The 143,006-nt window shown below is 40.3% G+C and overlaps 9 protein-coding genes and 1 long non-coding RNA gene across 14 annotated transcripts in view; 5 read left to right on the top strand and 5 right to left on the bottom strand.

The window, feature by feature from the left end:
* Positions 1-5,197, top strand: part of LOC136678259 (guanylate-binding protein 1-like) — a 5,963-nt gene extending 766 nt beyond the window's left edge. Inside the window, exons 2-11 of the mRNA XM_066656239.1 lie at positions 1-120; positions 277-404; positions 497-606; positions 1,037-1,245; positions 1,781-2,023; positions 2,124-2,272; positions 2,359-2,490; positions 2,753-2,965; positions 3,652-3,754; positions 4,002-5,197. The exon at positions 1-120 is cut by the window's left edge and continues 51 nt beyond it. Coding sequence (XP_066512336.1) covers positions 1-120; positions 277-404; positions 497-606; positions 1,037-1,245; positions 1,781-2,023; positions 2,124-2,272; positions 2,359-2,490; positions 2,753-2,965; positions 3,652-3,754; positions 4,002-4,387 — 1,793 coding nt within the window. The 3' untranslated portion in view covers positions 4,388-5,197. The remainder of the gene's footprint in view (positions 121-276; positions 405-496; positions 607-1,036; positions 1,246-1,780; positions 2,024-2,123; positions 2,273-2,358; positions 2,491-2,752; positions 2,966-3,651; positions 3,755-4,001) is intronic.
* A 39,033-nt stretch (positions 5,198-44,230) lies between these two features.
* Positions 44,231-46,958, top strand: LOC136679733 (uncharacterized). Its single transcript, XR_010796576.1, has 4 exons — positions 44,231-44,307; positions 44,951-45,451; positions 45,541-45,634; positions 46,483-46,958. It is a non-coding gene; the product is annotated as an uncharacterized lncRNA (long non-coding RNA).
* Positions 46,959-49,173: 2,215 nt separating this feature from the next.
* Positions 49,174-55,609, top strand: LOC136678614 (guanylate-binding protein 4-like). Its single transcript, XM_066656667.1, is given in 10 exon segments — positions 49,174-49,351; positions 49,503-49,630; positions 49,721-49,830; positions 50,279-50,487; positions 51,337-51,404; positions 51,407-51,590; positions 51,685-51,833; positions 51,920-52,051; positions 52,317-52,529; positions 54,421-55,609. Coding segments are annotated over 10 exon segments (1,527 nt in total). The 5' UTR covers positions 49,174-49,182; the 3' UTR covers positions 54,586-55,609.
* Positions 55,610-56,583: 974 nt separating this feature from the next.
* On the bottom strand, positions 56,584-62,757 carry LOC136679291 (pannexin-1-like). The gene is made up of 6 exons (XM_066657739.1): positions 62,492-62,757; positions 61,740-61,864; positions 59,154-59,344; positions 58,485-58,986; positions 57,804-57,978; positions 56,584-57,248 (listed from the first exon to the last, which is right to left on the bottom strand). The coding sequence occupies exons 1-6, from the start codon at positions 62,673-62,675 to the stop codon at positions 57,172-57,174; spliced, it is 1,254 nt and encodes a 417-aa protein (XP_066513836.1). The 5' UTR covers positions 62,676-62,757; the 3' UTR covers positions 56,584-57,171.
* Positions 62,758-63,647: 890 nt separating this feature from the next.
* On the bottom strand, positions 63,648-84,681 carry LOC136678320 (ferroxidase HEPHL1-like). Of its 2 annotated transcripts, XM_066656332.1 has the most exons (20): positions 84,284-84,681; positions 81,561-81,805; positions 79,927-80,139; positions 78,937-79,113; positions 78,226-78,480; positions 77,857-78,025; positions 77,323-77,462; positions 76,545-76,688; positions 76,032-76,237; positions 75,546-75,699; positions 75,193-75,405; positions 74,908-75,115; positions 74,256-74,395; positions 72,771-72,899; positions 71,072-71,172; positions 70,610-70,835; positions 69,920-70,059; positions 69,349-69,508; positions 66,362-66,406; positions 63,648-66,239 (listed from the first exon to the last, which is right to left on the bottom strand). In XM_066656332.1, the coding sequence occupies exons 1-20, from the start codon at positions 84,511-84,513 to the stop codon at positions 66,172-66,174; spliced, it is 3,363 nt and encodes a 1,120-aa protein (XP_066512429.1). In that variant the 5' UTR covers positions 84,514-84,681; the 3' UTR covers positions 63,648-66,171. The 2 variants fall into 2 exon arrangements, with proteins under 2 accessions (XP_066512429.1, XP_066512430.1); XM_066656333.1 differs by lacking the exon at positions 66,362-66,406.
* On the top strand, positions 84,043-92,037 carry LOC136678321 (transmembrane 4 L6 family member 1-like). Of its 2 annotated transcripts, XM_066656336.1 has the most exons (7): positions 84,043-84,205; positions 85,508-85,549; positions 87,357-87,537; positions 87,973-88,041; positions 88,380-88,525; positions 91,158-91,344; positions 91,701-92,037. In XM_066656336.1, exons 3-7 carry the CDS (start codon positions 87,367-87,369, stop codon positions 91,713-91,715), a joined length of 588 nt encoding a protein of 195 aa, XP_066512433.1. In that variant the 5' UTR covers positions 84,043-84,205; positions 85,508-85,549; positions 87,357-87,366; the 3' UTR covers positions 91,716-92,037. The 2 variants fall into 2 exon arrangements, with proteins under 2 accessions (XP_066512433.1, XP_066512432.1); XM_066656335.1 differs by lacking the exons at positions 84,043-84,205; positions 85,508-85,549 and adding an exon at positions 86,748-86,872.
* Positions 92,038-92,458: 421 nt separating this feature from the next.
* LOC136679200 (mediator of RNA polymerase II transcription subunit 17-like) lies at positions 92,459-98,736 on the bottom strand. 2 transcript variants are annotated; one of them, XM_066657589.1, is made up of 13 exons: positions 98,702-98,736; positions 97,241-97,503; positions 96,865-97,028; positions 96,517-96,736; positions 95,935-96,071; positions 95,351-95,432; positions 95,122-95,274; positions 94,882-95,012; positions 94,555-94,739; positions 94,217-94,354; positions 94,001-94,118; positions 93,738-93,897; positions 92,459-92,936 (listed from the first exon to the last, which is right to left on the bottom strand). In XM_066657589.1, exons 2-13 carry the CDS (start codon positions 97,470-97,472, stop codon positions 92,728-92,730), a joined length of 1,929 nt encoding a protein of 642 aa, XP_066513686.1. In that variant the 5' UTR covers positions 97,473-97,503; positions 98,702-98,736; the 3' UTR covers positions 92,459-92,727. The 2 variants fall into 2 exon arrangements, with proteins under 2 accessions (XP_066513686.1, XP_066513685.1); XM_066657588.1 differs by lacking the exon at positions 98,702-98,736 and adding an exon at positions 98,111-98,304.
* Positions 98,737-99,130: 394 nt separating this feature from the next.
* LOC136678514 (nucleolar pre-ribosomal-associated protein 1-like) lies at positions 99,131-126,355 on the bottom strand. The gene is made up of 41 exons (XM_066656562.1): positions 126,229-126,355; positions 125,611-125,750; positions 124,556-124,707; positions 124,252-124,381; positions 122,947-123,043; positions 122,775-122,857; positions 122,557-122,682; positions 121,876-122,003; positions 120,584-120,779; positions 120,135-120,272; positions 119,197-119,367; positions 118,972-119,104; positions 117,641-117,763; positions 117,449-117,561; positions 117,197-117,316; positions 116,194-116,310; positions 115,936-116,074; positions 114,738-114,890; positions 114,007-114,206; positions 113,247-113,459; positions 112,860-113,036; positions 111,480-111,742; positions 110,519-110,813; positions 109,806-110,061; positions 108,755-108,959; positions 107,235-107,409; positions 106,846-106,904; positions 106,559-106,749; positions 106,240-106,350; positions 105,153-105,216; positions 104,474-104,642; positions 104,247-104,334; positions 103,956-104,116; positions 103,176-103,287; positions 102,973-103,079; positions 102,418-102,561; positions 102,160-102,269; positions 101,861-102,064; positions 101,526-101,767; positions 100,143-100,646; positions 99,131-99,440 (listed from the first exon to the last, which is right to left on the bottom strand). Exons 1-41 carry the CDS (start codon positions 126,353-126,355, stop codon positions 99,256-99,258), a joined length of 6,621 nt encoding a protein of 2,206 aa, XP_066512659.1. The 3' UTR covers positions 99,131-99,255.
* A 768-nt stretch (positions 126,356-127,123) lies between these two features.
* Positions 127,124-139,806, bottom strand: LOC136678513 (uro-adherence factor A-like). Its single transcript, XM_066656561.1, has 21 exons — positions 139,513-139,806; positions 138,888-139,088; positions 138,599-138,723; positions 137,784-137,877; positions 137,060-137,173; positions 136,405-136,545; positions 136,008-136,191; positions 135,339-135,497; positions 134,766-135,137; positions 134,539-134,618; positions 134,196-134,272; positions 133,268-133,967; positions 132,943-133,087; positions 132,426-132,569; positions 131,849-132,061; positions 131,149-131,183; positions 130,895-131,012; positions 130,575-130,733; positions 129,816-130,237; positions 129,233-129,413; positions 127,124-127,650 (listed from the first exon to the last, which is right to left on the bottom strand). Exons 1-20 carry the CDS (start codon positions 139,618-139,620, stop codon positions 129,276-129,278), a joined length of 3,729 nt encoding a protein of 1,242 aa, XP_066512658.1. The 5' UTR covers positions 139,621-139,806; the 3' UTR covers positions 127,124-127,650; positions 129,233-129,275.
* Positions 139,807-142,936: 3,130 nt separating this feature from the next.
* Positions 142,937-143,006, top strand: part of LOC136679158 (brain acid soluble protein 1 homolog) — a 23,853-nt gene continuing 23,783 nt past the window's right edge. The window contains exon 1 of one of the 2 annotated variants that reach the window (XM_066657505.1): positions 142,937-143,006. This exon is cut by the window's right edge and continues 71 nt beyond it. The gene's annotated coding sequence lies outside the window, so the exon portion shown is untranslated. The other variant, XM_066657506.1, reaches the window with a different exon arrangement.

Raw genomic sequence — 143,006 nt, 5'->3', positions numbered from 1 at the left:
TCAGTGATGGAGCTCAATACCTGAGTAAGATCACTGAGCCTGTGGTGGTGGTGTGTGTGGTGGGTCTGTATCGTACTGGGAAGTCTTACCTCATGAACCGCCTCGCTGGAAAAGACACAGGTAACACACTTAGAAACATACACACTTATTCATATTCAAACTTATGGGCTGAAAAATGCCCCTGATGTCCACTGTGAATATTTTGTTGTTGTATTTATGTTGTTGTCAGCTGATGAAATATTAAATGGATTATTGAGTGTGTGTGTGTGTGTTGAGGCTTTGCTCTGGGCAGCACCATCGAGTCGAAGACTAAAGGGATCTGGATGTGGTGTGTGCCACACCCTTCTAAACCTGGACACACTCTGGTCCTGCTGGACACTGAGGGACTGGGGGACGTGGACAAGGTGAGGACGGCAGCACAACCACTGCACTTTACTGAAGACATGCGCAGGATACCTGTGCTAATGCTGTGTGTGTGTGTGTGTGTTCACTGCAGGGAGACTCTAAGAACGATGCGTGGGTCTTCTGTCTGGCCGTTCTCCTCAGCAGCACTCTGATTTACAACAGCCGCGGAACCATTGACAACACGGCAGTCGAGAACCTGCAGTATCCTCTTCATCACACACTGCACTTTAACACTTTACATCCTTAATTTAAAAATATATAAAGCACTTAAACGGAACACTACATAATAATTACAAAACACAAAGTAAATGTGATGCTTCACTGAGCTGTAATAATGAGAAGAGAGCTGACTTTGTTACTCTGGGCTCAGCACTGCAGAAACTGCACTATGTAATTCATGGAAAAGGGTAGGAACCTAAATGTGGGGCTAAAAACCTAAATCTTACCTAGTGTTTGTTTAATAACACCTAACACAGACCCCACATAATCACACTGTAACTATAACAGCGCCACCTTCAATAAAACCAGGCAGATCTTTCAGCTCTTTCAGTTCATTAAAAGATCTGGAAGTCTCAGTGTCTAAAAATGTCAAGGAAGTTTATACAAACGTTAATTCCTCAGCGAGCGGTAGCTTTGTGACAGAGCTGGCGGAACACATCAAGGTCAAATCTCCTTCAGCAGCCACTGAGGATGAAGAGGTGATGGATGAAAGCTCTCAGTTTGTGCAGTTTTTCCCGAAGTTCATCTGGACGGTGAGGGACTTTATTCTTGAGCTGGAGATTGAGAATAAAAAGGTCACGGAGGACCAGTATCTGGACTTTGCTCTTCAGCTCAAGAAAGGTTAGACATGATTAAAGTTACAATCATTAATGTTTGAAAGTAAAAAGTGGCTTCAGTTGTGATTTTGAATGCAATTTTGATGATTTTTCCATTTGTTCTCCATGGAGCAGCTCCCACCCAAGGGTGGCCAGGTTAAAAATATCTATTAAATATCTATTAAACGTTTTATTATATAATCTTATAGAATCTCTGATGCCCACAGGCTACAGAGTGTGAATATAAATACTGTTTCATAATGTGAAAGAGAATCAGTCGAGACAATGACTGATTTCTTCTTTAAATCCTCTTTTTTCTGACCATTACCTTGTGTTGATTATTAGCCACTGCAGCCAGTATATTAGAGGATAGATAGTATATATAACTATTGTTAAGGTTTCAAATGTACCCTTAAAGCCCTAGTGTATAACATCCATATGACTCATCTGCACAAACAGCTTGTTTTAAATTCTGAGTTTCTGTGACATCATGAAATTCAATTTGAACACATCTGCTTATTCAACTGTGATTTTGTTTCTTTTTCCTTTTTCTACTGCAGGCGCGGCTAAGAAAATAAGTGACTACAATCTTCCACGAGAGTGCATTCGCACTTACTTCCCGACCAGGAAGTGCTTTGTGTTCCCGCTGCCGGCGACCCAGGATAAAATGTCTCGTCTGGAGAGTCTGAACGAGAGTGAGCTGTGGCCCCACTTTCTGAAGGTCACTCGGCGATTCTGTGACTACGTTTTTAAAGAAAGTGAAGTGAAAACAGTGAAAGGAGGACACAGAGTCACTGGAAGGAGTGAGTGTTTATTCAGTTTATAAACCTATAGCTCTGTATCACCTTTATCTGTCTATGTGCATATGTATTTATATTGTGTGTGTGTGTGTGTGTGTGTCAGTGCTGGGTCATCTGGTGCGTGTGTATGTGGACATGATCTCTGGGAACAGTGTTCCGTGTCTGGAGAACGCTGTGGTGGTGATGTCGCAGATCGAGAACCAGGCGGCAGTTCAGCAGGGGATGGAAGTGTATGAACGGGGAATGGAGCAGGTTCACCTCACCTTTAAGGCATTTATTCTCTAAATTCTTTCTTCTTTTTAATATTTTGAAGACTCTAAATCTATGCTGTGTTCCAGGTGAAGAGCAAGTTTCCTGTGAGTGTTGATGAGATTTCTGCTGAACATCAGAAGTTCAGTAACCTGGCGACCACTGAGTTTATGAAGCGCTCCTTTAAAGATCAACATGGAGAATATCTCAAGACTTTAGCGGTAAGTCCGTTTTCTGCTGGCAGGAACTCCCAGTTTGAACATTTCTATGAGGCTGTGATGGCATTTAGCTACAGGCACAATACTGAGGCCAGGTACTGATTGGATAACTATTTCTGGAGCACAATCACCACTTCAACTCGTGTCAAAGGTAGTCAAAGTGGAGCTTGAGATCCATGAATAATCATCGGAACAAATCACACATCAGTACCCTACGATATCAAGACTTCAGAAAATTAGAATGTGTGTGTGTGTGTGTTCTCAGGGTTCTGTAGAGAAGCGCTATGCCGAGCTGCTGATGGAGAACCTGAAGAGCTCAGAGACAAAGTGTCGAGTTCTCCTGAGTCAGCTCTATTCAGGGTTGAGTGAAGCTGTGCAGAGGGGAGACTACACCACACCTGGAGGATACAGTCTCTACTGCACACACAGGGAGAACATCATCAGAGAGTACAACACACACCCCAACAAAGGAGATAAGGTGAGTAAACACACACACACACACACGTCAAGAGTAGTTCTCTCAACAACAGCTTGTAAACCCATGTGATAATTTTTTTTGATCCAAATTCATTATGTTACTGAATTTGCCCAAAACTTACTCCCATACTTCACTCTTTTTAAAGCGACAGTGTCATATTAGCTGTTATATTTATTGAAGCGGCACGACTGTTGAATTCAGACACACACACACCTGCTGGGGGAAGTTCCTATGGTATACCTTTTTCTTAATCCACACATTTATCTTTTATAAAGTTGTTAAAGCTGAATATGGAGTTGATGTGTTGTCTGAGCTCTGAGCTGCGTGAAGCAGTTTTCTCGGTTAAAGCTTGTGTCTGAACTTCATTATGTTTGATGCCCTCTATGTGAAACTTTTCCTCACCAAATTAAGAGATTCTAATTTAAAAGTCCTAAGAACTACTCTGAAATGTTATGATAAAATAATTATGTATAATATAATGTAACATTATTTGTGTTTCATCTCCCTTCCAAAATAATTATTAATCACAGAATATCATTGTGATTAACACAGTTTTTTTTTTATCTTTTTTTTTTTGATCATTTTTAATCATCACTATTAAAGGTTCAGCAGGATTCATTACATCATTTAAAAACCTAAAGTAGAACTCTTTTTTTAATAGTTTTACTGTGTGTTTGTGCCTTTAGGCCGAGGACGTGTTGGAGGGGTTTTTGAAACAATGGAATGTTGAAGCAAACGCAATCCTCCAAACTGACAACAAACTGACTGAGAACGAGAGAAAGATTGAAGGTAAACTGGAAATGTTAGTCCACCACGAGTGGGGAGGAGAATCTGTAGAGTTAAGAAATCTAAATCATCTTCACAAAGTTCATATAGTGCATAGTGACTTTGTTATTAAAGCTGCTTTGTGTAACGTTTGGGGGTTTGGAGACCTCTCTGGTGGAAATGTGTAACTGCGTTTGGAAGAACGCTTGGTAACTGGGTTGTCCTTTTACTTTTCCTGTTCCTCCACTTCCTTCTCCTTCTCAATTCCCAGAGGAGAGGGAGAGAGCAGCACTGATTGAGCAGAAGCAGAAAGCAGCGGAGGAGAAGCAGAGGGAGATGGACCGAGTGATGAAGGTGGAGAAAGAGAGTAATCAGGAAAGAATGCAGCAGATGGAGAGGAAGTTCCAGGTGGAGAGGCGTCAGCAGCAGGAGGAGTTGGAGAAAGCCATGGAGCGCAAACTGTCTGAACAGAAAGAGCTCTTCCAGAAAGGCTTCAAAGAGAAGGCAGAGCTGATGGAGCTGGAGATACGGCAACTCAATAATGAGAAACAGAAGAGCTCTGAAAGTGGAGGATTTTTAAAAGATTACATAATGCCTGTAATCAACACAGCATCTACCGTGCTCTCTACTTTTTTCCAAATTAAAGCCTTGATTTAACGCAGCACACCAATTCATTGTTAGTTACTAGCGCCTTTAGTTCTCGTGTGTCTCACTCTGTCATGTGCTGCTCCCTACTCAGGCAGTTGTAGACAATATAATAACTTGAACTGATTATCAGCTTTTTCTAGTTAATCAGTGTTAAACCCTTGCTTAATCCCACCTCCTAACAATGTTGCTCCAGTTGCTATATTCAACAAAGAACTGTTTCAGCAAAAATGGAAGGTTATAAAGCAAAGCTACCTAGTGTCTATAGATAATAATAATAATAACAACTATTTTTACAGGGTGAGAAGTTTTATTTCAGAAACAACAGGTAAAATTACATATCTGAATACCCCAGTGAGTAATGGGGGAGGGGCCTATCTTTAAGGATGTGTTCGGAACATGGTTGCCATCTTGAAAGCTGCCATATTGGATCAAGGGCAAGTTTCTCCAATGGGAACATGGTGAAGTATATTAAAATGAAGTAGAATTGACTGTCTACATAGGCATATGTTATTAAGTGGGTGCAGTACATAGGATGACCCATTGCTCTTAAATTTTTGCCTATATAGGGGTTTTGTCTCTGTGTGAATGGGATGTTGGGTAAGCTTTCCTGGAGGTAGCAAGACAGGATGTCCTTACAAGTTACCTCTTTTTACCAGGACAGGAAATAAAGTAAACAAAAGACATAGTATTCACCATATGTTGACACTGACCAATCTATATAAACTAAACCTGTGAGTTAACATGTGAGAAGATATTGACTAATGTCTCAGCAAGCTGTCCATTGGAGCTTGTCAAGATACTGTTCTTTTCATTGTAATAAACCTGATTATTTTGCAACGAAAGAATGGTGTCCGCATAGAGGTCTTTTTCAGTGTCTTCTTCACAACACTGAAATTAACCACAAGAATTTTGGCGACAAGGATGGGATTCGAGTTGTGATCATCATCTGGCAGCTCCTTCATACAGACTACCGCTTAAAGCCGTCAAATAAAAGGTGAGCATTTCACAAATTTGAGCGCTGGTGGTGTGTTGGAGCTGTGTGATAGGTGAAGGGTTGCACCGTATTAGACTCATTAGTGTACGTAGTATTGTGTTGATGAAGCTCGTTTTAAATTAAAATAATGTAAATATAGTAATAAGGTAATGGTAAAAGTATAAAAGAAACAGATGTAACAGAAGAAAAAGAAAAGGAAAAGTTGAAGTATAAATGTAGAATAGCTTAATTAGTAATGATAAGGTGAGCTAATAAATGACATGCAGATTTGAGTAAATAGGGCTCTTTTTGCTTAAAATTGTAAGACATTAATTTTTAGTCACTACATGAAAGTAAGCTTTGAGTTATTGTGAAATTGAAATATATTAAAAATAGTTAGAGGCCCTGGGGCCCAGTGGCATTTGGTTAAAATTTATGTAACGTTAAAGTAAAGGAATGTAAGGGAAATAGAAGAGAAATGAGAAAATCAAAAGCGAAGAAATAGAAGAATAAAGGAAAAAGAGAAAATGATGAGTTAAAAGGAAAAGAATAAAGGAAAAAATAAAAGAATGCGTTAAAAGGAAAAGAAGAAAGGAAAAAGAGAAAATAATGAGTTAAAAGGAAAAGGAGAAAATAGTGTAGTTAGCCGCTATTGGATGAAGCCCTCTTTTATAGAGGCGGGATTAGCCGGGCCTAAATGATTTTTGAGGTCAGTTCACTGGAACTGGAGGAGTAAACTAAGGTTTAATTGGAAGTGCCCACTCAAAACACTGTTGATGAACACTGTTTGACGCTGCCTCTCTTTGAATTATTACACCTGGCATCAGGTAGCGTAAATTACAATAGGAATTAATGAGTGGCAGTGAAATTAAAAGCATGCTATAGTGGTGTTATTAAGTTGACTTTGGGGTAACTGTTGTGTGTATGTTGTTCTGTTTTATTGTTAGATGTTCAAGCTTGGTTTGTGATTTGGAGTGTGTGTGCTTGGGGAAAGAAAAAGGAGGAGCGCCCTTGTGTGTGTGTGTGTGTGAGAGAGAGAGTGTGAGTGGAGCTGGTCTCACTTCCCCCTCTCTGGTGTTAGTTTGTTTTTTGTCTCTCTGAGTGAGAGCTGAAAGGTGAGGGGAATGGCCACCCTCCTCCTTCTGTTTGACCTGTTCAGATTGAGATTGTGTGGGACAAAGTCTCACTTAAAAGAATGAATTCAGGAGGTGATTATGAATAAGAAATTAGAAATAAATAGAGAAAGATATCGATAAAGATAACCACTATGAGCCTTTTTCAAGACTTTTCTTAATTGTAAATCACGAGCCTTTTAAAGAGGACTTTTATTAAAATTATGCTAATCACTATGAGCTTGAAAAGAGGACATTATGAAATATAAGTTTAGATAAAATATATAAGCCTTCATTGGAGACCAACACACACGAGCTCCTGAAGGATTTTTAGATATTAAGAAAATAAAAAGGGAAAGGAAAGCTGAGTGTTGTGAAAATGTGTGTGAAAGAGAATCACAACTAACAAAAGTGTTTCTGAGTGCTCTTTAATGGGATACAGTTGAATACCTAGAAACTGCTCATCAATGGGAATTAAAAAGTAAAATTAGTATTGGAAAAAAGGAGAAAAATCGAAAACTCCATATGTTGGCTTTTATTGGGAGATAAAAGAGATCATGGGTCTAAGTTCCTTCCACTCGTTGAAGCCTCAAGATCTAATGCCTTCATGTGGTGACCCTGCATAACAATTGCATAAGGCCTAGGTTTCACTCTTAAAAGGAAAAAAGAGAGAGATGGCAGGACTTTGATTTGTGACATACTGAAAAAAAAACACATTCATTGGATTTACATAAGGGGTATAAGTCAATGAGTTAAATATTGGGGCAGATTAAAAAATGTGCATAGAGGTATTCCTTTGGATGGTATTTAAGAACATTCACCTGAGCTTGTTTGGGTCTAAGCTGAAAATTGTGAAAGACACAAAAACGTTTGGGCACTAAGAAGATTGAAAGGTTGCTCCTCGGTGGGTATGGTGCTTGTGTGGAATTGTAAGAGATATATAACACAGTGGGTGTGAGTAAGTTTGTAGAGTAATTAGAATGCTCCTTGATTGCAAAAGTTTGACAAAACAAAAGTCATATTTTTCAGGGTCATTAATTTGGCAAGTGTTAGTTGAGGGTCTTGGAAGGTGTGGACTGCCATAACAGGAGATTTAAGAAAGTTTTCACAATTGGCGGGGCAGACTGACGGAGGCGGACGCACTTGCTAAAACACATATACTTTAATATAACAAAACAAAGAAACAACATGACATGAATTGGAAACAAAACGGAACAACTAGTAAACAAAACGGCTTGACTTGGAGTGGGAGAGAATCAACACGACATGACTTGAAAAGAGAAAGACAAAACGACATGACTAGGAAACAAAACGACTAGACTTGGAATGAGAAGGAAACAACACAACATGACTTGGAAACTAAACGAAACGAATGACAGATACACGGAAGTGACACCAGGGAGCTTAAATACATTAATAGACGAGACACACCTGAAACACATAACGAGGACGGCAGACAAGGAGGCGGAACAAAGGCGGGACAAGGGCGGAGACATGGACAACAACAAACAGAGCCATGTGCTGAGAGAGCGGGTACTGAAGTCACTGCAAGCAGCTGGATCCTGTCTGAGCAAGGCCTGTATATGTTTATCCACAGACTCTTTCTCAAATACCTGCATTTAATAATATATGTAAATATACTCATATAGTCATTATTGCTGATACTCATTTAGACTGCTTTTACTTATAGACTACTGTAAGAAATTTTTCAATTTAGGCTTAATTTTCATTTGTGTGTGGTCATATAAGAGACTATATGACATTTATGAAAAGAAAAGCTTGGCAACAGGATGACTCATGCAGTATTAAGACAATATACTTCTTAGGTTTATAATTCCATTAAGAGTTGTAAATGGTGTTTTAGCAAAGAGTTAGTTCTGATTAAGCTGGAGTTAATTGAAAGTTTAGTATAGTGATTTTTGCTGTTTTCGGGTGATCGGATGCATTAATTACTTAGTAAAGGGTATTTAGTAGTGTGAATTTGCATTGCATATTAAGGTTTGCTTTCTCTGAAGTTGGCAGATTATAATCAGGCGTAATTTCTGCTGATACAGTGGCCTATAAACATATGAAAAGAAGGGAGAAAAATGTATTAAGTGTAAGCTGGTTAAACATAAATAATTAGTATTACTTTATAATCAGGGGATATATTAAGCCAGTATCATGCCAAAAATGGGCACTAATGTTTCAAAAGGGGTTACTCCTGTTGAGATAGTTAAGAAAAATAATCATTTAATTAAAGGCATTGCAGAAATATCTGCTAAAGTGATGGCCTAACTTAGGCCAACCATGACCGGTAGAGGGGACATTCAACCCAGATGTAATTAAAACTATGGAGGTTTGGTATCTATGGAGGTATGGAGATGTAATTAAAACTATCTAGCTGTTTGAACAAGAGTCAGAAACTGATAAAGGTTGCAAAGGAAAAGAGGGAGAAAGGTGCAGAAGCAATAAATCAGTGTACAGAGGCAATAGAAAAACAAATGGCAGAAGTTAATGTGCCTTTTTCACATGTGGACTCATTTAAGACACCCCCACTTTATGAGAAGGAAACAATGTAAAAACTGCATCAGAGTTCCAAAAGCAAAAAGAGACTAAAGGAGACGTGAGAAAGAGAAGGAGGACCGTTGGAGATGATGATCTGAGTGACCAGGAGGAGATAATGTGTGGATACAACCCTGCAATTAGATGAATACTGGGTAAAGCAGAAAAAGGAGGAGAAAAAAAAGAGATACAAGTAGAAGGAAAGAGGACTCAAGAGATGAAAGTTCTGATGAAACAGAAAATGAAGACAGCGAGAATGGTTGGAAAAGTAAGGGACCTTTCTCTTCAAGAGGATTCTGTCCTGCAGCATCCAGTACAAATATAGAAGACAAACAGAGAACGTTAAGAGAAATAGAAAGAGAAATAAATCAATGTCTATCATACTTAGAAAATGCTCTTAGCTTAGAAAGCCAAAACGCACTGGAGACACAACTGAAAGAATTGCGTGTATATAAGAAAGAATTGAGAAATGAAGACATTAAACAATCTGAAAGACCATATACACTACGCCCAAGAAAAGGGAAGACATTCGAAAAGATGTGTCCAGTGATCGTCCGTGGACAGAATTTCGAGTACAAGCCTTGGCAGAATACTGATATGTCAAATATCATAGAAAAGTTGTCTACTCTGCAAGATGGAGCATATCTGTGGATTTCAAAATTGGAAGAGCTTCTGGTGTGAACGCAGCCTGCAATAGGAGACATAAAGAGGCTTTTAGCAAATCTCCTGGGGGTTCCAGCCATGGAAGAAATTCTACAGAAAGCGGGTCTAAATTGATATGTAGGAACTGCTGTTAATGATCCAGAGCTGTTTTCTGCAAATACAAGTCGAACATGGAGAGCATTGAAAGATACATTTCCAACAAATGTTCATCCTGATAATATCCTGATTGAGCCTTTAGGAAAGGAAGAAAACCTGAGAGCCTATGTGTCAAGAGCCCATCAGGTATGGAGAAATGTGACAGGAAATGACCCAGATTTAAATCAAATGGAGCAGTCAATTTTGCGAGCCAAATTACAGAAGGGACTGCCCTTACCAGTGAGTAAACTGGCAGAAGTAGTGGGTCTTGGAAGCATGGCAACGAGTGTTTATATGAATCATATAGCCCATCAAGTGGCACTATATAGGAAAAAGGATCATGATCAGAAAGCACAGGACCTAGAAACTCTCAGAAAACTGAATCAAATACAACTGGTGGACAACAAGAAGAAAGAAAAGAACAGGCTTTAGTCATGAAAAGTCAACCTTCAACTCAGCCTCCAATTCAGCCGGTACCACAATTTCAACTGAATCAGACACAACCTCAAGTGAGCCAGTCCACATCGGATGTGCCAGTTACTTTCTGACCACAGTCAGATTTTGGTCAGGTGCAAACTTGGAAAGGAAGTTTAGATAGAGGAAGACCAGGAAATTTTAATTTAAACTTGAAGTCTCCTGAAGTGTGCTACAATTGTGGACAGTTTGGTCATTTTGCTCGTGAGTGCAACAGTCCAGGAGGAAACTTCAGAGGAAATCAGGAGGAAGATTACAAAAGAGTATGGTTTTTGGGAACCATATTTACTTGAGTAAATTACTTATGTCATTAGCAAGTGCGCAATTTGCCTGGAAATGAATGTTCAAAGAGGTCCTATGCATAAGTTAGGTTTGTAATTGAGTGATATAATAAAAACAAATAGAAGGTAAAGAGTAGTTGTTGTGGAAAATAATTTATTATTTAAGCCTGAGGGTTGGATAACTAAGTAGAAGCTCAAACTGTTGCCAAAGTTTTTGTGTAGAGGAGTCATAAGAGAAAGGTGGGAACTTCCCATTCAGATAATGGGAGAGAGTTTATGGATAAAACAATGAAATTAATTTTGAAAAAATTGGGAATGAACCAGGCCTGGGTCCAGTATACCATCCGCAAAGCCAAGGGATTTGTGAACAAATGAATGATGTTTTGAAAAAATCAGTTGATGTTGCTATTTGTGTCTGATATTTTTGCAAAAGATACTGGTTGTTGTTTCTTTCTTCCAGAATGAAAGGGGGGAAGAACACTGTAAGGGTGAATGGTTGTTCGAGGTTCCGATGTACTATAGGGATCCAAAAATCCAAAAGAGGACAGTAAAACTAAGGACTTTGAAACCGAACTGTGGAAACCTGATCAGATTCAACGTCTTCAACATTACATCCAAAGGCGATACTGCTGAAGGACTGTGGAGTGACACAATTTCATGTGTTTCTTGATATTGAATTGTTTTATTAATTGAAATCTTTTGGATATTGATAGAATTTTGGATGAGCGATACTTAAAAATGTAACAACTGTATACCATGATGATTATAGACGCAATTTAATCTGTGTAAATGTATTGGAATCTCAGATGTATTTTTTTTTCTCGATGATAGGGATATGGGGATTATCAGGTAGGGACAGGTTCATTTACTTAAGTCCCTACACATATAGTAATAATTTAAATTGGACAGGAGTACTTTTAAGTGATCGCTTGGCAGCAGGATCATGAGAGAATTTTTCCTGTCTAGAATGTTTGAAGGATATTTCAAGAAAGATGGCTGCCTGGCAGGTTTTTCCCTCTCACAGTCCACAAAAATGTATAATATTGTGTAGGTTTTAACAGTAAATTCCTACAAATATGTACATTATTCTTGACAACATATGTTATTCTTAAATTTCCGAGACTATATGTATATAGTCTCGAAGGGGGGAATGAAGTATATTAAAATGAAGTAGAATTTAATGTCTACATAGGCATATGTTATTAAAAGGGTGCACTACATAGGATGACCCATGGTTCTTAAATGTTTGCCTATATAGGGGTTTTGTCTCTGTGTGAATGGGATGTTGGGTAAGCTTTCCTGGAGGTAGCAAGACAGGAAGTCCTTCCAAGTTACCTCTTTTTACCAGGAGAGGAAATGAAGGAAACAAAAGACATAGTATTCACCATATGTTGACACTGACCAACCTATGGAATGGTGTCAGCTTAGAGAACTTTTTCAGCGTCTTCTTCACAATACTGAAATTAACTACAATGGTCACCTTAAATGCTCAGCGCCATCTTCGGTCAGAATGGTTGGGAACACCGTTGGTAGCATTATCAAGTAGCACTGAATATTTAGAATCTGATCGAGCCTGTAACGAACAACATAAGTTTATAACTTTGTGTTGATGACTTTTGAACTACAAAAGATATTGCAGATCTGATGACCATATGCTACAATGACCACATTGTCCTTGATCCAATAAGACGGCTTTCTAGGTGGCGGCCATGTTCAGGACATAGTCTAAAAGATAGGCCCCTCTCCCATTACTTGTTGGGGTATTCAGATGTCATTTCCCAATTTGTTTCTGAAATAAAAGAGTATCCTGTAACTTTTGACTCACCCAGCACCTTTCATACATTAATATTTATGTAAAAAGTTACCTTTAAATTGATCAGCCACATTATTAAAATCGGTGGCAGATGGAACTTGATTATCTGGTTGCCGTGGCACATTGAGGGGTGGGTAGTCAAGTGTAGATTTCTTTGTGTCAGAAAGGAAAGGCGCACCCAGACAGTTAAATGTGTGAAAGCCAAAGTCATCTAGGGGATTTTATTGCATTTGACAAAAATGCTAAGATTTGAAAAAAAAATGACACTTAAGATGCTGACATTAGGTCTAGACAAGATATATACACTGTATTTTTGCAGTAAAAGTAATCATTTTCCTTATGGAAAGCTTGGGGTCTAAAGAGACACTTGGAAAGGCTACTGTCCACTGTCTGCTCCAGCTTCAATAACTTCAAATCAGTAGGAGGTATCAAATCCACATTTTACCTGATGAAAGTAGACCCCTGGAGACAAGTTTAAAAAGGAAAAAGTAATGGGACTCATGAACTCTTCAGTTTATTGTCACTAACATTTTTTTAAAATGAGACAAGTGCCTACACTGTTTTGTGGTTTTCAAAAGCTTTTGACCACTTCATATATATTTCAGGACCCAGCAATAGGACCAGTTTAATTTGAAACACGATTTAAGGTGGAACTGAATATCAGACCTGGGAACCTGGGGAATAAGGAGCTTATTCAGATTCGTTATCGGCTCACTGCAGCTTTGTCCTAACGGAGCGGACGCCATGGGAAACTAAAGTGTGGCTGTGGAACTATGCACTCTGACAGAGTTTATAACTCGTTCACTGCGATAGGTACCAAATTTTGTCTAAAAGTGCCCACTATAAAGGACTTGTAGTGGAAATATTATGCACGGTAGCATTTGCACTACATACCGGAGTCAATAATAATTAATTATTATTTTATTAATAATTAATTATTTAACTCATTTTGCTAAGCTCCATGTTTGGGAACCATTAACTAATATGTAGTGTCCTTACCTGTCTTAATTTTAACTTAGACAAGAAGGCCATCTTCACATATTATACAGCAGAATTAGCTAGAATTAACTATTATTAATGAATTATGCTCATTGACCCGCCGTGGGTTCTTGTGAGGTATATTTATCAGACGGCCTCATAAGACAGTATTAAGAAATGTTCAGTGTGTTTTTATGCTCAGCCATATGAACATAAGTATGTGCGTTACAGAGAGGGATGTTTAGGATAAGCTGTCAGTGAGGCAGGACACTATTAATTTTACACCCTCCCTTAAGTGCATGCAAATGTAAACTATTCTCTATGTTTGCCTTATTTGGAAAGGAGAGAACAATATAGGCAAAAGGATCCGAGCCAGCGGGAGAGAGAAGACCCGAGCTCAATTGAACACAACCTCTCACGGGATCCTTAAGAACCCGTAAGACACTGTTTTGGTAAATAAAGATGTATTTACACTTTTAACCGTGTCTGCGGAGATTCTTTTCCATCACCTATCTTCACAACACAGCAAGAGTTAACAACAAAGTTTGGCGACGAGGATGGGATTTGAGCTGTGACCTACCTGCTTCAGATGACCCCTGCATTCGAACTACCGCTCAAAAGCCGGCAAATAGAAGGTGAGATTTTCACAAATTTGAGCGCTGGTTGGGTGTTTGGGCTGTCTGATGCAGAAAAGGTTGCACTCATAAATAGACTCAATAGTGTATGCAGTGTTGTGTTGGAAATGGTGTTGGATAAAGATTCTCCGTTCTAAATTTTTAACTATAGTCATTGTAATAGAGAAATGAAGAAAATAAAAGGGAATAATGAAGAAAAGAGTAAAGAGGAAAAAGAAAAGGAAATGTTGAAGTATAAGTGTAGAATAGCTTAATTAGTAACGATAAGGTGAGCTGATGATGACATGCACGTTTGGGTAAACAGGGCCCTATTTTTGCTTGAAACTGTAAGACATGAATCACAGTCATTGCGTGAAAGTAAGCTTTGAGTTTTTTGGAATTGGATTGTATTGAAATAGTGAGAAGCCCTGGGCCCAGTGGCATTTGGTTAAAATTTATTTAAGGTTAAATGGAATTTAAGGTTTTAAGGATAACGAAGAGAAATATATGGAAAATAGAGGAAAAGAGAGTTAAATAAAGAAAGGAAGCCGCTGATTTGACTAAGCCCTCGTGGAGGCGGGATAGCCCGGCCGAAAATCCTGAAAAATTCACTAGGTGATTTTTTGGGTCAGTTTGATGAGAAACTGGAGGTGTGATGCAGAGATTTAATTAGGGGTGCCCACTCGAAACACTGTTGACGAACACTGTATTGATGCTGCCTCTTTTTGAATTATTACACCTCATAAGGTAGCATAAATTAAAAATAAGGAATAAGAAATAAGGAATAAAGGAATAAGGGCGGCAATAAAAAGCATGCTGTTAATGTGTGAATGGGTCGACTATGAGAAATTGTGTTGAAAATGATGAGTGTGTGTAAGCGCTGTTTGGAGGATGATGAGTATGTGTGTGTGCCTAGTGAGTTAAGAAAAAAGGAGTGTCTTGCTGTGCATGTGTGTGTGTCAGCTGAGTGTGTGTGCCTCACCCCCTCCCTTTTCCCTTTTCAACGTTGTCCCTTAGTCTGTAACTATGTGTGTGTGTGTGTCAGCTGAAAGAATTTTTTTTGGGGAGAAAAAGGGGGAGTGATCAACCCCCTCCCTTCTGTGGTTGCATATTGAGTGTGTGAGGGGGAGAACTGGTTTCTCCCTTGCGCTGTAAAAAAAAAAGCCATGAATTTTCTGTGGGAGTGTTTTTAGAAAAAAAGGGAATGTGATAAAGAATAAGAGATTTAGAAATTAATAGGGAAAGAAATTTGTAATGGTAAAAATTATGAGCTTTGTTCAAGGACAGTTATTTAAATGAATATGAACCTCAATAAAATGAGGGGTTTGTTTATTTATGACAATGAGCCTGAACGGAAGACGTTTTTAAAGTAAAAATATATAAAGTAAAAATAAATGAGCTTTCTGGGAGACAGTAAATTAAAGAAAACAGTAGAAAATGAGCTCCAGAGAGACGTTTTTATGAGCTTTTTGGAGACTATACATTAAGAAAATATAGACAATGAGCTCCAGAAAGACGTTTTAGATGCTGAGAATAGGAGAAAGGAGAGCAAGGTGTAAAGCTGAGTAATTAATAGGGTACATTGGGGAAACTGTAAGGTTTAATCATGGGAATTAAAGGGAAAATTGTTATTGGGGAAAGGAGAAAATTTTTTTTTGAAATCTCCATATGATGGCTTTTTATTGAGAAAAAAAAAAAAAAAAAAAAAAAAGAAAAAGGGATCATGGGTCTAGTTCCTCTCATTTTATTGAATTTTATTGAAATCTTATGCTTTGCAAGGGGGGTCTCTTTCTGCAAGTGTGTAAGGCCTAGAATTCACTTTTGAAAAAGAGAGAAATGGTAGGACTTTGATTTGTGATGTACTGATAAAAGCCACGTTGATTTGATTTAAATAGAAACTAATAGTTATTGGGCATATCTGAAAATATTGATGTATAGTGCTGTGCAGGGGTTTGGAGCTCCTGAGAATGGGTGCATTTGAACTGAATTTTTTTTTATGGGTGTGGTGCTTGTGTTGTGCTTATGATCTAAAATAAAAGGGAATAGAGGATTAATTTAACATAGTGTGTGAGAGTGAATTGGTGGAGCAGTAATTTGTTTGTGTTCTCTTTGAATGCAATAGTTTGATGAAATTGAGATACATTGAATGGGGTAATTGTTTTAGGCCAGTGGAACTGAGGAATGGCCTTATATGGAGAGAGCTGCTACAAGATGGAAATTAGAATTGAATTAATAAAGTGTGTTGGAATGGTGTTATTTCAGTTGCTCAGAAAAAGGGGTGAATTTTATAGTCTATGGTGTTGAGATCTCTGTGAAGCACTGTTACTTTATATGAGAAAAATAATAATTTTTAGCTGCCAACTGATAATTGAAAAATACTGCAAATGTGTGAATATTGGATAACTCTCAGTGTTTGGCATTGGTGCTTTCTGGGGTTTAAACATACCACTGCGATGTTTATATGTGAAGAGTACAACATAGTACATTAATCTTAGGAACCAAGATGCAGGGTTGGAAATTTACTATCATGTGGTCATAGAATAGTATGTGAAATGTTTATGCTAAACTGGTTAAGCCGAACCAGATGTTAAAGGAAGCTGCATTAAGGATGAATTTATTGCCATCAATCACTTTAGACCCTTTTTAGGGGGGTTGAGATTAAGGTTGTTTAGGCTTCAAGCCAATGAAGAGATTTGTTGGAGGTGTTTACAATATTGAATGAAGGGTAAAAATGTTATGAATGAACTAAATGTTGGTAAATAAAATACAAATAAGCATATTGAATGTTTAATTACTAAGAAGTAAGCTGAATGTATTAAATTTCTATTTGTCTTTTTATCCTGTGGGGTGTGTGTGTATATGTGTGTGAGTCTCATCTTAAAGGAGACGGTGAGAAGAGGACCAGGAGGAGAAAAGGGGGGTCAAAATTTGCCCATAGCAGAGCAGACTGCACAAAGGCTAGTCATTTTATCCACAAACTTCTTTCACAAACACCTGCATTGATATATTTAGATTAAATCATTAATAGGTCTCATTATTAAAAGGTAATAATTGGAAATTCATTGATTTGTTTATCTATTTGCATTTAGTTCATTATTGGTGCTATAGTACATGACAGACTTCTTCAAAGAAAGCTTGGCAACAGGTTGTTCATTTTTAAGATAATAATTTGATTATAAAGAATTAACAACGAGGTTTATGAAGAAAAATTATTATTTGAAAAGGGATTTCTGATCTAAGGTTTGCTATAAGTGTATGGGGTTGCAAATATTTAGTGGTAATCAAATTTAGAAGTGCTTGTTGAGTCTTATATAAGTTTGTATATTCTTTAATTACGTTAAAGAAGTATGGTGCACTTAGTAGTTATATCACTTAGTAAAGGGGATTTAGTGGTGTGAATTGTATTGCATATTAAGGTTTGATTTCTCTGAAGTTGGCAAATTCAATTGGGGATTAAATTTTATTGATTGTGGTAATATAGTGGCATATAAACAGAGGAAAAAAGGGAGAGAAATAATTAATAAGTGTAAGTTGGGAACATATTTAGTCATTATTATGCCAAAAATGGGCACTAATGTTTCAAAAGGGGTTACTCCTGTTGATATAGTTAAGAAAAATAATCCTCTAATAAAAGGCATTGCAAGAATATCAGAAAAATTTTATAAGCGATGGCCTGACATAGACCAACCATGGCCGGTAGAGGGGACACTTAACCCAGATGTAATTAAAACAATAGAGGTACTTGTATCAACATATAAAGCAGGACAGAAAAAAGGGCGTCAAGGAGAAAAGCGAAAGGAAAAAAGAGAAATAGAGCTTGGCATTCTCCAATTATTTGAACAAGAGAGTCAGAAACTGATGAAGGCAGCGAAGGACAAGAGGGAGAAGAGTGTAGACGCGATTAACCAACTTACAAAAAAAACCGAAAGACAGATGGCCGAAGTTAATGTGTCTTTTTCACATGTGGACTCAGTTAAGACACCACCACCTTATGAGAAGGAAGTGAAAAGTGAAAAAGCCTATCCTCAGCTTCCAGTGATTAGTCAAGGAGGAAATTATCACATTGAAGACGAAGATGAATGCATCATTGAAACAGGACAAGCAGAGACAACGATAAAGCTGTATCCGAGTTCCAAAAGCAAGAAGAAAACTCGACGTCTGCAGACTAGAGGTGAACTGAGAATGAGAAGGAGGACCATTGGAGATGAGGATCTGAGGGACCAGGAGGAGGCCATGGGTGGATATGACCCAGCCATCAGACGAATGATAGCTAAAGCAGAAAAAAGAGGAGATGTGAGTAGAAGGAAAGAGGACTCAAAAGATGGAAGTTCTGATGAAACAGAGAATGAAGACAGTGATGATGGATGGAAGAGTAAGGGATCTTTCTCTGAAAGAGGATTCTTTCCTGAAACATCCAGCACAAAAAGAGAAGACAGACGAAGAGCTTTGAGAGAAGTAGAAAAAAGTATAGACCAATGTTTATTGAACTTAGATAATGCTTCTAGCTCACTGGAGACACAACTGAAAGAGTTGCAGACATATGAGGAGGATCTGAAAAATCAAGACACTAAAAAATCTGAAAGACAATACACTTTGCGTCCAAGGAAAGGGAAATCACTTGAAAAGATGTGTCCAGTGATAGTCCGTGGGCGGAATTTGGAATACAAGCCTTGGCAAAATACAGATATGTCAGATATCATGGAAAAGTTGCCTACTTTGCAAGAAGGAGCACATCCTTGGATTTCAAAATTGGAAGAGCTTCTGGTGGGAACGCAGCCAGCAATAGGTGACATAAAGAGGCTTTTGGCAAATCTCCTGGGAGTTCCAGCCATGGAAGAAATTCTACAGAAAGCGGGCCTAGAACGATATGTAAGAACTGCTGTTAGTGATCCAGAGCTGTTTGCTGCAATCAGAGGTCGAATGTGGAGAGCATTGAAAGATTCATTTCCAACCAATGTGCATCCTGACAATATCCTGATTGAGCCTTTGGGAGAAGATGAGAACCCGAGAGCCTATGTGTCAAGAGTCCATCAGGTATGGAGAAATGTCACAGGAAATGATCCAGATTTAAATCAGATGGAACAGTCAATTTTGCGAGCCAAATTACAGAAGGGACTACCCTTACCAGTAAGAAGTAAACTGGCAGAAGTAGTGGGTCTTGGAAGCATGGCAAAGAGTGTCTATACAGATCATATAGCCCATCAAGTGGAGCTATATAGAAAGAAGGAACATGATCAGAAAATACAGGATGAAGAGACCCTCAGAAAGCTGAACCAAATACAACTGGTGGACAACAAGAAAAAAGAAAAGAAGCAAGCTGTAGTCATACAAAGTCAGCCTCCTAATCAGCCAGGACCACATCTGGATCAGACTCAACCTCAAGTGAGCCAGTCAGCATCAGTTGCTCCAGTGACTCCCTGGCCACAGCCAGTGTTTGGTCAGGTGCAGACATGGAGAGGAAGAAGTCAAGGAAATCTAGGAAGAGGAAGACCAGGAAGATTCAGTCTGAATTTTCAACAGCAGCCTCCTGAAGTGTGCTATAATTGTGGACAGTTTGGTCATTTTGCTCGTGAATGCAACCGGCCAGGAGGAAACTTCAGGGGATACTTTAGAGGAGGATTCAGAGGAGGATTCAGAGGACAACAAAGGTCAATCAAGGGACCTGTGAACCCTTATAGGGGCCCGGAACCAGGATTCTAGGGATGCCCGGAGAACTCGTGTGGGAGGTGTCAGCTGGTAGCAATAGGGCCGGAGAGAGATCCAACAATAGAGGTGAAAATAAATAATCGACCATTGACAATGATGGCAGATAGTGGAGCTGCTTTCACCTGTATTCGGCCTGAAGATGCTATGCACCTCCCCAAGTCTGGTCAGATGATTCGGACAATCGGGTTTGAGGGAGTAAAACAGCTGATTCCTCTCACAGAACCAATTGAGCTCTGCTATAAACATCTGAAGACGACAATACCCATACTGGTATCAGAACATACACCTATTGCACTTTTGGGAAGAGATGCTTTGTGCAGACTGAACTGTACAATAAAATGTACACCGGACGGCTGCCTGGTGGAAGTGCCGAGTGAAATGATTGATCAACTGATGATGAAAACAGAGACTGATGCTTCTTCAGTATTTTGGATTGGAAATCTTAGCGAAGAATTCTTGGAACCAGCCAAGATGTGGGAGAAGTTTATTGTAGCAAACATGCCTGATGCAAAGACTCCAGAGTATCCATTTCATTGTACACTGAAATACTTTAAGGATGCTGAACAATCAGATGGAGAACAATGGCTGAGTCATCAACCAAAGCAAGTTGAATTACGTTCATGTTGCATAATTTTGGGACCACAAGGAGCTGCTATGAAGATAGACAAAAATGATTACTTGCATAAAGAGTTTGAGATGGGAAAAAGTGTACCACATGTGACTTTGCTGGTGTCTGAAGATTGTGAGCAGAAACAAATAGGTGAAATGATGGCAGAAGCAGAAGAAGTTGTCTTTAAACCGCTTAAAGAGAATCTTTCCATCTGGAGGAGTGAAGATCAGCGATTTATTAAGATTATGATTACTGCTCAAGGACAAGGACAGCCACAAGTCATCAGGATGACACATGAATCACTTTACAATGAGAAGATGGATTCAAACTCTTTGAAAGAGGAAATGCTGCGATGTGTTCCAAAATGTTTATGGTCACAACATAGCACTGACATTGGATTTGTGAAGTCAGCTCAACCAGTGAAAGTTGAACTCCGACCAGGAACAAAACCTCCGTGGAAGCCTCAGTATCCTTTGAATGAAGAAGCAATCAAAGGGATCGAACCACAAATTGAAGGTCTTGTGAAGGCAGATGTTCTGAAGATAACACAGAATCCGCAGAGTAATACACCTTTGTTGCCTGTGAAGAAGCCAGATAACTCTTATCGTTTAGTACATGATTTGAGAGCAGTAAATGAAGTAGTCGCAGACTTTCCAGCAGAAGTGCCAGATCCACATGTTTTGTTAGCCCAAATTCCTCCGGATGCAAAGTATTTCACAGTATTAGATTTATGTGGTGCATTTTTTAGCGTTCCACTAAGTGTAGAAAGTCAGGGTTTATTTGGGTTTACTTACAAGGGACAATTCTATGAGTATAAGAGATTACCACAGGGATATAAACATAGTCCTCACATTTTCAATAAAGTATTGAAAGATGATTTAGTTGGGGTAGATCAGAAGTTAAAAAGTACTGTCATTCAATACATGGATGATATTCTTCTCTGTGCACCAGATGAGGAAGCATGTCATAAGGATTCAATTACTTTGTTACAGGTGCTGGCAGAGAAAGGGCACAAAGTCTCTCAGAAAAAATTGCAGTATTGTCAGGAAAGGGTAATTTATTTAGGGCAGACCATAACACAGGGACACAGATGTATTTCTGATAAGCAGTTAGAAGCTATTTGCAAAGCTCCCAAACCCAGAACAGTTAGAGAAATGATGACATTTTTGGGTATTGCAGGGTATTCCTCAGCATGGGTAGAGGACTATGCTAGTTTAACAAGACCTTTGAGAGCTATGATTAAAGATACAGGGAATGCTCAACTTTATTGTAATCTTTCCTGGACACAGGATGGCCTTTTAGCGTTTGAGACAATAAAACAGAGGTTACAAGAGGCTCCAGCATTAGCTCTGCCAGATTGTTCTAAGAATTTTTTGTTATACGTGTCCACTTCTACTGGAGGAAAATATGTATGTGCAGTTCTTTGTCAGCCAACAGGTACGGGAACCAATCCCCAACCAATTGCTTATTATTCAACTGCTTTTTCAGAAGTGGAATTGGGGTTACCAAGTTGCTACAGAGCAATGGTGGGAGTGTATTTAATGTATGAGAAAGCATCATCTGTCACGATGGGTTATCCAGTGACAATTCTTACACATCATAGTCTTAGAAATCTTTTAAATTTTGGTAAATATACTCTAACTATGCCTAGAATTAGAGATTATCATAGGCTCTTAGAACAAGAAGATGTCACCCTAGCAAGGTGTGTAACAGTAAATCCAGCTGAGAACTTGCCAACTCCAGAGGATGGTGAACCACATGACTGTGTACGAGACGTAGAAAGGTATTCGAGACTTAGATCTGATTTGCAAGCTATTCCGTTGCGTGAGGCTGAAGTGGAATATTGGACTGATGGGTCCTGTTATCGTGTAGGAGATAAATTGAGGGCTGGCTATGCAATAGTAAGAGCACAGGGGACAGAATTTGTTGTTGAAAAGGCTGAAGTGATTCCACAGCCTGCATCTGCACAACTTGCTGAACTTGTGGGGTTAACAGAAGCATGTTTGTTGGCTCAAGGTAAGCGAGTGAACATATACATAGATTCGGCGTATGCCCATAATGTGTGTCATTTGTTTGGATCAGTGTGGAAAAACAGGGGGTTTAAGAAAACTGATGGGTTACCAATACAGCATCATGCTCAAATAATGAAACTGTTGCATGCTATGATGAAACCTAAAGAAATAGCAATAGCTAAATGTGCAGCTCATAAAATGGATGCATCAAGGGTCTCTCAAGGGAATAGAGCAGCTGATGGAGCTGCCAAAGCCATTACAGGAGCGGACAAACTCGGGGAAGTGTTTTTGGTAACTCATGAAGTGAACTTCGAAGAGAAGGTGACACTTAGTGATGTACTTTTAATGCAGGAAGCTGTTCCTGAAATAGATAAACAATTGTGGTTAGATCGAGGTGCCAGCAGGGATTCTACTGGTCTTTGGAGAAACCATGAGGGGCTGATAGTAGCACCCCCGGACTTGTTAGGTCTGATGATTCAAGAGGCACATGGGTTAGCTCATGTGGCTAGGGGAGAAGTTAGGAGGAAGATTACAAAGGAGTATGGTTTTTGGGCACCATATTTGCTTGAACAGATTGATTACGTAATTGGCAGATGTATAATTTGTTTGAAAAATAATGTTCGCAGGGGGTTGATGGTTCCGCCTGGTTACATTCCAACACCAAGGGGTCCTATGCGTGAGTTAGTTGTGGACTTTGTAGACATGATAAAACCAGTTGAAGGTAAGAGGTATATGCTGGTTGTTGTGGACAGGTTTTCACGATGGCCTGAGGCATGTCCAACCAAGCGTAAGGATGCTCAGTCGGTTGCCAAGTTTTTGTGTAGAGAAGTCATAAGCAGGTGGGGACTTCCAGATCGAATATCCTCCGATAATGGGAGAGAGTTTGTGGATAAAACGGTGAAATTAATTTTGCAAAAATTGGGAATTAAACAGCGTCTGGGAGCTGTGTACCATCCGCAAAGTCAAGGGATTTGTGAAAAAATGAATGGTGTCTTGAAAAATCGGATTGTTAAAATCTGTCAGCACACGGGGTTAAATTGGATAGCAGCCCTTCCATTAGCATTAATGGTTTGTCGCTCAAGTGAGCTGCGTGATTTACACATGACTCCTCATGAGTTGATGACAGGCAGACGAATGCCAACGCCATGTTTGCGTACGAGTGGGAAAGGTCCAAGTTTAGCTCTTTTAGAAGATGACATGAGAGCATATGTTTCATACTTAGCTAATTTACATAAAAGAATATCCACATACGTTTCAGAAAAGCAAAGAAAAGAGGAGGAGCAGGAGAGACTGGATGAGCAAAGGAAGAATACAGTGCAGCCTGGAGACAAGGTGTTTGTAAAGGTATTTAGAAGAAAATGGTATAACGAACGCAGAGAAGGACCTTTTGAAGTTGTTCGCAGTACTGGAACGGCAGTTCAAGTCAAGGGGTCTCCAACGTGGTATCATTTATCTCACTGTGTTAAAGCACCAAGTGAAGAGGAGCCTTTCTCAAAGGGAGGAGAGATTGCAGGTTCAGGAGAACCAAAAGAACATGAGGGAGAAGAGGTTGAAAATAACATGCAAGAAACAAATCAGAGTAGATCTCCTGAAGAGGAGATTGTCCCTGGTTTGGATGATGCTGATGACTCTGTGTATATTTCTGATGATGCCAGACATGACACAGCAGATTGTAAACGAGACAAAAAGTTCGGAGAAATTGAATTTCAATATGTCCCAAAAACAGCAGGTCCCATTCCAGAAAGCAGTAATTCCATTTCAAAACAGTTCAGAGACTTGGATCAAGAGAAGAGTCCAAGACCAGTTCGGAAAAAGGTTAGACCTAAACGGTATGAGAACTAAAGAGAATGAAACTTTAAAGAATTTTACTTTTTCAGTGTCGAAAGTTAGTGAGGGGGTAAATGGATCACATCTAACTACACTAATGCCTTTGATAATTTCAACAACATCATCACCTTTCAAGACAGTGGTTAAAGCTAAATTAGGTAAAGCAGTTCATCTTCCCTGTAAATGTGGAAGATTTAATACAGGGGGTAATAGTCCTCCTGAGTGGAAAAATAGTCGTGGTGAAAAAGTGGTGTTAACAGGACCTGAAGTTGATCATTTGCCTCATGACCAGAGAAAGTATCTTTTGTTTAATGCCTTTAGGTGGTTCAGGGTTAGAGATGATTGTTCAATTCTTTTACGTAATGTTACATGGGAAGATCAAGGGGAATACACTTGTACTTATTTGGAACCAGAGCTTAAGTTTGTGCCATTTCAAAATGTGTGGAGAGAAGGGTACATAACTCGTACAGTGATAGTGATGATAAAGGACCAGAGTCCTATTGAAGTTTTTACATCTATTAAAAGAGTTCAGGACCAAACCACTATGGCAATGACTTTAAAGGTTACTAAAGAACAAATTAAGCCAATTACTTTAGCTCCAGAAATAAGTAAAGGAAATAATGTAACTAATCGGTTTACTACTTTAGATATGCTATTAAAGGAGATGAATGGTACTACACTGACAATGATGACTTCTGCTTCGGGTACATCTGAGTCTAGCACAACTGTTGAAAATGGAAAAATAACAAGATCACATAATGTTGTAAAAGTAACCCAGACTCCAGAAGTAATGTTCTTTCCATTGCAGAAGGAAATAAACATAACACAGGGTCCAGAGTTAAATATGGAGCATGAAGTGAATATCAGTCAAGTGACTTTTGAAGCTAGAAACCCAATGGAAGACATGGATTCAAAGGGTTTAGTAACCACTCAGAAAATCACTTTAGAAGGGCAGAGTGAGTTTTTTGATTCTGACTGGACATCTGAAGAAATGACTGACCATTATCATGCATTACAGAAAAGAGAAGCAAAATGGAAAGCATATGGATTTGATTCTTCAGTGTTACAAATCACAGACCCATGGGCATCTAGAAATTTATGGTTTCAGCAAATAACCCATTCCGTAAGAATGAGTACGAGGTTGACTGGTCCATGTGTGGTGAAAGTTCCATCACCAAGCACATGGCCATCAATTTTAGAGACAGTACCAGAACCATTGCATTCTATGTGTCAATCTTATGCTTTATCGTGGTTAATATATCAGCAAAACTCTGAAGAAGATATAATAATGGCTTTATCAGTGCATTTGTTTAGACCTAGATTAAATTGTACTTGGTTGATGAAGTTACCATATGTGAATTTCCTTAATCAGCATGAAAATATACTGACAGCACGGCCTGATGCGATGGAAGTAAAATCTGTGAAGACTAAAGACTGTTTTTGTTCCAATGATACTCACAATGGACAGGGGATGTTTATGGGAATATCTGATTGTGCTCGTTATAAGATGAATTTTAAAGAGCCTAAACCTAAGGACGTTTTGTTTAAAGTGAATTTTCATACACCAGATAGCAAACATAGTAGAACATTAATGGTGCAGTATGACATTTTGCCTGTAAATGTGACTATAGGAAATTTTAAGGATATTTGGTGGGTTTGTGGAGATAAAGCATACATATTTCTACCATATGGGTGGACAGGCTGTTGTTATATGGCAACATTAAAGCTTCCTTATGAGGTTTATACTCTCCAAAAAGTTGAAGCAACTGATGAAGGGAATTCTGAAGGTAATTCTGTGAGAAGAAAGAAAAGGGAAATGGCTCAGTTTCATAACTTGGAAGCATATCATTGGAGAATCAGTATAGGAGAAAAATGGGGTATAGGATTATTCCCATGGTATGGTGTGACATTTTTAGCAGATCATATAGATAATATTACGTACACTTTACAAGGGTTTGCTAATGAAACAATAAGAGGGTTTCAGTTTTTGTCAAATACTCAAAAAAGTCACAGATTAACATTGTTGAAACATGACATGGCTCTGGATTACATTTTAGCTAAGCAAGGGGGTTTATGTGTAGCTTTGAATCTGACAGGGGATGCCTGTTATACTTTGATTCCAGATAATTCTGATAATATGACTAGTGTTATAGAAGCATTGAAGCATATAAGGGAGGCGTTTGGTCCATCAAAAGGAGCTGGATGGTCTGTGAATGCTTGGTTATTGGAGAAATTAGGACCACTAGGAGCAATGTTGGCTCAAGTTTTTGGAGCAGCTCTTTTAGCAGTGTGTATAATGTTTTGTTTTTGTACACTGTTGTTAACTTGTGCAAAAGCTATGATTTTGAGATGGGTTGGAGTTGTAATGCCTGGAAATCAAGTACAGATGCCACTATTAAATAGAACCGACTCAGACAAACATGAGGAGGAAATGTTGGAAAACAACCTGGTAGAAAGATATCCATTTTGAATATCCACTTTTATATATTTTTCCATTCACTTATGATATTATCTTTTATTTTGTTAGGTTTATTATTTAATAATCAAGTATAAAGATTGTAGGATGAGGTATACACTGTAGCTTATTAAACGTATTAATCCATTAATGTTACTATTATTAAAGTTTTATTTGATGTTTATTTGCATCTATCATTTTTGCAAAAGATACTGGCTGTTGTTTCTTTCTTCCAGAAAGAAAAAGGGGGGAAGATCACTGTAAGGGAGGATGGTTGTTCGAGATTCCTGAAATGCTACAGGGATCCAAAAACTCAAAAGAGGACAATAAAACAGAAGGACTTTGAAACAGAATGGTGAAGACTTGCTGAAGCTCAATATGTCATCAACATCACATCAGAAGACAAAAATGCTATTGAATTGTTTATTATTAGTAATCTTTGATAGTGATAAACTATTATATGAGTGATATTAAAAATTGTAACAACTGTTTATTATGAAGATTTATAGACTGATGAAATGTAATCTGTGTAAGTGTATTGAAATCTCAGAGTTTTTGTTTGTTTTATCGATGTTAGGGCCAAAGGGGTGTGTCAGGTAGGGAAAGGTCCACTGGAAGGTCCGATGGGTCGACCAGCCTGAATTTGGACATTGGTTTGATTTTATTTTCTGAGATTTTTATATACATTTACTTAAGTCAACTCCCTACACATATAGAATAAATTTAATTGGATTGAAGTACAATTTTATGATCGCCTAGGAGAGGGATCGTTGAGGGAATTTTTCCTGTCTAAAATGTTTGAAGGATTTTCAAGAAAGATGGCTGCCTGGCAGGTTTTTTCGCCCTCACACTCCATGAAATTTTGTTACATCATAATGCAAGTGATGTTAAAATTGTGTGTAGGAAGGTATCACTTATTTGTTATGACATTTACATGTATGGGTTGCTTGAATTTTTACGAGACTTTAACAGTCTCGAAGGGAGGAAATTATGAGGTATATTTATCAGACGGCCTCATAAGACAGTATTAAGAAATGTTCAGTGTGTTTTTATGCTCAGCCATATGAACATAAGTATGTGCGTTACAGAGAGGGATGTTTAGGATAAGCTGTCAGTGAGGCAGGACACTATTAATTTTACACCCTCCCTTAAGTGCATGCAAATGTAAACTATTCTCTATGTTTGCCTTATTTGGAAAGGAGAGAACAATATAGGCAAAAGGATCCGAGCCAGCGGGAGAGAGAAGACCCGAGCTCAATTGAACACAACCTCTCACGGGATCCTTAAGAACCCGTAAGACACTGTTTTGGTAAATAAAGATGTATTTACACTTTTAACCGTGTCTGCGGAGATTCTTTTCCATCACCTATCTTCACAACACAGCAAAAGTTAACTACACTTGACTCTGAAATTGAATCTGAACTAGAAGTTATAATTCCATACAAGAAAGGTGCACACACAAACAAATAACCAAGGATTGGTTTTATCACACAAATGGTTTATTAATAATAATATCAAATAATGAATATTGATTAGACATTCATATAATGAAATGGATTACAACGATACATATAATCATATATGAGGGAACTTCTCTATGATAATTACCCTAAGTTCTAAGAAAGGCTATTGTTTATCCCAGCAAACTTTCAGTAACAACCCATGAGCCATGAGAGGCATGAGACCATGTGACCTTACGTATCCGGAGATGAATGGGGAGCATGTCGCTGACGGTGCCTTCCGGCACGACTTCCTGGAGAATTGCAGATGCGGTCCTTGTAGGTTGCAGCCGCGGTCGTTCCTTTTCTCCTGAGGCTTTCAGACGCAGCCGTTGGAGCTGGTGGTGTTCTGAAGGTCTCTGTGGGGATTCTTCTTCGTCGCTGATCTGCTGCCTTGTGAGAGAGAGACATTTTCAAAACTCAGGTCATTTTACTCTTTTAGCCTTGAAGTAAAGAGTCGAACATCAGAAAAAATGGGGCAGAAGCCCAAACAGCTTAAAAGCTCAAAAACTTGAAAAAGCTTGTCATTTGGTGCCACAGGTTTTTAACCAGAGTTTAAAAAACCCGCCCCGAATACCTGATTCGTCCTCAATGAGGGAGAATTGGAGATTTTCTTGCTCCTGATTGGCTGTTTCCTGTACCTTGGGAGTGGCATCACATAGAATTTATGACACTTGACAAGACAAAGACTTGACCATCCCTGAGTGAATACTTTGCAATATAAAAGATTACGTGTTAACACAAAGTAATATAATTAAGAGAAAGACAACCATGTTCTATATAATTATTAACCAACTAAACACACAGTGGTGTGTTATCTCCCGGAAACAGATGGCATGCTCCCTTCAGGTAAGGGGTGAGAACCTGCCCCAAGTGAAGGAGTTCAAGTATCTCGGGTTCTTGTTCACGAGTGATGGGAAGAGGGATGGTGAGATTGACCGTAGGATAGGTGCAGCGTCTGCAGTTATGCGGTCACTGTACCGCACCGTTGTGGTGAAGAGAGAGCTGAGCCATAAAGCAAAGCTCTCAATTTACCGGTCAGTCTACGTTCCCACTCTCACCTATGGTCATGAGCTCTGGGTAATGACCGAAAGAACAAGATCGCGGATACAAGCGGCCGAAATGAGCTTTCTCCGACGGGTCGCTGGGCGTACTCTCTGTGATCGGGTGAGGAGCTCAGTGACTAGGGAGGAGCTCGGAGTAGAGTCGCTGCTCCTTCGCATTGAGAGAAGTCAGTTGAGGTGGTTTGGGCATTTGATCAGGATGCCTCCTGGACGCCTCCCACTGGAGGTATACCAGGCACGTCCAACTGGAAGGAGGCCCCGGGGTAGACCCAAGACACGCTGGAGGGATTATATCTCCCGGCTGTCCTGGGAACGCCTTGGGATCCCCCAGGAGGAATTGGTGGATGTTGCAAGGGACAGAGACGTCTGGGCTTCTTTGCTCGCCCTGTTGCCACCGCGACCCTGAAATGGAGAAGCGGAGAAGAAAATGATGATGATGATGATGATAAACACACAGTATGTGGCTACCTTGGTTCTACATAAATTCATATAAACAAAAATTATTTTAAACACATATGAATTAATTCCACCTATTTTGATCGTCAAAACGGGATTAATTTCAAACAGTTGTGCCCATATACAACTTGTTTTCCATGTAAGAACTTTGGGATGCTTGAGTCTTTTAGAGTTAACAGTCTTTAAAAAGGTGTCCTTTAAAGAGGGCATTTTGAGTTTCAATCAAGATTGAGTCTCTGTGTCTCTCTGCATTCTTTTCTTGACCTTGGGGGTCCTTAAGTCATAAAAAGGGTCTTTGGAGGGGGTTTTACGGGTCTGCTCTGGAGTTTTATCTCACCTTACATCTGCTAGTGAGAAGATGTCTCTGAAACGAGCTAAAGTTTGGGTATATCAAATCACATCTTCAGAAAGTCACAGTTTCTTATTAGAAATTAATACACATTCATCATATCCACTACAGACTTTGTCACTAAAGTCAATGTTTTACATTGAATACTGCATAGAATGTGAGTGTTCAGTGATAGTTCTCATTGTTAACACGTTCATTGCTATGCAGTCAGTCATTAGACCACGCCCCTCTCTGCTGATGTCCCGCCTCCCACGTGAGAAAATGGTAGGAAATCTGAAACTGAAAAACAAGGATCCAAAGCTAAAAAAAGGGGTCTGAAAGTGAAAATAAGATCCGTGAACGAAGAAACAAATATAAAACTAAAAAAAATTTAGATCTGAATCTGAAAACATAAAATCTGCAATTGAAAAATATATAAATTCAAATATCAGAATATATAGGAATGTGAACATTGTGTAATTGATATGACTCTTCTCCATTTTCAGAGACATCTACAAGCCACACAAGCTAGATGGAATGTGAGATTACCCAGAGCAGTGTCGTAAAACCTCACTCCAGGACGGTTTAAGACCCCATTCAAATTTTATCATTTCATAGAATGGAAGTTAATTATGTGCCAGAAGGTCGATTTAAATGATTTGGTAGTTACCTACTGTACATTATATAAGGTTCAGTATGTTGTTGTTATCCATTCCAATTGCTTATTGCTCAGACCAATAAGGAGCCAGCAGTGCCGACCAATTGGGAGCGTGAACAGCCAGTGAAACACCAGCATTTATGGATGCGCAGTCTTTATTCTCTCTGCCAGGTAACATCCCTTTCTTCAGTAAATACGAAACTGTAATTAAAAGTGGACTTTGTTCTGACTTGATGCACTGTGAGCGCATCCCCAACACACTTTCCTTTCAAAGTAGTGTCATCTAGTGCTTTAGCTTAAATGTGTTTTTATTTGCATTGTTTTCTGTCCCAAACATATCACAACCTACTCTGGTTAGCAATAGCTTTTTAGCTAGCCACCATCGACAGGCAGCGATGGCCGATTTATACTTCTGAGCATATGCCGTAGACTAGTAAAGAACCTCTGCTTTAATTAAAGTACGATTTATCAACTGTTTGTATGACGTGTTTGGACATGAGACACGTTTTTTATAGAACTGCAAACCAGCACATTTAAGACTAATTGCAGTTTCCATCTTTACGCTAGCATTTGCTAATGTTATCCGTGTTGCAAAGCTGCAGAAAGCATTTATTATTTTTAACTCTTACTGTATCCGTGGAGTTGTGGCTAGTTATTAAAAGTTGTTTTTGAACAGTGCAGCCGGAACTATTGTTAGTTTAATTGTTGATTTTACTGCATGTTTATTTATATCATTTTCCCTTTTTTTAAATCAAGATTCTATTAACTATTTTTAAGAGCCGTTTTTGAAGATAAGTGGAAAGAATGTTAAATTAGTAATGTAACAATACACTTCTAACTTTAACCGTGGGAATTACTGTATGTATACATTTCAGAGGACTTTTAATTTGGACTCCCAGATTGAACTGTCAGGGGTCACATGACAGGGTCCTTACACATACTAGGTTACTTGCTCACTCACTCGATTACTTGTTCACTCTCACTCAATTACTCATTCACTCTCACTCGATTACACGATCACTCTCACTCGATTACACGTTCACACTCGCTCGTTCACTCTCACTCGATTACTCGTTCACTCTCACTTGATTGCTTGCTCGTTCACTCTCACTCAATTACTTGCTCACCCTGGCTCAATTACTCGTTCACTCACTGTTACTCGCTCATTCACTTACTCGTTCACCCTTACTAAATGACTTGTTCACTCTCATTCAATTTCTCACTCATTCACTTACTCGTTCACTCTCATTCAATTACTATCTCATTCATTTACTCGTTCACTCCCACTCAATTACTTGTTCACTCACTCGATTGCTTGCTCACTTGTACACTCACTCGATTTCTTGTTCACTCTCAATCAATTACTTGTTCACTGTCACTCAATTACTCGCTGATTCTCACTCAATTACTCGCTGATTCACTTACTCATTCACTCTCATTTAATTACTCTATCATTCACTTACTCGTTCACTCTCACTTGATTACGAGTTAACCCTCAGTGGATTACTTGTTCACTCACTCGATTACTCGCTCGCTTGCTCACTTGTACACTCACTCTATTTCTTGTTCACTCTCAATCAATTACTCGTTCACTCTCACTCAATTACTTGTTCACTGTCACTCAATTACTCGCTGACTCTCACTCAATTACTCGCTCATTCACTTACTCATTCACTCTCACTCGATTATTCGTTCACTCTCACTTGATTACTCGCACATTCACTTACTCGTTCACTCTCACTCAATTACGAGTTAACCCTCAGTTGATTACTTGTTCACTAACTCAATTACCCACTCATTCACTTGTTCACTCACTTCATTATTCGTTCACTCTCAGTCGATTGCTTGTTCACTCACTCGATTATTTGCTCATTCAATTACTCATTCACTCTTATATGATTACTCACTCACTCTCACTCAATTATGCACACTCTACATTACTTGCTCACTCTCTCACTCAGATTCTCACTCCCTTGATTACTTGTTCACTCTCACTTGATTGCTTGCTCGTTCACTCTCACTCGATTACTCATTCACTCACTGTTACTCGCTCATTCACTTACTCGCTCACCCTCACTAAATTACTCATTCACTCTCATTCAGTTACTCTCTCATTCAATTACTCTTTCATTCATTTACTCTTTCACTCCCACTCGATTACTTGCTCACTCATTCAATTACTCGTTCACTCTCATTCCATTACTCGCTCATTCACTTACTCGTTCACTCTCACTCGATTACTTGTTCACTCACTCAATTGCTTACTCACTTGTACACTCACTCGATTTCTTGTTCACTCTCAATCAATTATAGACGAGACGCACCTGAGACAGATAACAAGGGGGCAGGGTAACAAATGAGACAAATGAGGAGGCGGAACAAAAGCGGGACCAGAACAACAACAAAACAAAGCCATGTGCTGAGAAAACAGACCAGACGGGACGAGGGCGTGACACACTCTCTCACTCAGTTTCTCACTCCCTTGATTACTTGTTCACTCGATTAATTTTTTACATTGGATTACTCGTTCATTCTCACATTTGATTAATCATTCACTCTCACACACTTGGTTACTCTCACTCAATTACTCCCTCACTCGATGACTTGCTCTCTTTCACACTTGATTACACACTCACATGATTACTTGTACATGCTCACATTATTACTTGCTAACTCGTTTACTCTTTCTCACACACTAGATTTCTCACTCACTCAATTTCTCATTCACTCAAACACTTAATTACTTACTTATTCACACACACTAAATTACTCTCACTCACACAAATCTCACTATTTTTTTCTTACTTGCTCTTGCTTTCATGCAATTGCTTGCTCTCTCACACGCAAACACATTCACACTTTCCCACACATGCAAACACATACACACACACACAGTATTAATACTTCATACACTCTTTCTCTGTAACACAAAGACACACTCACATGCTCTCTCTTGCGTGCATGCAGGCACATGCCTTTTATATCACACTGTCAGACATACAAGCACTCTGTTACTGTCTCAGTCTTTCTCTCTGACACACTAACTAACCATTTGATAGCTTGCCGGCAATTACGTTTTTTTTTAATATATGACAACCTGTTTGTTACTAAAATTGATTTGTTTTATTTATCATCTGTTTCAACTTTCAGCATCTCAAAAATTAAATTTCTCATGATGCCTTTGTGTGTTAACATGAATGGTCTAATGTTTTATAATGGACTGGAGCTAATTCAAGTTCATAACCTGATATGGTAAAATGAAATTTAGCAAAGTACAGAGTCTTCCTTTGTGTATTTCAGATATAGGAAAATCAAGGTACACCTTTTGAAAAGGCTCCCAGGTGCTTGTGTAAAGAAGGTCTATGTAAGTGAAATCCTTTCCAATATCAGCACTTCGTTTCCATTAATGGACGTATCATCGTATCAGAGCAAGCCTCTTGAAAGGCCAGAGAGCAGTAAATTCTGTTCCGAAACTGTGCACGCAAAAGCAAAAAAAAAGAGAACTCGGTGCGTGGGACGATGTCAGGGATGTCATACTGAAGGTGTCATTTGAATGTTCAGCAACAGTTACTAATTACTGCACCATGTGCAAAGAACACATGGAGATTTGAGATGCTTGGAATGTAGTTAGACTGCACACTCGTCAGGCATGAGAACACAAGAATTCACTGCAACTTCATGACAAGTGGAATGTAATGTCTAAATTGTTGTGCATGTACATACTTGTCAAATTCAAAACATTTTCTGTATCTATACAATAGAGCTGTCTCTCTCAGTTGTACTAGTAATTGAGCACAAATGCCATTTTTTTTACTCAGTCATATAATCTAAATTTTTACACACAATTTGACAGTAAATATTTCATCAGTAGAGATCTTTTAATATACTGGTACCTGTTAATGTTCTATTTTTTCCTCTATTAACAGAAGGCCTACTATGAACCATTTTCAAGCGGCTTGCATTTAGTTTTACCTGAATGACATGAAAATCATGGTTTTTATACAAGGGGCATAAGGGTTCTTGTCAATTCAGGTATGTGATTCTTAAAGTCTGATATTTCCAAAGTGAATAGTTAATATGAAACATAGCTGAGATTGAAGTAGCTAAATGTTTAGTTTTTAGATGTGTATTTATCTTGTGTCTTTATCATGTTTACCTATTATTTTGCCTGTGTTTCCATTTGTGTATATGCAGTTTTAGTGCTATATATACACACAAACATACACTGAACAATCACTGGATTAGGAACTTTACACTCACTTAGCCTCATTCATGAAATATTTGTTTAAAAGCACAAGTAAACTGCATATAATTTGAATAAAGAATGTTAGAGAATACCAAGTTTTGCAAATTGGTAGGATTTAAAAATTTCAGTACAATTAGCATAGTATGACCCTAATCATGAATTACAAATGACCACCGTAGAAGGAACTGCTCTGAGACTTCAAAATCTCAACATAAAGGCAAAGGTAAACAAATCTTCAGAGCGGAAATCAACATTTTATTGACAACTTTTATTTTTATTCTATATGTATTTGTTGCTCACGTACGGATAATTAGTTACAAAGTACAGTGCACGTTTTAGACATCTGAAAAATATTTAAAAGCCTATTTATCTGAGCAATAAGAGTTTATTTGCTCAAAAAAGATTATGATTACAACAAAACATTAGTGAGTGGTGATATTCTGTTTGTGAATGTTGGTTTAACCCTTTCCTTGTGACAGTCCAGTATTTGAAGTTATCATCCTATCCCTAGTTTTACCAAGGTTAATATAGTTAAACTGCTTAAGAACTTCTTGAACTATAGAATTAAATCTTAATTCCCATTGGTTTACACCTTGGTGAACAAGTTGCTTATGTGTAATACTGTGTGAAATGGATTCTCTTTCAGGCAAAATAGTTTATAAATAAATTACACATGTTTTAAATCACCTTTTTATATGAACTTATGTAGAACCAAGGTAGCCACATACTCTGTTATTTGGTTAAGAATTATGTATAACATGGTTTGTCTTAATGATATCGCTTTGTGTTAACATATAATCTTTTATACTGCAAAAGAATAATTCAAAATCTTGGGATGGGCATTCAACAGGAATCGTCTTTGTCTTGTCAAGTGTCATAAATTTTATGTGATGTCACAACCAAGGTGCAGGAAACAGCCAATCAGGAGCAAGAGACGCTCCAATTTTCAATCCCTGAGGATCGATCAGGTATTCAAGGTGGGTTTTCAAAACTCTGGTTACCCAGTGGCGCCTAATGACGCTCGCTTTTATCACACCCCTTTGTTTCACTTCACACTTTTTCTCTTTTTAAGCCTTTTCAAGGCTAAAGAGAGAAATGAATCAGGTTTTGAAATGACTCTCCAGCCCTCTGCATGTGCCAGACTGTCTTATGGCTCTCTTAAACAACAAGCGTGGTCCAGATAGAACAGGAGTTCTATTGTAATTTTATCTCTAGTAGAAAACTATAGTAAAAAGGGCTGTAGTTATTCCAGCAAAAAATCAGCACCACAGCCAGAGCAATGAAAGAGACCTCAGACCTGAGAAAAAGGCCCAGGAGAGACCGGCATGGACGTGTCTCTCACAAAGCGGCAGATCAGCAATGACAGAATTCCCACAGAGAACTTCAGAACACCAGCTCCGACAGAGAGGAAACCATGCCAGAAAGCACAGCGCATCAGTGACATGCTTACAGCTATCTCCAGTCCAGGTATACATAAGGTCACAGGGTTTCATTTCTTCATAGTTCAGGAGTGGCGCTGAATGCTTGCTGGGATAAACTATAGCCGTTTTAGAATTTAGGGTAATAATTATAATAGGGAAATTCCCTCATATATTAATCTCCCTGTTCCCTCATGTATAGCTGTAATCCATTGCATTATATGAATGTATGATCAATATTCATTAGCAGATATTACAATTAATAAACCAGTTGTGTGATAAAACCAATCACTGGTTATTTGTTTGTGTGTGTGCACCTTTCCTATACAGAATTGTTACTTCTAGTTCAGATTCAATTTCAGAGTCAAGAACCTATGTCGGGTCAATAAGCATAATTCTTTAATAATAGTTAATTCTAGCTAATTCTGCTGTATATGTAAAGTCATCTAGCATGACCTACTTGTCTAAGCTAAAATTGGAAAGGTAAAGTCACTACATATTATTTAAACGACTCTCAAACTTCTAGCTTAACAAAATGAATTAAATAATTAATTATTAATTAATCAAATCCAATGTAGTATTTATGCCACCGCTATGTGTGCATAACTACTTCCACTACACTTGAAAATTTATTCCAAAAAATAAAATTGAATCAAAATTCTGTTAAAATTGGAATTTTTTTTAATGCACTGTTGTATTTTTCAAAGTTCAATCTCAAGATTTGAACTTTCAGTTTCAGATACTTTTTTTCAAATTAACAAAATTTTTGATCCTAATATAGCTCCATAGGTCTAAACATACGCACATACACACAATCTGTACCATGTCATGTGTTTGTAATTACAGTGTTTCCATAGACATGTGATATTTTCTGTGTGTGTGTGTGAGTTTAGGCTCTGCTCTGGGCAGCACCATCAAATCGAAGACTAAAGGGATCTTCTAAACCTGGACACCCTCTGGTCCTGCTGGACACTGAGGGACGTGGACAAGGTGAGGACAGCAGCATAACCACTGCACTTTACTGAAGACATGCACAGGGTACATGTGCTAATGCTGTGTGTGTGTGTGTGTTCACTGCAGGGAGACTCCAAGAACGATGCATGGGTCTTCTGTCCGGCCGTTCTCCTCAGCAGCACTCTGATTTACAACAGCCACGGGACCATTGACAACACGGCAGTCGAGAACCTGCAGTATCCTCTTCATCACACTGTAATGGTAGCCCCCGGTGAGGTTGGAACTTTCTATTCCTGAATGTTATTCAGAAATCAGAATGGGTGAGCTACCAGCATAATTGAGGAGTAGACCCAAGTGCCAAGCAGTAAGGGAGGGGAACAGAAGAGAAAAAATAAATAAATAAACAAACAAATTAAAAGAAAAATGTATGATAACAGGCAAAGGACTGGCGTCCCCTCCAGGGTGTATTCCCGCCTTGCGCCCGATGATTCCAGGTAGGCTCTGGACCCCCCGCGACCCTAAATTGGATAAGCGGTTACAGATAATGGATGGATGGATGATAACAGGCAGAAAACATGGAATGGGTGGAAAAACAAAACAGGTGGAAAAAGCAATACTCCACACAAACCCACCCATTTTCGGGAAAAGTTTGAGCAGGAAGGGGAGAACAAAGGACACCAGGGGAGACTGGCTACCTCAAGAAACACTGAGGTTTGGTGAGTAACTCTGAAAAACACAAAAAAACAAAAGTAAGAGAAGGAGAACAAGACCTCTCTCTCTCTCTCTCTCTCTCTCTCTCTCTCTCTCTCTCTCTCTCTCTCTCTCTCTCTCTCTCTCTCTCTCTCTGGCTGCTTCTAGTGGGTCTTTATAGACCTGTCACCAGGTGCTGGGTGTTATGGCTGATTACCCGTTTGCCGCTGCCCTCTGGTGGCTGAAGTAGGGTTGACACCCTTACACACACACTGCACTTTAACACTAAAAATATATAAAGCATTTAAAGGAGCACTACATAATAATTACAAAATGCAAAGCAATTGTAATGCTTCACTGAGCTGTAATAATGAGAAGAGAGCCTCTGACTTTGTTACTCTGGGCTCAGCACTGCAGAAACTGCACTATGTAATTTGTGGAAAAGGGTAGGAAATCAGCAGCGTAATAGGATATACAGTATGGGGCTAATAACACCTAACACAGACCCCACATAATCATACTGTAACTATAACAGCGCCACATTAAATAAAACCAGGCAGATCTTTCAGCTCTTTCAGTTCATTAAAACATCTGGAAGTCTCAGTTTCTAAAAACTTCCAAAACATTTATACATACATTAATTTCTCTACGAGTGGTAGCTTTGTGACAGAGCTGACGGAACACATTATATAATCTTATAGAATCTCTGATGCCCACAGGCTACAGAGTGAGAGTATTGTTATGGCAAATCTAAAATTAATCTCTAAGTATCACCAAGAAGGAAGATCGATGATCAAAGAATTCTTTGGGGAGACCACAGGAGTAAAGACACGCAGTCAAGGATTCTCTCTTATCTCTCGAGTTTATTGAACAAAGCCAAGCCATATATAGGACCCCAGTCACGTACGCCATTTGGGCGTTAATACATCATGTCTCGTTCCATCAACCAAACATTCCCTTATTGGTGCCTCATTGTCTCCAACTTTATAGCTGCCAGGAAAAATGGTGAGAGATGTCCTTCAGTTGTTGACTGCTTGCCTTCTAATCTGCTCAGCGCCTTCCTCCCACAGGTCACCGTAACCACACAATGAAATGAGTCCATTCAAGCACTAAGGCCTACATAATTTAGTAAGAATTAATCAAGATTAATCAATCATTAATAGAAATCACTAGTTATTATTAACCATTACTCATTAGTGTTAATCGGCATTTTTCCATCACATTCCTCCCTTTTCATGATTTAAAAACATCAATACATGTGAACTTATAATCATAATATTGCTAAAAGAAAATTCAAAAGATAACATCAACCATAGACTAGGTAAGCTTTCAGTCTAGGCATCATTACTCATGCACTAAAAAAAACATACTGAAAGATGTGATATGATTAAATCAAATGATTATTTAAACTTATAAAATCATAAAATCAACTTGAAATCAGCATTAATAAATGAAAAGTGAGTTTAATGTAAAAATTTACTCCCCATCCAATGAGGCATAGATTGGCGGGGGCATTTCAAGAGGCATCTCATCCAGCGGATTTCTCTGTCATGACCAGGGGCTGCAGGGTCAAGCTCCATGTACACGTCTGTACTCAACATACTGAATGTAACAGAACGCTCAATAATTTTGATGATTAGACTTCTGATACAGGGAATAATACAACATCGGATTAGTGCCATTACTAATAGAGAAATGATCACAGCGACAACCAGTTTCAGCCCCAATGCAGTCATTATTTACACCTGAAAATTCATACAACTCCTCAGTAAAAGTTGTTAACTCTTTCATAACCTTAGTGAATGACCCGTTTGCTGCTGTGTGATTAGGAATGAAAGTGCAGCAGCGATCACCAAACATGTGACATACACCTCCCTTTTCAGCCAAAATCATTTCTAGGGCAGTTCGGTTCTGATATGTCATTTGTGAAGTGTAATGTAACTGTTCCCCCAGAATTCACAGTGTGTCAGGAGTCATATTAGCCAGACGTTGCCTATTGCATCTAAGTAAATCAAATGGTCCCCCATGAAATTTCTCTTGGCCCTGTGAATCACCTTTTTAGTCGGAAGGTCAGACAATTTGAATTCAGGAAAAATAAGTGTTGGTTCTGCCAGCATGACTAGTGCACATGTACCTGTCCAACTTGAAGGAGGGGTCAATCTAAGACGACCTCCGTTACCACACCGCCAGAATATGTCAGCCCTTGGTCTCCGTTGAGTCACCAAGAGCATGTCACGTGGGGGATAGAGAGTATACACATTCAGAAATGTAGTTGAGTGATCAGACCCCAGTTGAAACACTATTTATTTTGATCAATCACCCACATTATGGAGCCATGCCCTGGAAAATGTCCCACTTCTATTCCGCAAGGGCGCAAGCAGTTCACTACGACACACATTATGTACTTTGACAAGTTTCTGGTGTAACACTCATAGGGAGCATCCAAATTGTCAACAGAATCATCTGGGTTTTCAATCATCCCTGTAGGGGACAACATTAAGAAAGATTTAAGCCATGTGGGACATTCACGACGTATAACTGCTAGAGCACAATCTCTAGGACACATATAGCCCCCCTTTATTGACTGATCTAGGATGTCTTCATCCTTACACACTCTACTTTTATTCCCCCACAGTAATAAGCTTTCTATCTTTAATGGATCTGGATGCATTTCTCTCATGTATTTGGCACAAGTGGAAGCATTGTAAGGAAACGGCATGATAATTGGAATGTCCCGAGCACCCATAATACACATAACATGATGAATTTGTGGCTGTAGTAACAGCATATTTAGTTTTTTGATGCCAAAAATATATAGCTGGGATAGCCTGCACCTTGAAATGACCTTTGGTGCCAACAAAATCAACCAAAAGATAAAGATTAACAGTTGGAAAACATTTATTCTTGCTTCACGCTGTCGTCCCTCTGTAAGGTTGGTTCATTTTTGCAAAAATAGTGAACCCTTTTGTGTACCAGATTCACTGTACTGCAGATACCATAGCCCCTTTAGATGCATGATCTTTCCCATGAGACAATTTTGCAAAATAGGGAAAATAAGCAGAGGGGAGGCAAGGCCTACCATCTAAAGTTTGGCACATTCCATCCTTGAAGAACGTTCTGCCTCTGAGACCTGCGAGGTTAATTCTGTGTGTGAGAGGGTGGAGCTCCGGAACACAGGATTCCTAAAAAAGAGAAAACATTGGAAATTTTTTTTTTCTGCTTCATCTGTAAAAGCATTTCCTCGTGCCACTAATGTGTGATGTGCAATGTGTTTCCCTGTGGATATCAGAAAAATTCCTGTAGGACCATATCATTCAAAATCAAACACGCATATTTGGAGTCAGTCCAAATATTCACAGTCTTACCCTCAGCCAGTTTGCATGCTTCTGTGAGAGCCACCAATTCAGCTGCTTGAGCTGAGAATGACCCTGGCAACCTGCCAAAACACAAACACTCATGCAGAGACACAACAGCCAACCTGGTTCCTTCCACAAGTGTCATGGGACGCTAACCCTTCAACAAACAAATTAAAATCAGTGTTAGGAACTGGAATATCCTTTAAAACAAGTCTCCAGGAGCAGACCTGAGTGATGGCTGTCAAAAATCATGAGGCTCTCCATCATCTTGTGTAAGGAGCAGGCTCTGGAATTGTGCAACACTGAGTAGTAACATTCAGCAGTTAAAGCTACAAGGCAACAAGTAACCAGCATGCAGCTGACAAATGACATGAATCCTGTTCTAACAAAAATCATTAACACCTCATGTTGAACCACCAACATCAACATTTCTTTTTAACACCATGATAGCTCTAGAAGCTAGGATCACCAGTTTTGATGGAGAAATATGCACCTGTGTATATTAATATTAATTATAAACAACCCCATGAGAACACAACAATGCAACATTATCTTCATGACGTGCTTCAGCATCAGACAAACACACCAATAATCTACTGAAGGCGTGAAAATGCCAACCAGTACTGGATTTCTGGGTGCACCGGAATGCTGAAGAACACATTCACTAAATTAATCACAAAAAAGTTGCTGTTAATAGGTTTAACAGGTACCTGGGATAAGACTATGTGCTGATTTGGAACTTCTGGGGAGGGTGGATGAATCTCAGGATTAATCTCAGAATTTACTGTTTCATACTGTTTCATAATGTGAAAGAGAATGAGTCGAGATAATGATTTCTTCTTTAAGTCCCCTTTTTTCTGACCATTACCTTGTGTTGATTATTAGCCACTGCAGCCAGTATATTAGAGGATAGATAGTATATATAACTATTGTTAAGGTTTCAAATGTACCCTTAAAGCCCTAGTGTATAACATCCATATGACTCATCTGCACAAGCAGCTTGTTTTAAATTCTGAGTTTCTGTGACACCATGAAATCCCATTTGAACACATCTGCTTATTCAACTGTGATTTTGTTTCTTTTTGATTTTGATTTTACACACACACACTCACACACAGGTGTATACTGTAGAAGTGTATTGTATTTGCTGGGTAAACTTGCTGAAATTTCTGAAAAGTAATAATCCATACAATTGCTTTTTTGGTTACAGTTTTCCTGTAATAATTCTCCTGAGCCAGTGTATGTTCCATGCATGTCCTAAACAATATTATTAAAACAGAACATTGCCAGGTATGTGTCAATAAAGGAATTATTCTATAAGATATTGGATTTGAATTTTAATAAATACATTTGAAACATTAAAACTGTATTTGTCTCATTTTATTTTACACCAAATCCTGTACAGGGTAAACCCACTCACACTTAGATTAAAAAGAAACTGTAAAATGTTCAAAAATTAGTATTAGTTTGGTATTTAAGAGTAATATTGTTGGAGGAAAAATTATAACTCGGACTAGGCCTTGATTATGAGTTTTAATGAAACCTTTCACTTGAAAACTACTGCTTATTGTTCCATTGTTATTGAGTCTTTACTAAATATGTTACTGAGTCTTTACTAAATAACAAATCACATTAAAATATTCATAGTATTCAAAGTGGTATTTGTCCGGTATGTGTTCAATAACACAACAAAGGTTAAGAGCGTTAGATTTTTGCTGACTCTAAAAAGAACAGCAACTACACTGTAAAAAATGTTTGTAGAATTTACGGTAATAAACTATAAAATAGCAACGGTAAAAGATCATAACTTTGAAAATAGTATATCACCGTAACATATAAAGTTTTCCTTAAATAAATAAATAGAATATTACATTCATTTTTACTGACATAATATTTATAATATACACATTTTTACTGTTAATTTTATTACTTTATGTAAAATATATTGGAAAATACCATGATATCATAAGCAAAGTATAACCCTAAAAATAACAAATATTCAGTCTAAATTAAAGATTTTGCTGATTTGCACATTTAAATTTACAATATTAAACCGTTCATTATTCAACAAAATAATACCTTCTACAGAAAGAAAATGTTAAAAAATACGGCATGTGTTGTAAGGTAAAGTAGTTATATATGTTTAAGTATACTAGAATGTCATTTTAGGAATTGTCTTTGCAAATATTGGTTATATATACCACTTAATTTTCTATTTGCAATGGAATATTTTAAACATAAATAGAAAGACACAAATTTTGTTGTAAAGTAATTGCTGGGCAGCAATGCTAACCATTTTTGTGGCTGTCAGAGAAGGTGGTTACTAGGGTGTAACCATATATGGGTTGCTAGTTTCATAATATAAGCTAAGATGTAAAAACTGACTGGGGTGTTTATGGGTTGCTAATGTGTTCTGGGTGGCCACAAGTGAATGTTGGATTGTTGCAAAGTTTGCTACAGTGTACCAAATAGTTGTTATGATGTACTTGGTGGTTGTCAGCATTTCTAGATTGTTAGGATGTACAGGGATCCATAGGTGATTGCAATAGTGCTTATAAGTAGTTACTAGGTGTATAATGTGGTTGCCAAAGGATGTTCTTGTTGGTTGCTTTTATTTACCAGGTGTTTGCTAAAATAGAAATACAAAGAATGCTCTCATTACATTAATAAATTGTATGTATACAATATAAAAATTTCTGGGCATGAGCATGAGTTTATATATGTTAACCCTACAGCCTGGGAAAGTGTAAAAGAATACATTTAAATATAATAATAAACAAAATAAAATTTAATTAAAATTAAATAAATAAATAGAAACATGCATCACCAATTGCTATTATGCCTACTTTAAAATAACTTCTGAGTTCAAGATAATGTTCTAATTTAAAGGACGAGCGAGCCGACAGACTGTTCAATACCAACGGACACTGAACTTTTGACCCCATGTAAACCAAATAACTCAATTTCTGCGCGCCAAAAACCCTACGCATCTGTGGGGTTTAGTCTAACTCCGATGCTGACGGAATATTTCCTGACTGCTGGTGACAAAAAAATCTTCTTGAGGTAAGTTTTTCACGTAAATTGTCACAATGTGAGAATAAAACTTTGTTTAAGGCTCGTTTGTGTGTGTATTGACGTTACTTTAAGTTTGTTTAGCTAACTAGGTCAGGATAGGTAGCACTACTTATTGACTAACATTAAGGATGTGTTCAAACTTGTTTCGGTTCCCTCGGCAGCTACATAGACTGTTAAAGTTTAGCCCTGGATTGGTTTATGTTCCCACTATAAACTGACAATCAAACCAAAGTAAGTAAAAAAGTCACGTATGATGCACGTATGACTTTTATTTTTGAGCCAGTCTTCAGAGCAGTGTACCCCGCTGGGCTTGATGCATTTTTTGTGGTTCTGTGTGTTTACGTGGTGATATTTTTCCCCACTTGAAAAAAAACGAGAGGCGGTAAAGTGAATAAATGAGTCAAAACAGCGGCAGGAATTCCTCCGCTGCCCAAAGTAGGTCTACTGCAAAGACGTTAGGAGAGGCTTTGGCCTCGGCTCGTTTTTTTGTTTTTAACGGACTCTGTTCTCTCGACGCGCGATTATGTTCACATCCTAGAACACCACATCCTGCCTTTGATCCTTTTTTCTTCAGTAAGGTCAAGGCAAAATAATTTATTTATTTTTTATTGTTGTTTGGCTGTTTTTTCAGTTACGTCTTACAATTTGAAGGGAAGACCCGTTTCGATTGCACAATTCTGGAAATGGCAAACAGCAATGTGCTTCTTCAACGTCTTACATCACTTAATAAAGGTATTCAAATTTGTGGATCCTGGTTTGCAATATATATATGCATGTTCCTAGCAGGGAGACTGTAGAGCTTGTTGGTTGTTCATGCATTTGAGTTAATAAAATTTTTTTGGAGAACATTTGATCCTTTATTTGATTGCTTTAAAGAATCTTCAGAGTTAGATTGAAGGCTGCTAGCATTGCTAAGATAGGCATCTTCAAGGTAAGAAAACTACATATATATAACAAATGTTTTATCGTGGCATGATTGCGTTGTCATAGTTATCTGTACACAGTTCGGTTTTATAACGATTGTTGCAGTTTAAATTTTTCATTCCTGCCACCTTTCAGGCATTGCATTCCAGCTCCTATGAGTGGTTGTGGAAGGAACAATGTGCTGGCCTTTGTGACACCCAGGAAAATGGTGATATTCTAATTCATTTAAAATCAAGCTTTTGTTGTTTGATACTTTAGAAGATGATTTGTTTGCCATTTTTCCTTTTTTTTTGACAGCTGTGGTAGAGAGACAAACACAGTGAAGAGAGGGGATGATATGCAAAGGGCCCAGGCCAGAACTGAACCTTGCCCGCTACAGTAACAATATGTGGTATGTTTTTTTTTCTTAGAACAATGCATCTCCTTGTCTTTTATTACTTTTGTTTCAGGTATTAAGATTTTTCTTGACATGGACATCACATCCATAAATAGTGGTAGTTGGTTGTGCAGTTCAGTGTACATTAATTTAATGACAGAAGGCTTTGGGTTAATCTCTTTTTGTAGACTGTGTAGCCATTTCATGTTCAAACAGTGTATGCAATTGCTGATGCTAAACACTGTCACAATTATATAACCTAATGTGATTTCAATTTCACCCATTCTAGTCCCTTTCTTCAGATGTTTTGATAACTGTTTAATAAATCTTTTATTATTAGTGATTTTATTAACTATTAGGATTTAGGTATTTTATTCCTTATGGAGAGTGATTGCCGTCACAGCAGACTGGAGACAGGTCAGGTGATTTTTGTCATAGTGACAAACTTGTGCAGCTGTGCTTGATTTATGTATGTTCTATTGGTCCGATGATCTGGTTCAGAAGATACATTGGAGTTTGTTTATGGGCTGGAGACAGCACAGACTGAGCTCCTTCAGTCTCCTTCATTTTCTCAGTCTATTCATTGTTTTAGGTGGCTCATGAAATCTTTATTGTAACGTGGCTTGCTCTCTTGTTTGTTTGTTTATTTATTATTTACAATTCATTTTAACATACTGTTTGTTAACAATTTAATGTTGTCTTGTTTCATTTATTTAATGTTTTGTATTTTTATTTTTGTTTTGAGAAGCACTCTGCAACTGTGTAAGTGCAATATAAAAAGTTGTTATTGTTATTATGTTTATTATTAATTCTAATATTATTAATGTTGTTTTTGCTTGTTTTGTTTTTCTTTTGGGCTGCAGAGAGGATCATGTCAGTCTGCAGCAAATGCCTGAGATGTGAGTCTTCAAGCAGAACTGGTGGCAATACACGCTTTTATTTCCAGTTTCTTGAACACGGCTTGAACATGTCTGTGTAAGACTCTGTCCCATGTTAAATGCCACATTTGGACTCAGTGACATTACTTTTGATGAACTAAGGCAAGTGGACACTTTTCATAATGTTTCTTCATTCCACCATGGATTAGTGCATATGTTTGGACACACATGATCTCACCACTGCTTTGTAAGTACACTGGGCAAGTTATTGGATCTGTTCTACACTGAGAATGTACTAATGCAAATGCCTCAATAATAGTCTGTACCTTGGTTTATATCTAACTTGTTTTGCCTTTGTAACTTCAATTATTAATAGTAAAACCCATGCCAAAAAAGTGTAAAGCCTAATGTGTAATGCCGTATTTTTTGCAAGGATATTCTGGCAACCACAGCTGCCGGTAATTTACTGTAAAGTTGAAATTTACAATAAAATACTGTAAAATAATCATGGTTGTAATGTGTTTATCATGGAAATGGGATGTAATATTTTACAGTAAAACTGTTGTTTTTTAATTGTTCACCGTAAACAGGTTCATAAAAATAGCTGTTAATTTTACAGCATAGTACTGTAAACAGGTTCAATATAATTTTTAAAATTTACAGTAATTTTCCGTAATTAAACAACAGTTTTAAACTGTTGAAAATTACGGTTGCCAGAAAAGATACCGTAATGTTATTTACATTGTCAACATTTTTTTTACGGTGAAGTTCTGGCAACCACAGCTGCCAGTATTTCACCGTAAATTTAACAGATTTTTTTTTACAGTGTACCTCAAAGGAAGAATCACACCATGTCCCTGCACCCCGGACTCTTTTAATTTTCCACCCGTACAACTTCTCTCTGTCGTCTAACACAAGGCAAAGGTCACCCCTAAATAACAATATCTGTGTTTAAAAACACTTTCCAGAAATCCATGCACAATAATAACAGAGCACCAGGAAACCAGGTCCCTCAACTCTCTAAAAGTCTCATGAAAGTAGAACATTGGTGAAGCCACAGGTCCAGTTCAGTCTACACACACAAACACAAACACACACAGAAATTACACGGTTCTGTAAATGACCTAACAATATACAACACTCCAGATATATATGCAACCTAACAGATATCTTATTTCTGAGCACCGTTGCACTTCATGATAGCTGACTGCCTCCCTAGAGAGTAGGGACCAACGCTGGGGAGCGACCCGCCCCATGTTTTTGAGAGAGAGAGAGAGACGGCTGATTTCTCGGAAATACCCCCTTTACCCTGAAGACTGAACTATGTTCGCCTGGGAGGGTACCTCTCCCGAGACGCCTTCCACCTCCCTCTCTCTCTCTCTCTCACAACAGAAACAGAAACTGGGGTGTTTTAACCTGCAGTCCTAAAGCAGAGAGAGAGAGAGAGACACACACACACACAGAAGCTGCACAGAGAAGAGCGACACAGAAAAAAAATCAAGGTAATGTGCTTTTTTGTAAATGTAATTTATTTATATAAGAAGTCGTAAAACCTGCACTCAAAGTAAATAAGATGTTTATGGCTTGCTTGTTTTAATTGTTCGTTTTTTTTCACGCTGCCTGAACAGAAAACACTTAACTAATGTTGTAAATACATCTCATAGACACTGAAGAACGTTTTTGATGTTTAATATGGACATAGCCATTTTATAGTAAAGCGTCGAGCTAGTGGGCGGGGTCTATGGCGTCAAAAAAAGGCCAAAATCTTAGAGAAGCAAAAGAGCAAAATCTTTAACCAAGAAATTAAATAAAGCATATTTCTGTAATTAATTGTTTATTTTTTGTGTTAGCTAGATTCTGAGCTCTGATCATGATTTGAAGGGATATCAAGATCTAGTCAGCGATTGGCTGCTGGAGATAAGCCCCGCCCACGGAGTACAGTGTACAGGCTCTAATACCTTGCTCTAATAAGAATTTTCCACTGTATAGGACCGGCTCGACTCGGTTCTTTTGCTTTTCCAGTGGCCAAATCTTGTGCTGGTTCCTGGAACCGGGTTTTTGTTTAGTCCCTGCCCGCTTACAGTTCTAACCGAACCAAACCTCTGAAGTTACAGCAGCTTTCACATTTGTCTTTATCCGACTTACAGCCACAGCTTGTAACGTTCCGCCGAGGGGTTTTTGAAGAGGTTCAAACGCTCCTTGAGTCGGTGGCTGAGGAAAATCTCCAGCGAAAGCCGAATGTGTGACAATGAAAACTGATCTGTGAGAACTGGAGGCACAGCTGTGTTCAGTCCAAAAAACGACAACAACCACAACAATCCAATACACCATAATAATAAACAGCGCTTGACTTTACCGCCTGCATTTTGTGGTGGAGCTGTGTTAGTGGAAAAGAGACCAGCTAAAGGCGATTTGAGCCGAGCCGAAACCATGCAGTGGAAAAGCAACATAACTGCTCTGCAGCTGAAGCCCTAAACATAACAAAGTGGGATTTATTGTGTGTTAATTTCTGTCAGAGCCCTTAGTAATTTTTTAAAGATGTTTGTGCTATAGTAGCTATTTTATTTATTATTTTTTTTGCTATTTAGCTTCCCTTGTGCATCCATGAGTTGTATTTGACAACTGTTCAGATTGAATCCGACTCTATTCCTTATAAGAACAGAGTTTTATTCCTTGTTCCTAGTGATGGAGGAACCTGTGTGTTTGGTGGAGAATGTGAATGGTTCTCTGTCTGTCAGTGATGGAGCTCAATACCTGAGTAAGATCACTGAGCCTGTGGTGGTGGTGTGTGTGGTGGGTCTGTATCGTACTGGGAAGTCTTACCTCATGAACCGCCTCGCTGGAAAAGACACAGGTAACACACTTAGAAACATACACACTTATTCATATTCAAACCTATGGGCTGAAATGCCTATTCAAACCTATGGGCTTTTGTTGTTGTATTTTTGTTGTTGTCAGCTGATGAAATATTAAATGGATTATTGAGTGTGTGTGTGTGTGTTGAGGCTTTGCTCTGGGCAGCACCATCGAGTCGAAGACTAAAGGGATCTGGATGTGGTGTGTGCCACATCCTTCTAAACCTGGACACACTCTGGTCCTGCTGGACACTGAGGGACTGGGGGACGTGGACAAGGTGAGGACAGCAGCACAACCACTGCACTTTACTGAAGACATGCGCAGGATACCTGTGCTAATGCTGTGTGTGTGTGTGTGTTCACTGCAGGGAGACTCTAAGAACGATGCGTGGGTCTTCTGTCTGGCCGTTCTCCTCAGCAGCACTCTGATATACAACAGCCGCGGAACCATTGACAACACGGCAGTCGAGAACCTGCAGTATCCTCTTCATCACACACTGCACTTTAACACTTTACATCCTTAATTTAATAATATATAAAGCATTTAAAGGAACACTACATAATAATTACAAAATACAAAGTAAATGTGATGCTTCACTGAGCTGTAATAATGAGAAGAGAGCTGACTTTGTTACTCTGGGCTCAGCACTGCAGAAACTGCACTATGTAATTTGTGGAAAAGGGTAGGAAATCAGCAGTGTAATATGATTTACAGTATGGGGCTAAAAACCTAAATCTCACCTAGTGTTTCTTTAATAACAACTAACACAGACCCCACATAATCACACTGTAACTATAACAGCGCCACCTTCAATAAAATCAGGCAGATCTTTCAGCTCTTTCAGTTCATTAAAAGATCTGGAAGTCTCAGTTTCTAAAAATGTCTAAGAAGTTTATACAAACGTTAATTCCTCAGCGAGCGGTAGCTTTGTGACAGAGCTGGCGGAACACATCAAGGTCAAATCTCCTTCAGCAGCCACTGAGGATGAAGAGGTGATGGATGAAAGCTCTCAGTTTATGCAGTTTTTCCCGAAGTTCATCTGGACGGTGAGGGACTTTATTCTTGAGCTGGAGATTGAGAATAAAAAGGTCACGGAGGACCAGTATCTGGACTTTGCTCTTCAGCTCAAGAAAGGTTAGACATGATTAAAGTTACAATCATTAATTTTTGAAAGTAAAAAGCCAGAAAAATGGCTTCATTTGTGATTTTGAATGCAATTTTAATGATTTTTCAATTTTTTCTATGAACTATAACTCACCGGAGATCTGCTCTGAATTAAACAGATTGTTCTCCATAGAGCAGCTCACACACTCAGTCACAATCCACCTACCAATGTGTGTTTTTGGACTGTGGGAGGAAACCGGAGCACCCGGAGGAAACCCATGCAGACACAGGGAGAACACACCACATTCCTCACAGACAGTCACCCGGAGGAAACCCATGCAGACACAGGGAGAACACACCACACTCCTCACAGACAGTCACTCGGAGGAAACCCACGCAGACACAGGGTGAACACAACACACTCCTCACAGACAGTCACTCGGAGGAAACCCACGCAGACACAGGGTGAACACAACACACTCCTCACAGACAGTCACCTGAAGGAAACCCATGCAGACACAGGGAGAACACACCACACTCCTCACAGACAGTCACCCAGAGGAAACCCATGCAGTCACAGAGAGAACACACCACACTCCTCACAGACTGTCACCTGGAGGAAACCCACGCAGACACAGGGAGAACACACCACACTCCTCACAGACAGTCACTCAGAGGAAACCCACAGATAGTTATTATATATAACTATTGTTAAGGTTTCAAATGTACCTTTAAAGCCCTAGTGTATAACATCCATATGACTCATCTGCACAAACAACCTGTTTTAAATTCTGAGTTTCTGTGACATCATGAAATTCAATTTGAACACATCTGCTTATTCAACTGTGATTTTGTTTCTTTTTCCTTTTTCTACTGCAGGCGCGGCTAAGAAAATAAGTGACTACAATCTTCCACGAGAGTGCATTCGCACTTACTTCCTTCCTTACTTACGACCAGGAAGTGCTTTGTGTTCCCGCTGCCGGCGACCCAGGATAAAATGTCTCGTCTGGAGAGTCTGAACGAGGGTGAGCTGTGGCCCCACTTTCTGACGGTCACTCGGCGATTCTGTGACTACGTTTTTAAAGAAAGTGAAGTGAAAACAGTGAAAGGAGGACACAGAGTCACTGGAAGGAGTGAGTGTTTATTCAGTTTATAAACCTATAGCTCTGTAACACCTTTATCTGTCTGTGTGCATATGTATTTATAGAGTGTGTGTGTGTGTGTCAGTGCTTGGTCATCTGGTGCGTGTGTATGTGGACATGATCTCTGGGAACAGTGTTCCGTGTCTGGAGAACGCTGTGGTGGTGATGTCGCAGATCGAGAACCAGGCGGCAGTTCAGCAGGGGATGGAAGTGTATGAACGGGGAATGGAGCAGGTTCACCTCACCTTTAAGGCATTTATTCTCTAAATTCTTTCTTCTTTTTAATATTTTGAAGACTCTAAATCTATGCTGTGTTCCAGGTGAAGAGCAAGTTTCCTGTGAGTGTTGATGAGATTTCTGCTGAACATCAGAAGTTCAGTAACCTGGCGACCACTGAGTTTATGAAGCGCTCCTTTAAAGATCAACATGGAGAATATCTCAAGACTTTAGCGGTAAGTTCGTTTACTGCTTGCTGGAACTCTCAGTTTGAACATTTCTATGAGGCTTTGATGGCATTCAGCTACAAGCACAATACTGAGGCCAGGTACTGATTGGATAATTATTTCTGGAGCACAATCACCACTTCAACTCGTGTCAAAGGTAGTCAAAGTGGAGCTTGAGATCCAGGAACAAATCATCGGAACAAATCACACATCAGTACCCTACGATATCAAGACTTCAGAAAATTAGAATGTGTGTGTGTGTGTGTGTTCTCAGGGTTCTGTAGAGAAGCGCTATGCCGAGCTGCTGATGGAGAACCTGAAGAGCTCAGAGACAAAGTGTCGAGTTCTCCTGAGTCAGCTCTATTCAGGGTTGAGTGAAGCTGTGCGGAGGGGAGACTACACCACACCCGGAGGATACAGTCTCTACTGCACACACAGGGAGAACATCATCAGAGAGTACAACACACACCCCAACAAAGGAGATAAGGTGAGTAGTAACACACACACTCTGAGCTCTGAGCAGCAGTTTTCTTGGTTAAAGCTTGTGTCTGAACTTCATTATGTTTGATGCTCTCTATGTGAAACTTTTCCTCACCAAATTAAGAGATTCTAATTTAAAAGTCCTAAGAACTGCTCTGAAGTGTTATGATAAAGTAATAAAAATCACTTTCCTTTTACAAGTTTGTAGTGTTGTAGCGGAAATAGTTATGCACACGTTGCGGTGACATAAGCACTACATAGCGGAGTCAATGATAATTAATTATTAATTTATTAAAAATTAATTATTTAATTCATTTTGCTAAGCTCCATGTTTGGGAACCATTAACTAATATGTAGTGTCCTTACCTGTCTTAATTTTAACTTAGACAAGAAGGCCATCTTCACATATTATACAGCAGAATTAGCTAGAATTAACTATTATTAATGAATTATGCTCATTGACCTGCCGTGGGTTCTTGACTCTGAAATTGAATCTGAACTAGAAGTTATAATTCCATACAAGAAAGGTGCACACACAAACAAATAACCAAGGATTGGTTTTATCATACAACTGGTTTATTAATTGTAAAATAGAATAATGAATATTGATTAGACATTCAGATAATGAAATGGATTACAACGATACATATAATCATATATGAGGGAACTTCTCTATGATAATTACACTAGATTCTAGAAAGGCTATTGTTTATCCCAGCAAACTTTCAGTACCAACCCATGAGCCATGAGAGACATGAGACCATGTGACCTTACGTATCCGGAGATGAATGGGGAGCATGTCGCTGACGGTGCCTTCCGGCACGACGTTGGAGCCGGTGACATTCTGAAGGTCTCTGTGGGGATTCTTCTTCATCACTGATCTGCCGCCTTGTGAGAGAGAGACATGTCTATGCAGGTCTCTCCTGGGCAGGTTTTTCCTCATCTCAGAAGGTCATTCTGAGGGTGCGTGCGGCCGTCTTCTTCGTTGTTGTTGGTCCGGAGGCATTGTTGTCCTTTTGAGGGTCAGAGGTCTAAGGTTTCCATGCTCTGGGTCTGGCATTGAAATTTCGCTAGGGTTAAACTATAGCTTTTCTTAATCTATAGTTTCTGTCTGGACAATATTAATATAGAAAAATCGGTTCTCTCTGGACCACTAGGGGCCCAAGACTGTTGAAGAGAGCCATGAGAGAGCCTACATCTGCAGAGCAGGGGAGCTCTCTGACTACCCTATCTGAGAAGCATTGTCTGCTTGAAGCAGGAGAGAGACGTTCTTCAGAAAAACATCTTCCTCTCCAAAATTCTCTAAGAGTGTGTCTCAGAGGAGTGTTAAAAAAGAGTGAGCTCTAAGTGTGGTGTGTTTTTTTTACCTGCCTTTAATACCCGATTGGATAAGATTGGAGCCTCTCTTGCCCTGATTGGCTGCTTCCTGTACCTTGGTGGTGACATCACATAAAATTTATGACACTTGACAAGACAAAGACTTGAAGACCATCTCCAAGATTTTGAATCATACTTTTGCAATATAAAAGATTAGATGTTAACACAAATTAATACCATTAAGACAACCATGTTCTACATAATTATTAACCAACTACACACACAGTATGTGGCTACCTTGGTTCTACATAAATTCATATAAAACAAAAATGACTTTAAACACATGTAAATTAATTCCACCTATTTTGATTGTCATCTCATTGAAATCTGTTCATCTCCATTACAGTGTGTAACATTGTTTTTGTTTCATCTCCCTTCCAAAATAATTATTAAACACAGAATATCACTGTGATTAACAGTTACATTTTTAATCATCACTAGTAAAGAGTTAACAATCAGCAGGATTCAGTACTAGTAGAACTCTTTTTTTTAAAATAGTTTTTCTTTGTTTTTGTGCCCAGGCCCAGGACGTGTTGGAGGAGTTTTTGAAACAATGGAATGTTGAAGAAAGCTTTGTTTTAACACAGCACACCAATTCATTGTTAGTTACTAGCAACTTTAGTTCTCGCATGTCTGACTCTATCGTTTGCTTCTTTGCTCCCTACTCAAGCAGCTGTAGACAATAAAATAACAAACTGATTTTCAGCTTTTTCTAGTTAATCAGTGTTAAATCTGTGCTTAATCCCACCTCCTTACAATGTTGCTCCAGTTGTAATGTTCAACAGAGAACTGTTTCAGCAAAAACGGAAGGAAATAAAGCAAAGCTACCAAGTGTCTATAGATAATAATAATAATAATAATATAACAACTATTTTTACAGGGTTAGCCAAAAGTTTTATTTCAGAAACGAAAGGTAAAATTACATATCTGAGTACCCCAGTGAGTAATGGGGGAGGGGCCTATTTTTAAGGCTGTGTCCCGAGCATCTTGAAAGCTGCCATATTGGATCAAGGGCAAGTTTCTCCAGTGGGAAGGTTGTCACCCTAAATGCTCAGCGCCATCTTCAGTCAGAATGGATGGGAACACTGTTTCCTGTAGTATTATCAGGTAGCATAGAGTCTGATCGAGCCTGTAATGAACAACAAAGGTTTATAACTTTGTTTTGATGACTTTTGAACCACAAGAGATATTGCAGATCTGATGACCATATGCTACATAACTAACTTCCCATTGGATAAACTTGCCCTTGATCCAATATGGCGGCTTTTAAGATGGTGGCCATGGTCCAGACATAGACTAAAATATAGGCCCCTCTGCCATTACTTGTTAGGGTATTCAGATATGTCATTTCCCACTTTGTTTCTGAAATAAAGGAGTATCCTGCGACTTTTAACTCACCCCGTAGAGCACATTTCATACATTAATATTTATATAACATGTTACCTTTAAACTGATCAGCCACAAGATTAAAATCAGTAGCTGGTGGAGTAAACTTGATTATCTGGTTGCAGTGGCACATAGAGGGGTGGGTAGTCAAGCGTAAAAAAACAGAGATTTACACAGATTTCTTTGTGTCAGAAAGGAAAGGCACACCCAGACAGATAAATGTGTGAAAGCCTACGTCTGTCATATAGGGGATTTTATTGCATTTGACAAAAAACTAACTTTTCTAAAAAAAAAAAAAAAAAAAAAAAAAAAAAAAAGGGGGGGGTTTAAACTCACTGGAGAGCCTCCAGTCTGAATCTCTGGCTTTTTACATGTGCCATGTACTTGCAAAATTAATGAGATACAGAGAAACAGAAGGAAAGAAGGACATCCATATTCAAAGTACTTCATTTTTTAAATATTTTATTTCCTGCAACATTTCAACAGCTTTGATTAATTGTGTCCTGTGCATTTCATGATGTATTTTCCAAAATATATGCTTCAAATTTAATACTGAAATAAAGAGTACTTTATTGTACTAAAATGTACTATAGTACTAAAATGTGATGTTTGTGATTATTTATATATATATATATTTTTTGACAGAGATGGAATTTAATTTGCTACTCTTACTGTGAGAAATAAAGCAAGGAAACGCTGTGTAAAGCACTGAATAGCGCCCCTTGTGGTGCAGTTCTTAACTGTGAGTGGGTATGTGACTGAGTGAGGTAATAACCAATTCCTGTGAAGCTTCCCATCTAAAAATGAAATATCTTAGAATATATTATGACAGAATAGCCAGAGAAGCTCAGCATATGAGTTGTCCAATAGGAAGATCTTTCATCTCTCGTTATTGTTGAAGCAATTAAAAATTTGCACTGTAGGGTACTGTGACATTTTACTCAGAGCAGTCAGCAGGGTAATACTACTATTAAAATGGCATTGCTGTATTCATTTAAATGAATGAAAACATGGGTATATTCTTACTCTATGATAAGAATGATCTTTAAAATTCACCTACATTTTTATATACTTTTTTTACATGGAACTGGTTATAAACAAACGTTTAATCATAGTTCTGATACTTACGGCTTCTTAACAGCAGTGTCACTCTGGAGTCTCAACACTGATGTTCTGTGTCAACATATGCACCCAAATACACAAATTCATGCATGCATATACTGTCCCCTCTCTCACTCACACTCTCTCTCACACACACACACAGAAGACCAAATAAAGTATAAAAATCACCCAATTTAATAAGAAATTTATAAAGAAAAACCCAAGTACCTTTAGAAAAACATGCATTCAGAGTATAACAATACAAACAACATCAAAACTGTGTCCATTAGACAGCTGTGCGAAATGAGGTACAGTAAACATCCAGTCAGTGCTGTCAGATATTTTGTATAAACCTGTTCATGATCCCTAAAGCTGGAGGTAAATGTTTAACCAAACTGAGACAGTAGGTACTATGGATAACATCTGGATATAATTTAGTTTGAGATTTTTCAAAAGCATTTTTAGGCCATAGTCCAAGTGTTCATGTCAAAATCGCACATCTGTACACTGTCAGCTCACCTTGTACCTGGACCAAGAAGCAAAAAAAGGCATGCACCACATTCATAAAATAACATTAACCATCGCTCTCTCTCCCAAAATGGACACCATTTGCAAAGTCAAGTGGCAAAAACAGCAGCTTTCATGTTAATAAAGTAGAGTTTGTATCCACAGACGTCTCTAAATAAGTCCACATCCATTCAAGAGAGTTTCCAGGGGACAACATCCTGAAGCACAGCTTATGCCACTGTTTTTACGGTTTCACTGTTTCCACAAACATCCACACATCACTGTACTCTCTGCCGCAGACCCTTCTCATCCAGAGATTTCTGACTGCCGTCCTCGGGGAGGAGAGGACAACCTTCTGTAGAGGTTACAACACAAAACAGTAATGATCAGTATCACATTCTTTATCATCATCATCATCATCATCATGAAACTAACAAGAAGAAACAGATAAACACAAGAGTCTTCTCGCTTCATGGTTCGTAGCCTACTCTAATTTCGCCTTTCCATTATACAAATTTGGTACCTAGTACCTGGAACACCAGAGTACTTTTTTGGTACTTGCTCACTTGTGCTTCCAATCAAGTGAGGTGGCGGCAGATTTTTTTATCCTTTACTCTACGTCATCTCTGTATGGATAAGGTAGTCGATCATGCTAGCCTATCAAGGCCTCTGTAACGCATCTGTCCCTTTACTGTTCTTCTTCAAACATGTTGAGCTCCAGTGGTGTGGTTTGAAAAGAAGTGGTGGAGCCTCACATCTTGAAGGAAGCACATGCTCCTCATCCTCAGAAATTCAGCTTCATGTCACTGGAGTCATTTGGTGAATTTTTACCTCATCAAATTATAAAATGCATCTTAAAAACGGTGTTCATTGGCACCAAAAATCCCAGCGTCACCCAGAATGTCTTCACCTTTCATCTCCATGCTGTTCGTCTGTCCGTCCTTCATGCCCTCTTCTGTGTCTGATCTCTGTGGAGCTTTATTTATTCTTCCATCCACTGCGTCTGTCTTAACTAGACTCAGAGACTGGAGGAGGAGCATCGTATCAAATGTCTCGGATGCACGTTTCCTCAGGAGCTCCAACACCTGCACAAGACACACACACACACACACACACGGGGTCAATGACAAAAAGATTTCAATATTTTTCTCATAATTTAATAAACACACAAATGAACCCAACCACAAGGTCCCACACACCCCCACACACAGTACACACACACAGTACGCACACACACAAAAACACAGTACACGTACACACACACAAACACAGTTCACAGACATACACAATACACAGTACAGAGACACACACAATACACAAACACAGTACACAAACACACGCACAAACACAAACACAGTACACACACACAGCACACACACACACACAGGGTCAATGACAAAACAAAGATTTTTCTCATAATTTAATAAACACACAAATGAACCCAACCACAAGGTCCCCCCCCACACACACACGCTCAACAACAATTCAAAACACTCTCCCACGTATGTCCCACTAACATCCACATACACACAAACCGATACCAGTGTGTGTTCTCTTTCTCTCCCTCTCATGCACACACACATACACCTACCTTAAGGCACTTATAACTCTTCAGCTCACTGAGGTTCTCCTCCAGGAACAGCAGGTACATAGCCAGGTCATTCCAGGCTCCAGGACTGAACTCCATCACCCCGAGTGTGGGCAGCATTTCATATGGCTTTAGGAACTGGGCTGAGCTCCTGAGAGGACTCAGAGCAGCGAACACACTAACAGGTGCCAGTATCAGGTAAACACACAGGTTTATGTAACTGAGGACCTGGAAAACTCCCACGGCCACCAGCTTGCACTGAAAAGCACCAGGCAAGGACGAGTCGTTAAACAGAACACCAGTCCGTATATTACAGCTAAACTCGTCCGTTACGGAGAGGCGGATGTAGTAACACAGGTACACACACGCCAGGACCAGAACCACGAAGGTCAGCAACCGGCACAGAACATACCGCACCAGCAGCCCGCGGGAATAATACTTCGTCTTCAGATAGTTCTCTACCAACGGGTACTTAAAACAATGCTCTGTCAGGTCCGGCATGGAACTACAAAACACACACACACAGACACAGACACACACAGTTACTCTCTGAACAAACCCCCAATTCTACAAAAAGGCAACATACAGGTGTGCTCACGTATTTGTGTCTAGGTTCTTATTTGTGTGGATATATACTGACCACCTGATGTGTGTATGTGTGTGTGTGCGTACCTCTGAGTGTCTGGTCTTGAGGGGTTTTTGTATAAACCCTTGGCGAGTTTGATAGCTCTGTTGTAGGATCTGTCCAGTTCCTCCATGATGAAAGCAAGGTCAGCCAAAAGAACCGGAGCAGCCGTAAAACGCCAAAACAGCGTCGGAACATACACTAACACAGCCACGAACAGGAGGATATATGGAAAAAACTGGAGAGAGAGAGAGAGAGAGAGAGAGAGAGAATGTCAATAACACAATCTCTGAAGTTAATTATTTAAATGCCATGAAGATGAGTACTCACATTTCTACCAGATAAATAGGGTCTTTATTGCTATCTCAGTAATGTGATGGTTTTTCTTTACTATGATTTCTAATAATTAACTACATCTTCACACATGCAGAAACAGGGCTGACTACAGGTGGGTTTCCCAGTCAAGAATAAACACACACAGCTAAAGGGGTTAGACAACGAAAGTGAAACACCTGTCATTTTAGTGTGGGAGGTTTCATGGCTAAATTGGAGCAGCCTGGTGGCCAATCTTCATTAACTGCACATTGCACCAGTAAGATCATGTGCATCCAATGGTTCAAACACTGTGTCCTGAAGGCGGTGCCATGTATCAGGACGACAACGCACCAATACACACAGAAAGACTGGTGAAAGACTGGATTGATGAACATGAAAGTGAAGTTGAACATCTCCCATGGCCTGCACAGTCACCAGATCTAAATATGATTGAGCCACTTTGGGGGGGTTTTGGAGGAGAGAGTCAGGAAACGTTTTCCTCCACCAGCATCACGTAGTGACCTGGCCACTATCCTGCAAGAGGAATGGCTTCAAATCCCTCTGACCACTGTGCAGGACTTGTATATGTCATTCCCAAGACGAACTGACGCTGTATTGGCCACAAAAGGAGGCCCTACACCATACTAATAAATTATTGTGGTTTCACTTTCATTGTCCAACCCCTATACGTTGACACTATTCCGCCAGCTGTTTGCTCCTGTGTTTGTACACAGCTCCGTAACAAAGAAAAATGACGAAGGGTCTCGGTCTGAAACAGCTCATGGTGCACACACACGTACCGGGGGGTGTTAGTGCAGTGCGGTGGAAAGTTGAGTAGAGGTGGGAGAAACAGTGCTGAAGGTATTTGGACGATGGAGAGACATACAAATATCAAAAAGCATGAAAAGAGCTGTGGATGTTGCTCTATTCCTGCTCCATATATAGGAATTATTCTTGCTGTTTAAGGTGGAACTAACTCCACTAATTTTACATGGAAGTAAACACTAGGGGTGGGCGATATAACCCTGAAATAATATCATGATATATCAGGGTATTTGGGCGATAATGATATTCTTGGCGATAAGATCAAAACACGGAAGAATACTTTGATAAATTTCAAGAACACACTACTGCAACAAAATTTTATATTATTAACGTTTAAGTTTTATTTTAGCACATGTTGCCTATTTTGTAAACAACTGTAATTTACCAAGATTCTGACAATGTAGAATATAAGTAATGTAATGCAAGCACCATAACTGACGTGAAGATAATTTAGTGCATGCATACAAACAGCTAACGCCCAAAAATTATACAAACAATACGCATAACACTTCACAAACAATAACAAAAACAAATACAGAATAGAGGGTGTGCTGAGTCAGTGTGGTCTGTCTGCTTGGGTTAGAGCTCACATTGTCTGCTGAACTGTCCTCGTGATATTTTTGATTTTCCTCGTCCTCAACCGGGTGCTTCTGCTTGAGGTGGTGAAACAGATCAGTTGCGTTTCCCTGTTTTGTTATTATAGGCTTCTTTCATTTCTTACATAACACCATGGTTTATTGTACGTCTGATATTCTGTAACCACACCCCCTCCACACGATTGAAGTCACTCCCCTTTTGGAGTAAATTCCTCCGCCTCAGAGCCACTCTCCACTGTATTGATAATATTAATATATTAATTAATATATCAATAGACATTATATATTTACCGATTCGATACGGCACAGCCCTAGTCAATACAGACCCAAAGTGCAACATTTCTGTCGATGGGGACCCCGACTGCCACCTGTCCTTCCAACACTCAGTTGCTTCTTGTTTGGGTAAAAAAAATCAGACATTATTGTCCCTTCAAACTGCATGTCAAACAGTGGCCACTGAAAACGAAACTCAGACTGATCCTATTGGGTAGTTAGTGACTACCAAATCTGGATTAAATATGCGCTGAAACTGCAGAGTGTATGCCCCACTTAAGCAGACAGAGGACAGTTTACAGGAATTACCGATAAACTTCAGGAATTCAGGGTTTAATCACATTACTGCATGAATGGAAACACACTCACTGACCACATGCAAAGGCTGGACACTCAGGAGACTGTGTCTAAAGCTGTATAACAATGGACTCTGAGTTCTCCTCCGTGCAAAGAATACAAAGACATATCAGATTTCACAGCAAACATGATGTTATTTTCATTTCAGATCTGCAGACTGGCTGTATAATCGGGCTGATATTAGCAGAGGAAATTTGTCCCATGTGAAAAAGGGGAACAGGTCCTGAGCATAACTCTGTGTGTGTGTGTGTGGAGAGGGGGGAGTACCTTGTGCATCCAGAGAGGCAATCCATTTGTGTCCTGTCTCTGGACAGCTGCCCAGCAGAAAGCGTCCACATAGCCAGCTTGTTTCCAGGAAAAAGTCATGGGAGAAAAACAGCTGATCTGAGCCCCTGAGGAGGAGAAGACACAGATACAGTGTGGGGTTATACTTTACATATTATAGATTTTAAAATAGCTAACACAGACACACACCAAAAGGGCTGTTTTGTCTAATGGAGGGTCAGTTTAACCTCTCTGACTCCTGGAAGTCCAAATACCTCCACGAACCGCCACAGAAGATGTGTGTGTCCCTCTGTATCTACCTGTAGTTCTCTTTCTAATTCACATATTAAGGCCTCTCACTTTCCCTCACATCAGAGAGAAGAGCGTTTCATTAATGTCCTAAATAGACGTCAATAATAAAAACAGAGCATAACGTCTCCCCACACACCTCTCCCTCCTTCGTTCACTTCTCTATTCTCTCAGAAACCCTCCCTCCATCCTCCTCTCATTTCTGTCTCCCACCATCTTCCACGACTCCCCTTTTCTCTCCCACCTCTCTCTACCTATAGTCTTAGTTTCTCTCCCTCTTTTCTATCCATTTGCTCACTCAATTGTCTTTCTATTCCTCCTCTTTCTATACCACCCCCCTCCTCCTCCTCCTCCCCCCGTTCACTCTGTCTACGAAAAGCTCAGAGATAATGGAGTGTTTTGGAGTCAGTTGAGTGTAGTGAAGTGATCTGTGGAGGTTAACTGACCGACAGAGACCTCCTGAGCGAAAGCGAGAGTGATGAGGAGTAAAGGCAAACCGACGGCGAGACAGGTAACGAATTTATCCAGCGCCAGGTCCAGTCTAATGCCTTTATACCGCGACTCCGGGCTGGGCTCCTTCAGCAAGAAGTCCGCGAACACGTACTCTGTAGCGGCGTGGGCTATAGCCATGATAAATAGTTAATAATATTTAATAAATAAAGGTTTACGGCTCTGATTTAATATTTAGAGCGCCGCGTATCTCATCTCCCACTTCTTCTCCTCCTGCTTCCTCTTCTCTCTGTTATTGTTTGCTCGATAATTAAACAGCTCCAGACTCGGTGTGGCCACCTAGTGTAAGACTCCTGCAATTACACCTTACAAGTGTCTTGGTGCGGTTTGCTAAGCTTCCTCAAAACTACTTTTTGAAGGGTTTTTTAACGTTTGAACCTCCAAACGTTGAAAAGCATGAAATGAGATGAGGATATTGGTTTTGTTCCTGCTCCATTGGTGGATAATTGATTTATTTTTGCTGTAGATGAATCTGACTCTAAATTTGGGTGAGTGTGCACTGCATGAAAGTAAACACAGACCAAAACGAACAATTCGAATTACAATCGAGTTTCTGTGGTAATTCAAGCAGTGAATAAAATCCTAGAAAAATTCAAAACTTAAGCCACATACAAACACTATTTTTTTCCCCTCAGATATACCTTTCTACCTTAAGTGGAGATCCTGAACGTAAACAAACCAGAAAACAGCGTTTCCCCAAAATTGTGGACATTGCATTTAAATTATTCTTAATCCAGCCGCTGAAATGCAATATATGCACAATACAAACTGGAATGGTGCTGTCATATTTTCCAGTACCTTCCTGAAATCCAGTTTCCTATATTAGTGCACTGTAATGTAGGGAAAATTATGTACTCATTCTGTTATTGTTCCCTTAAAACGTGGCGCCACCTCCTGTCAGACACATATAATTACACGCACACCAGTATGGAACCCCAGAGTGGTCAAAGATAAGAAATCATTCTTAATTTATTCATTCATTCATAGTGTGTAGCATTTATCTTCTGGCTGATTGATATTTTAAAGTTACTAATTATTAGTTTTTTTTTTTTTACATGAAATTAATCCAAAATGTTACTTGTGCTTGTGTCTATACAGGAAATGGATAAAATAAAATCAATAAAAAAGGCACAGTGTAAAATTTTACAGAATTTTAAACATAAATAATCAGCACAAAGCCAAATGACAGCGCGGATCAAAATTGTTCAAAGTCTAAAAACATTCAATTTGACAATAAAAATCTTTAAAAAGATTTATTTAAAAAATCCCTTAAAGCTTAACACATATGTAAAATGTCTGCAGCCATGGTTCCACTGGGAGCACGACGTAAGGCCTTTTTCATTGGTTCATTAACATTCTCAGAGTCCTGTTTATAAAGTCCATGGGATATATATTCCAGCAGAATGTTGTTCTTTTTTTCTAAACTCTTTCAGATATTACATTATTCACTGAAAATATTTTGTAAACATTCACAAAGAAAACAAAAACTAATATAAAATCACAGCTCTGAAAAATGCACATTACAATGCATTTTTTGTCATTTAATAAATCATGTTTCCCTCTTTTCAGCTCTCAGAAGAATCATGGAACTGCACGTGTAAAAACAATCACTGCAAAATCAGAAATGATGCAAATATCACAACAGTGAAAGTGAAAAAGAGGTGAAATGCTTCTCTCTCCGTGCAAGGCACCTACAACTGAATACTGTCCAGTGATCAGTCTCTGTTTTTTCATCTTTGTGGATTGATAACACCTCATTTCTCCACAATGCCACCAGAAATAACAGGAACAACACACAACTAGTGCATTGTAAAGCCCTTTTGTTTAGAAATAATATAAATTCAGTGTATTTCTCAAAAAAAACAACAACTGGAAGTTAATGTTTAATAACAGGGAGGTCATGGAAGTCTACTGCATTCCACACCGTGCTGTATTTCACTTTACTCTTGGGGTGTCGGATCGCTGCAGGTTTAATGAAGTCAAAATACAGACCTCAGACAGTTTGTGAAAGGAGGAATTGATCTCACGATTCTAGTGCAAGAATTTAAAATATAAGTGATATTCCTGATTGTTTTTACTCATGGATTGTGCACAAATTCTCAGTGATCATACTTAAAAATAACAACAACTGCTTTAAAGAGCTACAGAGATTTTAGAGAAGGACTGATGCTCCTTTTCTGGTGTTTGTTCACTTAATAAATAGCACATATTCAGCCCCACTTTATCATCTGTAACAACTGTAGTTTTAACAACACATGTAACAACAGAATAATCACTGGTGATATATATTCACTGTTTCATATGAGTTTTGTTCAGAGGCGATTGCTCTAAGACTGCAAGGGAAGCTCAGCTTCTCACTAAAATGTCTAAAAATAAGTGATCATATATATATACTGTTGTGTGTACATGTCATTGAATAAATATGCACTACAACGCGCTCAACTTTTGTTCAGATTCAGCTTCTTATCACTGGTAAAGACACGGCTTTCCTCTCGATCATTCCCGCAGCTTCACGGTGCTTTAAACAGTGAGGACGCTGAGCGTCCACAGAGTTCAATAGCGAAGCAGCGAAGTGCAGCGAAATGAGACGAGTCATTGGATAAATGCTGGGCTTTGTCCCGCCCATCGGATGCTCAGCGTCTCTGGGGGTCTATGGGGCAGTGGGCTGGCCTCGGCTGGCCCGGACTCTCAGCTTCTGCATGATGATTGGATGATCTGTCCGAGGCTGAATCCCTTTTTGATTGACAGTGAAATGAGCGAATCAGCGATCCTTTGGTGTAAAGAGCCATGGGAGCAGTACATTTTCATTCTGTTCTGAGTTGAACCGGAGACTTTCTTTGTTAAAAACGACTAGCGACAAATCGAGCTTCTATTTCTGGTGGGTTTTTTGTAGCTGCTTGTGTTTGGAGACTGACTTCTATCACTCTTTCTGACTTCTATCACAGTTTCTGTCCAGCGGGTGCTGCTGAGCCCCTCCACCATCACAAAGCATTCACAGGCGGACACACTTCACATGGGCCAAGGCCGTTTAAGCAGTCTAGCTCTGCTGGCCATTGAGAGGACATTAGTCAAGTCCCTGGAAAAGACGCCTTGTTGGTACGACAGGGTCACAGATCATTTTCTTGAAAAGGAACGGAGGGTAGAATTTACGTATAAATAAACCGACACATTTTATAATGTAGGCCGAAATTGAGCTTCCCCTCCTTGAAAGACCAGCATCCGCCACTGGTTTTGTTCCATTATCACTGCGCAAATACATCCTAACAGTAGTAGCAGCACATTTTGTCTTATGTAATTACACATGGTGGCAGTGTACAATCAGCCAAAATCTTGGTGGAAAATCAGCGGATGTCTCTGTTGTAATCACACGTGATTCCAATTCCAATTCACCTTCTGTAAACGTGATTACATCACCAGTTATTAAAATGATATTACTGTGGTTGTTAATGCTTTCTTAGTGTGTAACAGTGTTTTTAAAGTCACCAGATGAAATGGGGCTGGGTTTTTGTTTTGAAGAATAGTGTTTTCACTTATTCTCTGCAAAGCTACAAAGAAGTTTGATTCTCTTTTAGAGTCCGTCCATCCCTCCATCCACGCGTCTCTCCGTCACTCTGGATCACAGCAGCCAGTACAGTGCGGAGATGAAGAGTAGGATACACCAGCAGCACTGAACACATCTGGAGCCTAAATACAGAAAATACACCTGGTGAATATCATACCCACTCAATAGTGTTGAAATAATAATAAATAATACAAAGCTAAAAGGAGTAAATGTTTAACGGTTATGTAAAGGTAAGTTTTTGTACCATTTTCACTATTATTCTCACGTTCACTGTCGCTGGACCGTGCACCTGGATTGGACAGTGAAAATAAACAACCAAAAGACAAATCCTTTAAAAACATGCAAGAACATCTAAAAAAGCTGCAGAGAACAGCGCCCCCTGTGGACAGCAGGTTCAGAAAGGTCATGTTAATGCAGAACATCAGTAAGAACAGCTTGTGATTGGGAGAGTTTATGATACAAAGGAAATTATCATTCAATTCAGAAAATGTACCTGATTAAAAACACTAAACGACCAAGTCCAGATCAATCAATCACCGAGTGCTTCTCAACCCTGGTCCTGGGGAGGCCTTTGCCCTGTGTGTTGTAGTTGTTTTTCCTTGCTCCACCACACACCAGGATTGAGAACCACTACATTAACCATTTCATAATGTTATGACTCTTACCATGACATGAGGTGTGTGAGTATTTTAAGAGCTGTGTTAGATAGACGCAGATTCAGAGCTCCCAGTAAAGACTGAACTATACTTCAGCGTTGACCCCACGCTGCTGGGAGCGTTAATTCTTCTGCATTGGTCTGTCGATCTGCAGTTACACCTCCACACCACTAGGGGCTGAACCTCAAACATTTTCTTCTACCCTCTGATGTATAGTGTAGTGGTGTAATAAAATTACTTTTATACTTTTTTGAAGTGCGTTATTTAGGGAGTAGGGCACTGTTTGGGACGGAGCAGGGTTTACATGAGGTGCCAGGAAAGAAACAAGAGTACAGAGCGGTACTTCGTCTTTTTTCTTTTAGAGATCTCTGTATTTTTCCTTTGTTCAACATTTTCATTCGTCCCTGACCTCCACACCATGTCTGAGGAAATCTATCGCTGTGATGTGGCACGTACTTACATTTCTAGAGTGGTGTGCGTCAGGCTACAGAGCACGAGTCGTACTGGGTGCGACCTTGGTTTGACACTGAACTAGAAACTGGGCTTTAATTGGGTAATGTAGCATCTCACCCGGGGGGTACTGGAGTACTGGAGAAACTGGACTCAAGAGCAGAGACACACGAACAACCGAAGAAGGAAACGAGAGAGATATCAGGGGAAAGTAGTAAACAGTGAGAAGAATAGAAGGAGAAAAAGAAACTATTTATTTATTTATACCTAAAATGGTAAAAAGGAAAATACTGAATCCCAAGGAGGGAAACCAGAGAAACCCTCAGAGGTAAACACAAAGGGAAAGCTCTGGTGGATATTGTTGTGAAAAATAATTTTATTACTTTGTATTAGTGGACAAATATCATTGAATGATGATTAGTTAAAATTAGAAAGTATAATTACATATTCATTGTATGAAACCTTGTATTCATATGAATGATTAACCAGTATTTTAACCATGCATTTAAACAGTTTAGAATCTGCACACTAACTGACATGCTGACTCAGTGTTTACACCTTTCTAATTTCTTAGATCTTTAACAGATCTGCACTCAGGCTTTTAGCATAAATTACAACTGTTAGCCAAAAGGGGGAGTTGAACTTTAGGGCACCTCAGTGACCTTAAAGTCCATTACTGACCCCTCATAATCTTGGTGACAGAAAAGGAATGTGGGAAATAAAACCTACAGAGTCAGAAGGGCAGGATGAGTGTTTTGGGGTCATAGGTGCATGGGAAACATGCAGGCAGAAACCTGAGTACTAACATGTCTAATTATGCATATTAATATATGTTAATCAGCCAGAAACGCCTTGCCAGCAGGGTATTCGTCATTTGGGGTATAAAAACTGTGGAGTCAGATGGGAAGGTCAGAACTCTGCGTGGAAGGGCACTAGGTTGCGTTTCTTATGTATTAGTTCTCCTGGATCCAGTATTAAAATAAATACTTGGTTTGCTTTGAACTTCACTCGACTGGTCTTTGTGAAACTTCCGGAATGAGCACGCCTCCCTCAGGAGAGAGGGTGTATTTTGGATCTTTTGGAGATCTTCTAAATTTTAATTACTTTGGGAACGGTCCAAAAAGAACATTTAATTCTTCAATATCTAGAAGATGAAGAGAAATGGAGACCCAGGAGAAAACTCGAGGGGCTGTACCATATTACCAACCAGGCTTGTGTTTCTCTCTGAAAAGAGAAACCCAAGACTGAGCGCTAAAGTGAAGGCTGGTTTCCCGTAAATAGGAGTGGCCCAGGGGGAACTAATTGCCTCAAATTAAGGAATAGTGTCTCTATGTTTCCCTCTAGTGGCTGGGGTTGGCTTAGCAGACAGCCTTAGCCCTGCCCCAGACCTCTTACAAATGGGGCTTTAGAGATAATGAAGAGGAAAAAACTCCAAAGAATCAATGGGAGGAACCAAGACTGAATGAAGAATGAGAGTATGGCAGTGGCAGTTCTACATAGCACTCCTAAAACTAAAGGTGCTACAAAGAACCTCTTTTGGTTCCATAAGGAACTTTTATTGCTAATAACTTTTAAATTGGAAAATTCATTAATTTTTTTACTCATTCATTGTCTGTAGCCCTTACCCAGTTCAGGGCGACGGAGGGTCCAGAGCCTACCTGGAATCACTGGGTGCAAGGCGGGAACACACCCTGGAGGGGCGGCAGTCCTTCACAGGGCGACATTCACTCACACACTCACACTCTTTAACAAATGTGGTTCTTATAGAACCAAAGGTGGTTGTTCCATGTAATTCCTCAAATAACCTTTTGAAGTACCTTTATATTTAAGAGTGAAGAATAGAAATGAGTTCCTGATTGGACAGAGGTGTAGAGATTAACAGAGTGTTGTCCGAGCTGTAAGCAACATCTGTTAAAGTTGTCTATAGCAGCAGTGTTATCACACACTGTGTTTGCATGTGTCCCGCGCTCACGTCTCTCGCAGTTAGAACACAGTGTAAAAATAAGGATAAAGTCCATGAAAAACTGTGACTACAGTTAGGACTCTTATCTAGACTTTTATGACTGTGTGTCAGTGGAAGTGCAGAACGTGACATTTTCAGGAGAGATCTGATGTATGTGCTGACCCTTGGCATGGATGGTGAACGTAGTCTCCATTCCGGCGTGGATGTGGTCCGTAACGTGGCAGTGCAGGAGCCACGTTCCCGGCGTTCCGGCCACCAGCTCCACAGTCTGAAACGTCCCCGGGAAAAGGTCAAATACATCAGCCCTGTGAGAATAATCAGTCTGAGAGAGAGAGAGAGAGAGAGAGAGAGAGAGAGAGAGAGAGAGAGAAGAAAAAGGGATTGAGTGAGAGCAAAATACCAGTAAGAGAGAGGTGGAAACATGGACAGGAAAGAGAGAAAAATGGGGGGAAAGTGTAAGAGAGTGCATGGGGAGAGAGGGAGAGTGGAGGAAGTGAGAGAGAAAGGTAGATAAGGAAGAGAGGTGGGAAAGGGAGAGTGAGAGAGAGATCAGGAGACAGAAATGAGAGAGGGAGGGTAGAGGAGAACATAGGAAGGGAGAGAGAAAATGAGAGTAGGGAAAGAAACAAGAGAGAAAGAAAGTGAAGAGAGAGGGAGAAAGCAGGAGGAGGATGAGAGGTGAGACACATTTCTCTGTGTGTAATAGTGTGTATTATTGTGAGTGATTGTGTACCTTGTAGATGAAGCTCTGCGCATGAAAGTGAACTGTGTGCATGTCTCTCTCGTTCCCCAGTCCGATCAGATACCACTCTGTTCTGTCTCCTGACTTCATCTCCAGTCCGTGCAGGTTACCGTACAGCTTTCCGTTAATTGCTGAGCAGACCGTGAAAATAAGACACAGTATAATAGCTGATCAATGAACATCTGCATTCCTTCACTGTGAATGTGTTCATCTGTGACTGAGCTGCTGGGGATGGGCCTGAATACAGTAATACTTAAAGAATATTTTGAAAATCAAATAATAAATTAGGATGTCCACCAGAGGGCACTGTAAAGCATACTCTATTTATAGAGACTGCACTATTTTTGCCTTAAAATTACTAGTTCAAAATCACTGTGGTGCTTCAGTGAGCTGTAACAGGGAGTTTAGGGCCTCTGTTATTGCTACTCTGGGCTCAGCACTGCAAAAACTGCACTATGTACCTTTAGGAGGAGGGTGGTTTCAGGACAATGCTGTAAAAGTTAATTACACTCTGCATATGTAGGGGGAGCCCATGAGCAAAAATACCAAACTTTACAATACAAGGTCAGTGTCATACATTCATTTCCTGTTGAATTCATTATTTTTATGGACACACACACACACACACACACACAAACACACGCACATATACACACACACACACACACACACACATCTCACCATGCATCAGGTTGTTCTCCGTAAAATTGTCATTATGCTTGTGGAACGTGCTGGGATCTGTGTGGAGGTAGGTTCTGATGTTCTCGTCCAGGAACCAGGACTCGTTCTCATCAAACACCATGAAGAGCAGAGCGAACTCCCTGTTCACATCTTTCCTCCTCCCACTGCTGTCCAGGGTCCCTTTAACGCACACAACTAAAGGCCCAACTAGACCACTTGCCAAGTCCTGGTACACACACACAGAACACACAAGTATTCAGTGCAGAACACACACACACACACACACACACACTCACACACATGCACACACGCACACACACCATAGAGCAAATGAACACGCACCATAGAGCACCCACACACAGCACAGAATATAAATACACACACACACACACACCCCACAGATATACGAGGGTTTCTCCAATGGTGATGATGCACAGCAAATGCATGTCAGAAAACTCCTACCTTAATAAAGTTCACAGAAGAGTAGTACGCATATGTGATGCATTTGGACTCATTTTGACCAGGACCAGCACTGATCTTCCAGTTATATCTCATAACTTTACCTACAATAAACACACAAATATAAGCACACACACACACACACACATATAGCAACAAACGGATAAAAATTTTTACAAATGGAATATTTCTTTAATGTCACATAGATCTAATTTTTTTAGAGGTGTGTGAAAGCAAGACTCTGATTATTTTTTACAGATGGCCCTACACTATACTTATTTATTTGTTTAATAAATATAGGGATCAAGTGCAAAAGTTATAGTCTGTTATCTTTATTTAGTTTTTCCTGAGTTTTTTATTGTCAATTATATTTCAGCGTTATTTTTTCCACCATCAGTGAGGATGGGGGCGGACACTGAAGTCCCAGAGGAGAACACCAACAGCCCAGAGCTCATCAGATCACATCGGCTGACAGACACCTTTCCTAGATAACACTGTGAGTAGAGAGGGAGTAGTAGGCAAGATCATCTAATCCACCCTTAGAGCTGGGGTTCTGAACCTGTGCCGGTCTGAGGGGGCGTGAGTTTAAGAGATTTTTAAACTTCAAACACAGATAAATATAATACTGCTGTGTTTCTGGGTTTTGGCCCTTAACAATTCATTTTTCACCCACTAGACTCTGGCCAATAGCGCCGCGGCTACAGACTTCATTTGGAATGGCTGTTAAGATGAGTAGCTGCAGTTTAAAATGATAAACAACCCCTGTCGTCGACTGGCTTAACAGATTGTGAAAAAATGTGGAGGTGCTTGTTTCCAGAACTGCTGTGGCTGAGTTCATCACCAGTGCCAGGGCCAGAGATAAACAGATTGTCAGGAAAGAGTCATGGTTTATTCACTCTTTACAGTGGTTTCAGATCAGAGTGAAATATTATACACATATGGAACCAATTCCAAGTTCTGTCGTGTAAGGCCCTGCTGACCTTGTGAACATGTTGCTCTGACCACAGCCCCAGAAAACACACAGCATCTTCCTGCTTTCATTTCCCATCTCAAAACAAAAACGTATGCAGACTCATCTGGTTCTCAATAGCGCTTTATTTGAGGCTCTATGCTCTTTTTGCAGTTTCTTTATCTCTAAGCGTCTACAGACACTGTCACAGTTAACACAGAAGAACCTACTATTCCTTGGTTCCAGCTGGGAACTAAATTTTCTGGTTTAGGAACCAATTCATGATGGTGGAAATGTGCCAATTGGTTCCAAATTAGGTTTACAAACGGGAACCGAACTGGTTCCATGTGGGTGGATAATGGAAGAGTTTTGCTGTGGGTTAGTGATGTGTGACAGCAGTAACAGTGGCATGCAGAGTTTTGTAAACGGAACAGAAATTACACTAGATTTTTCAAGTGTGTTAATTTTAACCGGGGAGAGGAGGTAAAAAACGAAGGCATTACTTAACCCCTTCACTACTTGGAAGCCCCCAGTTAAGGCATGTTTTATTGTGTTTAAATAATTCCAATAATTAAAACTTCAAAAATAAACAGAAGCCGTGTACTGTGTCAATGATATGGATGGACACAGAGGACGCCTTTCAGGACTGAAGTTTGTCCACATTGTGGGTCCCTTTCAAACACTAATGTGAAAGATTAAAAGATTTAATCAGTCAAATCCCATGAGACTGTGGCTTTTCTGTCTGTGGTTTACCTTGAGACACAGGTGTCTGGTGAGTTTTGTCGGTTTTTACTCCGTGAGCGTGAACTGAAAAAGATCCGCTGGCTTTGTTCTTAAACACAATCTGAACCAAATCTCCAACCTCCATTTTCAGGATGGGACCTAAACAATCAATCAATCAATTTAACAATCAGTGAATCGATCAATCAATGACATAGATGCACATGTACATGCACATGTAGATATAGATATACAAAGAGCTGAGCTACATTAGTCTAAACAAGATGGCAGCAAGTTAACACACATTAGCAAATCTAGGGCCAATATATGGCCCACTTTTCCTGCTACAGCTGCTCTTTTTCGCTTCCTATTTTTTCCTTATAAATATGTACGTAAATCGGATCTTGCTACAGGTGAGGAACAGCTTAAAAACAGCTGAAATGTTCTGCAGAAGCTTTGGAAGTTTTTGTCTAGTTCAGCCAGAGACTGGAGTAGGAACTGCTGGAATGTAGTGTGTGAGGATACAGCTCAGCTGCCTTTCTCATCACTCCTTATCCAACTTTCTGGAGCTGCACATTACCCCCTCAGTGGAAGACCAGGTGACTGTTGACATTGTTAGAACAATTTGTTTCACCCAGTGCAGGAGGTGTTACTGGGATGTACTTTTCCTCATCCTGCTCTCTATGAAGCCCAGGCATGAGATCCTGCTTATCTCTGCTGATAAAGGAGAACCCGTCTAAAGTGTAACTGTTACTGCAAGTGCCTTCTCAGTTTTTAGAACTGACTACTCTGGTGTTTCTTGTTACAGTTATTGTGTAATTAAAGGTGACATTCACGCTCTCCATGTGCTGCTCTGCAGTCAGTTTGCTCTGGAAACCGCTCTAATGTGTTTACGAAGCCCCAGCGTCTGTAAATGGGTAAAAAAACAAAGTGTCTGGGTCCGGTGCTAGGCTTTCTCTCTTTCTGCTCATGGCAGAGAAACGCCATCTGGAGGTTTTTAGACAACGGAGAGACTCCAAACGCTGAAAAGCACCAACCGAGATGAGGATTTAGCTGTTTCTGATCACTTAAGGTTTAAAACTTAATGTTTTGAAGACGGCTAACTGCATTAGCGAAAGTGCTACAAAATGAAACACCTCGAGTTACAAATTAGTTTCTGTAGGAATTCAAACAGTGAATAAAATTACAGACAAGTGACTTTTTTTATCTACTATTCTGTCGAGATCAAATACATTTGGATATAATCTGTGTTTCGTTTGTAAAATTTTTGTTATTGTCTTTTTACTTGTTATAATAATATCCCACACACTTGCATCCTGCCTCATCAGCTTCTCTTTATTAAACCCAAATAGAGAAATAGAGGAGTGTGTTTTTACCCCTCATTCTCACAGGGAGGTTCACTGGAGATTTCTGGCAATCTTTATGAAGAGGCTTCTTGGTAATTGCAGTTTTGAAAAAAGTCACAAATAATTGAACTGAACTGAAAAATCAGTCTGAATTTATGTGAGATGTGAGTACCTAGGATTCCTAAATGCTCTTCTTCAGGACCCCGGAGCTTCTTGGTTGTGAAGGTGTCATCTGTGTACTGCTGGAAAACCACTTTCTTATATTCAGGACCAATCTGGGTTTCTGATGTCTTGAGATACACACTTCCAGGACTGAGAGAGAGAGAGAGAGAGACAGAGAAAGAAAGAAAGAGAGAGAGAGAGACAGAGAAAGAGAGATATATATAAACATATAAATCCAGTATTTAACAACTGTAGTTCTTATTCTGTGTACAGTTATTTACTCTGTAAGTGTGGGAATTTGAATTTCGATTTATATTTACAGCATGTGGGAGGTAATATTATCCAGATACAGTTTTAATCCTGTCACAGATGTGATCGAATGTCTGAATTTTTCCTAAGGGGCTCTCTTGTTGCTTGCCCATGTGGGGTCTCGAACCCCAGGCTGCCACAAGAGGGCACTAAACTACACCCCTCTAACAATTTCAGTGTCGTTGTTTGTTTATAAATGCGACCCCAAAGTCGAAAAGATGATGATGATGATGATGATGTTTGTTTATAAACTACTCAATGGTTCAGGAGCGAAATCATACTCCGATCTAAACACATTATCCTGCCTTTGTTTATAAAATGCACCTTTGGAAATAATCTATCTGTACACTGACCTGGACTCCAGTGTTGTATTGTGTTTTTCCAGCTCCCACGTCCGGTTTGGCGCATAATTCCACACCACCTCCTCTGCAGCAATGTAGTAAACCCTGTTAGGCTTCGGGGTGGTGTCTTTTTCAATTTGAGAGCGCTGTTTTACTGTGTAGAACTGCTTCATTCCTCCACGATGGTGATCAGTTGTACGGCAGCTCAGCTCAAAAGAACCTGGAGGGAAGAAAAGGACAGATTAGCGATGAAGACCTACAATGACAGACGCTTGTTTCTCGTGTCCTGCTCCTCACCGTGATTGTCAGGAGTCATGGAGATGGTGACGCTGGTGTGAGGGAAGAGGCTGAGCGTGTCTCGCGTGGTTCCGTCACGTTTAAATGTGTTTCCCTCAAAATAAACGCCGTGCATGTCCACCTCGGTGCCAAGGCCCAGAGTGTGCCACACAACATGATCTCCCTCAAACATGTCCAGGGCAGGAAGGTTTCCATACATGAAGCCATTCATGGCTGAGAGACCACACACAAACACACACAGGGGGGTAGTAAACATACAAACACTAACAAATACGCAGTTTATGAAGATGGAAGTAGTAATAATTAATACTTAATATTCATATTGATCTGTTAAGAGCAATAACAGTGCGTACAGTGCATTTTATTGCTCTCCTGAAAGGCTGGGTCTGCAAAGTCTGTTTCACCGCTCCCAAAATCTTGGGAGTTCTTGTACAGGAACCAGCTTTCATTCTCATCCATGATTGAGAATAGCAGGAAAAACTCCTTTTGGACCTCTGAGGCTAAATGCTACAAACACACACACACACACACACACACACACAGTAGTTGAAAGACAACAGAATACAAGGTTAATGTTGTCTGCTGCTTTGTTAACCTCTAACTTGCCTCTGTCTTATAGCGAATGTGAAGTTACTGAGCGGTGCTCCTACCCGAGCTGGAACTCAAGCTGTATTCACCTGTGCTGGGCAGGTCAATTTCTGCCACAATTACATACTCTCTGCTAAAACGTCAGAGGTGTTCCTGAAGTGCTCATTTCTGATGTTTATAAAGATCTACACAACTACATAAACTGAGCAGACTGTATCAGTGAGTGTGGAGAGGGGTGGGGAGTGGTTTACCTGACGGCCACTCTCATCCAGAACTCCTTTCCTGCACACCTGTAATGGTCCCACGAGCCCAGAGTTTGTGTCCTTAGCTGGGTCAGTACCAGAGAAATACAGGTATGATAAACAGGGAGGATCATTCGGGGATGGTCCTTCTCTCACAGTCCAGCGATAGATAAACGTTTCACCAGGAGCCACACTGGAGCCAGGCTTCTCAGAACCTGAACAGACCCAAACACTGTCCTTTATAAGAGTCCTCTAACACTGACCAGAGAACTCTGAACTACTAAAGACCTACAAGATCTGTCCTGTTCAAAAAGCAGTTAGATTTTTCATTTTTTGTGAGTTAAAATTTATAATCTTAAATAATAATAATAATAATTAACTTAATAGTATAAAAATTGACAGATTGCTACTTTAATTACTCACTGAAACAACTATTAAGCATAAGTTATTACTTTCTCAAAAGATAAAGGTAGGAATAAAAGTGTGTGTGTGTGTGTGTGTGTGTGTGTGTGTGTGTCTCACCATCCTGATATACGGATCCTTCATAACGTTTGTCATAGTGTAGTCCATGAGGCTGGAGACTGAAGTTATGGTGTCCTAAGTCAAATACTAAGTTCTTAAAAGTTATTACAAGAACATCTCCAGTTTCAGCCCTGATAACTGGACCTGTGGAAGACACACACAGAGAGAGAGAGAGAGAGAGAGAGAGAGAGAGAGAGAGAGAGAGAGAGAGAGAGAGAGAGAGAGAGAGAGAGAGAGAGAGAGAGAGAGAGAGAGGGGTTACACACACCCCTCTCCCCACATATATAACCTTTTCCTCCAGTTCCAGTCACTGTGGTAAATGTTGCCAAGTGTTTCCAAGTTCTAAAAAGTTACCCCCTGTATTTATTTAATTCAATATTTTATTGTTTAATTCAATGTTTATGTTCTTCTTAAATTTTAAATTGTAACCCAGGCTTTGACAATACAAATGTAACTAATTTGTCATGTCAATAAAGCACCTTGAATTGAATTGAGAGAGAGAGAAAGAAAAAGAGAGAGAGTGAGGGAGAGAGTGTGAGAGAGAGAGAGTGTGTGTGAGAGAGAGAGAAAGAGAGAGAGAGTGTGTGTGAGAGAGAGAGAGTGAGAGAGAAAGAGAGAGTGAGAGTGTGTGAGAGAGAGAGTGAGAGAGAGTGTGTGAGAGAGAGAGTGAGAGAGAGAGTGTGTGAGAGAGAGAAAGAGAGAGAGAGGAAAATAACTGAAATAACTCTGATAAACCCATGGTTTGGTAATTAATTTCACACATTTAAATGAACCTTACCCAGAATCCCAAGGTGCTGTTCTGATCCATTTCGTGGGATCTTCTGGTTAAACGAACTGTCAGTGTACGCAACATATCGGGCTTTATAGTACTTGCCCCCAAGTTTTCCCTGATTCGTAGTGAAGAATTCCTCAGAGTCACTGCAGAGAGAAACTTTAATTTACACAGTGTTTGAAAAAAAATCCTATTTAGTTGTGAATAAATTTAAACAGTGAACAGAGATAAACTCCTCTCGTGTAGATGATGATGATGATGATTATGATTTTATTTCCGTCTGAATCAGTCATGTTAACATGTAAATTACAGTCAGAATTACCTACTACAGCTCTGAATCAAACTCAGCGCTTCCTTTAGTTTTTAATCCCATGCAGAAAAACACCTGTGTTTTAAACCAAACTCATCACCACTCTTTTGAGTTTAGACCTGTCCAGATATAAACATGTGTTTCTAACAGATCAAACAGAGCTGTTCTGGTGATATTAGTCCTGCTTGGACACACAAATCAAATTCTGGAGCCTGTGCAGGATTATTTACCTGTCTGCTGCAGTTAGAAATTTCCCTGTAAACACATCCTTTCCTGACGGAGCATAGTCCCAGAGCTGTTCTTCTGCTGCAATAAAGTAGTGCCTCTCACGTCCAGGGCTTTCTGTTGCTGCAGCTTTACTCCCACAAAGAGATACCTCATAGAAGGCCTGCATTCCTGCTGCTCACGAGTTTCACGAGTTTCAGAGAGAGGAGAGAAAAAGAATGACAGAGGATTACATATTCACAACAAATGGAATGGAACGACAAATCACATCAATCCTGACCCAGTAAATCCGCATAAACACACAACATATTCCTCTGAAAGAGATGCCGTGTAATAATTATAACCCGTTATATGGTAGATGATACACAAAATACCTTGCATGTGATCATTGACCTGACAGCTGAGCAACCACTTCCCCAGGGTTTTAGGAACCATCTCTGCCGTGACAAAGCTGGCCGGAAACAGACTGAGCACATCAGTGCGATGACCGCGGTCCAGCAGAGTGTGGCCATGGAAGTGTGCGGTGTGGATGTCGATCTCATTTCCAATTCCGAAAAGATGCCACGACACCCTGTTTCCCAAACACACGGACAGAGTGGGGAGGTTCCCGTAAACAAATCCGTTTATCGCTGATAGAGGACAGAGAAACAAACAAGAACTCACATTAAAATGAAGTGATGTATAAAGCACACAGCCATAAATCAGTTTGTCAGGTTTAAGTCAGTCAAGGTGTACTTTGGCAACAGTGATAAAGACACTATGTAGAAAGAGGCAAAAGGGTAACAGAAATAAAATTGTAATAGTCCGTTTGTAGAATCAGACTGAAGAATAAGACTCATTACAGGTTTTTATTACTAACACTGAGCCTATATCTGAAGAATACCCTAAAACAAACAAACTAAGAAATATTGTTAGTTCCACAGCAGCCAATACAAAATGAAAGGCGTGTGCGTTTACTGTATGTGTGTATATATATATATATATATATATATATATATATATATGTACCATAGCTCATTATAAACCTATAGATATCTCTAATAATAATCAGTGAGTTTCTTTAAATAACCCAAACTGGAGCTTACAGTGCATGAGGTTGGACTCTTCAAAGTTCTCGTCCTCACTCTCTTGGTCACAATCAGGGCAGAATCTCTGTATGTTTTCATCCAAGTACCAGCTGAAGTTTTCATCCACCACGCTAAACATAAGAAAAAACTCCTGATCCACTTCAGATTGCTTCAGTCCTGAACTGTCCAGAGCTCCTGGAAGGAAGGAGGGAGGGAGGGAGAGAGAGAGGTATATATATGTTTATGTATTTTCAGTAATATGCTTTAGCAACTGAGAGAGAGAGAGAGAGAGAGAGAGAGAGAGAGAGAGAGTGACAGAAAGAGAGAGACAGAAAGAGAGAGAGAGACAGAGTGAGAGAGAGAAACAGAGAGAGAGAGAGAGAGACAGAGAGAGAGAGAGACACAGAGTGAGAGAGAGAGAGAGAGAGAGAGAGAGGGAGAGAGAAAGAGAGACAGAGAGAGACAGAGTGATAGTGAGAGAGAGAGAGAGAACATAATGAATATTAATGTACAACACAGGGTAAAGAAGGTGGCTTCACCTTTTTTACATAAAGCCTTCATAAGAACCTTCTTAGTCTTCAATGAAATTCTGTGTAAAAAGATTTATTCAAAGTCATTTTAGAGCGTTTCCATTGGTTCATTCATCGTCATGAAATGTTCACACAGTGTGAGGGACTGCAGCTGTGTTCAAATGATGTAGTAAACTAAACACCCACAAACACAGAGATAAATGCTTTTAATTGGAGTGTGACAATATGTTTATGTGGATGTATATGTGTAAATAAGTGTGTGTGTGTTTCTAGGTGAGTGTTTAGTATTGGCTCCTGTAGTGGTATATCGGGAAGTGTGTGGGTGAATGTGAATGTTTGTGTGTGTAGCGAGTAGAGCACAAGTATGGGTGAGTTTCTGGGAGTAGATTACAATGTTGGCAGGTCAGATCACTGAGTGTGTGTGTGTGTGACTGAATGAGAGAACGAGAGCGAGAGAGAAAGAGAGTGTGTGCATTACCCTTTTTACAGGTCAGCAGAACCCCTATTAGCCCAGTTGCGATATCTTTAGGAGCGTCTACGTGTGAGTGGTAGATCCAAGTAAGACATCCCGAGTCAGACTCCATTGGGGCAAACTCCGGTGTTACTTTCCACCTGTATGTGTACATTTCACCTGGACGCACAGCATCATCCTTCTTCTGTTTACCAGATGTACCGTCTGGATAAAGGGCACCTGGGGTACATAGTGTGGTTAGTATTTCTTTGAAGCTGCACTGTAATTAAGCTATGTTTGGGGTTTGTATATAAAGAACAAACAGAATAAATGCAAATAAACTCTTGTATAGTGTGTGTGTGTGTGTGTGTGTGTGTGTGTGTGAGTGTGTGAGTGCATGTGCAATCGCATCTGTGAGGCCCCATAAAGCTTGGGGTGGGATTTTGAGTTTAGAACTTTCATAGAGACGCTGTGTCCAGATCAAACATTAAAACACCACGTACTGAACTCCAAACTAAACCTGGGTCTAATTACAGCATATTCCTTTGTTTATTATTTATATATAATATTAATTTCTCTCTGTAATGACCTGCATTCAGTGGCTCTTCCGGTGTAGTCCCTGTACGGTGTTAATCACTGACATATGTGTTTGAAATCTGAATTTTTATAGTTTTAATATATTCATATGCCGTTCATCTTATATAAATATATATAACGTCATAAATCATGAATTTAAGTTTTAACAATGCTTTTAAATGTGCTTTTTTGCACTTGTGAGTTGGTGCTACATTCAATAAATCCATAAATTAAAATCTTCTAAATGAGATCTAAATTCAGATCTCAAAACTAAAATCTAGGCCAGAGGTTGTTCTTCAAAGAGAAAGTAAACTTCCACAGTCACAGACCTGTTACTATAAACATCAGACTACATAAACACCAGCTACAACACTGAAGAGGACGCTGCTTTGTGTAAAACATGAGCAAACCATGAACTCTCTGCTGCTGCGGCTTTAATAATCCAGAGATTCTGCCCTGTTTTGGTGTAAAGTTAAACAGAAAAGCTGAAACAGAAAGGCAGTAACAGATGTTTCAGTTGGTGTTGGTGTGGGTTACAGGGACAGATGAGCTGACTTTCAGTTCTGTAAAGTACCAGAAAATGAAAGAGTCATGGATCACAGAAATGCCTCCACACACAAAAGTTTGTGATATATGATCTCAACATTTTCAACACGTTTCCGCAGCCGAAGGGAGGAGAGGATGGGTGTCAGATTGCTCTTTGATTGGTGGATGTGAGAAGAGGGCACTGTGATTGGTTAATGTACTGTTTTCTTTGAGAAGCCGGGATGGTTGAACTCTGACCTAGATTTGTATTTTTGAGATGTAAATTCATGAATCTGAACTTGAAAAAAATTATAAACACAAAAGTGCATTGCTACAATTATAATTTATGAATTGCGGATTTATATTTTTAAAGTTTATCAAATGCTATATGAATATAATTCAACTATAAAGACTCAGATGTCAGTTATTTAGCTCCATATCCTCCGCAGCTCACTGTGTTTGACTGGATGAATAAAATCAGTAAAGATTTAATTTACAGAGAGACAAGGTGAGAAAAGCACATCAGCAACTTCCTTCAAACTCAGTAACATCTCTTCTACCTTCCGAGTCCTTCTTGTAGAACACTCCGTGTGGATGGAGGGAATACGGTTGAGATGCAAAGTTCTTCAAATGCACCACGATGTCATCCCCAACTTCTGCCCGGATCACGGGTCCAAGAAATCCCAGCCAATCCGGCTTCGGCATTTCGACAGAAAAACTTCGGTCTGTGTACTGTCGATACACCGCTTTTTTATAAATGCTCCCGATGCTTCCCGGACCTTGCACCAGATATAAGGCTGCATTCCTTAGAAAAGAGGAAACAAGAGAGACGAAGGGAAATGAGAAAAGGTTGAGCATGTTGTACCTTTGAATATCAGACACACCCTGACTTTTTTGGTACTTTCCGAAATTAGTTCACAGCACTACACACAGCCTGTATGTCCCATGAACCTTGTGAAGTGGTGGTTATACGTATCTTATTAATGTAAAGATATTTTGTCATTAATGTGTAAAGGCAGCTGTTGTTACAAGCTTTTCTTTGCAAATTTCTTTGCAGATTTACCCTGTGCAGTGTAAACCAGCTACTGCACAGAGCCCTGCTTTACATACTTTGCTATGAAAGTGATGAATAATGTGCTTATAATTTGCTTAACTTACAACAGGAAGGATTATATCAGCTGACAATGTGAGACAAGAGAGAGAGAGAGAGAGAGAGAGAGAGAGAGAGAGAGAGAGAGAGAGAGAGAGAGAGATCTCTGTCCCAAAGTCCACACATTACAAAGCTCAAGATCTTGCAGTTTTCCCTTCGTCGTATCTACAGTACCAGGAAAACCGCACTGCACTCTGGGATATAGTGTTCTGCAGGTGTAATGAGGTAAAAGTGTGATAGCACCTTTGAAAAATGGGACACCGTCTTAAACACATATTTGAGTACACAAAAGTACAAACATATAAATGTGCAGTTTGCTAGTACGGACCAGGCCTGTAAAGGCTGAAGTGGGGAGGTGAACTCAGATGTTTTTGCGATGGGGTTCAGGGCGCTGTATGAAGCCACACCCCTTGGTGGAGAGATCAATACAAGAACAAGGGTGGCGATGGGAGTCCAATATCAGGAATTTAGTGAAGACTGATCTCCTTTTCTTGACCACAGACGTGGGTTCAGAACATTTCGGTTGGTAATTACAAAGTTGGAAATGGCCCAGTGTCCAAGTGTTTAGTATAAAGACATTAGCTTGTGTAGTATCCATGCGTGATTTATGTTCTAGACGTGCCTGCGGTTTCCTGAGTGTCTGGATGATAAGGATAGCTTTTAAGATAAGCACTAATGATCACAAAAGTGCTATTAGAAATCCTCATCACAGCATTCCAGTTACAGTACATTTCACAGAAAGTGAACCACAATGTAGCCACTTTGCAAAACTATATCTGGATAGAGGTGGGGACACTACGAGGGAAAGTACTGCAGACTTTGTTGTTCTGAATTTATGAGAAACTTTTAAAAGAGGTTTAATTCGATATAGGCACAGTGTCACTGCAGGCTTGACAGTCCGGGTGACTGTCTGTGAGGAGTGTGGTGTGTTCTCCCTGTGAGTGCGTGGGTTTCCTCCGGGTGACTGTCTGTGAGGAGTGTGGCGTGTTCTCCCTGTGTCTGCATGGGTTTTTTCCGGGTGACCGTCTGTGAGGAGTGTGATGTGTTCTCCCTGTGTCTGCGTGGGTTTCCTCCGGGTGACTGTCTGTGAGGAGTGTGGTGTGTTCTCCCTGTGTCTGCGTGGGTTTCCTCCAGGTGCTCCGGTTTCCTCCCATGCTCCAAAAACAAACGTTGGTAGGTGGATTGGAGACTTGAAAGTGTCTGTATGTGTGAGTGTGTGAGTGAATGTGTAAGTGTGTGTTGCCCTGTGAAGGACTGGAGCCCCCTCCAGAGTGTATTCCTGCATTGAGCCTAACATAATATTGTGTATTTTTATTAATAATAATAATTCATTCATTGGCAGTTCAGTGTGGTGGTGGGTCTGGAGCCTACCCAGGTGGGAACACACCCTGTAGGGGGTGCCAGTCCTTCACAGGGCGACACACACTCCCACATTCACTCACACCAACGTGTGTTGAAACCAGAGCACACGGAGGAAACCCACATGGACACAGGGAGAACACACCACACTCCTCACAGACACAGACCATGCCGCCCTAATGCTATTATTATTTTTAACCAAGAACAGACACCTAAAGTCACAAATACGTCATACGGTTCATTCAAAAGCAAAAATGCAGTTCGACCAAAATAGCTGTTTGTTTTTATGATTGTATGTAGAGAAGAAATATTCTCTATCAGATCCATCATTAAACAACATTGAGCAGGTGTTTGCTGATGTTTGCTAATGTTCACTTTTCTTGCGACCTGCGTATATTTCACATTTAGGGAGTGAATGTAGTTTAAGTGGGCGGCACGGTGGCTCAGCAGGTTAGTGTCGCAGTCACACAGCTCCAGGGGCCTGGAGGTTGTGGGTTCGATTCCCGCTCCGGGTGACTGTTGGTGTGTTCTCCCCGTGTCCGCGTGGGTTTCCTCCGGGTGCTCCGGTTTCCTCCCACAGTCCAAAAACACACGTTGCAGGTGGATTGGCGACTCGAATGTGAATGTCTGTGTTGCCCTGTGAAGGACTGGCGTCCCCTCCAGGGTGTATTCCCGCCTTGCGCCCAGTGATTCCAGGTAGGCTCTGGACCCCCCGCGACCCTAAGTTGGATAAGCGGTTACAGATAATGGATGGATGTAGTTTAAGTTACTCACTCGTCTTCGCTGAATTTGAGCCCATTGAGCTGATTCTTTCCAGACGGCGCATAGTCCCAGTCCTCTTCCCGAATTCCGATGTTATATTCCCGAATAGCGCATTCACTAAGTCCAAGATTTATAATTAAAAAACACAAACACAAACGGTAAACGGGCTGTGTCATTGTCCAGCAGGCGAGGAAATGAACCGGTAAAATCCCTATCAGAGCCGCTGAGAGACTCCGAATCATTCACCAACCCGAAGCCGAGGCAGTTATTCTGGCTCTGAATACCAACGCCAGAAGATTACGCAGTCACCATTAACGATTTAGATAAGCAGCTATCAAATTAAACACACACACACACAAACATACTGCTACAACGGAGACAAATCGAAAGTGAGTGAGTGAGAGAGACGGAGGGAGGGGAAGTACGTTTGCTCCTTTTACTCTCCGGTTTACTCCCTTTTTAACTCAGAACAGAAAGTGCCGGGAGGTGACAGCAGAAAAGGGACACAGAAATTAACACCGCTGTCCCAAGTTTCTGACCACGACTTCGACCAGTTTTAATGATGACAGATTTCAGTGCGCACCCTGATATTAGAGTGAGAGGTGTGGTTATAAAACAGGAATAAAACTTTCGCCAGAAATCTCCTCACAGGAGAAACGGAGCACAGGGACGTAACTGTCGTTCGCTGTTGAACTGCGCATGCGCAAACACACCCACACACCCCCCGGCGCGCGCACACACACACACCGACAATGAATACATTACTTCTTGTATCACATTACTGTATATATAACTGTAAACATACACCGCCCGTTTTGTTTGAACGGCATGTGTCCCACTGTGAAGTTTGTCATGGTTCGTTTAAACAGAAGATATACCTCAACACACTCGGTTTATTCCAGTTGATTAAAACTCTAAAAGACAGACAGGAAATGCTGATGGTTCTGTTTGTGTTTAAAGTTACTCAGTCTTGAAATTAAAGCTCCTTTCTGCTTTGGAAAGCAGTCTCTGCGGTTACATGTTCTTATTCATGCTGCATTCACATAGTAAACAACTAGTCCCTGCAGCAGGCCTTCACCTGTGGTCCAGTGTGTCATGACAGATCAATAACACATGTCTAGAGAGTGTAAACTTTAATGCCATAAGATGATTATCAATATTAATGAATACCTTAATTAAAAAGTAGCAGTGTTACTGATATTTAAGCCAGTGGTGATTATGTTGTTTCTTTACTAGTGAAGTGGAGCTGAAGATAGAAAAGAAACCATTCAGTTGCTGGTTAGTGGTGTAACCTACACTCTCTCTCTCTCTCTCTCTCTCTCTCTCTCTCTCTCTCTCTCTCTCTCTCTCTCTGTGAATATTGTTGGTTGTTATTGTTCACATCAAAAATATTTGTTGGCCCCAAAGTCTTAAATGTGTCCAGATCATCTGGTTGTGTTGAATTTCAACATAAAAACTGTAATATTTCCGAGGTATAAACCTGTAAATCTATAAATAACTAGATAACCTATTTGCATTCGAGTAGATTAAGCATTTAAAATTCTAAGTAGTTATATTCAGCAGTAATATTTGGCTGGAATAAGCGTTTAAAATTATACGTAGTTAGACAACATATTAGTAAAATTCTCAGCCTGCTGCAAGGACAGAGTTTGGCAGCACAGTCAAGCCGTGTGTGATGAATCAACAAAGGAAAACGGCTCGTATTCCCACAACTGGTTCTGGACCAAGGCCCAGAGGACTGTGAAAGACCTCAGCCACCGCAACAATGGACTCTCCGCTCTGCTACAGGACGTGCTTCTGTTCCCTGAAGGACAATACAGAGAGAATGAAGAGGGTCCTTCTCCCGCAAGCCATTCTGGTTCTGAACTCAGTACAGCCGAGAATACACCCCCCTCCATCCAACTCACATACACACTCACACATCTTTTCCTGACACTAATGAAACATAAATATCTTGTGCTCTGTGTTTTTGCACACTTCTTTTGTACATTTTACACCCTGCTCTTATATACACTCTCAGAAATAAAGGTACAGTAAAAGTACATTATATTCACTAAAGGTATAAACAGTGTAACTATCCCTTCCAAAGTTGAAGTGGGTGTGACAGAGTGAGTAGAAAACAACAACATTCAGGGCAGTGGCACACCAGGATCAGGACTGTGTACCACTGTTAATCATTAGATTCCAGAGGGGAGCTCAGGGAGCACATGGAATGGAACGCATTTGATGAGAGAACGACTGCAACCCTTTTTTAAAACATGAGAACCCTGGTTCTTCTCAGACTATTTCAGGGTTTTTATATTATTAGTAAACTTAGAATGTACAATAATTTATTAGAACAAAACAAAACAAAGTAATACATGTATTGATCACTCTGCAAGTGTCAACGACCGCAAGGACAAGAGAGCTCTGACATCACTCTGCACATTACACACTTACACACTCTCTCTCTCTCTCCCTCTCTCTCTCTCCGATAATCTGACTGATCCCAAATATAAACGGGAGTTAATCTTCATCCAGTGGATGATGAAGAGACAAATCTGCTGAAACAGGATCCTGAAGTCCATCACTCTTGATTTCAGTAAAAACAAGGTTACAGAGGTAAGGCTGAGCAGAGGGGGAGGGTTTATAGTGAAGAAAATTAACGAGAAGGTCTATCTCTATATTGGTTCTGTAGTTCCACTGCAATATCCTTAATATTTCTGTCGTCTCTTTTTAACATTTCTAATTCTCTGTAGTTCCTCTGTAATATGTCTCTGGCTTCTCCTTAATCTCTCTGTAGTTTCTACTGAATATCATTGTAGTTTCATATTAGTCCGTCTGCACACTTTTAAAAAAAATGGTCCTGCAAAAGAAGTGATGGATTTTTAAACCTTTAAAAGGCCTCTAAAACAACCACGGTTCTTTATGGAATCAAAAGTGGTTCTTCTATGGCATTGGTCAAAGAACCCTTTGCAACATCTTTATTGTAATGTTGTAAACCTTTTTATCTGGACACCAGTGTTGTTTTAAACTTTCATTACTTCTCCTGAGCAGAAGAACCCTCTGAACCTCGTGTTGTCTCGGCGGTGTGTTTATTTCCCAGGCGGCTGATCATGTGCACAGGACGCTGGGCGAGATGTACAGGAGACCTACTCTTTCCTTTTGCTCTGCTTTCGATTGTGGCCAACATCTTGCTCTTCTTCCCAAATGGAGAGGTGTGGGGCACAGAGCAGATCACTGAGTGTGTGTGGTTGTTCCCTGGGGTCATTGGAGGAGGAGCTCTGGTGAATATTAGACTTTTGTTATTGTTTATTATCAGTGTTTTATTGACATTGAACAGCTCCAGGGGCTTGGGTTCGAGCCTTGTCTCGGGCCACTGTCTGTGAGGAGTTTGGTGTGTTTGTGATGTGTGGATCGGTGGCATGAATATTACGACAGATGTGAGTTTGTGAGTGACTGGGTGAGTGTGTTCAGGGCCCAGTGATTCTGCAGGTTCTGGAGCCGCCGTGACCCTGATCCTGACTGAGATTAAGTGATTATAGAAGAAGAATGGATATGTTTCTTTAGGCTTAAATTCATTCTGATGATCTGAAAGCGGTATGAAAAGGGATGAATGAAGGGAATTTAGCTCCCTGTGTACTTTTCCATCACCCTGGGACTATGCACTGTCTACAAAAACACATATCACATCCTTAAAACCTTTTCTGTCATTTTCATAGGTGCTTTTACCTGCTTCAGTGATCAGGGCAGCAGGAATGGAGGGGAGCTGCTTAGCCAATAGATGTGGGGTGAGACAGCCTGTATACACACACACACACACACACACACATATATATATATGGTCATGTAATTTACTGGCATGTAATGATATGCATCAGCTAGAGGTATGTAAAGCATGTGGTCCCTGGACTGTGGAGCAGCAGAAACACATCTGAAATATGCTGTAAAAGTCTCTGTGTACATCCTTTTTAAGGCGAAGCTATCTTACTAAATGATACAGTGGAACAATAAGCAGCTTTTCCTAATAAAGGTTTTGAATGGAATGATCAACAATGTCCACATACTGTAACTTGGGGTGTGTGCAGCTAGATGACATCATTTCTGTTTATTGTTTCTATTGTTTCAGATGTTGATTTCCATGGTGATGGCTGTTGTGGGCGTGGCAGGAGCGCTGTACTGTCTGATTATCACTGTAGTCGGACTGAAGGAGGGCCCTCTCTGTGACACCGGAGACGGACTGTTTATCTACCCCTTCTCCAATAAGACTTTAAAGTAAACACACACACACACACACACACACACACACACACACACATAAGAAGGAGATTCCCTAAATACTGTAAACAGCTATTTTAAATCAATAATCAATGCACTCTGTAACCACTTCCTCTACCTCCCCCACCTCAGTGGCCAAGCCCTATCACCCTCTGCTCATTGTAAGCAGAGCTGGATGATACGGCTAACATTTATATCACAATATATTTCTTAAATTTGGGCGATACGATTTAAATCAGATATTGATGTGAACAATAAAAAAAAGCCACAGAAACACTGCCATGAACTGAAACCAACACGACATCACCCTTAAACAGTACCCTTTTGGCTTTGTCAATGTTAATATTTTTAAGCTAATCTTTAAATCGATTGCTGAACTGAGGACAGCGCCCTCTAATGACCGTCAGTTAGTGACAGATGCTGTAAATATGTGTACTGAAATACTGAAAATGTGTTCATCATATCATTGTTTTTGAAACATTGTATATTGCGCTATATATTAATACTGAATCCCTACTGTATGTAGTTAAGATATATTTTTATTTAGGAGTAGATTCACCAATATTTTAACCACTGACAGGTAAAGGAAGTTACATTCACACAGAATGTGTGTTTGAAGCAGGAAAAATGTTCAAGTGTAAGACCCTGAGCCACTTTGATTAGCGTGAAATTGTAATTGTAATTGTTCAGAACATCTCCACAGCAGCAGGCCTAGAGAGGGGTTCCTGTTATACAGTGGTTGTTGTCCATGAAAAAAGGGCAGCCCTTGAACCAGTGACAGGGTCATGGAAACTTGATAGTTGGGTGAGTGAAGACTAGCCCATTTGTCTGATGCCACAAAGGAGCTACTGTGAAACACACTGCTGAAAAAAGTTAATGTTGGCTCTGACAGAAAGGTGTCAGGGACCAGAGTCACAGTGATTCACAGATTAGTCACAGTCCCCATTCTGACCTGTCCACCACTGAGAGTCCCAACTCTGGGCATATGGGGATAAGATTTAGACAATGGAACAATGGAGGAAGGTGTCCTGGTCCTATGAATAATGGTTTATTTTACATCAAGTAAATATTATGTGTTATGTGTCACACAAACAGCAGGACGTTCAAGTGGCCGAACCAGTGGAGTCAGTTTGGGCGTATTTGTTTATATAATTAGATACAGACCGAATATACCCCTTCGTGTCAGTGATATTACCTAATGGCAGTGGCTCCTTTCAGCAGGAGATTATTCCCTGCCACACTGCATGCACTGCATACATTATTCAGACATTGTTTGAGGAATATGAACATTGTTCAGAATGTTGACTTGGCCAGTGCCCTACAACTCAGTCCAATCTAGCGTCTGTGGGATATGGTGGAAATACACAGTCTGATTCAAAGAGGTCCTACCTCACAACTTACAGGACTTTAAGGATCTGCTGCTAAACTTCAGAGGTCTTTCACAGTTCATGCCATGAATGCATACCTAAGAGTAAGAAAATATTTTCTATCACTGGTTGCCTGTATCTTTCGTATTTTTCTTTTTTCCTGTAAGAAATTCACATAGGTCAGAGGAAGTAAACCAAGCTGAAAACTCAAGCTGCACACATGCAAATACTCATGCAGTAGGGAAATGTGTTTTGAGGAAGTGAAAATCTTTCAACTTAAGTTTCAAACAAAAGTCTTCTTTTTTAACTCAATCCTCATCTTACATTAATCCCTCACTTTCTCGAAAAGCTATTAGTCCTGTGTTAAAGCCTCTAAAACTTCAGCAATTCTAAATCTAGGAATAAAACCTTTCCTATTAAAAGAACTCTATGTAGTATTTCTACTTTAAAATTACAGTTTCTAAATGATTTTAATGTTCCTCAGAGCTGTAACAGGGAGAATAGAGCCTCAGTGGCTGCTATGCCGGGTCCTCTGATGGTTTACTGCACTAAGCAACTTCTGAATCACAAGGCGGAGGATTCTCACGAGAAATGGGTAACTCTTAGAGTCACTGAGCAGTGAGACATGGTTTGCAGCTGCTAACTTTAGCTGAATTAGCTCACCTTTTTAGCGTTAGACATCGATTCTGGTAATAAGTGTTTTTCTCCAGTTGCTGTGTGGATTAAATTGCTAAAGTTACACTTTGTGTTGGTGGAACCCAAGCTTTGTTGAGGACAGGGTTATAATCTGGTTTTGAGAGTTACTGATGAAAGAGGGTGAGTGCTAGCGCCTGCTAACTTTAGCCGGATTGGCTCAGTTTTTAGCGTTGGACATCGATTCTGGTGATAAGTGCTTTACTGTCTGTTGCTGTGGTTATAACAGCCAATGTACCACCAAAGTTACAAAGTTTATGGTTGTAATAACATGGTCCAGTCTGTATTTTGAGTAATATATGGGTTTTATCATGTAGTCATTTTTATTTTACACACATTCCCCAGACTTGATTTCAGCTGAAGCCCCAAGGGCTGTTTGCGAATGATGTAAATACATGAGTTTGTCTGGGAGTGTATGTTATGTAGAAGCCCTGAGAGCCAGTCGTGTGTGTGAAACTTGGTCACTCAGCAGCAGGTAGGGGGAGCTCAGGAGGCAAAAAGAGCCCGTTCTTACATTGTATTCCTATAAATGTAACCCAACAAATATATTTGTGATTTCTTCTCCTCAGTGAAAGTTACCTGTTCAATCAGGAGGTCTGGGAGCAGTGTGAGCGACCGAGGATTGTGGTACTCTGGAACATTGTTTTGTTCTCCATTTTGTTGGGTCTCTCAACGCTGGAGGCCATCCTCTTGCTGTCTCAGGTGGCCAACGGCCTTCTGGGATGCCTGTGTGGAACCTGCATAAACAAGAGACAGGTGCAGCACAATGAAAACTAAATACCCATGTGTAGCATGTCTTTAAATTTTCCATAACAAAACTGTGCTCATTCCTCTCCACATTGAAGAGGAACAGCTTTTATACTGACACCTAGTGGCCTGGATGTGTCAAATATGGCAGTCCTCCACCACAGACATGTGGGGGTCCTACTCTATGGTGAATTAACTATTTTCTTTAGGGACAACAAGGCTATTAGATTTAACATCTCGTGTGACGTGCACTTTATAGGAAATAGTGTAATAATGCAAAAATAATCACATAAATGTTTGGTACGTTTTGGTGTTAAAGAAGAAGGACTACCTTTCTTTTACTTCAATATTTTTTTTTTGCACAGGGGAACCTAGCTTAAACATTGGCCACTTACCTGGTTTTCTGAGGACACTGCCTACAAGACCACACCTGTTTCCAAATCAGTTGTACAATCAACCAAGATGATGTTGACCGTTTCTTGCTGTTACACACAGGAAGTGCTGCTTCCTCTGCCTGGTTTAATAATAGTAATTATAATAATAACTTAATGTACAGAGAACTTTTTTACTGTAACAGCTCAGAGATGAAACTTGTTCACAGATGAGACAAATACAAGTGGGTAAAGACACATTTTCTGATAATTATTTAAGTGTGTACTGTACTTTCCATTCTAATAAAATGTGAAGTTTAGTTTCACAGCTCTGAGCCATACTATCAAGTGTCCTCTCCATGTTTCTTGTATTTTATTGAAGATATTTCACAGACCATCAGCTGCCAGAACATTAAGAGAGAAGTTATGTGAACAAAGGGCTAGTCAGACTTTAAAATGCAGATAAAGGAAAGACACAGGCAGCCAAGAAATCATGTGGTCATGAGCTGAGGAAAGTACCTCAGGAAATTGTTCAAGACTTAGCCGTTATCAACAGTTGTAGGATATCTTATCTATGAACAGCGCAGGCGTTCACTTTAATAACATTTTAAAATTCATGACAACACAATGAGGCTCATCACATTTGGAATTTACAGTGAATTCTAGTGAATTTCAAACTTTCAAATTTCACAGTTAAAATGATGCAAAGAGAAGCTGCGTGTTACAAATATTTAGTTTATTTTTCAGGCTCAGGAACAAGACCAAGTCCAAAATATTTTCTTAAACAAATGAGCTGTACATTTTCATGGATTTGAAATAACATAAAATTGTAAAATACAGGCAAACAGGCGATATACAAGAGTCAGAGACAAGAAACACCCTACAGCAGAGTGAGCTAACCCCTGATTGCTGTTTCTCAAGCAGGGCCCATACAAAAAAAGAAGTAGACAACGAGTGATATTTATAACATAACACACAGATGGCGCTCTCTCACACACACATACACACACACACACACAGTTCAAGGACAAGGAGTCAGTGCTGCCATCAGAAGCTCCATTTTGTAAACAAAGTTTCTTCCCTCCATCCTGCTCCAGTGCACTTCTTTATAAGGGCCCCGTAAATGACTCCATTTCCCATCCTGCAACACGTCAGTTTTGGGCAAGTCTTTAGTCTGGCAGCGGGGAAACTGAACCAAAACTTTACATCCACTCTCAGGTCCGTTACGCACTGCACAGAGACACACACAGACACATAGGTTACACACAGATCTGGGTGGTGCCCTAACCTCATCTTTTATTAAGAGTAACGTTACTCTGGTTTGTTTAAATAAATAAATAAATAAATATATCAGCAAAGGAACTGAAGTGTGCCCCACTCTCCTCTTCTAACTCTGGATTATTTTGATCTAAAACTAAAGCTCTGACTATTCACAGAGGAAGTATGAAACATAATGCTATTTAAATACAAACATGAACGAAATGAGAAACTGAATGTGAGCAGACATCAGCTGCACTGTGGCGTCTCTCCAGTGGTTCTTGATGTAGATGTATAGAGAAGTGTGTGAGCATTTGTTTGAAGATGTATGCAGGGATTAAAGAGGGAGAAAAAAAAGGGGTGGGCGGCACGGTGGTGCAGCAGGTAGTGGCGCAGTCACACATCTCCAGGGACCTGGAGGTTATGGGTTCGATTCCTGCTCCGGGTGACTGTCTGTGAGGAGTTGGTGTGTTCTCCCCGTGTCCACGTGGGTTTCCTCCGAGTGCTCCGGTTTCCTCCCACAGTCCAAAAACACAAGTTAGTAGGTGGATTGGCGACTCAAAAGTGTCCGTAGGTGTGAGTGTGTGAGTGAATGTGTGTGTGTGTGTCTGTGTTGCCCTGTGAAGGACTGGCGCCCCCTCCAGGGTGTATTCCCGCCTTGCGCCCAATGATTCCATGTAGGCTCTAGACCCTTGCGACCCTGAATTGGATAAGCGGTTACAGATAATGAATGAATGAATGAAAAAAGGGGTGTATGCGTGTGTGCCTGTGAACCTGAGATGGCGTATTCTCCACTGGGTGAGGCCACAGTGATAGCAGAGGCATTTCCAATGCTCTCAATGGCGCCGAGTCCCACGTGATTACTGAAGCTCAGGACATGCCATCCCATCACCTTCGCCAGCTGCTGTACTGCATGCACTTGGTGCTGGGACATCTGAGTTACACACACACAGTACAGAGTTCTAGATTGTCTCAGGTTCTCAAGGGCTGCCTTAAGAAAATAATCTTATTACAGGTTCCCTTCAATGTATATTTACCTGTGACAACAGAAAGTCTTGAAGTTCTTGCTCTTGGTGAGAAAGAGTGATGACTCTTCCATCTCTGTGCACCACCCTGATCTGCTCAACACCAATGTTCAGCTGCAGCTGAATAGACCTGAGGGAGAGGGGGAGGACAGGTACCATTTATGGTCATACTATACAGACCCACACTAAGAGACCAGCATTTAAAATAAAAACGGTATCTGCTCTTACTTGCAGATCTGCTCATATCCCTGTGAGGTGATCAGCACTTTCACACTGGACTCGTAAACATCATTAATGTTGGACCAGTGGGCCTGAATCTGAGGATCCTCAATACGACTGGCCAGGCAGTCTATGGTCCGCGCTGTTCTGTGGAGAAAGTGTAAAGTCTTGTTCCTGTATCGGCTCATGTATACATCTCGAATATACACAACGGTCAGGTAGCTCAGAACAAGAACAGATCTAATCAGATACTTTAATCCTATTCAACATTATATAACACACAACAGCTGATCCCCGATCAGTGGGTGTACTCTTAGAAATATACAGAAGGAGTCCGAGTCTGCTACCTGCTCCGGAGGAAAATGTGTTTGGCTTGTTTGACAATTTTCTCCAGCAGGCCCTCGCTGTGTTGTAAAGAGCTGATCTCTGCTTTATCGTACGCCATCGGTCCAGCCAGACGCAGACGCTTTGGTCCGAACGGAGCGCTGGCAGGATGTGGCATCACAGAGGAGCTCAAGTTTTGCTTATGGAACTACAACAAACACACATCATCATATGAAGCACACATATGAACGTGTATACGAGTGAACAGCCATTATACCGACCCCTAGTGGGCTTCAGAATATATACTAAACCTATTTAAACATAGCCAGCTACTCTTGTTCATTTAGTACCTCTCTAATAAGCTGGTGCAGATTGTGCTCAAGGACGTACAGATGATCATCTGGTTTGCTTTTTTCAGGTGAGTTTCTCTGGTTTTTCTTCTCCACAGTTGAGTGGCACAGAGAGATGGACAGCTGCAGTCCTAGAAATACAGATAAACAATACACAAGGTTCAGAAAAACACACACCTCTCTTTAGATACACAGGAAACAGAAGCTGATGCGAGAGTGTGTGTGTGTTTGTGTACTCACCAGGAAATGGTTGAGAGATTATCTGGTTCTTTACGACGATGTGTGGAATGTGAGATTTGATTTGTACAGCTTCTCGAGAGAGCTGCGCGAAGATCTCTTTACAGAGCAGCACATTCTGAGCAGCCTCCAGCTTCAGGTGCCATGTCTGGGAACCTGCACGAGAAATCAGTGAAGTAACTGACTCATGTTTAGCTTACAACACTATTTTAAGTGATTACATATACTGTACCTGGCCTGGTTTTAGGATGCCTCCTGAAAAGATTCACTGTGCCCAGGTCCCCAATGTCAGGAGCTTGTTTCTGAATCGAAACCTGGAATGAATGTATGTGTGTATGTATGAGAGAAAGAGAAAGAGAGAGACAGAGACAGAGACAGAGAGAGAGAGAGAGAGAGAGAGAGTCAGAGACAGACAGAGAGACAGACACAGAGACAAAGAGAGAGACAGACAGACAGAGAAAGAGAGAGAGAGACAGTCAGAGAGAGAGAGAGATAAACAAAGACAGACAGACAGAGAGACAGAGAGAGAGAGAGAGAGAGAGAGACAGTGTCACAGAGACAGAGAGAGAGACAGAGAAAGAGAGAGACAGACAGAGAGAGCGAGACAGACACAGAGACAAAGAGAGAGACAGAGAGAGAGAGAGAGACAGTCAGAGAGACAGAGACACAGAAAGAAAGAGAGAGAGAGATAGACAGAGACAGACAGACAGAGAGACACAGAGAAAGAAAGAGAGAGAGAGACTTCCTTTAGTTCTAAATTCTCTGCATTTGTTTTTCTTGTTTGTTTCTGTCAGTGTGTGACGCCGTGACCTTCACCTTGATATAAGCAGAACCCTCCAGGTCGCTGGGGATCTGAACGTTGAGGGGACAGTAATCGTCTGGAATTTTCTTGTCCATGTCGATGTCTGTGTTCTTAATGACCTCGAAGGTGCCGTGATGAGTGAACAGAGACCCTGCAAACAGACATTTTTTGGGGCTTAGTCCGAAAACCTAGCGTAATGTAAGCCTCCTACACCTCTCATGTTTGCCATAATTCAACACTGCAATCAACAGTACTGTGAAAAAGCTACAGGCTCCTGAGAAAAGATTTTAAAAAATATTTATCTGCGCAGTGAGATGGTATTTGCTCAAAAAAACAAACAAACAAACAAATATAATCATATAACATCACTGTACGTAACGATATTCTGTGAATGTGGGGGTTTCACACTTTCACGCTCATCACACAGCTACTAATTTTTAGAAAAATGTAATCCTTGTACTGTATTTGTATTTATTGAAGTTATATATAATTTTATACCGTCATCACTTATTGATAAACTATTGTATAACAAGACTTTTTTAACCAAAAAATCATTTTTCCCACAGACACACATGACTCTAAAAGGCAGGACCCACCGGCACTGCGGTAGCTCAGGTCTCCAAGGATTTTGTCTCCGACTTTGCGCAGTTTCCACTGCGAGCGCAGATGTAAAAGTTCTGCGTTAAAATCCCGCTGCCGTCGCTGCTCCTGACTCTCTGCCACAGACTTAGTCAGTTTCTCTGCCCCCTTCAGCAGTAGCTGAGCTGCATTAGCCAATGACTTCTTCTTACTGATCAGCTGGAACACCTGGGGGGTCTGTAGAGTAAAACACTTTGATATAACACATGCATAATGTTTTCAATTCATGAACACATTTGTCTCACCAGCCATCTCTGCAGAATTTACAGATAAAATCAAGAGGAAAGTGCTGGGACGGGGGGTACCTTAGCCACAGTGGGGTCCTGGGAGACTGGGTCCAGAGCCATGTATTTCTTTTCCTTAGCAATACTAAGCACATCATGCAGGACACACATCTCTGTTAAAGCCCCGCGGAGATGTTTCCTCACAGAGTCCCATGGCCACAAACACGGCTGGAACTTCACTGGACCTGGGGAATGTATTATTTAAGTATATGATTAAAAATTGTTTATATCAAAATTGCAATTTGAAGAGTGCAATTATAACCATAATCATCTCAAAGTAGTCTTCATGGTTTGGAACAGCGGTTTCACTGACACCTAGTGCCCTGGATGTGTCAGAGATTCTAAAAATGACAGAGTAAAAATACAGTCCTGTGTTAAATATCCTTTGCTCTCTCACCATCCTCCTCAGGGTCCTGTTTGCCCCAGTCAGTTTCTCTGCTTTCTCCATTCGTCTCGTCCTCGTCTTCATCTGAGCCTTGGCCAAAGTCGATGCGCTGAGCAAGTTTTGCAAGGTTTTGGGACATGGAGAGCGGAGGGACGTAGGTTTCCACTCCATCCAGGGAGACCTCCTGAACCTGACGCTCACAGGAGGACTCAATACTCACTCGAACTGCAGGACCTCCAGACATCCTGCTCTTCTGCGCATACAGCACCTAAAAGCTGAAATAAAACAACAAAGAAACAGCCTCTAAACCAAACGTCAGCACCTGTATTTTGGTCGGGTGAGTAGGTAAGTCACAGAAAGTAAAAATCCAGCCCAGGATATTGTTTTAACTGCTTTGCTTCTTTATTTACTTGAAAACCAACTTAACAAATGGTTCAACAGTTAGAACAAAATCCTGAGGTGGATTGTTACCATTTGAACCAATGAATTCATTCATTCAGTTTCTGTTTGTGCTTCATCTTGACCAGGGACATTGTGGGTCCTGAATTTATTCTTAAACATAATGCAAGTCCATCACTTCACACACTCACACCACCAATCCTCATACCAAGGTTTTTGGACTGTGGCAAGAAACCGTAGCACCTGGAGTGTACCTACGCAGACACAGGGAGAACACACAAAACGCTCAGACTAAGACCCGAGTATGGGTTGAAACCCAGGAGCCCCTGGCCCAGATTTACTTATAGAAACCAGTGTATCTGCATGTTTTATTATCAGTTTACACCGTTCATTATGCTTATGTTCATTACGCATATTACTTTTAATATATGAACATATATTCACTCGTTGAAACTACTCCAAATGTTACCTAGAAATAGTTACCTTTAACCAATTGTATCGAGTCCGTTAACGTTAGTAACTCTCATATAAATCCTACAAAACAGCATTTTTTGCGGAGGTTGAATAAGCAGTGTTTAAGAGCTGAGCTTTAGCTGATGTGGCTAACATCGGCTACAAATGAACCATAAACGACTCCAGCCTCTTCCTTTTCTCCCTCAGCGGCTGTGATATGTAACACCACCCCAATTCACTAAGAAGTTAAACCAGAGATTTACTCACATTATACAAAAAAAAAAAAAAAACTCAAATAACATCCACCGCTGTTAGCACAGAACTCAAAGACACCTCTCCTCTTCGAGTGGACACCGGGAATGTATTTAGCGCCCTCTCTCGGAACGGAGAGGACATTTTTGTTTGTTTAGACGGCCATTGTCGATATGATCGGCTCCACTGGAGTACTTTGTAGTTGTACAATTACAGGATTGAGTCCATTTGTGTATCGTTAGCACCCTTTCAGCCCGTACCTTAGTAGTCAGGACCCCCAGAGAGCAGATTTGTGCAGTGAGTTGTAGCTATAAGTGGATCATACACAGCAATGCACTAATGTCCACACATCTACATTGTTAGTTGTACCTTGTAAGGTCAGAGACAGTGATTCATCTTTTTTGCTGCATGGTTTGTGTAAATCATAGAATCCTTTGTAACAGGTCACTGTGTCTGCATGGGTTTCCTCTGGGTTACTGTCTGTGAGGAGTGTGGTGTGTTCTCCCTGTGTCTGTGTGGGTTTCCTCCCACAGTCCAAAAACACACGTTGGTAGGTGGATTCACGACTCAAAAGTGTCCATAGGGGTGTGTGTGTGCGTGCGTGTCACCCTGTGAAGGACTGGCGCCCCCTCCAGGGTGTGTTCCTGCCTTGAACTACAGGGTTACAGACAATGAATGAACGAGTGAATGAATGATCAGAAGACCTATGAAAACTGACAGTGAGTGTTGAGACAAAGAGGGTATTTTGTATGTTTAGATTGATCAGTGTAAGTCCCAGTTGCATTTACTCCATTTTTTATTTGAATTATTACTGTACATTTACACCAGAAATTGTTCTTCTCATAATAAAGTCTGTAAACAAAAAATTTCGGTCCATTGTCATTTATACAAAACTGCATACTGCATTTATTTCCAATACTTTTTTAATTTTTCAAGACAGTCCAAGCAGAGAGAATGTCTTCACACATGTGCACAACTGGACTCTGATTTTTCTTGGTCTTCTTTTTGTCTTTTGTCAGAAGTCTGGCATGGGTCAGGAGCAACTGAGGAACTTTAGCTTCGGTCCAGAGCTCAGGGATGTACAACGACAGTAACTTCAACCCTGTTTCTGAGCAAAACACAAAGAAGAGGAATATTACATCAGAAACTAATTACACACGGTGGAATAAAAAAGCCAAATAAGTCTAGACATCAGAATATAACTACAGCACCATTTTAAGCCGAAATGGAAAATTTGAATCAAGAGCATAACCACCAGAATATACTGCTGCACTATTTAAAAGTGGAATATCTAAATAAGCAAATACTGCAGCATTTTAAGGTGGAACTGCAAATCTGAACTAGCAGATTGTGTGCCAGATCAAACATTGTTGAATGAAATGCCTGGGCACCAGAATGCAACTGCTGCACTGTTTATAGTGTATATTAATATTATGTATTATCCCTACACACTTAAAAGTTACAGTAGAGGTACATTATTGTATGAAATCAACATAATTTTAAAATCTAAAATGGTACCTTACTCTATATTAACTGTAGATTTTAAAATCATGTTGATGTCATTCGCCCCGTTTCATCTCCAGGACTTTTATTGTGTTCTTTTATTCTCCACAGTTGTATAATGAAAGATTACAGAGATCCCCCTCTCCTTCTGGAGAAGACTCTAACACCACTGCTGTACCTTTAAAGATACACTACAATGTTTGTAGCTTTAGTGACAGTAATGTACCTCTACATCAAGGGCAATACCACAGTGACAGTTTTTCTGACAGTAATTTAGTCCACTGTATGTGGATTATGCTCCTCTTACCTCTTTTAGTAGCATCATCTTCAGATGTGTGTAAACAGACCTTAGTCACAGTCAAGTGGAAAATATTAGAGGTTAGCTCTGCCTCTAATAAATGAAGCATGATTGTGGTACACAGCTGAAAGGCGTCCAGTTTGGAGAGGCTGGTTTTGTGGTACAGCTTTAAGAGATCAGCTCTTACAGCTTCATCAGAGAGCAAAGACTTTACCACAGTTTTATGAGACGTTATTGCACTCTGCATCCATTTCAGAGCTACACAGGTATTGTTTTCATCATAGGGAATCACACACAACGTCTTCAGGGTCCATTTAAAGAGTATGTGTGCAGTTTCATACACAAGACCCTCAGCACAGGGACGGACAGGCCCCAGCTCCCAGTGAGTGAGGACATTCACCAGAAGACATTTACACTTTTCCAGACTTCCCTCTCTGTCCTCACACACTGGTTCTGTACAGGACTGTGGAAGCTTTGGGTAAGCTTTCCCTCGCAATTTCTGCTTGTTTGGTTCTGGAAAAACAAAGCCAAAACAAACAAAATTATATAAGAGCAGAAACAGTACAACTCATACGACAAATATAAAGCTGGTCAGAAACGAGGAAAAGAATAGAGTCTTGAAAAACATGATTTTGTAAATCGACTTGGAGCTGTATTTAAACAACGCAACGTTAAGGATAGGGTCTGAAATGCTCCAGAATAATTTCAACCATGAAAACTGTAATTAAAAGCATATATCAAACAAGGCCCCATCATTTCTGAGCAGTTGAGGATCAAGACTTTCACAGGAAGGGCCCTGGAATAAGACTAGCCCTCTTCTCCACTTTGATAGCATTCAGAAATTCATTCATTCATTCATTATCTGTAACCCTTATCCAGTTCAGGGTCGTGGTGGGTCCAGAGCCTACCTGGAATCATTGGGCGCAAGGTGGGAACACACCCTGGAGGGGGCACCAGACCTTCACAGGGCGACACACACACACATGGACAGTTTTTAAGTCGTGTGTGAATATAATAAAGTGAAATAAAATGGCGGTGGATCTGAATAATTATTTAACAGAAGAACGGCAAATAATTCAGAGTTAAAACTGGTTTAAATTATGTCTTCAGATTTACTGATTTAGAATCCCACCCACATGGATTTTTGGACCGAGGCAGGAAACAGCAGCACCTGGAGGAAACCCATGCAGATATGAGATGAACACATCTTCTCCAACAGTAATGAGAGGAGAGGATTAAACCCCGAACCACAGTAACCTGGTGTCTACATGCAGCAACTGAATCCGTTTTCCCAAATCCAATGGGACATTTGTGTGTACTAAAATTCTGACCATAAACTTTTTATTTACACACACTCAAGTTTACTGACCGTAAAACGAAGAAAACACCCACCGTGCAGAGCTTTAATACTGTGCTTGTTGGTGAGGAGCTGAAGGCTGGAGAGTAAAGCTCTGTCCTGGAACAGCGTTCCACAGAACTGCAGCAGACTCAGAGCCTCGGAACCGGAGACTTCATAGGAGCGCATCGTTATCCATCCAGCGTCCCTACAAGCGCTGAGAGACTCCCTATAATGCTTCAGAACTGAGGCCAATGTCTGCAGGAAGCGCTGCACTACACTCACTTCCATTCCACTCCTGATCACACACACAAAACACAATGAACAATGTTAATAACACACACACATTCACAAAATACAATACAGACAGTTACACACACATACTAAATACCTGAAGAGTTTAATGACAGAAAACAGGGCACACAGGAAGTCACTGATAACGGAGATGGGAAAGCGTCTAGCCGTCTCTTCTGATGCACTGCTCTCCATCTCAGTCTGATTCTGTCCTGATCCAGTCTGGTTCTGACCCGGGTGTGAGAACCAGAGAGAACTGATGAGCCCAATCATGGCACTCAGCAACCTGCCATCCACACTCCTGTCAAATAAAACAAAAGATGAATTTTACTCAGATTAATTTTAAAATATAACTGTATTCACATTTATTTTTAATAAACTCCCATTCATACGGACCTCTTCTCTATCAACTGTACGATCCATGTAAGGACTCCATGAGCCTTGATGAGCTCATAAGCAGCTTTGGTGATGAGTGAACTCTTTCTGAGTACGTTAATAACCTGCATCTAAAAATATATATAAAATGTAAATTAAAAAAGTAAAACAAAAGGAAAAAAAAATAAAATGAGAATTAAAACCTGTAAAATATCAGTGCTTTCAGTTGATGGCCACATTTTCCCCCTCTGTTTTTATTTCTGACATTTGTGCATGTACCTGAGCAGGATGATCACAGAGACAGCTGCTGCAGAAGCCAAGAAGTGTGTGGAAGACGCCCTGCTGTTCACACATGTCAAAACACAGCTTGTCCATCATACCCTCATCCAGCACATTCAGAATCCACTCACGCTCCAGTTTGTGCTGAGAGAGAGAGAGATAGAGAGAGAACAGAGATAGAGAGAAAGAGAAAGAACAGAGACAGAGCGAGAGAGAAAACAGAAACAGAGAGAGAGACAGATAGAGAGCGAAAGAGAGTGAGAGAAAGAGCCAACATACATCAAATTTATCATTCTTCTAAATCAGAGACTTTAAATACACAATCAGTTGTTTTCTCCAGTGATGCTTCTTTACACTGTGCACTAAACCCATTTAAAATATGGCCAATCCCATGTGGGGCATCTGCTCTATGGAGCTTAATCTGCCTTAAACTTCTCACAGACAGTCATTCTGAGTGGGGCTGGAACCTTTTTCCTATTGCCTTATCTCCTACTAAAACGTGTGCCACGTTGCTCCTTCAGAAGCTTATTATCTTCAAAATTAAAGGTGAATTACCTCCATATCAAAGCTGTAAAAGAGTTTGAAAAAGTCAGGAACCCGATAGAGATCCACGTACTGAGTTCCTAAAAGAAATCTGTTGGTGACGACGTACATGTGCTCCTCTGTAGGAGAAGAAAAGTTGAACAAAATCAAATTAGAGAAAAAAAAAAAGCCAAAAGCAGCCCCATAAACATTAGCTGAAGTGAGATTCCACTTACCAGGCCTGAGGATCTGCTGAGCCACTTTTGCGATATACGTGGTGTGGAGAAACGACACTCTGAGGTTCTGCTTTTGAACACTGTTCCTTACTGTGTCCAGCAGGTAGAGAAGCTGAGGACAGGAGACAAGTTGGACAGCTTGTTTACCATTAAACATTCATCTTGTCTTTTAGACTATTAATGGGTGCACTGATAAGACACTGATTTTTCCTCATTCCGTTGGAATTTCACGTTATATATAAATAATAACGAATAATTAATGTTGGCTTGGGCGGCACGGTGGCGCAGCAGGTAGTGTCGCAGTCACACAGCTCCAGTGTGTTCTCCCTGTGTCTGCATGGGTTTCCTCCGGGTGACTGTCTGTGAGGAGTGTGGTGTGTTCTCTCTGTGTCTGCGTGGGTTTCCTCCGGGTGACTGTCTGTGAGGAGTGTGGTGTGTTCTCTCTGTGTCTGCGTGGGTTTCCTCCGGGTGACTGTCTGTGAGGAGTGTGGTGTGTTCTCCCTGTGTCTGCGTGGGTTTCCTCCAGGTGCTCTGGTTTCCTCCCACAGTCCAAAAACACACGTTGGTAGGTGGATTGGCAACTCACAAAGTGTCCGTAGGTGTGAATGCGTATGTGTGTGTCTGTGTTGCCCTGTGAAGGACTGGCGCCCCCTCAAGGGTGTATTCTCTGGACCCACTGCGACCAGATTAATTCAACAAACAGCATTGTGAAAAATATGACTGTAAACCAAGAGAAGACAGATCAGGTGGAGGGTTGCAGTCAGACACCAGTCTGATTACCTGTCTCTTCTCTCTGAAGTGAGCTCCCTCCAGATGCTCATAGAAGGTGCTCAGTATGTGGTATGCTGCCGACCTCATGTTGGAGTCTCTGCTGCTGAGAGCCACAACAGAGACGTCCAGAGCATGAGTGGAGACAAACTTCTGACAGTCCACCACCGACTCTGATTAAAGAACAGGGAGATACCAGGTCTCATTATGATGCAACTCAGCATAATTTACACAGTCTTAATTAAGAATTATAGTTCAATAAACAACATTTCTGAACTATTAACATAAAAATCAATACTTTACCTGGACGCAGAATGAAGCTGAAGAGAGGGAGAAGAAAGCAGGGGTCATACACACTCTCTCTTCCCTCTGAGAAAACCACGTCATCTCCCTAAATGTATGTTTAAATACTGTTTTATAAAACGTATGTTTGATATAAAACAATTTATAATTCTGTCAGAAGAGCAGCAGCTGCATTTTATAGACTTTAGAAATGAAAGTTCAGGTGTAGACATTAGGCTGTAAGATACCTGTGGCACTAGAAGCCGATCTAGTGGGAAATGTGTGACAGTGTTCAGCATCCTGTCTGGAGACAGCTGGGATAAAATCTGCTCACAGCTGGGCTGTTGCCATAAAGACGGACCTAGATGTTTCCGGGCTTTTTGGTGTTCCACAGCTGCAGATCCCCACAGTAAACACCTACACATACAAACATCAGACCATCAACATCATCCTCATAGTCAACCTTATCCCCACCAACCTCATTATCACCTTCATCGTCTTTATTCAAACATTTAAACGCGCCTTTATGAGGGGATTCATTCTATGTCTATTTTGACAGCACAGGAAATATAAAACCTGTTTATTTACAACACAAAATAAATATACATCATCATTTTTTCTGCATAATCCATATCAGGGTTCACATGGCAACAGTGCAAGTAAAGAAGCCCAGGCATCTCTGTCCCTACAACTTTCACCAGCTCCTCCTGGGGGACCCCCAGGCGTTCCCAGGCCAACAGGGGATATAACCCCTCCAGCGCCCAGCAGCCCGTCGGAGAGAGCTCATTTCGCTTGTTTAGTAACATGGGATTAAAAATACTTATACAGCCTGTTTAATAGTATTGGATTAACATTACCTGGGCTCATACTATTGTGTGTATATTTAAGAATATACACTTAAATCTCAAGAGAAAATGATCAACTTACTGAAAATCCAACAAGCTAATATTCTTCTTCTCATACTCCTTCAGCAGCAGCAACAGTTTCTGATCTGTAGGAATGTAAGTGTTTATTTAGCAGTTTTTCAGGTTCTAAATCTGTGCAACTACAGATAGATTTGATATTATAGACATAACATCACTGCATAGAGAGCAATGTTTAAAACAATAAACAGCAGCTGCTTCTCTATCACATACAGGGTCAGCTCATATATTGTTTGTTGTTGTTCTTCCATTGTGGCAGCTGCTGCAAGGGGTCACTGCTTTGGATCGCCCCAACCCCGATGACGACCTGCTCAACAGACTTTCACAATGGATGTCACTCCTGAGGCAACCCTCCCATTTCACCTGGGCTTGGGACCAGCACCAGGAGCACAACAGAGCAACCTCAGTGGCTGGGTAAATGATGGGAGTACACTCTCAGAAAAAAGGTATGGTAAAGTGCAGACAGTGTACTGTATCTTTAAAAGTTATAGCAGTGGTGTTAAAGTCCAGTTATGTTCCCTAATTAAAGGTACAGTATATGTTTCTCTGAGGGGACCACCACAGTGAAAATAGTGAACACACTGACGTCCAGCTTGGTTTGGCATTTCAGAGCTTGTCATTCTAATACTGGTTTATGTTCATACTGAATTACAATTCCTGTAAAACTACAGGGAACTTGTTTTTACAGTACTTCTGTACATAGCTCGTATATCTGAGTTAGATTCTATGAACCAGAAAATGACTTGCAGGTACAGTATTTGTACTTATTACCAGCTAGGTGTTTACCATAATCCTGTAAAAGTAAAGCACCACTAGGTAGGATATATTTGCTCAATGAGCTCCCTACAGATGCAAAAAGTGTAATTTACTTTTGTAGCACTCTCCTAAAATCAAGAGGGAGGGGGGAGAGAGGGGAGTGTTTTCCTACTTCCTCCATTAACTACATAGTGTGTTTTCTGCAAAGCTAAGCCAGGGGTAGCAACAACAGAGGCTCTATTCTCCCTGTTAAAGCTCAGGGAAGCATCACAATATTACAATAACATTGCTGCAGTGACCGTAAGATAAAACGCTACCTAGTTTACTTTATTTACCTGTAGGACTCAGTGTAGCTCCATAAGCACCAAGAAGAACTGGGAAGTGACTGCTGTTACAGACCTCAGGGTGATGTTTCACTAAAGAGAGCAGCAGGGACAGCAGTGCCTCTGAACACAAAGAGAAAATTGGGAGATTATAAGCTTCCATATTGATCAAAATCCAAAATTAAAACATCGATGTATGGGACTGGGACAGTATAGCAGTTAAGACCACTGTCCCTAACACAGATTAGAGCTTGATTCCCTGCTCGGGCAGGAGTCTTTGGTCAAGACTCAACAATGCATTAATCCACTGGACTGGTGAACTGAAACTTGCCTTTACACTGTGAGCTGCTTTCTGCTTCACTGTGGGGCTCCAGCATCGTGGGCAGGAAGAGTGAGTGACTAGTGACCATCATATGAAGGATTTCTACAGACAATAACTCTTTAGAAGTCTTTACATTTCCGTACATCAGCTCCAACATAGTGTTTAAGGTGGTCAAAAACCCAGAATCTTGGTAGCGATACCTGGAAAAAGAGGAAGAATACAAAAGATATACACAACAAAACATAAACCATATACATGTTCTTTAGATTAAAGGGTAATAACCAGAAGCTGCTCACTTTAAACCAGACTTAACAAACGCATTCCATTCCGATGCTTCAACATGTTCCGGAGCGCTCTGTAAACAGAAACAGAGTTCCACAGGACACTCTTTAACAAATGGCTGGCTTAACTGTAGACTCTGAATTCACATTATTTTGCATTATATAAACAGATAAAGCAGATTTTCACTTCTTATAATCCTCACTTTCAACATTTTAAAGTGTGCTGATTGTATTCTGGTAGTGTATAAATGGTTTACATGCTGGTACAAAATAATACAAATATATTTTCTAGTTACTTTTAGCTCCTGTTAGTTGGAACAGCAGCTGGGTGTGATATATATCTCATCATGTTTGTAATAAAACATGTACTGCCAAAAAAACCCATGCTGCAATCAGATACACACCAGCAGAGTTCTGAGTCTCTTCAGCATGTTCTCCTCTCTTTTAATCTGTGGATTCTTCTGTTCTTTGTATGTGGCTAAGAGCCAGAGGAAGGCAGCGGAGAGTAAAGACTTCCTCCAGTGAAGCTCCTCTGGAGAACCCACCAATTTCTCACTGATGGAGTCTGCCAACAGCCACCTGAATCAACATAAAACAAGAAAACACAGCGGTGCATGGAGCACAGAGAGAGATTAGTCTCAAAATACAAAATGTGTAAATCGTTCCAACAGTTAGACACAAATAACAAATATTTTTCACTATTCACAAAAAATATGTCCCAGTATGTCTCTCACGGTTTTCACAAATTCTGTTAAATTAATGAATGTGTTTTTAGTTTTCATAGATATTTCTTATTTTTAATGCAAAAAAATTAATTAATTATTTAATTGTCTGTAACCCTTATCCAGTTCTGGGCGGTGGTGGGTCCAGAGCCTACCCGGAATCACTGGCCGGAACACACCCTGGTGGGGGCGCCAGTCTTTCACAGGGCAACACACTCACACCTACGAACACTGAGACACAGGGAGAACACACCACACTCCTCACAGACAGTCACCCGGAGGAAACCCACGCAGACACAGGGAGAACACACCACACTCCTCACAGACAGTCATCCGGAGGAAACCCACACAGACACAGGGAGAACACACCACACTCCTCACAGACAGTCCCCCAGTGGAAACCCACGCAGACACAGGGAGAACACACCACACTCCTCACAGACAGTCACCCGGAGGAAACCCAGTGAGACACAGGGAGAACACACCACACTCCTCACAAACAGTCACCCGGAGGAAACCCACGCAGACACAGGGAGAACACACCACACAGACAGTCACCTGGAGGAAACCCACACAGACACAGGGAGAACACACCACACTCCTCACAGTCACCCGGAAGAAGCCCACGCAGACACAGGGAGAACACACCACACAGACAGTCACCCGGAGGAAACCCACGCAGACACGGGGAGAACACACCACACAGACAGTCACCTGGAGGAAACCCACACAGACACGGGGACAACACACCACACAGACAGTCACCTGGAGGAAACCCACACAGACACAGGGAGAACACACCACACTCCTCACAGACAGTCACCCGGAGGAAACCCACGCAGACACAGGGAGAACACACCACACTCCTCACAGACAGTCACCCCGGAGGAAACCCACGCAGACACAGGGAGAACACACCACACTCCTCACAGACAGTCACCCGGAGCGGGGCTCGAACCCTCAACTTCCAGGACCCTGGAGCTGTGACAGAGCTTAAACACTAAACACATGTGTTGTGTGCTGCAATACTGTGCCACACTGTGAAATATGTGTCACTACTTTGTTAGTACAAATCTCTGACTGTTATTTTAAACCAGGAATACATCCATAGGAAAATGGCCACAGGCCCATAAATCAAACCATTCCCTGCCAAAATAAACAGAAAATGCATAGCGTAGATACCTGCTTTAAAACAAAGTTACCTTTCATAGCCTTCTGGTTTCTGAAGGAGGGGAGGCAAATTGCTGATGAGCTGAGTTTGCCCAGGAGCTACAGTTCCCAGCTGAACTAAATTGGACAGAACCTCTATGCTCTGGTCCAGAGATGCATCAGCTTCAGTCTGCAGCACTGAGCTCAATAACTGAGTCAGAAACACTTTGGTCAGCAACTGCAGAACTGTCTTCTGGACTGTAAAAAAAAACAAAAAACGAAATAACAAAAAATAAATTAAAGTCTGGAGCTACATAATAAATAGTTACATTTATATCAATGACATTCACAACTCTGATCTCGAGTGAAACAATTACTTTAAAAGGGCTTTGTCATCTGCTCAGAAAATACATTTTGCTAATACAACATTTTCAAAAACAAAAGGTAATGCAAAGTTGTGGGGTCAAGCCCAAATAAGGAGCTGCTTTCTAAGCTGGATTTCTCTAAGACACTATCAAATTTGGAGTTTAAAAACCTGTTGCCATGTGCTGTTGTAAACAACACGCTTCCAGATCAGATCCAATATTGTTTTTTAATTTTCCCAATAAGGATTTCATAGCAATAATGCTACAGTTGATTTTTGTGCACACTCATAAGTAAGTTTGATGTTTTTTTTTTTACAATATTATAAACCACCAGGCCCTGTCCAGCGTGTTCCTGCCTTACGCCCAGGGAGTCTGAGTAGGCTCTGGAGGCACAGTGACACTGCGCAGGATCAAGCAGTTACAGAAATTTAATGAATAAACCAACAGGTCACATACTGGAACCTAACCCTGAGAAAACCTCAATTTCTAAACCAAACAAAGCTTGTTGGATTTTGCTGAGGCTTCCCACTGCATTCTGCCTTAAGATTAAGTTTATTGGCATTTACCAAAATTCATATATTGGCTCTTAATGCCCTCATAATTCAGAGGGTCCAGCAAGAGTCATTATATCTGTTTTACAGAAATTCAGCTTAGACGAGGAGTTCCTTATACGAGCATGACTTTAGTGGTCTATGTCCAGGTTTGTGCTTGTTCTCGAGCTCTAGGAGAAAACACTGACTCTTGATTGGTCTGCAGGGGTCCAGAGTTCCCGCTTGTTGAACGTAGCTGCTCAGCAGAGAGAGCGCCCCCTGGTTTGGAGCTGTGATGAATGAAAGGTCGTTCTGTTCCAGGCACCAGAGCTCAAAGCTGAGGCAGTGTGTAGAGCAGTTTTTCACCAGTAGAGCAGCCAGGAGGAGGCTAGAGCAGTGCTGGAGACAGTGGAGAAGCACCTCAGCTGGGATGAGTTTAGCATTCCCAGGCTCTTTCTCCAGAACCTATAGAAAACATATTTATTATTGTCTTTCTTTACTGCTAATTTAAATAGCCCTCTATTATTGCTTCTCTGGGCTCAGCACTGCAGAAACTGCATTAGGTATCTTTGGAAGAGTGTTGAAACGACCCCTCCCCCACCTTGATTTCAAGACAGTGCTGTAAAAGTGAATTACATCTTTTTACATGTTTTACTGTAAAGGGAGCCCTGGAGCAAAAATACAATTTTAAACTAAACATATTACCTAGTGTTGCTTTAAGTCAAGGATTTAAGAATCTACACCAAGCCAAACACTAGGATTTAAGACGCTTCAGCATCTACAACGGTGCTTAAGTTCCAGATATAAAATGCTACATTACATATGCCCAGAGTTTAAGGAACTACAACAGTTCTTAGGTCCAGAATTTAATAAGCCACAACACTACATGTGTTCAAGAATTAGGAGGATTTATTTAACACACCTGCAGCAGAACCTCCTCGAGCTGAGCACTCTGACAGGAGGCTTTGAGGGTTGCCAGATTGTGAAGGTGTGCTGCAGACATATAGGCGGCGCTGTATTTTCCTGGGGTAGAGGAGGTCTTTGTGAGAACAGTGATAACAGCAGTGCTGTAAACACTGAGCTCACCACCCTCGGACACCAAGTGGCGCTGTTGCAGCAGCAGAATAGCGGACAGCACTTCATCAACCGCAGACGGCTCCATGAACTCGTACAGAGCCAAGAAGGCTGTGACACATAGGGACTTCTCTTTAAAACCCCTGCTGGGAGAAACGGCTGTATTAGAAACAGCTGCAATGCCACATAATCTCTGTCATATTTGCAAATTCTCACCTAAAATAATCCAGAAGCTGTAATAAACAAGAAGCCTCAATACGGTGCCAACAACAGAAATAGAATTGGTTTTGTTTTAAATAAATGTTGACAGTGAGGCCGTTATATACAATCGTGGTTAAACATCTCAGATGTTGTAGTTGCTCATAGAGGGTTAATGATTAACTGTGTAGTCTTTGTAGATGTGACTGAAAAATAATTCAGTTTAGATACATACTATAGGTGGACAGAAAGCTCTTTTCTAGACCCCCAAAGTACATAGTACCATAGGAGTATTCATTCATTATCTGTAACTTATCCATGTTCCATGTTCAAGGTGGCAGTGGGTCCAGAGCCTACCCGGAATCACTGGGCGCAAGGTGGGAATACACCCTGGCGGGGCGCATAGGACTATTTTTATGCTTAAACTCTAAACACATGTGGTGTGTGTAAATTCTGAGTGTAATATTTTAAGTCTAAAAAAAGCCTGTTGTATCTCAGTCAAATTATCAACATCAATAAATCCAGGAAGCATTACACAAGAAGAGAGTGTGATACTTATCTAAAGTGTAAACGACCAGAAACAGTGCAAAAACAAAGTTTTGAGAATGTACTTGTTAACGTGCTGTAATTCTCTGAGCAGAGCCTTCTTTGTGGAGGAGAGATAAGAGCTGAGGAGCTCTGGGGAGTTGAGGTCTCTTAGAATCTCAGCAGAGAAATGCAGCAGGCGCAGGACACCCTCAGTCAGCTGGATACACAGCTGAATCACACACTCTTGGTCAAGAGAGTGAGACGGCACCACATCCAGCTCCACAGCCAGGAACCATTTTTCTAGAACTGGGTTCTTTAACGCAGACCTGATCACGGCAAGCAACACCTGAAAATACACCCAGAACACACACAACCACATTAGTCAATAGACAACTGGAGGAAACACAAGCACACACACTTGTTGGTTGTTTAATATTCAGACAACTTGCTTTTGCGTCCGAGGAACGGTTTTGATGCTGCCTTAAAATATGGCCAGATTAAGGTATCTCTGTAGGCAGCGTATTTAAGGTATCTAAGAATCAGGACAGCCCATGTGTTGGAAGTGCACACTATGACGTAAAATGCTCTCTAGGTTTTGGGACAGACCCATTGTGTTCTTTTACTTTTACAAAAACATACTGTCGCATAAACTTGAACACTGAAGCATGAAGAAAGACCATTTATAACATCGATTGGGAAATCATAAAAAAAGACGGAGACACAAATCTCAGGGGACAACAGGGGCTTACTGCAAGGCTCATTAAAGCCTCTCTGCTGGGCCTGCCACACCTCAGTGGCAAGTGACGAGCAAGGGTTACATTATTTTTTACTCCCTGGAATAGGGCTAGCAGCAAAGCGCATAGCAGCATGGAGTAAAGTAGGGCTTTGTGCCACATGACACTCCTCACTCGGTTCAGACACATGGCAGGATGCTCTGTGTATAAAGGTATAAAAGGCCAGAGATGGTGGAGGAGAGTAATGGAAGAGAGAGAGACCCAGAGACTTTAATTTTGGTTCATCTAGTGTCAAAACACTTTTTATTTTCAGTTTTGACACATGTATAGTGTTATTAATTAATGGCTTAGGGGCCAAACTGCTTCTGCCTCTGGTATTCTCATAAACAAAGAGGCACATCCTTTGCCACAGAGATGTTTTTTCCAAGTAATTCTTAAGCATTTCTGTCATTCCTTACATCAACAAATTTTGGAACAATGTAAAGTACAACTGGTATTTTTCATTGAAATGTTGATGTATACTGCAATCGATTTTTCTCAACTGAGACTTGAAAGCAATAAATAGCTCAGCCAGAAGTAAGGTTACATCTGTGTTCATAAAGGTGCTACAAAGGGTTCTTTGACGGATGCCATAGAAGAACTATCACTCAAGGAACCCTTTGTAGTGCTTTTATGTCTAAAGCAGCCTAAAGGAAGGGACTGAAGTAAAAACACCCCCCAAACAGGCACCTTCTCTCTGGAGACCTGCTGATCATATGTAAAGTCCATCTCCAAAGAAAGTTCTTCTGGTTCCTGAGATTCCGCTTGTGTTTGTGGAGTCTCTTCTGTGTTTTTCAGTTTGAGGAGTAGAGTATGTAGAAGCTTAAGAAGAGAACCCACCACCTCAGCTGCTTGTGCTTTGGGGAGCTAGACCAGGAAATATTAAAAATAAAATGTAGTATTAGATGCGTTTTACAACATAACAGAAATAAATGTGCATTGAATAACATCTTCCATATCATCATGGACATTCAAGAGATTTGAAAACTGCTCTCCATTAAATTTCAATTCGATATAAAATTATTCACACACAAACACTGCATTCATCCAATCATCTGACATAAAAAGGAAGAATACCGAGCTGAAAGTGTTCACGAAAGATCTGAGGTAAAGCAGGATTTGATTAACAGCAGAAGGGAAGTTGGACAGCTGGAGTTTGGTCAGAAACGTCTCAGTGGCCGGTCTGAAGGACTCCTGCAGAAACGATTCTGCTCCTTCACTGTAGCACTGCTTCAGAAAGGAGGAAATATCCGAAGCTGGTGGAGTTGGAGTGGAGTGTGGTATATTAAACTGCAAAAGATAAAAGCATGATCTAAAGCAGCTTATGAGACTTGGATCTAAGGGTAGAGATGTACTTGCTGTTAACTACATGTCCCCAGAAAATAAGCACTACGCATAAGCAAGGTGCAGCACATTCGTAAATGTCAGGGGGCAGGTCAGGAGATCAACAGATAACAATGGCGGATAGTTTTAAAGAAGGCTGTGTGAGAGACAAATCTGCAATTACTCCCTTTCCCTGGTCTACCGTCGAGCGGAAACTTCCAGTAACAGAAAGTATATCTCTTACCCTAAGAAGTATTTTAGTTTAAGATGCAATCAGTCTTTTACACCAACAGGTATCTGACAATATGTAGGAAAGTCATTGTTTTAACTCATACATTAAATGAGCATTTTGTATTTCTACAATTACAGACTGTAATCCATCTGATACTCTGCAACATTGTTTGACTTCTTTCACCCTGTTTCTCAATGCTCAGAACATTCACAGGTCTACAACAAAGAAGAAATGATTCGGGTGATGTGTGCTGTGTGTCATACACACTCTGAAAACACTCACCCATGTCTCTAGGGGATGAGGGGGAAGCCATTTTGAGTAGTACAGACAGAAGGAGTGGAGACAGGGATGGGGCAGAATGAGGTTCTCAGCAGAGAGAAGCTCTTTATCATGGTGTTGCAGAGTCACACACAGGGTTAAGGGATCCCTCTGAGAATGAAGGAGTTCGCACAGCACTGCACAGACATATTTACACACTCCACCTGCAAAAGAAACAACATTAAGTTGATAATAACATAAATTAGGCATCACATGTATTAGCCTTATGTTAAACATAGACAGCTGTGGCCCAGAGGGGCAAGCCTAAGGCCCAGGGAGACTCTCTGAGGTGGTGTGGTGCAGCAGATGCCTCACTTCCTGTTTCTCCTCCACAATTGCTGCAGGGAGCCCTAGTGGAGACATGGAGATGGACACTCGAAAACAAAAAGCACAGCGAGTGTGTACTTGAGGCTTGAAGGAAGTAATTGACATAGAAAAAGGAAAAAATGTCACTGTGTTTTCATGAATTTGAGGGTGTGGCCAAAGATTTAGCTCACCTGAGTTTTCAGGGTCAAATCACTGACCTTGAATGTTGTAAATGTGTGTGAATATACCTGTACCATGCATAAAACTTATGGTTTATTTACTCTTTAAAGACTGAATGAAAACCAACAAATTCAGGTTTAGGATCTTGTTCTGTTAAAGCTGCTTGTTTGAATAAAATTTGATAGCAGTGAAACGCTGCAGAGCATTACCCTTCTCCTCTCTGGAGCTCAGCAGCAGTTTGTTGCGTGCCTCTAGCACAGCAGGAACAAGGGAACTGAACGGAAAAGAGTGGAGGACTTCATCACTGAGGGACGCACCATCCTCCTCAACACCATCTCCACTGTCCTCCATCAGAGGTGTGTCTGTAACACAGATGGACACACAGTTACACAGATTCTGAACTTCGAGGACAGTTCATGTGCTGATAGTTGGGGATGGAACAATCATACAAATTATTAAAAAGTTCTATACCAAACACACATACACACAATTAATAACAATACAACGATGTCAGTAATTGTTTGAGATTTCACTGTGAAATAACATTATCTGCCAAAATACTGAGAATAATACCTGACACATTTACTTAAAATTGTCACCAAATATGATAAGCATACAGTATTTATACACAAACCCAATTTTGGGAGAAGTTGGGGAGCTCTGCAAAATGGAAATTAACCAAAATGCAATGATGTGCAAATCCCACAAACCCTGTATTTAACCAAAAACCATAGAAAAGACAATATTTCAAATGTTAAAACTGAAATGTTATTGTTGTTGAAAAAATATATGCCAATTTTAATTTGAAGCTAGCAACACGTTTCATAAAATTTGTGACAAGGCAACGACAGAGTTGTAAAATTGTGTAACGCTTTACGTAGTGAAGCAGAGGGGTTCTGATATCTCAGTGAGTATCTGTATGTGTCTCTGCCAAGTGGAACCCATTGCCCTTCCAAACTGACCTGATGCTGGAAAAAAATGGTCTAAACTGGGTTTCACTGTCTGCCACACGTCCGGCCAGCATTAAACAGCACTTATATATGCCCCAGAATAAATCTAAATGATTGCCAAGCCCGGCTCATCTGTCTTCAGTATGTGGTGGACTGTTTTATTCGCCACCAAGCGACTGACACTGGGCTTCAACTAGAACCAACACTGCTCTTAACTCACTCCATAATTCTTCATTTGTACTGGGCTCTGTTAATAAACTGCCATTTGTTTACACACTGCTCTTTGTTTTGTTCCTGTTTCAACCAGAGGATAATGAGTTCCCCACTTTTTAAGCCTTGGTTCCTCTCAAGTATTCTTTCTTATGCTCTGAAGGATGCTTTTTGATGACAGCAGTTGTAAAAGTGCTCTATAGACAAAACTGAATAACCAGAATTAAATTTGCAAGGGAAAGCTCACCACTGAGGTATGGTATCTGTGAACTGTCTGTCTCTCTGTCCTGCCCACTCCCTTCAGCCTGCAGACACACAGCTTCCTGCACCATAGCAGCAACTTTATCCATGTAAACATAAGGGTTATTCACCACCTTCATCAAGACCTGTGAGCACAGAGAGAAACAGAGAAAAGAAAGTAAGTAAGAAAGTACCTGTACAGATCAGTGCAGAAGCTATACTGGAGTAATTAAAAACAATAAGTTTATTGAGTCTAATGAAGCACCTGGTCTAAAAACAGGAGAACTGTTTCTTGATGTGATGATTCTAAAGAGAGAAGGTGATCTACCCACATCTCCAGTTCTGACCAGGTGTGTTCAAAAACACCACTGTCTCTCAGCACCTGCACACAGCACCAAACAAAACATATAGGATCATATTTAAAGCAGACACGACGTTCCTTATTCCAGATTTACAGTTGTTAATCTACTACAGACTACTACTACTATTGACTAATGTGTGCGCTGCTGTGTGATGGACTGGCACCCAGCAAGATTTTTCTCACACACACCTACGGACACTTTTGAGTCTCCAATCCACCTACCAACGTGTGTTTTTGGAGTGCGAGAGAAAACCGGAGCACCCGGAGGAAACCCACGCAGACACAGAGAGAACACACCACACTCCTCACAGACAGTCACCCAGAGGAAAGGCACACAGACACAGGGAGAACACACCACACTCCTCACAGACAGTCACTCGGAGGAAACCCACGCAGACACAGGGAGAACACACCACACTCCTCACAGTCACCTGGAGGAAACCCACACAGACACAGGGAGAACACACCACACTCTTCACAGACAGTCACCCCGAGCAGGACTCGAACCCACAACCTCCAGGGCCCTGGAGCTGTCACAGAGACACTACCTGCTGTTCCACCGTGCCAACCTCTAATTTATAATTATAATTATATTACTGTTATAGTTAAAGTTTTAATAATCTAATGTTTTCTGTCCATGTTAAGGCCTAATATGATGCCTAAAGATTTTGTTTCAATGGTTGCAATTAAAACGGCCTTATTTTGACAACCACTTTCCCACTCTGTGTGGGGTTCAGTTCACCCAAGTTAAAACAAAACACAACACTGTTAATGATGTGGACAATAACAGCTGTGTCTATTGCATCTTGAAAACTGTTGAAATCTTCTGAAAATCTTGTAAAACGTCTTTGTTTTTTGTTCTACCCAAATGGGCTTGTTTTCTAGACCCCAGTTTCCATGTTCTTACCTTCAGCAGCAGTTTCCTGGTGGAGCTCTGCAGGTTTGTGCTGCTACTGCTGATGTACATCTTCAATAAAAGATAGAAAACTGAACCTTCTCCTTGTCCTGGACCTGCACTTACTGCATCCTTTAAGTAACAAGAAACACTCTGTTAACAAAACCTTTGACCAGGGTCTTAGCCTGCTGACAGAGAATGTAGAGACCTTTTTATTATTATTTTCTTAAAATTTAAAAGACATCCCACTAACGACCCACAGACCTGGAGCCGGAACCAGGAGAACTTGCTCGCAGGAAGCTCCAGGGCAAGCTGCAGAATCTGGTACTGGAGAACTGGAGGAACCTCGTTCTTCAGTCCCTTCTCTGATATAATGCCTGAAAATTTTTATACCGTTTCATTCTCTTTAAAAAGAAAAGTACTTGTGATGAACACGATCCCCAAGAGTGGCGTTACCTTGAAGCAGTTTGCTGAAGTCGAACCTGCTCTGACTGATGAGGTGAGGAACAACCTTCTGATATAAACACAACACCTGCAGCAGTAGTGCTTTACACAGGATCAGCTTCGGATCATTCTCACCTGCCGCACACAACATATATTAAATGTACAATACATATATTACCATATCAACATGTAACATAGTGTTATTGTGTACGGATTTTCAATGCCAATATTAAAATATTCAGTAAATCGCTGTAAGGACCTTCAAACCGTAAATCTGCTCCAGTTCTAATTTAACGTAATGTGAAGAGAGTATATTTAATGTCATTCAGGGACTTTTTTTGGTTAATTCTTTCACAAAGATTCATGCAGTATAAAGAAAAACACTTTCCAAAGGTGTAGATAAAGAAGTGGAGACACGTGTGACAATATATATAACTACTATAATCGTTAATCTATATTATACTCTACAAAAATATGCCTGAGATCCAAGTGTCAATCTCTACACTGCTGTCAAGGCATTAACTGTGTTCCACTCACTCTTACTGTTCACAGAGCTACTGGCTAGAAGTAACTATCTGGAGCCATACTCTGAAACCTTTTTATAGAAAGAGGATCATTTTCTATAGCAACATCTTCCTGATTATCATTCTCATGATTATGGGCAAGAAAGTGTTCTTTCCTTCAGCTGTGTGAGGATATTTTGTCTGAAATGGCTTGAAACAACTCTCTGTTTGTCTTAAAAAGGAAACCTGCCTCTTGCTCCTGCATGGTTTCAATGTGGATTCAACGTGGCCAAATGTGAGTACGACCTCAGACTCTTTGTGAGTGCATTCTGCAGTGAATTTGGCATAATTTTAAAAAGTATCATAAATTCCAATAATCTAAGGCCAGCTCAGAAACTGTTTAAAGAGATTTAATTCATTTATACATTTTGGTTAAAATAATGTGGATTTGAGGAGTGTAAGTAGATTCACCAGTAGATTGACCAGAGGAGGATGGGTCACCCCTTGTGAGCCTTGGTTCCTCCCAAGGTTTCTTCCTCAGCTGGGGGAGTTTTTCCTTGCCACTGTCGCCCCTGGCTTGCTCACTTGAGGGTTTTACATTTGTCTTAACATTTCATGTCAAATCTTTGTCTTACTGGAATTCTGTGAAGCTGCTTTGTGACAACATCAGTTGTGAAAAGCGCTATATAAATAAATTTGATTTGATTTGATTTAAAATCAGACTGAATTAACTGATTTTACGTGTTCTGAGGAAATGCCTTGGAGGAAATTTCAGAAATGAATAACGGGATAATGGATCATTTCTCTTTTTATATTTCAACATGAAAATGGTTCACACACCATTACAGGTTTCCTGGGTTTTGACCTCCTCCCCTGATTTTGTTTCTTTTTCAGCAGTGTTTTCATCTCCATCTTTTTCCTTCTTTGACAGCGACTGCCACGTGGACACAATCGACATAACATCAGGCACAAGCTGAGGAAACAGCAAAGCAGATATATACATGTCAGTGATACATATATGAGTCAATGTTCCTCTTGCTCAGCTGTGAGTCTCTCATCTCTCACCTTGCTCAAAGCCTCTCTGTAAAGTTGAGTGAACTCCTCCATGGCAGAGGAGCTATACGCATTCAAACTGTCCCATGCTGCTCTCTTCAAACTGTGCTCCATGTTCTTCTGAGCTCTCTTCAGAATGAAGACCAACACAGACAGCGTGGCGTGCTGTCCAACAATTGGCAACTGTTCAACAAGAAATTCAGCAGAGAAATTGGTCACCTTTTTAACCTGAAATTAGAGGGGATAACCCATCAAATCTAACAACTACACAGAAACACAGAAAAAACAAATCAAAACTCGGAGACTAGGGCTTGGTGATTTAATGGTAAAACTGTATACCACGGTATTTAAAATGTGGACGGTATCTAAAAATGAGGGTGGTATTTATGATGTGTGGTGTGACGGGTCGAGAAACAACACACACCCCGTAGCCCACTGCAGTTGTGAATTTGGGTTAAAAGAGATAGGAATGAAGCTGAAAACAAACAAAATACTCAGAAGACACTCCACACTCCCAGGTATGAGGCTTTATCCTGTTTTGATTATTTCTGTGTTCATTGTTTAACACGTGTCACTGTTGGGCTGTGCTGAACTGAACTGCACAGCACCGAAAACCCTTCACATGAGGCTCCCGCAGCACGACACACACACACACACTTTTTTTCCTTCTCTATTCTAGTTATTACCTTTAATTCCATTACATGACAGTAATCCTAGTGTTGTATTGTTTTAGACTATTCATGCTAGTTTGGATGTCATTTTATCTGGATAAGAGCACAGATGATATTAGGTAAATATGTGCCTATAAAGTGCATATTATTATTTCATTTTTCTCTATATTTGTTGTGTTTTACATTTTTTTTTATTTCTGCACCAACAGAAATTCCCTTTCCATCTTGCACTTGATTGGCGGGTTCTCGTTATAACACACAAACACTGCTGTATTTTACTTTGAGGCCTTGAGTGAAGAAGGTCTTGTTGCAGACTGGAGGCAGAGATGTGACAAGAACCATGTTCAACAAACGAGGAACAGGAATTGCTTCATGAGACTGGAACGCCTGGGAAACCTCCGGCTGAGCCTGGTAGATCTATGCGCAGGAGAGAGAACGATTAAAAAGAGAAAAGAGAGAGAGAGAGAACACACAAGAGAGACACAGAGAGAGCAGATATAGCACACAGAGAGAGACAGAGGGGAATTAGTTGCAGATCAGTTACAGACCAGCTTTTCTAAAGCACCCCGAATGAATGAATGTAAGTAGCATTAAGTATCTTGCCAATGAGACACTTATAGAGTGGTGTGGTGGATCTGCCTGAGCTGGAACTCAAAGCCCGGCCCACTGGGTGGAGAGGGGTGGTGTTATCCACTAAAAAAAACAACCACAACCTATAAATAAATCACCTTTTTGAGCAGAGTTATGCTGTCGAGCCATGCTCCTTTCGCCCGTGGAGCAAAGGAGAAAGGCGTTTCTTTAAAGAATCGAGGCAGAAGGTCAGGACTGTGCTTCAGGACACTGACAAGGAGCTCACACACAAGTTCATCCTCTGTGGCCTGCTTCAGACTCACTGCAAACTGCAGCAGGACCAGGTTTCCAGTCCTGAAAACACAGGACACTATTGTTATACAAACACCAGCTTCAAAAAACGACACGACAATGTCTGAAATTACAATAAAAACAAGCGCGATGGCCAGTGAATTCTAATCAATTACACAAACAAGACATTAAATTATTTATTTAATTTATGTATTCATATATTTATCAGTCATGGGGATCAGTGTCATGGGGGAATGGGAGCAAAGCAGGACTAGCAAGTTTAGTTTATTTCTATATTTACACTTAATGTTGTGACTATGATCAGATGTAGGGCTGGACAATAATTCAATATCTATATAATTGCAATATAACATGTTTCAATAACACTTATATGATTTTTAAACTCATTTTCAATATTTAGTACACATTATTTACAGCATTGGTCACAGACTGATGGTCATTAGACGGCGTTGTCTTTAATTCATTCACTCAATTTTAAAGTAATTTAAAATATTAATATTGACAAAGCAGACATAAGGAGGAATATTGACATGAGGAGGGTGATGTCGTGTTGTTTTCAGTTCTGTGGGTTTTTTAAAGTTCATTTCAATATTGGAAGTATATCGTATCGACTGAAATTAAGAATATAATGTGATATCATTTTTTGGCCGTATCATCCAGTTGTAATCAGGTAATAGTCACGTTTTATATATTAATATATATATATATATATATATATATATATATATATATATATATATATATATATATATTTTTTAAACCATGCAATTTGCAGAATTTTCATCCAGTCATTAGACATCTTTAATTCCACCCTGTTATCTATTACATGAACTGCCCCCAGTTCACATGACAATCTTTGACACTGAGGCAAATACATCTCCTTGAAGCTGTGGGCTTCTGTCACATCACTCCAACCCAGAGAGCAAAGCCAATTGTGCTCGCTAAGGACTGCCAGCCCATCACCAAGATTCAAACACTGATCTCCTGAAGATAAGGCCAATTTTTCTAGAGATTTTTAGCTCAAGGATCACACAGTGAGGCCCAGAGTTATAATATAAAGCTGCTCCCACTATTTATTTAATGCATTCTTTACAGAAACTTTGTTTCACAATATTAATTTAACCTATGTTTGACTGACCTCTGTGCTGTGCCCAAACTTGGGTCGTAGAAGCTGATCCCATGTTTACATGAGCAGCAGACATCGAGAAGGAAGTTATGAACCAGATCTCGCACGAGGAGACTTCCTCCCTCCTGTTTATTCACAGCCTGAAAACAGAGCAGTCAAAAAAAAAACAGTGAGCTCAGGACAGAGACAACACAGGAGAAATGGTGAGACTGATATTTAACCATCAGAACCCTGTGAGGAACCTACAGCACTGGATTAATATAAATGATCACCAAATGTCCAGTGCTTTTTTAGAAATCTGGAAACGCATTTGATTCTTCAGACTTTATTATCCCCTTTCTCCCTCTTTGGAAACGTCCTAGAAAAAACTCTGGATAAAATCTAAGTCAGTATGTGAAAATGGAAATATTCTCCTGCACGGGCGCTGCTCCAAGCCTAAAGCATGTGTTTCATTTCCCACTGTGAGAGCACCCCTGATGCAGAGAATTTACTGTGAGCTGCATATGTGAAAAACAACTCCGGGACATCACCGGCAGCAGTTACGTGACATCTGCAAACAACCTATAATCAGAGCAGTTATGATTTGGGCGCTGGGTCATTGTCAAAACTGCAGTCACACTGAGGTGGTGGTGGCTTATTAGTGTGTGTTGTGCAGGTACAAGTTGATTAGACACCGCAGTGCTCTGTTATCACCTGAATGTCAGAGGAGGCTGTGTCTGGAATCCCATTCCATTTGTACAGAGACGCAATCTGAGTCAGAGCAGATGCACTGAAGAAACGCACTTTCTGAGACTTACTGATGGATGTACTGTGTACAACCTACAGAAAGGTAAAGTTGGGTTAAAAACACGAAATATTTGCAGATTTTCACTGGGTAAAACACATGTTTTAATCAATAGAGCGTGTCCTACTTTCGTTTGTAAGGTGGAAAGTACAAGGCTAACGACTGAAATTCTGTCTTCTTTCAGTCCAGTGAAGATTTCTGACAAGAAACCTACAGAGCCAACAAATGAACAGAGTTTGTCTCTAGATGGGTGTTTATTATAACACTAAAATCCACATCTCATTTTATTTAAAAATTACCTTTTGTGTCCAGTATGTGTCCTATAATGGAGCTGTCTCCACACATCAGGAATGAAAGAGCAAACTGAATATAGGACATACGGACATCTGGCCGGCCCTTAAACAAAACAAAACAAATTCATTATTTAATTTTCATTTAAACAATGTGTATTTATTCACAAAGTCTTGTGCTGAGGTTCAATACATAGATATGGAGAACACATTTTCCAGGAAACACTTGAGATTATTTCAACATTTCTCAGTGAAGTTTGGTTTATCTTGAGTGTGAACAAAGTTTGAACTCCACAGATTTCCCTAATAAACAAGCAGAAGACTGAGAATAAGGGCAGCAGGTTGTGTCTCTGTCACAGCTCCAGGGACCTGGAGGGTGTGGGTTCGAGTCCCTGTGTCTGCGTGGGTTTCCTCCAGGTGACTGTCTGTGAGGAGTGTGGTGTGTTTTCCCTGTGTCTGCGTGGGTTTCCTCCAGGTGACTGTCTGTGAGGAGTGTGGTGTGTTCTCCCTGTGTCTGCGTGGGTTTCCTCCGGGTGACTGTCTGTGAGGAGTGTGGTGTGTTCTCTCTGTGTCTGCGAGGGTTTCCTCCGGGTGACTGTCTGTGAGGAGTGTGGTGTGTTCTCTCTGTGTCTGCGAGGGTTTCCTCCGGGAGACTGTCTGTGAGGAGTGTGGTGTGTTCTCTCTGTGTCTGCGAGGGTTTCCTCCGGGAGACTGTCTGTGAGGAGTTTGGTGTGTTCTCCCTGTGTCTGCGAGGGTTTCCTCCGGGAGACTGTTTGTGAGGAGTTTGGTGTGTTCTCCCTGTGTCTGCGAGGGTTTCCTCCGGGAGACTATCTGTGAGGAGTTTTGTGTGTTCTCCCTGTGTCTGCGAGGGTTTCCTCCGGGAGACTGTCTGTGAGGAGTTTGGTGTGTTCTCCCTGTGTCTGCGAGGGTTTCCTCCGGGTGACTGTCTGTGAGGAGTGTGGTGTGTTCTCTCTGTGTCTGCGAGGGTTTCCTCCGGGAGACTGTTTGTGAGGAGTTTGGTGTGTTCTCCGTGTCTGCGTGGGTTTCCTCCGGGTGCTCCTGTTTCCTCCCATGCTCCAAAAACACATGTTGGTAAGTGGATTGGTGACTCAAAAGTGTCCATAAGTGTGAGTGTGTGAGTGAGTGTGTGTTGCCCTTTGAAGGACTGGCGCCCCCTCCAGGTTGTGTTCCTGCCTTGCTCCCAATGATTCCAGGTAGGCTCTGGACACACCGCGACTTTGAGCTGGATAAGGGTTACAGATAATGAATGAAGACTGGGAATAAGCTAAAGACTGGAGAAGGCTGAGGGCTTACAGCACGGTCTCGGATGCGTGCAAGGTTGAGGAGAGTTTTGTTGAAATTCAAACCACTGAAGATTTCTCGTGCACAGTCAGCGCCTTGGGACACCATTGCAGCCAAAAGACTCAGACACTGCCGCGCAAGTCTGAACACCAACACAAAAAGAGAGAGACAGAAACCCAGTATTATTTCATTTAGGATATTACTTTACTAACAGAGCTTTGTGTAGCCCTCCAGTTGTATATAAACCATCTCAGATAATGAGATGATCATCACTGCCCTTAATGGTGAGTCAATCGTGAAAACCACAGAAACGTACTGATGTCGGCCAGAGGCCAGGGAGTTCTGCAGTAATTTCATGTGTGAGGAGACAACCTTCTTCACGATGTTGGTGCCGACGATGCTGAAGTGAGACAGATCACTCGCTGTTCGCAGCAAAATCATCTCTAAACTCTGAAATATCAGCATCATCTGGAATAGAATAAAAGAAAAGCAACAAAAGGCTGTAAACTACAAGTAGCACAGGTATAGGTTAAAGGCAACATCTATGATTGTGGGAAGCTGTTGTTCTCTCTGGTTTGTTTATGTTCAGAAACTCCACCTTTTTTAAGGTGGAATGGTTTGTTTGACGAAAAAATGACAGTTGTTTGTACGCGTTGTTTATCTACATTTTCATTCACTGTTTGAATTACCACAGAAACTTGAGCTGTTAGTTTTGTAGAACTTAAGATGTTTGTTTACTATCATGCAGTTAGCCCTCTCCTGAATTTAGAGTCAGTTCCACCTTAAGTAACGTAAGTTTAACAGCAAAAATAAGTCAATATTAACCATCCATAGGGTTGGAGGTCTCTTTATTGTCTAAAAACCTCCAGATGGCGTTTCTCTGCCGTGAGCAGAGAGAGAGAAAGCCTAGCACCGGATCCAGGGACTTTGTTTTTTTTACCCATTTACAGACACTGGGTCTTCGTAAACATATTAGAGTGGTTTCCAGCGCAAACCAATTGGAGTGTAGCACATGAGGAAATATCTTCTGAATTTTGTAACAAAGTGTTATTTGAGTAAAATCGTGAACGGCACCTTTAAACCTGAACTATGTAAATTCTGGGAAAATTGGAGACCTCACTGGTGGAAACGTACACAAACACACACCGAGCCTACTGTTCTGTTGTCTGTTTTTCCTCCTGAACACCGAGTAGTAATAATATGCCTGTAGATTTTTATTTCTATCACACCAATGAGTTTTTCTGCTTCATTATTATTTACATCAACGTTAGAAATATAATTAAACTTAAATATTCATTGTTTGGGGGTATCCCTACAAATATGTTCACACTACATTTAACCCAGGCATGTTTTTCTGGCCAGTGAACTCACCTCTGTCTCAGAACAGCCTTCTTTCTCAAGTAAAGACAGTATTTCTGAGCATTCAGCTGAGATTTTAATGTAGCCCTCTACCACATCGTAAAGCTCTGTAGACGGGAGCTTTTTTGCAGTTCTTACAAAGGTTTCCAAACCTAAAAAAAAAAAACACAAAGAAAAAGAAAAATCTGAGAATGTGAATTAAGTATAATGATAAAGAGCAGTAGCACAGTTCAGTTATATATCAAATAAAACTATGGATATTGTGTTTTTCTTTACTGTAGTAACAGTATTATTGTTGGAACACTGGTGTGTGCTGGCATTGTCCTGAAGGAATTCAGACACAAAACCATCAGTGAGACCAGGTACTGAAGCTGTGTTATCAGTTCTGGAGGGAGCTCCATCATTCCACAGCCCAATGCTGAGATGTAGTACAGGTTTTCCCTCTGGCACTGAACATTTCAGACTTCAGGCTCATGTACAGCTGCTCCAGAGCGTCCCATTGCAGCAGTTGTGTTCTCTCGGTATAGAGGTGTTAATCGGAATAAATGACGGTTAGAATAAGCTACAAATTCTATGAGACACCTTAAAAACACTAAATCAAGTGAAGTAGTTTATAAACCCAGTGCTCGCCTCTAACCGCGCTGCTCGGCTCGTTCAGAAGGGACTTTAACACCGTTCCGTTAAACTCGCTCTCGCTGCTTTTCCTCTTCTTCGCTGTGGATTCTGTCGCTTCTGCATTTCGTCGTTTTTTAGCCATTTTCCAAAAAAAACTTCTCTGAAGTTTACACACGCGGAGAACCACACGCGGAGCCGGGTCAGCTCCCTCCAGCAGTTGGTTGCCAGATCCTACTATTTAATCATTAATTTCCCCAAACTTGAATTAGAGCTGGAAACGTAAAGGAAAGCTATGAGAACAGTGAACAGAGACCTTATTCAAGTGTAAAAAAAAAAGAAAAAAGAAAAAAAAAAGAATAAGGACATTAAACGTTTTTACTTACAATTTGTGACAAGAGTCACCAGGAATATATACAGGTAATTTTTAACTAAAGCCGTGGAAATATTATTTCTTTGTGATTATGTATGTTTGTTTTTGTGTGCATATGTTTATATATTGTTGCAGTTTTTCATGCCATGACAGACCAAAGATGAATTTCGTCGTTGTGGACAATACAGTTCTATACATTTTCAAACACACAAGTTGGGGTGAAAAACTAGAACCTGGCAACCCTTATCCACGGCATCAGCGTGAAGCAAGCAAGAACACTACTGTATCAAACATGGCGGACAGAGGATAAGAGTCTCCTTGTTGCCTATATAGTGCACTACGACTTTTTATAATATATCCTTGCTCCCTACATAGTGCACTACTGCTGCATGTCAAATATATGCCTACTCCCTAAATCACATACGGACATCTCAGATTGAGAGACGCCACATTAATACACTGGGCATCACATAAAAAAAATGACAAGCAATTTAGCTAATGTATATAAGAGCTATTTATTTGTAAATAAATAATAAAAAAAAATCATGAAAATCAGTGTTTAAAAACATAGGCAACTTCTTGTTTATTAAATAATTCATTCATTAAGAAAAAGCTATATATTTCAAAACAACTCCATAGTGATTGTGAGTAGAATCATTTCCCCTCACTGTGCTACAATTACAACAAACATAAGACACTTTACTAAAAAAAATACACGGAAAACAATGAAAGGCTGCATACAAAACATTCAGAAACGTCCAAGCAGTCATACATCACTACGAGATTAAAATGTTAAAGCACCTAAAACATTCACAAAGACAGAAGCATTGTCATAAATCAGTTTCCAGTGATTTCTGAGTGAAACATTGCTGAGCTTCCACGGCCATCATCTTTGCCCTTCCGTCTTCAGTTTAGAAAATGGTTATAAATTAAATCCATCTGTTCCAGCTCTCAGAAACTTGACAGGTATTCAATAACCGTGAATAATTACGGAGAGTTCAATCCATTTAACTTGCCTTTTCCTGAGTAAGAGAGAAGGGTGCCTCTGACAACGCTGACATTGGTCTCTAAAAACAATATTAAAAGGAGGAGTCATTGTTTCATGACAACTTAGAAACAGAGATATCATATTTAAAGTGTGTTTAAAAAAAATAACTATTGCTCCCACATGTGTAAAAGTGTGCAGAATTGGATGGGTCAGGTACCACATTTATTTTAAAATCCTTGTCATTATTCGTCTTATAAAGATACGGAAAAAGTCATAAATCTAATGATGCTTCACTAAAAGCTGAATAAAGTAACGGGTGTGGGAGTGGGAAACCTGCTGAATGAGAGAGAGAGAGAGAGAGAGAGAGAGAGAGAGAGATGAAAATATATATATATACGAAACATTCTTTAATGTGGCACAAAAATGGCCCAAAGTACAAACCGGATTCCAAAAAAGTTGGGACACTAAACAAATAGTGAATAAAAACTGAATGCAATGATGTGGAGGTGGCAAATGTCAATATTTTATTCACTGCACCTCAAACAGGAATGCCACTGTCAAGGAAATAACAGAATGGGCTCAGGAATGCATCCAGAAAGCATTGTCAGTGAACACAATCCACCTTGCCATCCGCCGTTGCCAGCTGAAACTCTACAGTGCAAAGAGGAAGCCATTTCTAAGCAAGCTCCACAAGCTCAGACGTTTGCACTGGGCCAGGGGTCTTTTAAAATGGAGTGTGGCAAAATGGAAGACTGTTCTGTGGTCAGAAGAGTCACGATTTGAAGTTCTTTATGGAACACTGGGACGCCATGTTATCGGGACCAGAGAGGACAAGGATAACCCAAGTTGTTATCAACGCTCCGTTCAGAAGCCTGCATCACTGATGATATGGGGTTGCATGAGTGCTTGTGGCATGGGCAGCTTGCATGTCTGGCAAGGCACCATTAACGCATAGAACTATGTTCAGGTTCTAGAACAACCTATGCTCCCATCTAGATGTCATCTCTTTCAGGGAAGAGCCTGCATTTTTCAACAAGATAATGCCAGACCACATTCTGCAGCAATCACAACATCATGGCTACATAGGGGAAGGATCCGGGTACTGAAATGGCCAGCCTGCAGTCCAGATCACCTACAGAGAACATTTGGCGTATCATGAAGAGGAAGGTGCGACAAAGAAGGCCCAAAACGATTGACCAGTTAGAGGCCTGTATTAGACATGAATGGGAGAGCATTCCTATTTCTAAAATTGAGAAACTGGTCTCCTCTGTCCCCATACGTCTGTTGAGTGTTGTAAGAAGAAGGAGGGATGCTACACAGTGGTAAAAAATGGCCTTGTCCCAACTTTTTTGGGATTTGTCGATGCCATGAAATTTTGAATCAACATTTTTCCTTTAAAATGTTACATTTACTCAGATTAAACTTTTGATCTGTCGTCTATATTCTATTACAAATAAAATATTGACATTTGCCATCTCCACATCATTGCATTCAGTTTTTATTCACAATTTGTTTAGTGTCCCAACTTTTTTGGAATCCGGTTTGTAGCTAAGACTCCAGTTCCTAGAAACCAAATTTGTTTGTACATTTTTTTTTGTCTGCAGTGTAAACATCTGATTGTATGTGGCCTGAACAGTCTACAACAGGAAGCAGTTACTCACCTCATCATAGTGATTTTTCCTTTACTGTTCAATTGTGTGACCTCTATTTTCTCAGGTATTCTTGCACACTGTTCTTTCCATTCTTTTCCTCTTTAAAGGAGAGGTGATCATCATCTAGTGTCACATCTGATAAACTCACCAAAGAGATCATAGACTCCTCGAGGATGCCCTTCTCAGCCATCTACCAACAGAAGATCCAGTGTCCACACATTTTAAATATGTTTATAACAGGCTTACTACAGACTTAAGCAAAGAATGCAAGTAGGGCACAAATAGTGAATTAATGTAAATTAATCTGTAATTGATTTGTGCAACTATTGCCTGTAAATATGAAAAATAATGTTTATTAATCTTCTGAATAGCGCATCCTTTCCCATTAAGGTGGACAGATTTTTCTGCCAGGCAGATGCTATTGGGCTCTGATTTACTGCCACTTTATTCTGACCTGTTATTTTTCCATGTACAATCCCACTGATCTCCTAATGATTTACTGTTGTTATTATTCACAATGCCACAAATTTTATTCAGCGCTGGATGCTGTATTGAGATCCACAGAGAGAAAAGTGATTAAAGCATATTTTACCATTATCTGTTGCAGCTGAGTAAAGCCTGAAGGCCCAGACATGTTTTCATTTGCAGGTAACTCTTTTGGTATTGGATCTGGGCTGTTACTATGGAGAGAGATGTTAGGAGAGAGTGGATGTAGTCCTGAAAAGCTTTGGTCAGTACACGTGAAAGCCATCACTCTTCCTGCATCACAACAGGAGTCATCAGAAATGCGAAGCTGTTCCATAGACATCTGCAAAGCATGGTGGGACTGAGCGTCTGATTGAAGAGGGTCCAAGTACTCTGAATGGAGTGTAGGATGTGTGATTGGATCGGTGTCTGTAGTGGAATCTCCCAAATATAGATGAGTGAACTGAGCCTCTACAGGGTGGTGCAGGGATAAAGAATATTCTTCCATCTCGTTGCAGGTGACCTCAGGAGACAGAGGCTGGAAGGAGTCTGTTTTTGAGCAAAAGGCAACATTAAAGACCCTGTTCACACCTGGATAGTGAATAGTATTTGAACTGAATCTTTCAGTTCCCACAGTATATATTTACAACTAGAAAGACTAACATCCGTCTATTTTGTGGTGTGAGGGAGCAGGTTTTATTGAGATGAAATCTGAAGTACTCAGAGGAGTTTTTGTTATATAAAGTTGTTTTAAATGATGCTTGGGTGCATTTACATGAACACACATGAAACCACCAGGTGTTAAAAAGTTTTAATGAGTAAAATATCACCATTTACGTCATCCTTAGCTTTAAAAACCTTGCATTGCCATGTTCCTGTGCCTTACCTTGCTCAGTGGTACTAAGGAAACTCCTGTACTCCAGGGGGCGATGTGTGGAGAGTAGTTCTTGTGTGTGTATTCTGAGCGCTCTGAGATCAGGTCTCTCCTGGCTGAAGCACAAAGCCGTGCTACGTTCTCCTGCAGTCACAGCAGACACATGGCCTCCTGTAGTGGTTCAAATAAGTCAACGAATCAATTCATTGCATAAAAGACAGTTGTGTCCTTATTTAATGTTGTATTAAAGGCATGGTATACGATTCTGGAGAATGACTGTTTCAATCTAGATTCATAATAGCGGAAAGGTCAGTCAGTGTGTGGACACACACCTGTGATGGTCAGGTTGAGGTCATGGTCACTGCATGAGAAGCTGCCAGTAGAGATGGTGGTGGATGACGTGTAACCTCTCTCAGCAGAAACTCCACTGGGCAATAAGGCCTGTTCCATCTGCAGAATTTATAAACGTAGTGTAAAATTAAAGCATATCCTATCTAGCTAGAGCAGAGCTATTGCTCCTATACAGAGAGGAGCTATTTCAGGGGCTTGGGCATCTGAATGCTTGTATAGCTGTGTAAACACTTACATTCTCTAGGTGCTGTTGCTCCATCAGAGACACACCTGAAAACCCAAAGAGAGTAAAGAGAGAGGCACATAACATCAGTCAGCACACTGAATATAAAAACAAAAAAACTAAAAAAACAAACAAACAAAAAAAAAACACACATATTATTCCTGACAGGGTCTAAATCAGATGCCACTGTATACATTACTATTCATTAAATCGCATCTACAGCACTATGCAGAGGTCTTAGGCCCCTAAGGTAATCATATATATTTAAACTAATGTGGTCAGTGAGGCTGCTATGTGCTTAGCCCTCAGTAAAACAGCTGTGTATAATTCTTTACCTAGATCTGAATACTTGAGAACATTGCTGAATGCTAACAGCTAAGGTTAGCCAACACAACCTGGAGGTTTCATGGTATAATCGCGGTATTTCTCTTATTTATTTAATTTGTTTGTTTATGGCATGACGGAGCACTTATATAGGTTTGTCAGTTATTCTTGGGTCAAGGGTACACACAATATAAAAACATTTGAAATTCATGATGTATATAATGAAGACTTTGTAAGGTTTGTTTGGCCATGCAAAATAAAGATATATGTATAAAACTGGCTTATTTTAACTAAAAGAAAAAGTACAGAAACTACTAAAAGATCCGCAGTAGCTGGGTCCGCCGGTATGCGTGTATTCATTTTTTTGGCCCTCACTACAAGATTTCACCTGTATTTGAGACAGTCGATTCCAGCTGCAACATCTCTCTCCATGACAGTCTGCTGGTTCTGCTGGTGCTGTTCTGGGATGTCTGGATCTCTGACCCTGAGCTTGTCTTCTCATTTTCTCCAGATCCAACAATGGTGTCCGAGTCAGGGACACTGCCTGACTCCAAGGGTTCTGAACTCTCTGCTAACAAACTCTCTGTAAAGGTTTCTGTGCCTGTTTCAAAAGAGAATAGAACAAGTATAACCATAGAAAACTGCTTAGGATCTCAGAGTCGGAATTAAACCTGCAGGACCAGGGCTCTCTCAACTTTTGGTTCACATTCACAGGAATACTGAAGCCTTTAAAACAGGTGACTCAATGATACGGTTACTTATTAATGTCACTGAATTGTCAAAACTACAGCCAAACAAACAGTTCTCTCTTGGTTTAAATGCTATATGCCACTTTAAGAACTTCCTCCAAGTTATATTTTACTTCAAAGAAAAGGGGAGTCACTGAAATCCCAACAGTGCCTCAGCATGTGTCAATTTACATGTAATAAAGCTGACCCACTGCATCAGCATGTGTCAGTGTGTACCTGTGTTCTGAGTAATATCGGCTGGTGTGTCCACTTCCTGAATGGTGCTGAGCTCGTGTCGTAAAAGGGCCTGGAACGAACGAGGAGGACGAAAGACTGGGATCTTCATTCGTTCACCACTCGCTGTCTCACAAACATGTGGTTCTGAAAATATAAATTCAGGTCAATTTAATTTACTATTGTCACAAAGCAATTTCACCAAGTCCCAGCCCTAGCCCCGGGTGAAGAATATATCTCTGTCAGAGCAAAAGAAAGAAATACGGAGAGGAATCAAGACTCAAAAGAATATCCAGAAAAAGAGGGAGAATCACTCAGAGAAACCAGGGGTTTGACGGGTAAAATGTTCCACCTTATGGCCCCACAGATTTCCCTTTAGATTACAATTCTAATTCTTTATCTGATTTCAGATCAGACTTTTCTCTCCACACAGATCTGAGGACTGGAGTGCCATTCACACTGGAAAGTAAAAAAAATTACACACATCATTTTCACATAAATGTACAAGTAAAAACCTTACCAATGGACTCAGGCACGGGCAATGGGGTGTTTGCATTTCTCTCATTAGACGATGAAGTGTGTGTGAGTGGTGTGCGTCTCTCATTCTGCGGGGTCTCCATAAGAGTGACATGTCCAGTCCGAGGTTCTGAAGAGCTGCAGGAGTTCTAGATCAGCAAAAGCAGAAACGGTATTGTTTCAGACATATGTGTTAACCATAACACAATATTTTATGACAGTGTCTTAATCCCTAGTGCGCTCAAACTATGCCTATATTTCGAGCTCTTACTGTGCATGTTTAAACAGATTCTTTTCTCTTTCCTCGCTTTTCCCCCAGTCCAGGTTACCTTTGTGTTCTCTGCTCTGAGTAAAGCCTGCAGTGTGTTTATTTGTTGCCTCAGCACACTCTCTTCTTGTCTTGGTTTGGCTGAATTCTGGCTTGAGGTTGGAACCACTGTAGGATGCTTTACAACATCAGGACGCTGTGGAAAATCCTGAGAGAGATGTGTGACTGGTGCAGACCGATTTCTTAAAATTTCAAGAAAAACAGACGGGGACGGTAGGTCAAATTCTCCCGTGTCAGAAGAAGCATCATCCCTGAGCTCTGTCTGATGCGAGGTAGGAATGGTAACGTGTGCAGATACAGGGGTTTGGGCATGGTTAAGATTCAGACACGGCTCTGGAACAAAGGAGTGTGTAACTGAAAAGCCACTTGGGAAATTGTCATGTGCATTTACAACAGGATGAGAAACAATGGTGTGTTTTTTTAAGGCACTTTTGGTAGTTTTTACAGATGGCTGACTGATTGATTCTGGTCCTTTAAAGGTCTGACACAGGGTAGGTAAAAACCTGTGGTGAATTTGAGAAATGTCCATTGAACCAAAGGAATATTCTCCATCAGAAACAGAAGGCACAGAACCAAGGCTTTCCTCAGTGACAAACGAAGGCGTTATTTGTGTTGTCATTTTGTCAGAACAGCGCAGCTGCAGTTTCTTTTTGTATTCCTCCAGCCGTAAACAGGCATCTTCTATGCTTTTCCTTTGAAGCCTGTAAAACACACACACTTATGAATATATCATATGCATTTATCAACTTATTATGATGAGGTCAAAAGTTGTCATTTAAAATAAATAAATAAAACTTGAGCAAGAAAAACAAAAATTCTGTGCAGTGTTATGAATATGGAATTGGAGAACAACATAGGATTTTACAACTAAATAGTATTTATCAACTAAAGAATGTCTGATAACTCATCTCCTTTTTATTTTCACAAACCTGTTCTGCTCCAGGAGTCTCAGCTGATATTCTCTGAGCCTTTGGGTTTGGGAGGAACTTGACACAGGGGTCATCACCTTAGGAAGAAACTACATGTTAAGCTTCTGTCATTTACACAGCCACCAAAAAAAAATACCCAGCAAAATGCAATCAACTAAGCGCACTGAAATTGGTGTGTAAAAAGAAGTCCACTTTTACTATCCATCAATTTTTCATGCATAGGTTTTACACTGAAAATAGATGGGAACAAAATACTGAACAACAATTTCACATGTGGCAAATATATCCTAAAGAATACTATTAACTTTTTAAAAAGTGGAACACTACTCTGGTCACTGCTCACCTGATCTCTACTCTGTGTCTCAGAGAAACTCTCTTCTAGCACTGTGCCATTCACCACAGACTCCTCACTTTCCTTCAGGCCTGAGAAAGGAGGAAAAAACAAACTAATTAATACCATCACTTTACATTATTCAATTAAGGTAATTAAGATTAGGCCCCCTCTGAAACCTACATCTAACATTATTAAAGTGCACTCAGCTCAAATGCAAATCCAAAATCTACACAAACCTCTTTCCGATTTGTCCTGCTCAAGACTGGGAGTGAGCTCAATCTCCTGGTGCTCTGTCTCAAGGTGCCTGCTCTTCTGGTGCCGATTCTCCTGATCGCTCAGGGAACCCGTTTCAATGCTCAAATTCTCAGTACTGGCTGGTCCTGACTCGGCTGTTCCTGTTTCTGCTGTTCTTGACTCGGGCGGTTCTGGCTCTGCTCTTCCAGACTCCACTGATTCTGGATCTGCTCTTTCTTGCTCGACTGTTCCTGGTTCTGATAATCCTCGTATGGCTGTTCCTTCTCTAAGACTCCACTCCTCTCTCCGACTCCTAATGCGCTCCAGAAGTCTCCTCAGAGCTGGCTGTCCACAGCTTAGTGCCGAAAGTGATTCTGTGAAATAAACAAACCAGAATTTTTGATACCCTCCAGTTTTAGAACAAATAAATCAATGGAGAAATTGGTTGATTGCAGATTTAAAAAGGTGATCCCTTTGTTTCTTATTGAAATATTAGGAAAAACTCTAAATGTAATGGTTATTAATGGCAAACAAGTTAAACTAAATGTACGTGTCCTTTATGGACAGGTCCCCACCTTCGGGCTGAGTGAGAGGAGCAGCAGATTCCTCCTCCGTCTCCTCACATGTTGTGACGTCTGGCTCGAGAGTCACATCCAGGTCCTCGTCGCCATTTTCGGCAGATGGAGAAGGAAGAGGCTCTGGCACAGGATAAAGGACTAAATCACCTCTGATCTCTGGAAAAAAAGAAAAGATACCCACTTAAAAAACAACAAAAAAAAAACAGTTAAATTCACACTCTAATTTAAAAAAAAACACCACAGTGAGCAGACCCAATATTACACTGGAGTATTCTTAAAAAGTAGAGAGTGGTTGGGCACTGAGCTTGAAGGAGAAACAAAATTTCAGTCAGCATTTTTGTGTCTCATTTCCTCTAAACCTTTGACAGACTGAGGAATCAAGCTTCAGCTTACGATATCTATTTAAACTTGTCTTTAAAACATTTTTTAAACTTTTTTCATTGTGATGCAAACACAGCTGAGTCTCCGACTGCGTTGTAAATGTTCCCATTGGGATCACAGTCTAATTACTAATGAACTATGAATATTTCCATATAGAACTCAACCAGTGCTAAGGAAGGAATCTCTGCTCTAACTGCAGCATTATAAATACAAAGTCCTTTTTTGCTTTAAATAATCATTGTCTTAGGAAATAGCAGTGAAAATGCAGTGCAGGTGAATGTGTACCTCTCTCTGCAGTGCACAGGTCCTGGAAAGCAATATCCAGCTCCCTCTGCTGTGCTGCCCTCAGCTCATTGTGTCTGTAGAGCGGCTGGAATATCTGCGCAGGTACACTGTGTACAAACTGCCTTCGCTGCTGCAAATCAGCCTGCTGTAATCTCTCTAACTCACACAGCAGCTTTGCACTCTCCTGCCCACAGTAAAACACACACAAACTCAATACCAGATCCAATATCATTCACTGTTTTCATTGAAGGTGCAATCAGACATTTTCTCCATCTTTCCTCTTAAACAAAAAACAATGACCACTTTATAGTGGTGAAAATGCCTCATCACACTTTTAAATACATAGGAATAAGTTTGCACTGCATTTTCTGTAACGGGAATTCACTCTATTTATCACCTGAATAACTCTTTCCTTCTGAAGAGCATGGACTCCTCTAAGCCGGGCTTTCTCAAGCTGCTCCTGTCTTTCACAGGCTTCTTCTTTGTTCAGCTCGTCCAGTCGCTGAGCCTCCAGCTTTGCTGCCTGCTGAGCATCTAACTGCAGGAAAATAAACAAGTAAAAGTGGTTCAGGTCAGTTTTATAAGAGGGCAGGCATACATAACAATATACCATATATTTCTGATGTAGCTGTTTTAACTGGCTTTAGCATGTGTGTGCGTTAGGGATGTTCCTGGGGGTTTGAGTACTCTTAACACTCCCCTGGCAAAGCAATGCAACCTCAACATTCCCTCAACATTCAGGGCAAGTTAGCTCTTGAGCAAGACACTTACCCTACAAATGCTCCCCAAGCACCAAGGTGCCTGTCCACTCCTCTTTGTGTGTGTGTGTGTGTGTGTGTGTTTTCACTGCCACAGATAGGTTAAATGTGCTCAGGTGCTGAGTGAAAGTAAAACAGGGTTCATGCTTTTCAAGTCTCGTGTGTGTTCACTGGCCCTAATGTTTGACAATTATTGAAGATAAATTAAATGTGGATTTTCATTCTTTGTCAAATGTCACTGTCCTGCTGTTGAATGTAGATAAATGCATGTTTCATATTTATTCACACATTTACCTGCTCCGTATCTGCTCCTTTATCCACCACAGTCCATGGAATATAATCATATGCAATGGACAAATGTTCTCTGTTGACCATATTAAATGGTGCAGGAGTGTGAATCCCAATATTCTGAAACAAAAACAAGCCACAAAAATCACAGTTCATAACTCGACTGACAAGTCACAAAAGGTCACATTCACAAACTAGAACTGACTTACATTTTTCAAAACACAAAAGCCAGGTCTTTTCAAATCAATTTGAACCGGATTCATATGAAGACAAATATATACTCAATATTGTGAAAAGTGTTCATGTTTTCAACCAATATTGTCTAAAATAAAAAAATATTCATCAGCTGTGTGTCCTTCTCTACTGCTGTAAACGTCACTATTGTAATCAAGTGGTAAAACCTTTCGATCAGTATTTAATAGCATTTATCTTTATAAACACTGGAATCGTGTGCTGATACTGGACGGTTATTTCTGAATTCCTAATGATCACAAAGGTACTGAATGGTGTTCTATCACTTCAGAGAATACAGTTCCACTGTTCCACAACCTAAACCTGGGGACTTAACCCATTCTTGCCACACTGGGCATGCTGACATTTTTGGCTCATATGCAGCTCCGCCAGTGTCCCATTTCATTTGATGTTTTTCTATACACACACTGTGTAATCAATGGATGCAATTTAAAAAAGCAGAGTGCACTTCCTTCTGTAGTTCTAGAAGAGGTTATACCTCTATGGGATCAGGGGCAGGATGAGGAAGGCTGACGATTTTAGCTGCTCTCTTCTTCTCCAGCATCAGAGCTTTCTTACGAGCTTCTATTTGCCTTTTTAAGATATAGAACAGATATTAATATTACTCTCATCATTCAACAGGACTTGGCATGTACTCCACTCTTAGGACATTAGAGTGAGTACTATCAATTAATATTTTAAATATCATTTTTATACAATAAATTAAAATTTAAACATGCAAAGACATTCACAACTTAAAATGAAGTTAAATAGCTCAAAGGAACCCTGAAGTACTAACACAGAGTAGGTATATTTAGGTGGTGAATAACTCTCAGTGGCAGCAGTGACACTGGGGTGGTGATTATGTGTTTGTTTGTGTTACATTGAAATGAGTGGATCACTGCTGGAGTTTTGAAACACTGTGCCCACTCTCAAGTCCTTCACCAGAGGTCACTGGACACTGCCCAAAAGACGCTGTTGGTTGAACGATTTTGATTGGTGGACTGCTGTTACACGGTTAAAAACTCGAGTAACACTGCTTTATCTGGTCCACGCGCACCAGCACAGCACACAACCACCACGTCAGTGTCACTGCAGCGCTGAGAATGATCCACCACCACATCACACCTGCTCTGTGCAGGTTCTGACCATTGAAGAACTGTGTTAAAATGTGTCAACAATGTATGGAGAGCAACAGTGCTCCTGTGTGGTCAATGGAGCTGAACAGATGGATAGTGAGTGTAGAAACAAGTAGTTGGTGTTAATGTTATGGTTTACATTTAAATAAATTAGTGTGTGTGTGTGTGTGTATACTTATTATGAAGCTCCTCTTCAGTTTGTCTTTGCAAGGTCAATTCTCTGAGCGCTCGTTGATGTCTCACTGCTGCTCGCTCCTGGTTCTCTTCTCTTTTTCTTGCTAAAGCCTTCCAGTTTGGTTCCTACAACCAACGACATCCAAACATCCCACAAACATTTTCAGGGTCTTTTAAAAACATATCAGGTACATGTAACTGTTTTTTTATTTATTTAGAAGGAATCTCACCCATAGTTTTTGGGAACTACAGTCAATAATATTTTATAAATGTTAATTCTGTTCACTCACACTCTGTTTGGCATCTCGATGGCCCTGACCCACAGCATGTAGGGTCTGTTCATGAAGTTTCTGCAGACTTTGTATTCTCTCTTCTTGCTTTTTTCTCCACTCATCTTGAAGTGTCTCCGCAAGGTTCTGCAGCTCTCTCTCCCTCTTCTCCCGAACTTTTTGACGGAGCTGAAGGGCAATGTACCGCTCCTGTTCCCTCACCTACAATCACCACATAACAATAACACGATCCACGATGACAACACTTTTGAAATTATATGGTACATTATTATATATGGGTGGCATGCTCCATGAAGCAGAAAGTGATCCATTCAAGGACAAAAAAAACAGGATTTATGTCGCTAACATTTAAGATAGCTCAAGCACAAAGATGTCCTTCAGCACTTTTCTTATCAGACAGGCTTGACTTTGAGCTTAAGTTACCTGCATAATTAAGAATTCCTGCTCTTTATACGTTTTAGAAATAATAAACAAAAATATAATCATTTGACACTTTCAGACTGTTGACATCACTCATTATTCACTTAAATCACTCCTCATTTTAATGTCATCCAGTAACAAAGGGGCACAGATCAGAGGTGTGTTTTACCCTGTAAATAAACTAGTGAAGACGGGATAAACTCACCTGCTGAACCCGGAGTTTCCTCCTTCTCTCCAGTTCCTCTCGTACACACTGTGCTTCTTGGTTGGGGCTGAGCCTCAGCGGCTTCGCTTTACTCGTTTTCCTTTTCATTCCTGAATTTATAACTTTTACTGATTTATCTTGAATTTATCTGTTGTTCAGAACCAATGAGTTTGGAACTGAGCGCTTTATCCTAAATTAATCAGATTAACCCAGACTAACTCTACTGCGTTTAATCTCGGTAACAGTGCTGCGTATGTTTTTACTTAGATCTACATCAGCGCATCTCTGTGGGGTTTGAACAGACCGCCTGAAGATGGCGGACGACGTTGTGCCGAATTAAGACTACCGGCATAATTCTGCACCTCTTCACGTGCACGCGCGTGACGCAGGCTAACGTTCGTTACAGGAGGTTACCTAGGTGATTTCTGGTTGAATCCTTCATTTCGAGACAAAAGAATAATGGCAAATTTTCTATAATAACGTAGTACATTTAGAAATAAATATATATGTTCTAAATAAATATGTTATTATAAAATGTAATATCACAATTGTTTGCCTAAAATCCGTACAGTAAAACCAAACTTTTTTCACACATAAAGCAACAAAGATCAGCTCATGAACCCATTTCCAGCACAATTAGGACATTTATTAATAAGGAAAGGGGTCATGAATCATTACTTTGTACCAAACTTTCTGAAAATTGCCTAACAGTTCAAAAATAATAGTTTTTAATGCAAGTCAAGAATCAGGACTTCGCTTTAGATTTCGGGGGCTAAGGAACTGGTCGATTAACCACCTACTTTGTGGAGCAAATAAATTTAGTGTGCCCCTTGAAAAAATATATGGTCCTTAATTTGACATGACCCATCTGTCAGATTCAATGTCAAGAACATTTTTTTTTGTGGCATGACATTTACATTTGTTTTGTCAAAGTACTGCAAACATTACATACGTACATAAAACAACGATAATAATACAAAAAATTGTCAAATGGCAAGCATAATTATCAAGAAAGGGTGTTAATTATAAAACAATATTGGTAATGATTATAAATTAATACATGATTTTATGTCCTAAAATAGTTTAAACGTGTCACATATAAAATAAAGAACTTGATTATCAAATATATGTAAAAGAAAATAAATTATATGTTCGGCTTTATGTTCCTTTGCGCGTGAACTTCTGTGCGCGTGCCCGTGAGGGGGTGTCGGATTCTGTGAGGATCTAAATTTTGCGCAACACTTCCGGAACTTAAAAACCCTATTTCTTTTATCCGTAAACGGTCCTTATAAACATTATTTACAGACTTGAAAGCTCACCGCCAAAACAAGCAATAAAGATGTGAGTTACGCTATCAAGAGTATAGAAAAAAAACTGAAAAATGAACGAAACAAAACTACATATCCCAGAAACGACTTCAAATTACGTCATTGGAAATGATTGACTGGAATCGTATGGAGTTCAAACTTCTCAGTTTAGTTTGTAAGCTCCTAGTTCAAAAACAGTTCATATGAACACCACATTAGTGAGTTAACTCCCTTTTGATATTTTATTGTACTTTTGGTAGCACCCAGCCAGAAACTCATAAAATTAAACTGAATACAGTAAACCAAATTTCCCCCCATGATCTGAACTGGTATAAAAATTTGAATTAGATGTAACTGAGGGTGTTGTTTCTCTTTTGTTTGTTTGTTTTTTTAAAACTAAGTTGTTTTTACATATATCAAGGTTGTAAGACAATTCAGTTTGAGTTATATGTAATTAAGATAAAACAGAAACTCCCATGGCTTGTACCAGTGCAAATAGAGAAATAATTATGAGTAAATTGGGAAGTCTGGCCTTTAAACCAGTGAGGAATCTGAGTGTACTTCTAGATTATTATTTACCTAGGTTTTAAAACACTTATTGACAATGTTCATCTGGAATCATTTGCTCCCGATTAGCTGATTGGCTAGTTAGGCGTCAAAAGAGGGTCAAAATTTGTGCTTGTAATTCTGGTTTGAGCTTGTAACTTGAGTGTTGCACTCAAATGGAAATATGTGTGTTCATATCTCAGACTTGTGAAATCACTGCTGAAAACATTCCTGCAAAAATGTTTATTTACCAAACATTTTCACACGTACAAAATATTTTGACAACTGCAAATCTTTGTTTCGCATTCACTAACTTGAACTTGTGAGGATGTTTTTAACAAGTTCACACATTCTTATGCAGTTTGTCATGTGAAATATTTGTAAAAATCATTTCACAAGTTCAAAGTATTTATCCTCTGGTTTGATTCCATAGATTAATAAAAATTAAATGGTCTTTATTTCACTGTAATTTTATGTGAAGTTGACACAACTCAAAAAGACTGTCGCAAAATGTTGCGTTGACTTTTTTTTGTTGTTGGCCCAATGCTTTATTTTTTAGAGTGTTGTTGCAGAGATTTGTTATTTTAAAAATATATTTGTTATTTTACTGTTTTCATTGTTGAATTTCACAATGTGTTACAAACTGTAAACATCTAGTGATTGTGGATCAAAGTGAAAACCTTGTTTAGAATTAAAGGAGAAATATATGAATCAATTTAATTATCTTCCACCAATCAGTAAATTCAGCACACAATATATGGCCAAAAATATGTGGACACCTCCTCATCCAACATTTTTAATTTTCATTTTCTTCTGCTTCATCTAGTTCAGGGTCACACTGGAAATCACAGGGTGTGTGAGTGAATGTGTGTGTGTGTCACCCTGTGAACAACTGGCGCCCCCTCCAGGGTGTATTTCTGCCTTGCACGCAGTGATTCCAGATAGGCTCCGGAAAAGCAGTTACAGACAATGAATGAATGAATGTATTGGACTATGGGAGGAAACTGAAGCACCTGGAGGAAACCCATGCAGACACAGTGAGACATCAAACCCCTCAGACAGTTACCCGAGCAGGTTTTGAACCCACAATCCCAGGACTCTGGAGCTGTGGAACAGTGACACTTCCTGCTGTCTCATCCAACATCTCTTCTGTAGTGAATGTTATTAATCAGGGATGTTTTTCTTTACTGGGAAGGCTTTACACTGTGACACGCATTGTCTGTGACACTGGATGGCATTCAGCCACAAGAACATTAGAGGAACTTTAATGGGTCCAAGACTTAAGAGAATCCAGTGCTCCACAATCCAGTGCTGGGGGGCTTTATTTAATACAGTTCAAGTTCATGTGTAGCTGCTCCGGAGCACTTCATTTTGTGCTTCAGCCACGAGTATTGCACCTTTAAGTTTAAGTGGTGTCTACACATGTATGGACACCTAATATCTGCTAATATCGCTGCTGCGTTTGATCTGTCCCAGCTGGAGGCGCGAGCACGCGCATCACCCCCCCCCAACCCCCACCTCGAGCCCCTCCTCCCTCCTCCCACCCCATCAACCACCTCCATGCGCGAGAGTGTGCGCACGCGAAAGCGAAATGCAGCGCGAGCTTTAGACTGGCCAGCCCTGAGTACACGCGCCATCCGC

Source organism: Hoplias malabaricus, chromosome Y, assembly GCF_029633855.1.
Source record: "Hoplias malabaricus isolate fHopMal1 chromosome Y, fHopMal1.hap1, whole genome shotgun sequence".
Taxonomy (NCBI): Eukaryota; Metazoa; Chordata; class Actinopteri; order Characiformes; family Erythrinidae; genus Hoplias; species Hoplias malabaricus.
Note: the sequence above shows the minus strand (reverse complement) of the source record. Positions and strands in the feature narration are given on the sequence as shown.

Bases quoted from the DNA above. Each gene is read 5' to 3' on its own strand.
- LOC136678513 (XM_066656561.1), bottom strand. From the start codon at position 139,620: ATGAAAAGGAAAACGAGTAAAGCGAAGCCGCTGAGGCTCAGCCCCAAC. The intron at 134,619-134,765 runs GTTTGTGTAGAT...CTCCTTTCTCAG, and splicing joins GCAGGACAAATCGGAAAGAG to GCCTGAAGGAAAGTGAGGAG. The intron at 133,088-133,267 runs GTAACCTGGACT...TTGCTGATCTAG, and splicing joins TCAGAGCAGAGAACACAAAG to AACTCCTGCAGCTCTTCAGA.
- LOC136678321 (XM_066656336.1), top strand. From the start codon at position 87,367: ATGTGCACAGGACGCTGGGCGAGATGTACAGGAGACCTACTCTTTCCT. The intron at 87,538-87,972 runs GTGAATATTAGA...TCATTTTCATAG, and splicing joins TCATTGGAGGAGGAGCTCTG to GTGCTTTTACCTGCTTCAGT. The intron at 88,526-91,157 runs GTAAACACACAC...TCTTCTCCTCAG, and splicing joins TTCTCCAATAAGACTTTAAA to TGAAAGTTACCTGTTCAATC.
- LOC136679291 (XM_066657739.1), bottom strand. From the start codon at position 62,675: ATGGCTATAGCCCACGCCGCTACAGAGTACGTGTTCGCGGACTTCTTG. The intron at 59,345-61,739 runs GTACTCCCCCCT...CTCTCTCTCCAG, and splicing joins TGCCTCTCTGGATGCACAAG to TTTTTTCCATATATCCTCCT. The intron at 57,249-57,803 runs GTGAAGACATTC...TAACCTCTACAG, and splicing joins GAACAGCATGGAGATGAAAG to AAGGTTGTCCTCTCCTCCCC.
- LOC136678514 (XM_066656562.1), bottom strand. From the start codon at position 126,355: ATGGCTAAAAAACGACGAAATGCAGAAGCGACAGAATCCACAGCGAAG. The intron at 114,891-115,935 runs GTGAGCTTTCCC...TCTGTGTTACAG, and splicing joins ACAGATACCATACCTCAGTG to ACACACCTCTGATGGAGGAC. The intron at 113,037-113,246 runs GTATTCTTCCTT...TTCCTGGTCTAG, and splicing joins TCGTGAACACTTTCAGCTCG to CTCCCCAAAGCACAAGCAGC.
- LOC136678320 (XM_066656332.1), bottom strand. From the start codon at position 84,513: ATGATTCGGAGTCTCTCAGCGGCTCTGATAGGGATTTTACCGGTTCAT. The intron at 80,140-81,560 runs GTAGAAGAGATG...TATGTACCCCAG, and splicing joins CTACAAGAAGGACTCGGAAG to GTGCCCTTTATCCAGACGGT. The intron at 75,406-75,545 runs GTACGCACTGTT...GTGGTCTCTCAG, and splicing joins GGAGAGCAATAAAATGCACT to CCATGAATGGCTTCATGTAT.
- LOC136679200 (XM_066657589.1), bottom strand. From the start codon at position 97,472: ATGTCTGGAGGTCCTGCAGTTCGAGTGAGTATTGAGTCCTCCTGTGAG. The intron at 95,013-95,121 runs GTGAGTACACAA...CTGTATTTCTAG, and splicing joins AATCTCTCAACCATTTCCTG to GACTGCAGCTGTCCATCTCT. The intron at 93,898-94,000 runs GTAAATATACAT...TGTGTAACTCAG, and splicing joins AAGACTTTCTGTTGTCACAG to ATGTCCCAGCACCAAGTGCA.